The 144179-nt window shown below is 46.8% G+C and overlaps 2 protein-coding genes across 3 annotated transcripts; one reads left to right on the forward strand and one right to left on the reverse strand.

Moving 5' to 3' along the window:
• Positions 1-11643: 11643 nt before the first annotated feature.
• Positions 11644-23302, forward strand: SIGLEC15 (sialic acid binding Ig like lectin 15). 2 transcript variants are annotated; one of them, XM_008166058.4, is made up of 5 exons: positions 11644-11850; positions 14713-15096; positions 18504-18863; positions 20704-20734; positions 23134-23302. In XM_008166058.4, exons 1-5 carry the CDS (start codon positions 11799-11801, stop codon positions 23210-23212), a joined length of 906 nt encoding a protein of 301 aa, XP_008164280.2. In that variant the 5' UTR covers positions 11644-11798; the 3' UTR covers positions 23213-23302. The 2 variants fall into 2 exon arrangements, with proteins under 2 accessions (XP_008164280.2, XP_065454765.1); XM_065598693.1 differs by lacking the exon at positions 11644-11850 and having other exon boundaries at positions 14496-15096.
• A 9383-nt stretch (positions 23303-32685) lies between these two features.
• EPG5 (ectopic P-granules 5 autophagy tethering factor) lies at positions 32686-119797 on the reverse strand. The gene is given in 45 exon segments (XM_042850705.2): positions 32686-35115; positions 36982-37096; positions 38492-38707; positions 40115-40334; positions 41417-41659; positions 43350-43494; positions 43630-43839; positions 48484-48669; positions 50972-51147; positions 54097-54200; positions 55344-55419; positions 56266-56473; positions 56639-56793; positions 57697-57910; positions 58991-59185; positions 60641-60797; positions 63338-63480; positions 64782-64898; positions 64900-64945; positions 68665-68836; positions 73519-73663; positions 74627-74750; positions 78323-78550; positions 78771-78937; positions 80243-80362; positions 81304-81414; positions 82051-82248; positions 83085-83229; positions 85097-85237; positions 87459-87718; positions 89377-89474; positions 90452-90608; positions 91499-91639; positions 92278-92432; positions 93971-94128; positions 94613-94768; positions 97960-98110; positions 99936-100050; positions 102276-102384; positions 105659-105732; positions 106178-106285; positions 106890-107026; positions 108283-108526; positions 110731-111672; positions 119648-119797. Coding segments are annotated over 45 exon segments (7728 nt in total). The 5' UTR covers positions 119711-119797; the 3' UTR covers positions 32686-34932.
• Positions 119798-144179: the final 24382 nt, after the last annotated feature.

Consider the following 144179-nt stretch of genomic DNA (forward strand, 5'->3'; position numbering starts at 1 on the left):
CCTCTGATGGGTTTTGGTTTAAGCAGAGGCTTGGGGGGGGAGGGGGAAGGACATGTCTTTCATGAGTCAGGCTGGATACTGCACCCTGGTTCCCCAAGAACACAGAGGTGTCTGGTATCACCGCCTCCACCACCAGGGAGCATGGAGGGGATGGATGAAGAGATAACCCTACAGGTTCCTTCCGGTGTCAGAATGTCCACCACAGGGTCCTCTTCCTCAACCGCCTCCTCCAGCTGGAGGTTCATGTTCAGGGACACCCATCGGAGAAGTTCCTGCCAGGCCCTGTAGTCCATGGGTGATGGGCCGGATGTGGACGCACCCACCACCACCTCGTCAGGGGATGACGAGGAGGATGCGACCAGCAGGGCCAGATACGTAACAGCCTCCTGATCTGCTGGGTCCGGTTCCTCTTGAGCACCAGGTGTAGCCACCACCAGGGGAGGGGTTGGGTCCTGAGTTTGTGCGAGGTCCGAAGGAGGGCGACTGAGGGTTGCCTCAGGGAGACCGGGCCCTGACTGCGATGGTGGAGGGATGCTGGGAGGAGCACCCCGGGCCTGGTGGTATGCCCAAGGGGTCCATAACTGCCACTGGGGCTGCCAGTGGGGCACTGCAACGTCCTGTCTGAGACTTTCCGGACCCGATTGGGGTACTTCCGATTTTCCCGATGCCCTGCCCGAACTGAGGGAGGGTGACCAGGAGTGGGACGCCCAAGGAGGGGCAGTGCGTGATTGTGCCAGGGAGGCCTCCGCATCCTCTGACGGGCAGAAAGGGTGCCTCAAAGAATGACGGGATCCGGACAGTGACTGGCGGTGCTGTTGTGGAGAATGGTACCGGGAGATCGACTGGCGTCGAGAAGTCGGGCTTTGCCTCAATGAGGAGCGGTGCCGAGAATGTGATCACGATCGGTGCCGTGGCGGGGATTGGTGCCGCAATGGGGAGCAGTGCCGTGACGCGAAGCGATGCTGCTGTACAGAGTGTTGTCGACCCATCGAACGAGGACTGAGGATTGCAGTCCGAGGTCGATGTGACTGGTGCCGCGAGGTCCCATAGCGGGACCTAGACCTCGAGCGGGACCATGACCTATCAGCCAACAACCACCTCGAGCGGGAACAGCTCCGAGGGTCGGGGCTGCAAGACCAGTGCGTGAGTCAGACCGGTGTGGAGCATAGGTGCGGTGCCGGGACTTGGCGCGGCACCGGGACTCAGAGCGGCGCGGAGATGCTGGTCTGGGAGCAGACGGCCAGAACATTGCTGGTTTGCCTCTTGATGGTACCGGGTCACGAGGTAGCGGAGGCCTCGAGACCAGGGACTTGGGCGCTGTCATTTCGATGAACCCCCTTGCGGCCTGAAAGGTGTCCGGTGTGGAGGGTAGCATGACCTCCTCCACCTGCAGTCCAGGAGCGCGGGGCTTCCCGGGGAAGGTTGAGCCCTACTGGAGGCTCTGTCGGCTGTAGGCCCATGGTCCGCACCATGTCCTGCCAGGAGTGCGGCATCTGCATCGAGCCGTTGTGGAGGCTTATCCATAGTCTGCTTCTTGCGGGCAGCCGACGAGTGGGAGCGGTGCCAGGGAGAACGCTTCTGTGCCCCGGGAGACCGTCAGCCCCTAGGAGGGCATGCCGAGTCCTTTTTCGGTGCTGCGGACAGCACCGCCAGAGGAGCGCTCCACACTGAGATGCTCGGGGTCGGGTCTTGTGGCAGATGGAGAGCAGACTCCATGAGTTGTTTCAGACGAATGTCCTTCTCCTTTCTAGTGCGAGGCTTGAAGGCCTTGTAGATCTTGCACTTATCCGCCTGATGGGCCTCTCCCAGACACAGAAGACAGGAGTCATGGGGGTTGCCCGTGGCCATAGGCTTACCACAGGAGCTACAGGGTTTGAAGCCCTGGGACGGCATGCCCCAAAGCCCGGGCACTCGTTGAAAGGGAAGTTCCTCCAACTGCTAAACTATATACAAGATAAGTTGAAGAGCTAGGGATTAGTGGAGCACTTGTGAAAAAGAGACCACTGTTCCAACAACCGTCACTGGTGGTAAGAAGGAACTGAAGAGGGGTTGGGCTGGCAGGGTCGTATATAGAGTGCCATATCAGTGCCACTCCAGGGGGCTCCACAGCCGGCCCCGATGGGTAGTTGCTAGGGAAAAGTTTCCAACATCCATGCACGTGATGTGCACTCATTTAATGGGAATTGATATGAGCAAGCACTCTGTAGTGAGGCGGTGTGGCTCCCCGCCGCCCTGGAAGGGGAAGAGCCTGTTGCTGGCACAGAGGCCCGAGGACAGCAACAGTGGGGTTCGTTGCCCGGTGTGCTTCGCGCCAATAAACACACCGGGGTGGAGAAGCAAACAAAGTTTATTTGGGATCCCAAAGCAGTGCTAGGAGACAGGCACGTCTCAAATCAAGCACACTAACAGAAACAGTTTTTCTTCTTTTATACATTTTGCAATTAAGGCTCACCCACTCCCCTTCCTCCCCCTCTACCCCTCCCTTCCCTGGTAACAGTTACTAAGCAAATAACCATTACATTTAAGCAGTTAAGACATTCTTGGCAGCTATAAGCCTAGCTTGTTAGTAACTTCTTTAAACCGTTATCTTGTCCTTTTTCCCTTTGAACTGTTATTTTCCCTTCAGCCAGAAACATGCAGGCCTCATTATTACCGCCTGATACCGGTGTGAGCAGGGGATTGCACACAGATAACTGGTTGCTTACATATTCCAATTGCACCTGGCTTTTGAGGTTGATTAGAGTTTAAACATGGAAGAAGTTTGATTCATATAGGCCTAGTGCAGGAAGGCTTCATTGACACTTAGTGGCCTTCCACCCTCCCGAGTTACCTAGGGTTATGCCTAGTGACATCAACAAGCCCATCCGGAGGCCGGAGTGGGTGGAGCTAGGGAGCTCTGAGGGTCAGGCGGCGACCCGGAAGTATAAAGGCTCGACCTCAGAGCTCAGTCAGGCCCCAGCCGCTGGAGAGACCAGACGTCTCCAGCCTAGCTCGTGACTGGGAAGACCCCGCGGCGCAAGGCAGCCGCCAGGACTGGCCGGGCCTGCCCTGCGCCCGCTACGCGGAGGAGCTGCTGGGCCTGCCGCCTACCCACTACCCAGAGGAACCCATGGTACTGGACCCCCCGGAGGACAACACCCAGATCCAGGTACTACCCGAGGGGGAGTTTGGAAATAGCCCGGGGGCAGCTGCCCCGAGTCCGGCCGCAGCACTGCCAGAGCCCATGTCAGTGTGTTGCAGCCAGGATCTCCACTGACACAGCACCAGGTCTTCTGCCGCTGCTAGGGCCCCGGGCTGGGACGCAGTGGAGTGGGAGGGTCTGCGTCCCCCCTGCCACCCAACCCATGGGTGGCAGTCTCCCCCTCTCCCAGGCTTTTGGAGGTTTGGGGCCTACTGTTGTTGCTCAGCCCTGACTACGGGCCTGAGCCCTGACCCAGGGCCTGGGCTCCTACTATTTATACTGTGGTTGCTCAACCCTGCCTGAGGGCCTGAGCTCTGACTTTGCATTGCCCCGCCCTGACCTACGCCTGGATTTGACCCTATTGGTATTGCTCAGCCCGGACTGAGGGCCTGAGCTCCTGACTCAGCGTTTGTTGCCCCGCCCTGACCTAGGGCTGGGCTTAATAGTTATTTGTTGCTCAGCCCTGACTGAGGGCCAGAGCTCCTGAATCAGCATTTGTTGCCCCGCCCTGACCTAGGGCTGGGCTTAATACTTATTTGTTGCTCAGCCCTGACTGAGGGCCTGAGCTCCTGACTCAGCGTTTGTTGCCCCGCCCTGACCTAGGGCTGGGCTTAATACTTACTTGTTGCTCAGCCCTGACTGAGGGCCAGAGCTCTGACTTAGCATTGTTGCCCCACCCTGAGCCAGCGTCGGGCTTACCGCGTTTCTTCCGGTTACAGCAAGAGCTGCCGAGGGAGACCCCACGGCCGGACGAATCCCCCCAGCTCAACGGTGTGTAGTGAGCCGGTGTGGCTTCCCGCCGCCCCGGAGAGGGTCGAGCCCCGGCAGACTCTTGTACACGTGGTACCAGAAGTGGGGAGTGATCCCTTGGCCCCTGTGAGAAGAGGCCTGAGGGGGAAAGACTCCCCAAGAGAACCGTGGAGATGGAGCGACTGTTTATGCTGCTGGCCAAGAGTCAAGAGCGACAGCAGGCCACCGACATACAGCAGCAGCAGGCAGCTGCCCAGCTCCAACATCAACAACAGCAGGCCGCCGCTCAACTCCAGCAGCAGCTCATTCAGCAGCTCGGAGACCAGCTGCAACAGCTGGTGACAGCGTTACCGCACCCCGTAGACCTGCAGCCAGGGGATGGGGCTGGGTCACCCCGCACCGCCGTCCCAGTGCGACTAACCAAGATGGGTCCCAACGATGACCCCAAGGCGTTCTTGGTAACATTCGAACGGGTGGCGCTGGTCGCTGGGTGGCCCCAGGACCAATGGGCCACCCTTTTGGACCCATACCTAACAGGGACTGCCCAGATGGCATACCAGGGGCTGGCTACGGAAGAGGCAAGGGATTATAGCTGGGTAAAGGCTGCAATCCTGGATGCCTTAGATGTCACCCCAGAGACTTTTAGACAGCGGTTCCGAAGCCAGACCTACCCCACGGGCACCAGACCCCGGCTGGTGGCCCAAGCCCTGAAGGAGTCATGTAGGCGGTGGCTACAGCCAGAGATGAGGACGGCGGAGGAGGTTATGGAACAAGTCATCCTAGAACAGTTTGTGCGTATCCTCCCGACCCAAGGACGGGCCCGGGTGCTCCGCCACTGGCTGGCGACGTTAGCTGCGGCCGTCACACTGATGGAAGACTTCCTCATGGCCGAAACGCCAGTGGGGCCCACCCTCTGAACTCAAAACCCCAGTCCGGAACGCCCTAACACTGAAAGAAAAGGGGACGCCCCGACCGGGCCGCGGTCCTTGGCCACAGGCAAGAGGCTCGCCCGGAACCTTCCCCTCAGCCCGGATTGGCACCCCCCCATGCCGAGTGTCATGAGGGTCCCCCAGAGTTCCCCCAGGAGTCCAAGAGGAGCCCCCTCCCGGGGCGGTCGCCCTGAAGTCGGGCCCTGCTTCCGTTGTGGGAACTCGGGACACTTGCAGCGGGACTGCACGGAAATGGACTGCAGCTTTGGTCAGGTCTGTGCAGGGGACACCAGGGCCAGGCTACCACAGGCTCCCAAGACCACGGTCCCGGTAGTTGTAGGAGACCACCCCACCCAGGCCTTGATCGACTCCGGCTGTGGCCAGACACTGGTTTGCCAGGCTTTGGGACCCCAGGCGGACCCCCACCTGGGAACAATTAGCCTGCAGTGCATCCATGGTGATGTCCGGCCTTACCCTAGTGCCTGGATCCCGTTAACAGTGGCTGGCGTTGATGAATCGTTGTCGGCTTAGCCCCTCGACTTGCATACCCGGTGATCCTGGGGCGGGACTGGCCCACAGTAGAGGAGATCCTCCGGTCGACCCCAGCATTGGAAGGCGAGTGCCAGGAGGCCCTACCGGAAGAGGAGCACGGGACCCCGGAACCCGAAAAAGGAACCGAAGAAGCCGACAATCTCCTGCCGGGGCCCGCGGTCGAACCCCTCGTCCATACCGATTTTTGCCGTGACAAGAGAGCTGACCCTACCCTTAGCCGGCCTATGAACAGCTAGCGGCAGTCAATGGGATCATCATCGACCCCCAACGTGCAACCCAGTGGCCCAACTTCGAACTACGCCGGGACCATGTTTACCGGATCGACTGTGACCCCCGCACGAAGGAACCCCAAACACAGCTGCTGGTATCGCGGTGTCACCGGCGCGCCATGATGAAGCTGGCGCATGACATCCCGGCTGCTGGGCATCTGGGCCATGAGAAGACCCTCGCCCGGATTTTGACGCAGTTCTTCTGTCCGGGTGTTCACCAGGAGGTGAGGAACTATTGTAGCGCCTGCCCAGAGTGCCAGTTAGCCACTCCGCCACGAGTGCCCAGGGCACCCCTTGTCCCCATGCCTATAATAGTGACACCATTTGAACGAGTGGCCATGGACCTGGTGGGCCCACTCCCAAAAAGTGCTTCAAGGTTCCAGTATGTCCTGGTCATCGTGGACTACGCCACCCGTTTCCCAGAGGCTATTCTGTTGCAGAGCACCACCGCCCGGACTATCGCCGGGGAACTGGTGAAGGTCTTTGCTCGGGTGGGCCTTCCCCGAGAAATCCTAACAGATCAAGGCACCAATTTCACTTCCCGGTTGTTACAGCAGGTCTGCAAGCTGCTGGGGGTTAAACAACTATGCACCTCCATCTACCATCCGCAGACAGACGGGCTGGTGGAACGATTCAACCGGACCCTCGGGGAGATGCTGCGGAAGTTCCCCCCGGAGGAGCTATGCCGGTGGGACTAGTTGCTCCCTCCCCTGCTGTTAGCCATCCAGGAGGTATCCCAGTCATCAACCAAGTTCTCCCCATTTGAACTGTTGTATGGGCGCCGTCCACAGGGCCTGTTGGACTTAATGCGGGAAACTTGGGAGCAATCCCCCCCTCCAACCCAGGGCCTCCTGTAGTATGTCCTCCAGCTGCAGGAATACTTTGCTCAGGCTGGGGCCCTGGCTCGTGAAAACTTAAAGGCTACACAGCACAGACAGGAACAAATTTATAACCAGGGGTGCAGGTGCGTGACTTTGAACCCAGGGATCGGGTCCTGCTCCTCCTGCCCTCGAGTGAGTCGAAGCTACTGGCCCGTTGGCAGGGACCCTACGAGGTAGCACGGAAGGTTGGGCCCGTCACCTATGAGATCCACCAGCCCAACTGGTGCGAGAAGACTCAGCGATACCATGTGAATTTGTTGAAACCGTGGCGGGAGCAGGAGGGCCTGCTGATTAACTCTTCCCACCAGAGCCTGAGTTCGGTCCCCACGCACACCGGACCGAGGACCCCGCTGCTCCCCTGCTCGGCGACACTCTCACGGAGGAGCAGCGCAAACAGGCCAAATGTCTCCTGCAAGCTTTCCAGGGAACCTTCAAGCCCCTACCTGGGTACACAACCCTGGTCTATCACTCTGTCCAGACCGAGCCAGGGAAGGTAATCCGAGAAACAACCAGGCCGCTGCCATACCGGATGCGATAGGAGGTGGAGGAAGAAGTACAGGCCATGCTGGCCTTAGAGGTCATCGAGCCGTCTCAGAGTGAGTGGCGTAGCCCGGTGGTCTTGGTACCCAAGCCCAGCGACACCCGATGCTTTTGTATAGACTTCCGATGGGTGAATGCCATCTGATGGTTCAACGCCTATCCGATGCCCCGTGTGGACGAGTTGCTGGGCCGCCTGTGGGAGGCCCGGTTCATCACCACCCTCGACCTCAGTAAGGGGTACTGGCAGATCCCGCGCTATGACCCCTCTAAGGAAAAGACGGCGTTCGCCACTCCTACGGGACTTTACCAGTTCACACGGATGCCATTCGGCCTCCATGGGGACCCGGCAACGTTCCAGCAACTAATGGATTGCCTTCTACGGCCCCATCGATACTATGCGGCAGCTTATCTGGATGATGTCGTGATCAATAGCCGCCACTGGGAAGACCACCTGGAACAGGTAGCGGCGGTCCTGAGATCCCTGCGACAGGTGGGACTGACGGCCAACCTGAAAAAGTGCAGCATCGGATAGCAAGAGACCACGTACCTAGGATACACTATAGGTGGAGGACGAGTGAAGTCCCTCGTCGGGAAAGTGCAAGCCCTGGCAGCCTGCCCGACACCCACCACGGAACGCCAAGTCCGACAGTTCCTGGGGCTCGTCGGATACTATTGGCGGTTCGTCCCGGAGCAGCTGCCGGGCCTGCAGCCTGCCCACTACCCAAAGGAACCCATGGTACTGGACCCCCCGGAGGACAAGACCCAGATCCAGGTACTACCTCAGGGGGAGTGTGGAAGTAACCCAGGGGCAGCCGACCCCAGTCTGGCTGCAGCATTGCCAGAGCCTATGTCAGTGTGTTGCGGCCAGGATCCCCACTGACTAAGCAACGGGCCTTCTGCCGCTGCTAGGGCCCCGGGCTGGGGCGCAGTGAAGTGGGAGGGTCTGTGTTCCCCTTGTCACCCAACCCGTGGGTGGCAGTCTCCCCCTCTCCCAGGCTTTTGGAGGTTTGGGGCCTACTGTGGTTGCTCAGCCCTGACTGAGGGCCAGAGCTCCTGACTCAGCATTTGTTGCCCCGCCCTAACCTAGGGCCTGGGCTTAATACTTGGTACTTATTTGTTGCTCAGCCCTGACTGAGGGCCAGAACCCTGACTTAGCATTGTTGCCCCACCCTGAGCCAGGGCCTGGGCTTAATACTTTGTACTTATTTGTTGCTCAGCCCTGACTGAGGGCCAGAGCCCTGACTTAGCATTGTTGCCCCGCCCTGAGCCAGCGTCGGGCTTACCGCGTTTCTTCCGGTTACAGCAAGAGCTGCCGAGGGAGACCCCACAGCCGCACGAATCCCCCCAGCTCAACGGTGTGTAGTGAGCCAGTGTGGCTTCCCGCCGCCCCGGAGAGGGTCGAGCCCCGGCAAACTCTTGTACACACTCGAAGAAGAATTTAAAGCTCCTCCAATGCTGACGTGATTATTTTTGTAACCTAGAACAAACGTGCATAACAGCATCAAAATACCATTATGCAGAAAGAGGTGGGCCGTGGCAAGTGTAATACTGTGGAGTTGAAATGGCAACACAGTTACTAAGCAACGTCTGTTGCCGTTAACTATGAGCACCACCTGGTGGATAATTCCTCAGTCATAGCTGTCTGAAATATTCACTGCAACCAGAGGAGTTGAAAAGAATTAAAACCAGATGGAACTGGTGAGGATGGGAGCTTTGGTGTGAGGATTTTGAGCAAGCATGGAGCTCCGTCTCAAATGATTTATTTCAGATGACCAATAACAGCAAGGAAGGACAAAAGGACAATCTCCGTGAGAACACAGGGTGTGTCTCCTCTCTCTCTGATAGTCTGCAATGAACTGAACACAAGCAGGCCATATCTCTCTAGACAGCAGAGCTCTTTCAGATTTAAATGTGCCTCACCAAAAGCATTGCAAATGATAAAAAGACCACTTCAAATTCAGACAAAACCAGTGCATGTGGTTCCTAACAGTATTTAAAACTCATAGGAGTCGCGTACATATCTCAGTTTAAAGGCAGCGTACAGCAAAGGAATTCGTTATGGTGGTCCAAGTGTGTTGTGGTATGAAATAGAGCAAAGGAAAATGCGATCGGTAGAATATTCTTCTAAGGAAAGTGGTGGCAGCTCTCTTCCTGAGTCATTTAAAATAGGACAGAGCACTGGATGTTGAGAACAATTCTGGGTTAGCAATGACTGGGTTTGATGATTTAAAGAGCTCTTTTCCATCTCAAACTGCGATGATTCATCTGAGTCATAGACAAACTCAGACACCATGTTGATGTGCATAGTGGTGTTCGAATCTGAACAGAATGTAATAATGTGGGATTATTACCAGAAAAATGATCAAAAATTGCCCCTCCATACTTGGTACTGCAAACATCTGATCCCTAGCCATGTCTGTTTCAAATCACATCTTGAATTGACATCGAGCAGGATTTTATCCCTAACAAAACAGAGCCATGAAAGCTATGGAAGATATTGTGCTTCCTCCATCATCAGCAACGGGGCCACTGCTACTCTCATTTAAAATTCTCTAGCACTGGTTCAGCAATTTATAGATTAAGACCAGAAGGGACCACTCTAACCTCTTGTATAACAAGGCCAAAGCATTTCACCCACTGAGTCCTGCCTCAAGCCCAATAACTTGTGGATGAACTAGACCATCTCTTTCAGAAAGCTGTGATCATGTACAAAGTGGACAAAAACAGGGTTATTTCCCACCATGATTTTCCAACAATAAGTACCGTCTGTAGGGCTGGTAGTTGGAGTAAGTAAATTTAAAAGCCAAAGACACTGATAAGATACACAGACCAGCAAGATGTCATAGCAAAGGCATCGTTCTAAACCAGAGACCCCTTTCAGCAGATCTGTGACACTGAGCAGAATCCAACCCATGGAGTCATAGTCCATATTCTCCTAGGCTCTACTGTGTCTCATGCTCCCAAAGCACTGATCACTGATTTCAATCTGGGGAGGCAGCCTGTGAAGCAGAAAGATTGAAATAATGAAAAACAGCTACATATTTTTAAAGTGCATTCTGAAAAGCAACAGCCAGCTGTGAGGGGAAATAAGGGTCTTTGATGCAGCTACGCTCCTTCACCTTCTGCCGCACAATGAATCACATCAGAGTTCCTTATGTGCTCCCTTAACTATCTCCTCCCTGGACAAAGCGAGTCGTACAAAGAGATTATCTCAAATGCTGCTTCAGGCCACAAAACTCATCCTGAAAGGCTTGAGCCAACAATATCCGACAGACAGATGGTTCGGGGTTAAGAGAGGGACCTCTGGGATCATTGGATCTGAGTCTCTGTTATTTATTATTATAGTTAGTGTCTAGGGACCCCAACCGAGACGGGAGCCCATTGTGCTAGGTGCGGTACACACACGGAGTAAACCCACTTTCACTAACCCCACTAGCACACTCTCTGAATGTCTCCAGTCATGGGGACCTGATTCCTGCACACCATGATTTATTTCATTGTCAGATCCTCCTGACCCCTATTGTTAAGAAACATTTCTAATATGGGATATAAAGTGTCCCGGTTTTGTCTTTTTAGGCGACTAATTTCCTTAGAATGCCACTCTGTAAATAGCTAGTGAAATATCTCCCCAATCTAAGCAGCTTTATTCCAGCTTACAACCCTCCCCATAATACTTTTGCGTGTGTTGTGTTGTCCAGCGCTCACTTGACCTATCTTTGTGTTCTCTCCAAAACTTTTCATGGCCCTTCTGTGGTCTTTAACAGATCCGCTTCCCCAGCCCCTTCACTGGTCTCCTCCCATTCTGTCCCACTTCTCCTTCCCCTGTATATCTTCAGTGTGCACGCTCAGCAGCACACATGCCCTGCCTGGCTCCTACCCTAAGTGCCTCCTTTCAGCACATCCTTCCTCATGGTCCCATAGCTCTAGAAAGTGCTGATGAGCAGTGCCAGGTTTACAATGGCGCCAGTGGCTCCATGGAGCCGGGCCTATGCTCAGAAGGGGCCCCGGCCTACTCCACTTGCACTGTGCCCCAAGACCTCACTACCCACCCCCCACCCACCACTTGCTCCTCTCAGCCGGCTGGCCAGGGCTCCTCTACACCCCCTGGCCCCACTCCCTGCTTCTTTCTGCCCCCTGGCAGGACCCCAGTGCACTTCTGGCTCCAGGCCCCTGAGGCCCTGCCTGTCTCCCTGGAGCTGAGCCGACTGGGATTGGTGCAGAAGCCTAGCCAGTCTCAGCCGGGGGGGGACGGAGAGCGGGGGAAGAACAGCCCCCTTCAAGCCACAGGAGCCAGGGTGTCACTTGTTGACCTAGTCTGTCAGACTCTTATAACTTCCCCATGGGTCAATGGGTTTGGAGCACTTAGGGCCTTTGTCACTTTGGTTCACCCGTGTACAATAAAGGTTACAAACCGAGATGTTCAGCAGGGATTTCTTGGCCCCTCCCACTGGTGGAAAATGATCAGATGTTGAGCTCCCTTTGTGTTTTCCACATGACTGACCACAAAAGTATTTTTAACCAGCCCCATCGCCAGCTCTGCTGAACTCACTCATTCCCTCCGGGGAGAGGGAAACCACTGAGGCTTCCATTCCCCAGCCAAACAGCCTGGGACTGCGTGTCTGACCACTCGGCTTTGGCGTGAACAATGCTGGTTTGCTGATCCGAAATCCGTCCGTAGCGAGGAGCACCAGCGAACATGAAAGGGTTTGGGCTATTTCTTGCATGTCTACTTTGCATCTTCAAGAAGGGTGAGTTCTGACTGCTATCCCTGTCTCTGTTATCACTGTTGGGCTTCTTGCTCAGCTGAAACGCCAATGGAACTGCGCAATGCAACTCATTCAATAGGAATTGTAGATCCAGAATGCTGCTTTACAGTGCCCTGAAATTCCAGGTGACAATAATGACTAAATATGGCTAATAACTTATGGAAAAGACCAACGTTCTGACTCTTTGCAGCCATGAGAGAGCCCAGGACTCTGCCGAACATGTAGGGGGGTTAATCCCAGTATCACAGCCAAATTCCAACTCAGGACTTTATATTTACCTAAATTCCCCCTGCATTTTCAAACGGTTACAGCATTTTTCTCTACCTGCCCCGCACTGTTGTGTAGTGTCTCTGGGAGCTGTTATACAACGAACGTAGTTTGCTCTAGAGTTGACTGCCCTTCACTGGTAGACACAATTAATGTGTGTGCACGCGTACCCCACATACACACGGAGCTGCAATGCAATGCTTACACCTGTGATTCATAAATCAGCCCATCAAATTTAGGATTCCTATGGATAGATGACATTATGGCCCAGATTTAGCAAAGCTTTAAAGCATATGATTTTAATGGGACTTAAGCACATGCTTAAAGTGAAGCCTCTCTTTAAGTGTCTTCTTTTCTGGATCAAGGCCCATCTGAGTATAAGATCGTTATCAGTGTGCAAGGAGATCTCTTTTGCCTGATCTTTTCAGGATCCAAGATGAATGCTAACCAAGCTCACCATCATAGGCTTTGGTCTGTGACCTCAAAATTAAGACGTTTTCCACTGACAACACAGCAGCCACTAAAATATAAAACACTGTGGGCCAGAGAGGGGCAATCTATTGGAAACCTAATAAAATAAATAATAATTTGCATATATACTTGCCCTTACATTGGCTTTTGCCCCTTAGAAAGCATTCAGTTGGCTGATGCTAGTTGTACAGCCCCAGAGATACCTGCCAGGTACCATGGAAGAACATCACGTGTGTAAATAAAACAACCCCTAACCTATCTAGGCAGTTACCCCATGTTCACTAATCCACAAATCCCAGGGAAGTCAAGTGGAGCCGAGAGTGCTCTGCCCTTTTGGACACCAGCCATTCAGTTTTTCTATCTACCCCGGTCTCTGATACTCAGGGAAAAGTTACATCTGCAGTGAGCTGTCAGGGAAGATCTATAGCAGAGGTGGGCAAACTACGGCTGGGGGCCACATCCGGCCCTTCAGACATATGAATCTGGCCCTTGAGCTCCAGCCGGGGAGCAGGGTCAGGGGCTTACACATGCCGGGGCTCCGCTCGGCTCCCGGAAGGAACGGCAAGTTCCCCCTCTGCTTCCTATACGTAGGAGCAGCCAGGGGACTCCACACACTGCCCCTGCAGCTCTCATTGGCCAGCAACCACGGCCAATGGAAGCTGCAGGGGCAGCACCTGTGGATGGGGCAGTGCGCAGCCGCCTGGCCACACCGCCACATAGGAGCTGGAGGGAGGATGTGCCACTGCTTCTGGGAGCTGCTTGAGGTAAGTGCTGCCCGGAGCCTGCACACCTGACCCCCTCCCACACCCCAATCCCCTGCTCGTGTCCTGATCCCTCTCCTGTCCTCCAAACCCCTCGGTCCCAGCCCGGAGCACCCTCCTGCACTCCAACCCCCTCATTCCCAGCCCCATCCCAGAACCCGCACCCCCGGTCGAAGCCCTCACCCCCTCCCACACCCCAACCCCTAATTTCATGAGCATTCATGGCCCACCATACAATTTCCATACCCAGATGTGGCCCTCGGGCCAAAAAGTTTGCCCACCCCGATCTATAAGATACTGGGCCACACCACATATTCCTGGAAGCGTTACCTGGTGCCGCAGCTGTTATTGCTTCCACCAATATGTAGAACTGAGAGCAGCCTTCCCAGAAGCTCTGTTTGTGGCAGCTCAGTTATTAGCTGCCCATCAAGGTAACGACATCAGATTCTGACACTTTTATGTGTATTCCACTCAGGTGAAAGCTGGTTTTGTGAAGAGGTTTCAAGAGAAGGATTATCCGACAGCAGAGATCAAATCTGACCCTGGCACGGAGGAATGGCAGTTCCCACTAACTGCAACTAGATTTTTATCAGGGGGGCTGGATTTGGTCCAGAGAGAGAGAGTTTTTTTGTATGTTTCCTGCAACACTTCTGTGTGGGGAATTCATGGTGTTGTTCTGGGGAAAGGGACGGTTTACGGAAGTTACTGGCAGCTGTAGGGTAAGATAACATTCCACTGCCGTGGTGCCAGTGCTCTGCCTCTACCACTGACTGCTTTCCTCTAACAGTCAAAGACTGTCTCTCTCCTCCAAGACACTTGGGGGAAGGTGCTGGGAACTGGCATGCACACTCCAGCCTTGCCATGTTCGTTAGATCAGTATTGCCAGCATCTCTCACGTCTGCCTTTAGAGCCCATCACTGTGTGGTGACTCACAAATAACATGTCCCCGGGTCAACAGAAGGTGGACTTCTGGAAATGTCAGAAGCCACAACCTCCCTACGGAGAATGCTACCATTCTTAGTGTGCAATGAAGAAGGCGGCACATTAATGTGTGTGCTCCTGTTGGAGCTGCTCAACCCACTGGGTGAAAGGGCTTGATCACCCTCAAAAGACAAAGGCATAACATAACCTAGAGAACTATGAGATGGCTCCTAGCACAAGAAAGAGAGGATATAAAATGCATGGAGCCAATGAAGTATCTATAAGCTCACTAAGGATGGATCAGGTAGGACTCAGGGTAAGGCGAGGATCTCCTGATTTATGGGGGGGGGAGTCATTCTTCAGGTTTGGAACATCAGCCTTTATGGGCTATTCCGGTTTCTGAAGCCAGTTCCTTTGGTTCCAGGTTTGCAGTCCAATGGCTGGTCCATTCAGGTTCCATCAGATGCTACTGGTGAGATTGGAAAGGCGGTTGTTCTGCCCTGTACTTTCACACACCCCCACAAAACATATGACCGGACCCTCACAGCCATTTGGAGGATCAAGGAACCTTACGATGGGATGGTGGTGTTCAAATGCGTTACTCACAGCTTGAGCGACCTCTGTAAAACTGCAGTGAGCTACAAGAACAAGTACAAACTGATTGGGAACCCCAGGCACAATAATCTCTCCATCAAGATCGACAACCTGACCTGGAGCGACAGCAACAGATACTTCTGCCGGGTGGAGTTTTCTGGGGATCTTCATGACAAGTACGAAAGCAGGACTGGGATAAGGCTCCATTTGACAGGTAAGAGAACATCAGCTCTAATGGTGCTACCGACAGAGGCTAGAGAGCTGGAAGAATGTGGAAGCTGGAGGGACCACTCCAGGCTAGTTGCCACTGAACTTCACACTGAGACCTTGTCCACACTACGGGTCGGGGGTAAGTCGACCAAAGTTACGGAACTCCAGCGACGTGAATGACGTAGCTGGAGTCGACATAGCTTAGGTCAACTTATTGCAGTATCTACACTGCACTGGGTCAATGGGAGACATTCTCCTGTCGACTTACCTTACTCTTCTTGTTCCGGGTGGAGTACCGGGGTCGACCAGACAGTGATCTGCATTGATTTAGCTGGTCTTCATTAGACCCGTAAAATCAACCCCCGGTGCATCAATCTCTGGAGTGTCAATCCAGCGGTAGTGTAGACATAGCCACAGCAATGAACCAATCTAATCATTCCTGAGGAGTTCTACATCAGTACAGGACATTTTCCTGAGCATCTAAGGCGCTCAGATACTATGCTGACGTGTACAATTTAAGAACCAGAATAGAATCTAGGGGGAACTGTGGCAGGGAAAAGGGCTGGCTTCTGGCCACCTGGAGTAAGAACCAGATTGGGTTTGGGATGGGGAGGAGGGGAGGGCTCTGGTTGGGGATGCAGGTTTTGGGGTGGGGGTGGGGATGAGGGGTTTGGGGTGTAGGAGGGTGCTCTGGGTGGGGATCAAGGAGTTCGAAGGGCAGGAGGGGAATCAGAGCTGGGGCAGGGGTTTGGGGCATGGGGAGAGGCATAGGGGTGCAGGCTCCGGATGGCAGTTGCCGCTGATTCCGGGAGCTGCTTGAGGTATGTCCCTTCTCCGGCTCCTACATGGAGGGGCGGCCAGGCAGCTCTGCGCACTGCCCCATCTGCAGGCACTGCCCCTGCAGCTCCCATTGGCTGCAGTTCCCGGCCAATGGAAGCTGCATGAGAGGGGCTTTGGTCGGGGGCAGTGTGCAAAGCAAAGGCCCCTGGCTGCCCCTATGTGTAGGAGCCGGAGAGGGGACCATGCCGCTGCTTCCGGGAGCTGTGTGGAGCGGCCCCTGACCCTGCTCCCCGGCTGGAGCACCAGAGTGGGGCAAGCCCCAGACCCCACTCCCCAGCGGGAGCTCAAGGGCTGGATTAAAATGGCTAGCGGGTCAGATCCAGCCTGCGAGCCGTAGTTTGCCCACCCCCTGACCTAGATCCTTAACTGAGCTGGGGGACTCATCGTACCAGGCGCTGAACAGACAGATAGTATGAGAGAGTCCCCACCCTGACGGGTCCACAATCTAAACCGAAAACGGGAAAGAGGGGAAGTGGAGACCCAGACAGGTGAAGCGATTTGCCCAAGGACACATGGCAGCTCAGTGTCAGTAGCAGAACCCAGGTCTCCTGAGTCCCGGTGCCATGACCTATCCACTAAACCAGGGGTCGGCAACCTTTCAGAAGTGGTGTGCCGAGTCTTCATTTATTCACTCTAATTTAGGTTTCAGGTGCCAGTAATACATGTTAACGTTTTTAGAAGGTCTCTTTCTATAAGTCTATAATACAGAACTAAACTATTGTTGTGTGTAAAGTAAATAAGGTTTTTAAAATGTTTAAGAAACTTCATTTAAAATTAAATTAAAATGCAGAGCCCTCCGGACCGGTGGCCAGGACCTGGGCAGTGAGAGTGCCACTGAAAATCAGCTCACGTGCCGCCTCCGGCACACATGCCATAGGTTGCCTACCCCTGCACTAAACCATGCTGCAGCCATTGAAATCAATAGGGCTTTCACGGATGCAGGGTCCAACTGTGCAGAGCTCACAGCAGTATCAGGGCCACGGTTCTGTTAGCTCAGTGGTTTTCAAGCTTTTTAGGCTGCATACCCCTTTCCAAAATCTACCATGTACCCCATCTGAGATAGGGTCATAATATACCTAGACTCAGCTTGCCACGTCTTATTAAACAAAGTGCACTGTCCACCATTACAGGATTTGTGTCGAGCACCCCTTGACGAGATCTTGCATACCCCTCGAGGTGCGCGCACCCCTGTCTGAAAACCACCATTGGCTGATAATCCGGCTGAATAACACCCCTGTCTCGTTCCATCTGGAGAAGTTTCCTCACTTCCCTTGCTGGGTGTAGCCAGGGCCGGCTCCAGGCACCAGCCTAGCAAGCAGGTGCCTGGGGCGGCCAATGAAGAGGGGGCGGCACGTCAGGCCGTTCGACGGCGGGGCCGTCACTCCCTCTCGGAGCGAAGGACCTGCCGCCGAATTGCTGCCGTGAAATGAAGGGCGGTAGAGCTGTCGCCACTTGCGATCGCGGCTTTTTTTTGTTTTGTTTTTCTGCTTGGGGCGGCAAAATCGCTAGAGCCGGCCCTGGGTGTAGCACTACTGGTATGCATTAACAGCAGTATTGCACCCCCAAAGACTGTCCAGGGTTCAGCAATGGATGAGTGAGCCCTGCCTGTGGCATGCAGTCTGCAAAGTGCCTGAGGCTATTTTTAAAAAATAGCAGTAATACCTTAAAAAGAACGTATTTGTCTGCACTTGGGTGACGTTTTCCATCTCAGGAAGGCACTTCACACCCATGAATTCATTCACACAACTACTCCACGTAGGGATACGCTGTATTTGCAGTTCAGTCATTGAGGGCATTGGGCTATTGCATAAGAATCAGGCTGTGACACTGACCAGGCCCTCTCAGAGGTCCAGAGAGGCCCAGGCCGCTTCCAGCATTTGAGGCCCTTAGCCATAATAAAAATGAAAAATGATGACACATGAAAACAAAATAAGGCACCAAAAAAAGAGTAAGACATAATTTGAATATTTGTTTATTTAACAAATGCATTTCTAGCCTTTTTCTGTGCAAATGCACTAATTATTGAGGAAAAAATCTAGCTTTCGTGCGCATAAAACTTATCAAATGCTTAAAAATTTACAAGTGTCTAAATTTGAGGCCCCCTTTGAGCTTGAGGCCAGGCCAAATGGCCTTCCTGGCCCCCATCCGATTGGCTCTGAAACTGACTAGTCTATTTTCACTGCTCAGGTGGCATGAAACACTAACAATAAATAAACCAAACCACATAGAGAGCAAAGGGGAAATTAGATTGACGACATTCTTTCTATTTTTAATCACCCCAATAGCAACAGTTATAATAAAACAGGGAAGGAACTCAGATCCTCCGACTCCGAGGCCTGTGCCCTATTTGCTCGAACCCAGTGCTTCTCTCTGAAGCACAGGGGTGATGAGGAAATCAAGAGACAGGAAATGTTAAAGGAGCGATGAGAGACTTGATCCCGAAGTTAGAAAATCATAGCAGTCTAGGAATCAGTTCAGGCCAACACGGGCACTAAATGCTTTGAGCCCCAAACCAGCGAGGGATTTGAATCTTCATTTGATTTTATGTGTAACTTCTTGTGACCCGCGCAGCTGCTCCCAGGATTGTTAACATCACCATTGGCTCCAACCAGGACCGTACCTTCAGAGCGCGGTGTACAGCCGAAGGGGAGCCATTGCCCTCTCTGACATGGACCGGCCCTCTCTTCAGTAATGCCACGTCGGTCACAAGCTTGAACCACCAGATAACCAAAGAGTTGCACTCCCTGACTCACGATGGAAAATACACGTGCACGGCCGTTAACAGCCACGGGCGAGCGGAGGGAGCCGTGTATTTCTATAAATTCAAAGCGGCGAGCAGCTCCTTGATTGTGATCCTGATGTTTGTAACGCTAGGAATAAAAGTACTGGTGTTGCTGGCGATATTAGGAATTGCTGTTTTTTGGAGGGCAGGTATGTGCCGTCATTTATTTGCTTTCATACCATTCGCTGTGTTTAATCAGACTGTTAACTAGTGGGGGGACTCAGCGGAAAGAAAAAGATGCAATCAGCCAGGATTTTCCTCCTCTGGGGATGTTTATAACTGAAAATCCAAGCAAATAACATAAGCAAAGAAGGAGAAACGCGAAACTCCTCAGTTGCTAGTTACAGGGTTGCTGGATTGGGCCCTTGTATTTTTTTAAAAGACACACTAAACAGGCATTTCCATAGGTCTAACACTATGGGTCTAGGAAGCAAGATGTATGGCTGGGAGGCGCCATTTTAAAACAGACTAATTATTAATGCTTTGCATCTAGACACCGGCACAGCTTGCCTTCAGTACACTTCACAGAATGGTTTAATCCTCACGGTATCATCAGCCTCATTTCACAGCTGGCAAAACCAAAGCAGAGAGGTTGAGGGACTTGCTCAAGGCCACAGAGAGTACGTCTAACCCAGCCCAGAGCACTGCGTTTCAGAGCCCAGGTCGACAGACTTGGGCTCATGGTACAGCACTAAAAATAGCTGTGCAGGTGTTGCAGCTCAGGCGCTGAAGCCCAGTGAGGAGGTGGGCTTCAAAGCCCAAACTCCAGCCCAAGCGGCAATGTCCACACAGCTGTTCTTAGCGCTGTAGATCGAGCCCGGTTCCGAGACTTGCTGCATAAATGTTCCACGGAGGGAGAATCACTGTCTATCTGGGTACTCCCGTGGCCCTCGTCACCATATTAGCTGAGTGCTTCACAATCATTCATGGATTTTCATCCTCACAATGCCCCAATGTGCAGGCCCGGCTCTAGGCACCAGCAAAACAAGCTGGTGCTTGGGGCGGCACATTTTTAGGGGCGGCATGGCCTGCGCCAGAATGCCGCCCCTGCCGCCCCTAAAAATGTGCCCCGTCCGCCCGAGCTCACCTCCGCTGCTGCTGGCGCACGAAACAGCTGATTCGCGTGCCTCTGCTCACCCTCCCTCCCAAGCTCTCAAACCTGGGAGGGAGGGGGAGATCCCGAGCAGCCACGGCGCGCGAAACAGCTGATTCGCGTGCCTCTGCTCGCCCTCCCTCCCAGGCTTGAGAGCCTGGGAGGGAGGGGGAGACTCTGAGTGACCGCGGCGCACGTGCCGCTTCTCCCCCTCCCTCCCTCCCTCCTAGGCTTGAGAGCCTAGAGGGAGGAGGCAGGGCTGGGGATTTGGGGACGGGGCGGAGTTGAGGCAGGGCCGGGGTAAGAAAAAAATGGGGGGGGGGGGGGCGGCCAAAATTGTTTTTGCTTGGGGCGGCAAAAATCCTAGAGCCGGCCCTGCCAATGAGGCTGGAGTAGGGAAATATTATCCCCATTTTACAGGTGGAGAATTGAGACACAAGGTGAAGTCAGTGACTTTCCCAAGGTCACTCAAAAAGTCTGTGCCAGGGAAGTCTCCCAAGTCCCAGGCCAGTTCAGCCTCCTTATTATGCCACGTCAAAGCCAGGACTAATCTGAGGCTCCCAGTCTGAGCTCAGAGTAGCTCATGCTGCACTCAGACTGTTGTGGCTATCATGACACTTTCTTGTGCTGAAGATGTACGGGAGCCACTAATCACCTTGAAAGATCAACGGAAATGATAACCAAGCAAATCACATCTAGAAAGGAGCAGCGAGATGCTTTGCTCCCTGTATTTAGACGTCATTCCCACTATATTGAAAGACTAACCATAAACAGAACTTAAGGAATTGTTTTCCCATTCCTTGTGGTTCAGAAACCCACCATCAATGCTGGAATCTCAGATCTTCCTAAATGACATTGGCAGGAAACTAATTTGCATCTTTATTCTCACCTCACAGGTCATGTCACAGCCCCATCCAGACTGTCCAGGTAAGAACATCATGTCTTCTGTCATGTTAACAAGCTTGGCCTTCCTTTTTAAGCAGGGAACTGCAACTTAGCCTTGACTTGGTAACAACCTTAGAATCTAAGGGCTGGTCTATACACAGTTTTTGTTCCAATGAAACTATATTGCTTTAGAAATAGACGTGAATCAAGGCAGCCCTCTACTGTGGACTGTTACACCAGTAAAAAGGTGCTTGTATCAATATACCAAAATAAGCTATACTGATATAAGCACCTTTATATCAGCACCCTGGTCTGCACACTAGAGGGGTGAATCATTTTTGTTTATTGCCTGCGACCTGTCTGTGACTTTTACTAAAAATAGCCATGACAAAATGTTACCCTTACTGATTGTCAATTGGCTCCAGGTACGTAATGCAATTTTTAAGGCTAAGTTGGACACTCCCAAAACACTTGTTCCAGGCTGAGCCTTGAAAATGAACCACAAACATCTGTAGCCTGGAGGAAATGTTTGGGAGTAAACAAGTCTTTAAAAATGTGTTCGCTGCCTTCTACTGAACTCAAGGGTAGATCTAGCCTGACAACGTGGTAAATATCATGTGGAAAACATCTCGCTGTGCCAGAAACACGGCTTCCAACCCTGCCAGGAGTGACTCATCCCTTGACAAGGTTGATGAACTGGATTCTGTGCATTTGACTGTGTCTGTGGGCTTGGTCTACACCCGGGGCAGGCAAACTTTTTGGCCTGAGGGCCGCATCGGGTTTCATAAATTGTATGGAGGGCTGATTGGGGAGGAGGTCGTGGTCCGACCCCCACTCCTATCTGCCCCTCCCCCGGGACTCCTGCCCCATCCAACCCCTCCTGTTCCCTGACAGCCCCTCTGGGATCCCTGCCCCATCCACACAGCCCCGCTCCCTGTCCACTGACCACCCACGGAGCCCCGCCGCCCCATCCAACCCCTCCTCTCATTCCTGATGCCCCCCCAAGGACTCCTGCCCCATCCAACCACCCCTTATCCCTGTTCCCTGACTGGTCCTGGAACCCCTGCCCCTGACTGCCCCCTGCTGCCCCATCCAACTCTCCCTCCTTCCTGACTGACCCCTGGGACCTCTGCCCCCAATCATCCCCTTATTTCCCCCCAACCCCTATCCACACCCCTGCCTTCTATCCAACCCCCCTGTTCCCTGCCCCCTTACCACGCTTCCTGGAGCACCAGTGGCTGGCGGCGCTACAGCCGCGCCACCCAGCTGGAGCCAGGCCACGCCACCGCTGCCACCACGTTGCACAGAGACCAGGTCAGGCTGGGCTCTGCGGCTGCGCTGCCCCAGAAGCTCACAGCCCCTCCGCCCAGAGCACTGCGCCGGCAGCGGAGCAAGTGAGCTGAGGCTGCGGGGAGGCGGGACAGCAGAGGAGGGGTCGGGGCTAGCATCCAGGCCAGGAGCTCGGGCAGGACAGTCCCGCGGGCTGGATGTGGCCTGCGGGCTGTAGTTTGCCCACTTCTGGTCTACACTATGAAGTTTTGCTGGCATAGCTATGCCAGCAAGGAGCCTGGGGGGAAAAAATCACACACCTCATCTGCCTCCCCAGCCCACATTGTTATGTCAACAAAACCCCGGCACAGGTGTAACTGTGCCCAAAGAAGAGAGCTTTTGTCGACGTTGCTAATGTTGTTCGGGAAGGTGGTGTAGTTATGCCGCAGAACAGCTTTTGTTGGCATACTCTGCATCTCCACTAGGGGGCTTTGCTGACATAGCTATACTGCCCAAAGCTCTGTGGGGTGGAAATGCCCTATGTCACTTTATCAAGTATCCGAGGGTAGCCGTGTTAGTCTGCATCCACAAAAACAACGAGGACTTCGGTGGCAGCTTAAAGACGAACAGATTTATTTGGGCATAAGCTTTCGTGGGTAAAAAAACCAAGAAGTGGGGTTTTTACCCACGAAAGCTTATGCCCAAATAAATCTGTTCGTCTTTAAGGTGCCACCGGACTCCTCGTTGTTTTTGTCTCCCTTTAGATGACCGCTTAAAAACCAAGGTCCTGGTTGCTCCACGTGAATATTAAAGATCCCATGACACCTCTCATGAGTGGAGAGGTTTGTCCCTGTGGTCTGAGGCTCCGAAGCAGCTGCAGGGCCGTAGTGTTGTATGCATATAGTTTGTGAAACGCTTTTGGATCCTTGAGGATGAAAAACACTACGTACAAACATATGAAACTAAAAAACAAACAAACCAAAGATGGTAGGACCAACTTCAAATAAAATGGGTTATCATCTGGTTGATTCTGACGCCCTGGAACTGTGATCTGAAATCAGCTGAGTTCTCAAATAGCATCATTTCCGAAGCCCTGCAGAGGGAAGCCAGCGTTTATATTTACTGCCAACGGACACACTAGCCTTTCCCTTTCTCGACTCTTTTGTTGGCAGGCAACAAGCGCAAGACTCTACATATGAAAATTTTGATCGCAGAAACAACTGTGGCCGTCAGAGTTTGCCGACAGAATGACCTACAGCAACTTGGCCTTTGGAATCTGGACCACATCATTTTCACGTGTTTACACATGTTGATCTACTATTCATTACATGTAAAAGAAAACAGGTTATGTTTGTGTGTCTTTTCGCCAACAATGTGCATATGTACTACTGGGCTCTGATGCATGGAATGTCAGACTGGTCATGCGTGAGCAGGTTGGCCCCTACTGGCTGCAACCTACCGAAAATGTAAGCTCTGAGAAAAGAAAAAGGAGCGGTAGGTAAAGAGAGTGAGAAAAGGGAAGGAATGTCCAGGGCCAAGGAGAAGACGAGCGACTTTAGATGTCAGTTCCAACCAACCTGTACCGCTCAGCAATCACTGTTAAAAGTCAAAGGCCGGCTCCTGCTGCATTTTCCGAACATTATTTCGAAACCATTTTAAAACCACTAGAACTTAGCAAAACACACGCAGCTTATTAAAAACAACAGAAGGACTGAGGTTGCCGTTTCAAACTTCAGCCTTTCTTCAGATGTGAGGAAAAAGGTTGTTGAATTTTTTTTAAGTGGGAGGGATGTATGTATTTTTAATATCTTATATATATTTACTCTTTCATCATAAAAACTGCTGAAAATAGTTATTCCTTCTTTAAAAAAAAAAAACACCTTGGCCCCTCCCACTCCCAAAAAAAGACTTACCTTCTGGCAGAGACTAACCATGTCAGCCCAGGAGGGAAACATTTTCAGAAAACTGTGGGAGTGGAAAACAGGAAATTGGAATGAGAACTCTATTGCGGCCTTAATTCTAGCAGCTGCTGTTAGTGGATATCGTATATAAACACACACGTGTATCTACATTATATAAAGTTTCCTTATGATAAGAGGCTTCACAGACTACATTGCAGTAAAAGTAAAACTTGTGTTAGCTATATTATCAACCTCTCTCTCTCTCTCTCTCTCTCACACACACACACACACACACACACACACACACACACACACACACACACACACACACACAATGGATTATAGCTGGTTAAAATGTTCTGCAAAAAACTGTTTTGGTTTTTATCCAAAATGTTTCAGTTTTTGTGGGGAGAAAAAAAAACCCAATCACCTGGAAAAAGAATTGTTTCCAGTTTTCAGCCACTGAAAACCAACATTTTTCAATGATGTCAAAAAAAATTCATTTTTCTATGAAAACCCCAAAAATATTCTAATTTTTTTTTCAAAAAGGAAAAATTCCCAGCCAACTCTCAGACGTAGATGCGTTATGCAGAAAGGTTCCTTCAGCATGCTCACCCCACACTTTATATAGCACTCTACGGTGGTCACTATTAAAGAGTCGTCATTCACCAACCATTACCACTGACACGCCTGTTACTTATTACCACATTTTGATATTGTGGTAGCACATAAAGGCTGAAGGTGAGGATGCCAGCATGATGGCTGCTGTACTAACCTGCATAAAGCGTGTCCCTGTTTATGGATGGCTTACGGTCAAAGGGTACGTCTACACTTGCAATCCTGAAGTGCTATTGCATCGCATGTAGGTATACCCAATGTAGCTTTAATCTTGTTAGCTCAGCCGCATGGGCATCACCATGGCTAGCTGCATGAGTAATTATCCAGGGTCCAGGCAGGCTTGCACAGCCAACCTGCAGATTCACGGCTCTGGTGCCCAAGGTAGCTCGGGTACATCTGCTCAAGCTGCAATCCCAGCCTAGGATTACAGTAAGGACACGCTCTTCAAGGCACAAACAGACGACAGGTTGGGGATAGGGAATAACAAAGAAGCTAATGAACATGGCGATGACAGGCAGTTTTGTTGCTGTTGGGTTTTGCTGCTTTTAATTGAGAGTAGAGGGGGTAACAACAGGATTCTATGTATCTAATCATATGGCCTCCGTTACCGTGGTATAGGAGCACCTTACACTCTTTTTTAAAGCAAAGTTACGATGAACCATTAACACACAACATGGCCCACGACTTATTCAGGGTGAGGTTAATATTCAAAGAACTTGGTTAAAGATTCTGGCTTGCCGGCTTCTCCTCTGAGTATGCCAAAAAATGCATTTACCCTCACGCATCCCTGTGAGGTAGGGCAGGGCTGTAATCCCTTTTTGACAGATGAGAAATGAAGGCATAGAGAGAATAAGTGATGTGTCCAAGGTCACACAGAAAATGGGAGGCAGAGGAGGGACTTGAAACCAGGTCTCCGAAGTGCTAGGCCAGTGCCCTAAACACCAGAGGAGTTACCAGTAGTAAGGGAAATAGAAAAGACAGGAATGGGAACAGTGATAGTCACAGCTGGTCACGGGGCCAGCCATGACAGCTGGCTGGGTTTTGTAGGCACCAACGCAGAGTGGAGTTTTAAGGGGGGCTATGGAGGAGGAGGTGGTAGTGGCTGTACAGATATTAATTGGGGAATTTTCCCTTTAAGTAAAGGGCATCATAGAAGAAAGCAGGGAGTTGTTTGAAGAAGGCGGTTGAGGAATAAAGGCTGGGAATGTTGGCAGAATGAAGGGGGCGGGGGAGAGAGGGGGTGGACATTGCAATATGTTACTCTTTCAGGCCTGATTTCCTGCAGTTGTTTCCTTATCTCTATAGCAGGAACTATCTGCAGGATCTGATGCTGCAGTGTGGAAACTGAGGATATTTTGGCTTAATGGTGACCACCGCACAGGATACATTGAATTCCAGTTTGGGGCTCAATCCTGCAGCCATTCAAGGCAATGGGAAAACTCCCCGACATCCACGGAAGTGGGAACAGGCCTTAAAAATTGCAGCCAGGAGTTCAATCTTGAGTTTTCAAGCTGACCGCCCTCCTACTGTTCCCATATTGCTAAATGGGACTAGGCCTTTATATGGAAAAGGCCTTAGCCAACCTAATAAGACTGTGTATAAAGTCCTATCCCAAACAGTTTAGAAATACCTGCCTCTGGTTCAGAAGCTCCTTTTCGTGAGCGATGGCTACTGCCACTTTAAATGATTCACCACCACAGGTATTTTTTTTTTTTAATCTTTTCAGCCCTCAGCTGTTTTGAGGTACTCGTTCTTCATCTTCAGCTGATGTCTTTTACCTTTCGGTGTTGCCCTGGAACTGCTGTGGATTCATTAACAAAGACGATCAAATTAATAAGGACTCAGGAAATCTGAATTCAATACCAGGCTCTGTCACAGACTTCTGTTGTCACCCTGAGCAGGTCACTTCAATCTAGCCTGTGCCTCGATGCCCCATCTGTAAAATGGGGCTAGCTCTTCCCTGTTTGGAGGCTAAAATCCATTAATGATTGTTAGATTGTCAGATACTATGGTGATAAGAGCCACGTAAGTAATTACATAGATACCCTTGATTTAATTAATGTGTTTAACAACAGCTTGAACTCAGTTTTTGGATGCATAGAATTTATTTTTAGTAACTCTGAAACCCTAATTCCCAACGGGGTCTACTACTTCCAAGCCCCACACTGCACCTTCCTCTTTGGTAATTACCCTCCATAACATTCCCTTTGATTGACTGTAAAAACCTACTGTTTGTAACTGCTGTGACTAGAATGGTTGTTATATTGGGTTTCCCTATTAAGCAGTCAATTAAATCTAAAGTACAGTGCGTGTTTCCTAGACTCTTGTGCCGGAGAGCAGATTAGATCTCCTTTACTTCTGCATCACCACCCTCTCCCAGCAAACAAAATTCTAGGCAATCTGTCTGCAGTGCATTCACTCTCATCACTGCATTACAGCAGGAGATGCAACAAAAGGCCCCTGCAGTGAGAGAGCTGCCCCCTGACCCCAAGATACCTACTGGATCTCATTTCCTTCCTCACCTGACTCTATAAAGGGATAGAAAGACTAAGGAAAGAAAGCCTGTCCCTCAGGTAGGGAAAGAAGCGCACACACATTTTGGGAGACGGACAGAGGAAGCAAATCAAATGCTTTTCCTCACTCACTGGGGAATCCTCCCCCTTTGGAGTGGAGGTCCTGGTTCTGGGGACTCCTAGAAGGCAGACTAGATGCTGCTTGTATTTTGTTTCTGTGTAATATACTAGCTAGCGAGTATACAGTTCTCTGCTCTAAGCAGATTGCCAGAGCTACTCGGGTAGGTGATTATGTAACCATCCAGCGACAATGCCATCGCAAGCCAGTCCTTTGGCTCGGGTAGTTTTGGCTCCAATCGAAGCCTATGTTTTTGGAGCGTAAGATCCAACTTCGACTCCTAGGTGCACAGTTTAAATGACATCCAATATCCACATATTGCCGGGGCTTTGTCACAACCAGCAGTGGAAGACTCTGGCTGCTGATTTCAGATGGGCGGTGTAGTTTAATAGCTAAAAATGGGCAGTCGGTATCTTAGCAACAGGTAGTTAATAGTGTACTTGGCTTTGTTTATTTTTATGTTTCTAATTAGAATACAAGCTGCATTTTGTTCCTATTAAAATGTCAGAAATTTGAGATGGAAATCAGCTACCTGGGTGACCTTATCTTTAACCCAATCCCCGTACAGGATTGTTCCTTAACAGGACAAACTGGATCTTGAAAAATATTTCTTCACTACGACTGTTTCTTTCCCACTTACACACTGATCCCTCAAGCTGTTCTGAGGGCTCCACTGGTGTTAATGTTAAATAAAGTACATTGAAAAGAGGGGGAGGGGGGGACATACATTTGCAGATTATTTCTATGAAATATAATACAGTACTTACTACTGACTCCGTTTTTGCAACAATCAACACGTACCACATATGCACTCCCACTGCCTCCCTCTTTCTTAGACACACACATTTTACTCCAATTGTTTGTTGGGGAGATGGGAACATTAAATCATTCAGCTTGGCTAGTCAAAAAAATGTCCATGAATCTATCCTCTCCCAAAACATGCAAAATGTATAGAGTCGGGAGCAGTGTGAGAACAGGACCAGGTCACAGTGGGCTCTATTCCTCGCTTTGCCGTGGACTCCCTGTGCATACTTGTAAAGTACATGGAGATCTGCAGATAAAAACATTGTACGCAAGTATTATGCTTCAGTTTTTCTACTTCACTGCATTATTGCAAGTTACTGCTACTCTTAAATTAGCACTAGTAATCAAGGTACCAAAGAAGAAATTCTTTAATTGCCTATACACCAACGCCTATACAGGCTGAGTAAGAAACAAGAGGAATGGGAATTGCTCATTTAGGAGAAATTCAATCTAGTCGTATCACTTTAACCTCGTGGGATGATTCGCATGATTGGAATGTTAAAAATCAGTGGTTATAACCTAGTCAGGAAGGATCAAGTGGGACAAAGGGGAGGGGGAGTGGTACTTTGTGTCAAAAACGATGTCAGTTATCTGTGACTTAATCACGGATAACTCAAAAGAAAATGATCCTGAATGCTTAAGAATAAATGTCCTACCAGATAAAACACAAGATGGGGTATTAGTTGGTGTCTGCTAGAGGCCACCAAATCACACTGAGAACAAGATGGCCACCTTCTTATACACCTATCTATAGGGCGTAGGAAAAACACTTGCATGAGCATGGGGACTTCAATCTGAGGGACAAATGCTGGACGTCTCACGCTGTCAGTATTAAAACATCCTTGGAATTTCTAAACATTACTGATGACAATTTCCTGACTCAAAAAAATGTGTTGCTGCCAACATGGGAAAATTCCTTTTTAGTCCTTGTCCTAACATATAAAGAGCAGCTGATCACTGAACTAAAACTTAATGGTAGCTTAAGTTCAGGTGGGCATGGCTGGGGGGGATAAGATAGAGGTCTATAAAATCATGCCTGGTGTGGAGAAAGTAAATAAGGAAGTGCTATTTACACCTTTTCATAACACAAGAACTGGGGGTCACTAAATGAAATTAATAGGCAGCAGGTTAAACAAACAAAAGGAAGTATTTTTTCACACAAGGCAGTCAACCTGTGGAACTCCTTGCCAAAGGATGTTGTGAAGGCCAAGACTATAACAGGTGCGAAAAAGAAAAAGAACTAGATAAGTTCATGGAGGATAGGTCCATCAATGGCTATTAGCCAGGACGGGCAGGGATGGTGTCCCTAGTCTCCGTTTGCCAGAAGCTGGGAATGGGCGATAGGGGATGGATCACTTGCTGATTACCTGTTCTATTCATTCCCTCCGTGACACCTGGCATTGTTCACTGTAAGAAGACAGGATACTGGGCTAGATGGACCTTTGGTCTGACTCAGTATGGCCTCTCTTATGTTACTGTATCACATTTATAACGTGCAAGCAGAATAAAGTCCAAATCAGTAATATATATACTTTGTGCTTTAATAGGGCCAATTTCAAAAAGCTGAAAACAATTATGAGCCAAATCAGCTGGGAGGAAGAATTTAATCAGAAAAATGTGAATGATAATTGGCAATTATTTAAGAACACCTTAATAGATGACAAAACCCAAAAATATTACAATGAAGGAACAAGGCTGTGCTGGTTAAAAAACTGACCTGATTTAGAGTGGAAGTGAAAGCAGTTATAAAAATTTTAAAAATAGATAAATCAGAAGTTAGGAATTGTATAATATTGATAAGGGAAGCAAAGGGACACAAGGAGAAATCTATGGCCAGCAAAGTTAAGGACAATAAGGAATTTAAAAAATATATATACTAAGAATAAAAAGAATCTTGACAAAGTACTGTATTAGTCCATTACTCAATGGAGATGATAGAATTATCAATAATAAGGAAGAAGAGACAAAAGTGTTCAATATATATTTCTGTTCTGAATTTGGGGGGAAAACAGATGATTGTCTCATCACATGGTGGTAACTCTCCTCCCATTCCACTAGTATATCTGGAGGATATTAAATAGAAGTTACTAATGTTAGATATTTTTAAATCAGCAGGTCCAGATAATTTGCATCCAAAAATTTTAAATGAGCTGGCTAGACAGTTAATATTTGATTTTCAATAAGTCATGGAGCACTGGGGAAGCTCCAGAAGACTGGAAGAAAGTTAATGTTGTGCCTATTTTTAAAAAGGGGTAAACAGGATAAGACCGATCAGCCTGACATCAATCCTGGACAATATAATGGCGGGCTTCTATGGGACTCAATTAATAGAGAATTAAAGGAAGGAAATGTAATTAATACAAATCAATATGGGTTTATGGAAAATAGAGCCTATCAAACTAATTTGATTTCTTTGTATGAGATTACATTTAGTTGATAAGGATAATATTGTTGACATAACCTGTAAGGCATTTGACCTGCCACACATTTTGATTAAAAACCTAGAATAGAAAATTAACATGGCATACATTAAATGGATTAAAAACTGGCTAACTGATAGGTCTCAAACTGTAATTGTAAATGGGGAATTATCATCAAGCAGCTGTGTTTCTAGTGGGGCCCCAGAGGGATCGGTTCTTGGCCCTACACTATTTAACATTTTTATCAATGACCTGGAAGTAAAGAAAATCATCACTGATAAAATTTCATGACACAAAAATTGGGGGAGTGGTAAATAATGAAGGGGACACATCGCTGATTCAGAGCTATCTGGATTGCTTGGTAAATGGAGTTCACGCAAACGTGTTTTAATAAGGCTAAATGTAAAAGTATACATCTAGAAACAAAGAAAGTAGGCCATATTATAGGATGGGGGACTTTATCCTGGGAATCAGTGACTCTGGAAAAGGTTTGGGGTTGTGGTGGATAATCAGCTGAACATGAGCTCCCTGTGTGATATTGTGGCCACAAACGCTAATACGCTCCTTTGACGCATACACGAGGGAACGTCAAGTAGGAGAAGAGAAGTTATTTTACCTCTCTATTTGGCACTTCTGGAATTCTGTGTCCAGTTCTGGTGCCCACAGTTCAAGAAGGATGTTGATAAACTGAAGAGGGTTTAGAGAAGAGCCATGGGAATGACCGGAAATCATGTCTTATAGTTATAGACTCAAAGAGCTCAATCTATTTATTTTAACAAAGAGGTTAAGGGGTGACTTGGATTACAGTCTATCAATATCTACATAGGGAACCAATATTGAATAATGGGGCTCTTCAATCTAGCAGAGAAAGGTAGAACATGATCCAATGGCTGGAAGTTGAAGCTAGGCAAATTCAGACCAAAAATAAAGGTATACATTTTTCAGTGAGAGCAAATTAACCATTGGAACAATTTACCAACGGTCAAGGTGGATTCTCCATCACTGGCAATTTTTAAATCAAGATTGGATGTTTTTCTAAAAGATCTGTGTGACATTACACCCTATATTCTCAGAGAAATATGCTTAGGATATGCATATGGCATAACTAAGGTATTTTATGCAAGGTAGGTCATGTGAGATATCATTGGAAAGGTTATGATTTACTGAATGTGATTATCCAATTTGTATGCATGTATCATTTCTGTATCTGAGGATAGGAATATGGACAACATATCAGTTACAAAAGTGCTTGCACCTGGGGAATGCCCACCAGACAGTAGGCAATCAGCCTGGATGGGCCATTAGGAAGGACAATAGGTCTCCGAAGATGCTAATCTCCCTCCTTCCTGAGACATTTCCTGGGATACTTCTTTAACACTGCAGGGTCAGGTGATCATGTCACCTTGTACTGGACATCGTTCTGGACTTCTGGTATTTTTCCACTGGAAGGGGTTGGGGGTCAAACTGGGAAACAAAGGATTCCTACCATATGCAAATTCTATTTAGGGCTGGGGAGCGAGTTAATCTTGGCTCTTCTCCACTGCCTCCCCACCCAAGAAGTTAGACTGATGAAAACACCTGCAGAAACAAAGAAAGGAAGATGGGGGGGGGGGGGGGGAAGAAGGCAGGAGCTGAGCCCAGGCAAGAAAGGTCAGCCTGTGAAAAGTATACCTGCATAAAACAATATTTAGGGTGAGAAATTACTATTTGTAGCCACTTTCTTTAACGTATTAAGCCTGGTTTGCATGATTGTTTAATTTGCTCAGTAATCTGCTTTAATCTATTTGCTATTCCTTATAGTCACTTAAAAATCTACCTCTTGTAGTTCATAAACTTGGTTTTTTTGTTTATTCTAAAACCCAGTTTGTGCAATTCTTAACTGGGGGGAGGAGGAGGAGAGAAGCTGAGCATATCTTCCTCCACATTGAGGAAGGAAGCGAATGTCATGCGTTTACGCTGTACAGATCTCTATACAGTGCAAGACAATATAATTTTAGGCTTACATTCCAGAGGGTGTGTGCACCTGAGAGCTGGGCAATTCCCCGAGCTGAGTCTTCCCACACACAGCTGGTTGCAGACGCTGTGCGATTCCACAGCTGGGTGTGTCCTTACCTGTGAGTGAGTGCGCGTGCAGCAGGATACAGTGAGGGAGCCCAGGCTGGTGGAACAGGGAGGCTCAGTGGGACCCTGGAAGAGGGGTCCAACCTGTCACAATCTGCTCTAAGAATTCTAAGAGTTCTACGGACTGTGCTATACAGGAGGTCAGACTAGATGATCACGAAGTGTCCAACGCTGGAAGGGACCAATGACCTTCCTCTCCCAGCCTTTATTTTCTTAATAGAAATTAGGGTGCAGCCCAGCAGACCATTCACTTTATTGCAATGGACACCGTACAGTTCAAGTTTTCCAAAAGCCACAAATATTGATACTTTAGGGATCAAAACTGCACAAATTAAACTGTAAACAGCTTTTATTTACAAACTTGTAATAAATATCACCACGAAGAAAAAGCAACATTCTTGCCATTCTCCTCCTGGGCCTCTCTTAGGACCTCTGCCAATCATATAACATGGTCGTGTAACGTGCACACAAGGAATAGAGTCAGGAAAGGCAACTAACCTAACCTGAAGACTTCAAACACCCAGACAATACCTTCATCTCCCAAGAACAGTAAGTTACACACTGTGGGATGATATGGCTGCTTCTTGTGGCTCGATGGAATTATCGGGACCTTTACCAGGAGCTACTTGATTTCCATTTTTTTATTTCATATGGTCTTTGGAGGCCTAGTACATTATAAACTCACAATCTGTAAAAACTCAAAGGCTGACACAACGGCTTCTGTTTTAAAACCTGCATGTCAAATATATACATAAAAGTCTTGTGTTTTCACATTTTTTACACAACTGAGGCATAACGTTACGTCTAATAAAGGTGCTAAAACCAGTGCCTTAAACCTAAACGAAAAAAGCAGTAGAATTTATTTTTCCAGTTGCGAAGTTCCCAAAAGGGCCCGTTAAAAACATGCGGTAGTGATGGTTGGCTGATGCACAAAATGAAGGACATAGCAAATATGGGCTGGTACACAGAGAACAAAACTGCAAGACCAATTGGAGAATGGGTGTTGTCTGAAGTCCCAACTGACATGGTTTGCATAATTTGGCAAGAAGAGAAAGGGAAATTACAAAACAAGTGAGTCACTCAGTAACTGGTTAGTTCTCTAACACTAAAACTATATTTAAGTGCAATATTGGTGAATGTGCTGATGATCAGTTATGGAAGAGGTTGTAGGTAGCACTTTTCCTTTATTGGTGACCAGAGCTAAGTGTTTTAAAATGTGAGCGTGTCCTAAACATAAAGGCACTGAGTAATGGATGGGAAAAAGATATCATGGTTCCTTTGCAAAAATCCTGAGGTATTCACAGACCACGGCAACGGAACTTTAAGGCCATTTGGAACACATCAGATTCTACGGAGGCAAATAAAATGGCCACAGAGCCATATAAACACAGCTGGGAAGACCCGTTCTCTGCTTTCTTATTAGATGTTCCTTTCATTAATGCACTCAAAGAAGGCAACAAAGATTATGATAATTAAACTGACAAATTTCCAGGCCCACGGTTCACACCTTGGTAACAGGATTTTAAGAAGAAATCACCAAATTAAACACAGAGTAGGTCACTGCTCACAGTGTCTTCTCCGATATCAAGATACCCAACTAGTGAGGAAGGAAAGCCACAGTAGTCTCCCTGCCGGTCAATTCAGCCCTAAAACAACCAGTCTCTTTCAGCAGCACCGAGGAATTGGTGAGTTAACATGAATACCAATGGCAATTTTCCCTTCTACATCTAGAAACTCAGTTCTTGACTTTATCTGTCTTTATAATAGAAGCAACATGGACATGAAGGGTTCATTCTAGCAAACGATATGGAATCAGATTCAGTCACATCTGGAAGTTGGGAAAAATCTCAAGTGCTTAGTTAAAATTTCAGCTACTGCTTATAGGGGTGCGAAAAGATGTAAAAGGTCACATTCCACTGCAGAGGTCTGCGCAATCACAGAGAAGTTCGATTTTTAAAGAGACACTATATTCATGGATATAGTGAGTTTCCAAGTTTCAGAATAGGTAGGTAGATAACTTTTAGAGGTGCCATGGTTAAACAGTGGTCCAAAACTCTGCTTACACACAATCCTGATGCGTGGATTGGCCCAAGCAATGAAGTCTCAGAAGAAGAAAAAGGCACAAAGCAAAAAACCAACTGCTGTATATAAGACAAGGACAAGCTACATTCTCTCAAAGGATTCACATATCTAGTCTCAATTACCCTTTTAGATTGTGCTATACACGGGAAGCCATTCAAGTGTTTTCACCAGACAGAAATTGAGTGACTCCATTTAAAGCAGTATGTTAAGAACTTAAAATACCCAAGAAAGTTAAAAACATGCCTGTGGACATTTCCCACCCATGCTCCCCCTTCGATTCATTTTGATATAAAGTACAACTCTCCAAGTGAAAATTACTTGTGCAATAACAACTTTGAACGTAAACTGGAGAAAGCCAAGACTGTAAAAAGGTTTCTGGTGATCTCAGTGCCTGCTATCGTATAATGTCCAAGTAATGCACTTCTGGGTACAGAGTGTTCACAAGGAGAGCCAAGAAATTATTTGCATCTTGAAGACAATGATCTGGGTGCTTGATAAACTGGGATGCTTGGGAGAGTTGTTCCTGATACTCCGTATATTGTTTGCTTGATGCCATAGATTCAAGGGTATTCAGTGCCTACAAATAGAGGGAAAAATTCAGTTAGCTAAGTATATTCTGTCCCTATTTTCTGCAGTTATAATTAATAGGTCAGATCATTAGCTGGTTTAAACAAATGTGATTCCATTTACTTAAATGGATCTATGTTGATTTACACTACTCGAGGATCTGACCCTACATCTACCTAGTGGTTTTATACAAATATTTGTATAACAAGCTCCCATGATCATGTAACATTCAACATCCACATTTTGTACAGTACAGTATCAGCAGATTAGATTCACACTACATATACCAATGTTGTTCTCTCTCTATGGGTGATAGGAACAACTACCCTGTCTTAAGTTTCACTGTGGTTCTTTAATAGGCATATCATTTATATTTACATCAGGCACTAAACAGTTAACCTTAAGGGAAAACACACCAAATGCAGCTCGTAGTACTCTTGCAATTCATTTCACAATGTTCTCCTCAGTGCCCATGATTTCCATATACGTATGTGTATTGTTTCTGCCCAATACTGTCAGGTTAAAAATCCTATGTTAAAAAGAAATCCCTAACCTAAGTTAGCGATAACACCAGTGATTAATTAAAGCTGGAAGAATTCTGAATGAACCTCATTTACTTTTCACTCATACCAAAGAAGGAAAAGAGAGTAGACCGCTTCGCTTTCATTTCTGACTAATTCCACTGTCAGGTTCTCATGCACTAGCATACTGCTGCAATGTGTGGCTTGCAAACACCCTGCAAGAGGATGTTTTTCTGTTGTCTTAGTCATTTAAAGGTTTGTATTCACAAAACGTAAATGTTGGGCTAAACATAGCCTGAACATAACCCTTTACAGGGAATATATTAAAGTCAAGGCTGATATTTTTTCATCCCTTCTACCTGCTGTTGCTGGGTTCCAACATTCCTGAACTCAGCTATCGTGGACATGACAACGTTGCATTGATTTGCCCAATGGAACAATTTTAAGCCAGTTAAGTTAAATTGGTACAAAAGGCTTCACAGACACTCTTATTTGGATTTAAACCAGTCTTATTTAGCTTAGACAATTAGAAATCAGTTAAACTGAAATAAGCCCCTCTTAAATAGAAATGAGAGAGAGCCCACACAGAGGTATGCACCAATTTAAAAATCACACTTAATTAAACCAGTGCATCTTGTCTATACAGGCGAGACCTCAGAGGAACTTAACCCTTTCCTGTCCACTTTTTACTGACACCTTTTGTATTCTGAAGTTATTGGAAAGGTTTATTTTTGAGCCAAAGTTTAAGAAACACACAAAGTACTGCAAATTGATGTTCCATTGGTAAAAGTGCTCAATCCTCTCCTTCGCCCCACTGTCAAAGAGTATATTTTCCAGTTCCTTCTGTCATCTAGTTTCCATTATTTCTCACTCAGTCTATTGAACTGACTATGTCACTGAAAGCCGTGTGTTTTAAGATTTATAATGACACAAAATATTCCTGTCAAACAACATGGGTTGCTGTGCAACCAGCTTTGCCTATGCAACTCACTTCCCTGGCCTAGATCACCTCAAGTATCTTAGTCTTGCTCTCTCAAACACACACTAGCAGTCCTACCAAGTTATAGCAAATAGTGCAGTAGTTTGTGATACCAACAAATGTTCCTCAAGTTACAAGGATAAGATCAACTAATTGCTTTTGAAATTCGGAATTTAGACCCAGATATAAAGAGGGGGAAAGCACTGAGGGCCAAATTAGGATGGGCATTTCGCTCTCACTGAAATCAGGCATTTCAGAGGAGAAGGTAGGCTTAATATACACTGTTTGTAATGATTCCCATGAGCCTCACACTGCAACTTGATTAGCCAATACAGAGACAGAGGATGCTCAGTGAAATCAACGGCTGACACACTACCTGCTGGGCTTTCTGTGAGAGCTGCAATTCTGAACCAGGCTTCAGACGGATTTGATTCTCCTGAGGAATCTGCACCGACAGGAAGGCTGACATACTGCGGGCAACCACGCGGAACCTTAAGTGTCAAGAGGAAGAGAGAAGTTGATGTAAAATTTAGATATTACTGAGCATCAGGATCAGACGTGCCAAAAATATCACCCTATTATTTCTTGCACTAAACCAGGTGAGGGATCTCTCTCTCCCCCCCCCCTTTTTTTTTTTAATGCAATGCACCTCTTGCAGTATAATACAAATTAACACAAATAAACTGGGGATCTCATTGGTCCCTAGCTATATCCTCAGATCACCCCAAACCACTTCTTTTAATTCTTTGTACTTACATCCTTTGTGTATTTTGAGACGTCTATCGCCGGAAAAGGGTGAAATCCTGCCCCCATTCAACTTAATGGAAGTTTTGCCATTGGTAAGGTTAAGAGTCTGTCACTGGCATTTTTAGTAAAGGTCAGGGACAGGGCATAGGCAATAAACAAAAATTCATGGAAGCCGGTGACCTGTCCCTGACTTTTCACTAAATAATACCCTAATGGAAGACTAATAGAGTGATGCTGGGATTGATCTCCAGCAGCCACTCCAGCCCACTGCTGTTCCAGTCCCGGGGGGGAGGAGAGGGGGAGGGCAGCCCCAGGGCTGATCACTGCTCTAGCAGCAGTGGGGCTGACCCAACCCTGGCTGCTGCTCCAGTGGCCCCCGGGCTGACAGCTGCTCCAGCCCTGCCCTGGAAGTAGTCATGGAGGTCCCCAAAAGTCACAGAATCCGTGACCTCTGTGACAGAATTGTATCCTTAGCCATTGGTTTCAATGGGGGTAGGATTTCACCCAAAAGAAACCATTCACATGCTTAAAGTTATGCTCATGCTTAAGTGCTTTGCTGGATCAGGGCCAAACAAATATTTCTGGTTTGGATTACGTTCCCTTTCATTTTTCACTTGGATTTCTTTTAGTTCTTATTATCAAGCTCCCTATCCACCTCTTCAGGAAGGAAACTGCTTAACACGCAAAGTTCGGTGTTTCGCTGAACCACTCATGTTTTCCAACACATACAGGATAATATAGGAAAGGCAGAGTGGAACATGACTACACACACACTGATAATGTAAGACATGCAAGACAGTTGACTGCTAGAGACAAGGTAAAAGAAAGCCAGGCAAGTATTCTCTTTGATGGATCTCTCTGCAAACATAACTAGAGATGGCAGCAAACCAGAACTCCCAACTTCCCCTCTCTCCAGCACAAGTTATGGGAAAGTTTACATTCAGATCTTAATGCGGTCCAAACTCCATTGCTTCTCTGTAACAGGCCAAAACAAGAACACCCCCAAACCTTCAGGAGCTTTGGATTCCTAACCCAACTTCAGAGCTTAGTCCCATCCATTCAGAAAGTGTATAGGATTTGAGCAAGTATTTTCAAAATACGTGCTTTCTTAATCAGAGCGCTCCTTCCTAAATTCTTACCTGGGTGACAAAGGAGATTTCTTGCCTAGACCAATAACACCCAATATTCCGGACATCAACCTCTCCTCCGCCAGCTGATTCTGCCTGCCCTGTATTGAGAGCAATATCCGGATGACAGATTCAATCAGGATGGCGTCGTTCTGCTCCGTTTGGAGTAAGGATAACTGCAGGGCTTTATGCCACCAAAGAAACAGCTTTGCCTCTTCCTTCACTGAGCTTTTGGTAGATGAAAGAACAATGCTTAGAAACTGAACTTCCTTCTCCTTCAACATCTCATAAGCCTGTGGCACGGGGAAGTGTCCCTTTGCCCACCAGCCCAGTGAGGTGTTTAGTTGACACGTTTGTGAAGGACATTTAGATATACCAGTTTTTATCCTGGAATAACTCCAGTGAAGTAGAATTCCAGAAAGTATGGGCTTGATGTAGAAATTAAAGGGGGAGGTTCAAAGGCCAGTATTATGTAGAAGGTCAAACTAGACTATCCCAATGACTCCTTCAGCCCTTACATTTATTAATAAATGGTATAAAATCTGGTGCAACAGACTGGTGAGTCAGGCCCATTGTTCTTTGATCTTGGCTTTGTTTACAGGTATTTGATACTCTTGAGGAGCAGTAGATTTTGTTTTAACCATGATTTTAAAACTTTCCACTTTATTGTATAGCAGTGGAAACACTGAAGGCTTCTGCTGAGCAAAGCACACAGCACAAGTTCCTCTGTGGCTATTTTTAAAAATTGTTTTAAAACCAAACGGCCTGAAGGTCACACACAAGGTTAATGAACTCAGATATTCCACAGAAAGCAACAGCACGAGAGATCTGCATCAGAGACTGTGCTCCAATAACTTCTGTCCAGTCCTCCTACCACCAAAAAACCCCGCAGCAATCTTGGAGCATGTGTTTAGCACTGGAGAAGGTACCAAAACAGCCTTTTGCAGATTGCTGTCTTTCCCCACTTTGGCAATCAGGTGGATAGAGTTGGAGGGTACTACAGTCATCAGATGGCCAAGAGATCTGAACTGCAAAAAGGAGAGCATGCATTCTCCTAGCAAGGCTTTTTAATCAAGAAAATTTTGCCCCTATTGCCACTGAAATGGAGAGGCATTTACCAGCCAACAGATTTGCTACATTCTGGATAGAACTGTTGAGCAGTATGTAATACTTACTAGTGCATTATACACCAGCACTATTTGTATTTTAATAAGTACTTAGTACTTACAGTACCATACCACTTTACAGCTTCAAAGCTCTTTATTAACAACACTCAATTCTCACCACGCTCCTTCCCGTTTGGTTTACCCGTGTTTTACAGGGATGCAGGGACATGAAGACCTCCATTTTCAAAAAGTGCCCACCAATACTGGGTGCCCAGTTGGAAATACTCGGTCCTGAATTTTTCCCCCCAAAGTTGAGCATCCCACATTAGCTTCAGCACCTTATAAAAATATCAGGCCCTTAGCATCTCCAATTGAACACTGAGAATGTAACATATTCCAAATTAGTAGATACCTGAAAATGTAGGCCAAGATGACTTGCTCAAGAAACAGTGGCAGAGCTGGGATTAGAAAGCCTGGAGTATAGTCCTATACCAGACCGAACGACTGTACTGAATCAAACTTTAAATACCTTGGATACACTTGCTCTAGCCATTTGCCAAGAGTTAGCAGCATTTTCATTTCATTGGTCAGAGTCTGCTCAGTGTTTAAACGCTGCAGCGTGTAGACATAAAGGGTCAGGTAGCTTCCCAAGGATAAACATTCCTGCAGAAATTCTTCCATTGTGAGTTCAGGAACTTGAAGGGAGGCGAGTATAGGGCCCCAGCCTAAATCCTGGTTGAGAGGAAATTCTTAAAACAAAGTGAGAGAAGAAAATACAGAAAGGACAGGCCGTGTTTGTTAAAACAGTTTTAGGACAGGGTAAAGCTTTAGACCTAACCTACTTGATTATGTTCCTTTAAATTAAATAACTCAGACTTTGGCAGCTATATTCCAAATCATCAGCTAGTCAGGGAATCATGGAGGTTAAAGATGGAGAAGACCTATTAGGCTATCTCCAGGTAAGCATGTACATTTGCAGGTATTACAGCAGTATTCGTTTTATAAGTCCCAGTGACAGGACTTGAAACACTTCCCTTGGGTGGGCTAAAATCTTACAGAATTGACTGGGGCAGAAATAGATCTATAGTTCCATGGACATCACTCCAAAAACCTACACAATTGGAGAGCGAACACGATCCTCTCTACAAGGTTTCTTATAACCATCCCACAGAATTCTACCAAACATACAATTTGTATTGAATTCTACATGACTGTTTTTAAAAAGTTTTATAGAAAAACTATCCTTTTCTATAAAAACAACAAGGAGTCTGGTGGCACCTTAAAGACTAACAGATTTATTTGGGCATGTTAGTCTTTAAGGTGCCACCAGACTCCTTGTTGTTTTTGCAGATACAGACTAACACGGCTACCCCCTGATACTATCCTTTTCTATTAAATTCCGTACGACTTTTCCATAAAAGGATGGACTAGAATAAATAGGAAGAGTCATTTACGTCCCCTCAGCTAGAAAGAGAATAGCCATCAGGCAAAGCCAGACAGTATCAGAAAGTGATGTGTGGATGGAAACAATTCTAAGAAAACATTACATTAAGACTGTAAAACATACAACCAAAGAAATTCAAAAATAAGCAACAACACTGTCCATAACCTACTTGATTGTGTATAGATATTACTGCAGATACACACACGGAGCACAGTAAGTAACATCGACAACGTACTTCAGGAAAGACGGTCTGATTATGAAATTAAAACCAAGTTAAAGCTATTACTGAGTGGCCTGAGGCTACAAGGAGCTCCAACCTAGCAATTAATTAGTGGACATTTCAAGGGTGATCATTAATGTTAGCTCAGAACAGAGGTTCTCTCTTACCTTCATTAAAGTAAGCTGTAATACAAGCTTCTGTAGTCTCTGCCATATGTCTGACCGAGGCCAGGCTCTGGCATGCTGCTGTTAGCAGGGGCATCACTAGCAGGCCATGCACTTTGGTGTTGATCCAGTTTTGTAAACTACCCCGTAGCGACTCTGCTGTTGTGATGCTAGCATTATTCATCATCATCAGTGCTTCTGAAAAGAGACTACTGAGAGCCATATGACGAGTTTGCATATCCATGTCTGAAAGTCAAAGACAAAAATACCAGTAAGAATAAGTCAGGTGTGAAAATAAAAATTAAAGAAGGGAGGAGGGATGGTCCTGTGTTTAAGGCACTGGACTGGGACTCCGGAGATCTGGGTTCAATTCTTGTCACTGCAATAGACTTCCTATACGACCTTGAAAAAGTCACTTATTCACTATGTGCCTCAGTTCTACATCTATAAAAAGGAGAGGATAATCCTTCCTAAGAATCCACTTTGTCTTGGTGAATTAGACACTTCAGGCAAGGCACTATAATGATTATTTGTACAGTGCCTCACACAACAGAGTCCTGATCTCAGCTAAAAAGCAACAGAGGGTCCTGTGGCACCTTTGAGACTAACAGAAGTATTGGGAGCATAAACTTTCGTGGGTAAGAACCTCCCTTCTTCAGATGCATCTTGCATCTGAAGAAGGGAGGTTCTTACCCACGAAAGCTTATGCTCCCAATACTTCTGTTAGTCTCAAAGGTGCCACAGGACCCTCTGTTGCTTTTTACAGATTCAGACTAACATGGCTACCCCTCTGATACTGATCTCAGCTGGGGCATCTAGGTGCTACTATTATTTAAGTGGGGGGGTGGGACAGGGGACATTTACTGGGCTCCCACTCAACACAACTTGGTTGTAAAATAAAGTTAATGAACAATTTATAGCTGTTTGATCACTTCAAATATGACCAGAGGAGTCCTAGAGACTTTAGCAGTCCCACAGCATTTCCCAAAATACTAGATTATCCAGATAACCTTGCCAGTCAAGCATCTGAACCCCTTGCTTCATATTCAGACCCTGAACCTCTTTTCATAGTGCCTATTCTATTTCATAGGGACCCTTTAAATAGCAACCACTTATAACAATTTTCTTTAAAGCAATTTAAACATGTCATTATAATGCTTAGTTCTTATAATCCTTTTCACAATTTAATTCAACAATTTACATTACTAAATGGAAATTAAGTATTTTAATACTATTTTTATAAGCTGAACATCTAACTCGTTAATCCTCACAGCCCGCTGCAAGGAAGTATTACTGGCACCATAGTTCAAATGGTGAAACTGAGGCTAAGAAGTTAAATGACTTCCCCAAGGCCACAGCCACTTAGACCTGGCTGTAAAAATTTTTTACCGGACACCTAATGAACCAAATGATGACAAGAAAAGAGAGAATTCCATCTGAGCAAGGACCTGGGGCAATGCTCTTGTGAGAAGTCCAGCCCTCCCCACCCCAGCTGCTGTGAAGTGGGAATGTGCTGTCATTGGATGCTGCTAAGGGAGCTGCACCATTTTTCCCCCATCAGCTTCTAACTAGCAAGTGTTTGATAAATCGGATACATGACAACGTGCTGTTCAGCTGCTAAAAAGGCGGGCTCTTCCACCACCCATTCCAAACCACCTACACCCAAGAACCTTCTTTCTTTTGGCTGATAAGTGTGAGAGGGAATTCTCTCCCCTTCAGCTGTGTGAGAGGGCATATGTGTTCTTCAAAACCAAGGTACTTTCCAAGGGACATTCATTACATAGTCAATAAATCCTCAGAGGTCCAAAGCCCATCTCAGAAATATCGCATGTATTTTAAATGCATGAAATAGTTCAAAAAAGTATCTGTAACTAGCCTAACTCTATAAATAATGTCTTGACAACTGTAAAAAACATGGCATTTCCTTAGAACCAACCTGGAGGGTTAAAGATGACAATATCGTCTAAGAGCTTTGACATTTCTTGTTCCAATACCGAAAGGGTTATTTTTCCATTTTGTTCCAGGGTACTGAGAAACTGAACCACTTGGTGAATGTATGCTTGGCATTTTAGTGTTGCGTCCTATTAAAATTTAAAAAAGTTGGCACACTTAGCTCTATTCTCATGGCCCATATGACCACACGACACATCACAACCTTAACAAGACAACTAGAAGATGATCAAGAACAGTCCAGAAGAACTGCCAATCATACTTACAAGATGCACATGACTATCGGAAGAAGCACCAAAGCCTGCAGAAACTTTTAAGAGTTTCATTATCAGTTCAGCTGCAGAATCCTTGGCTAGGATGATGGAAGGAGGATAGTGGCTTCTAAAGTAGCTCATGATGCTTTTATAAGATTCAATGCGCACAAGTTGCCATGGAAGAGAGCTGGTCTGTCCAAGGAGGTTAATCAGTGGCGATTCCTGAAGATTAAAAAAAATATATATATCTTTTTATGAACCGTCACAATACTAAATATTGGAAACTAATGGAGAGATCAATCCACAATGTTTAGATTAGAGATGCACAGAGTGTAATAAAAAACCTACCAAACAGCTGACTGCTAGCAGTGTGGCTTTAATAGTTCATTGTGCTAAAATAATACGCATTGCATTTGTATGTACTATTGGTATTACAGTGGCATCTGACAGCCCCAACCAAAATCAGCAGATCAATGTGTTGGCACAATATGATGGTCCTTGCCATAAACAGAGCTTCAATCTAAACACATAGGAAAGCGTAAGAGGGCAAACGGAGAAACAGAGACATGACCTGACTTCCATAAGGTCACACTGGTCAGGTAATATAGGTCAGTGGCCGAGGGGGGAACAGAACCCAGGTGTCCCATCATTTGGTCCAGTGCTTTATCCACTACACTATGATACCTCCAATTCTCTCACACACACACACACACACACACACACACACACACACACACACACTTCATCTCAACTTCTTTCCCTCCTCACATCTAAGGAGTTCCAAAAACATTCCACTACAAGAAAGCTGCAGCCACAAAGGTTCTCCTAATACACTGGACCTTAACCAAGTTAGTTCGTTGTGAATTTACTTATACAACAGAATGATTGAATATTCCTATGTTTCTCAATTGCAGTTAACTCGGTAAAATCGAGTATCCTAATGGCCTTGAAATAACCCAAATGAAATCAGATTGACAAGAATGTTACAATTATAATTTTAATAAAGATATAACGATTCAGCCATGCTGTGTCCATTTTAGGACACTCTCAGGAAAAAAGGACTCAAATCAGAACTTGTCATTCAGGTGAAGAAGTTACAGGAACGTTCTAAGGGAAGAAAAAAAGAGTTAAGATGCTAATGAACCTTGCTTTAAAGTGTTTTACACCAAGCCCCCTCGAGGTAGGAGGAAAATCTCTTTGGGTGGCTCACACATTATACCCAAGTGTATCTTTAGAAGTTTAAGGAAGATCTTTGAAATGACAAAATATCTAGAAGGTCATTGAAAGGAATGGAAGGTTTCAGAGTAGCAGCCGTGTTAGTCTGTATCCGCAAAAAGAACAGGAGTACTTGTGGAAAGGAGTGTGTCGCCTGGGATACTGAACTCCAGTCATTTGAATAAGTTGGAAAATACAACGGCGATTGCGGATTAGAGGCTAGGATGGAGAACTACGTCATACCTCCTTCAAACACAAAGCATCAAAGGAACTGAAACAGAAGCTGATTATTATTGTTAATAATTTAGGAGCCCCTGTCATGGACCAGCACCCTATTGTGCTAGGCTCTGTGCAAACAAAGAATTTTTGGGAGACTCACCATGCCACCACAGGGGGAATTGGGGACCTATGAAGTGACCCATAGCTAATTTTATGTAAACTTCACTGATTTCCATCTTTGACCTTTGTAATGAATCTTTAAAACCCACTTTTGCTAAATGCTTCTCTTTGTGTTTAATGCATTTATTCTCTCTATCGGACAAATATTTAAATGCAACCATAAAGTGGAACTCAGGTGCTGTCGGAGACTAGGATATCTCCATCCACACCGGGGGGGGGGGGGGGGGATTTACAGGTGGAATAAACTCAGCCAAAGGCAGCTGGTTATAAAAATATGCAGATTGTGCTGCAATCTCTGCCCAATGAGGAGTCACAGCCAATGTCAAGCTGGCATAGAGATGAATCAGGCCTTAGGAATGTTACATCACCCTGACCTGCTGCTATAGTTACATAGCGTCTCCATGTGTACGTTCAGAAGGGAAGGGAGAGTTTTATGTTATGAAATAAATGTTTGTAGAAGCAGCTATATGGCTGAGGCTATAAACAATATTCCAGAAATGTAAAGAATGCTGATGACTGATTCAATTTGTTTATATCATGTTATAAAAGTACAGAATCAGAGTGTATTTGGGTGTAACAGGATGACGGATGTTTCCATGGGGATTGTTTTATGCTCCTTGGCAATTATGTCAGGGTTCCTGCACCAAGTTTTACTGTTTTCCAGTTTTGAACAGCCCTAGGCCAACCGGGGATAGATGCAGATGTGGGCTGCATTAGGACCAGCAGCAGTTCAAGCTAATTGTACTTAAATATCATACAGGAAAATGAAAAGAGCTCCTATAGATTTTTATATAGGGGAGAAGGGTAGCCTCTCTACCCTTCATGGCTGTTGGGGAAGAATCACCTGGAGGAGTGAGATAAAGACTCAGTGGTGGGGACAAACGTGTTTATTTGGTTTTTTACAACCCCTAAAAAGTCACTGGAGGCTCAGTTGCAGCTAGATCACTGCTTCTTACAACCACTTCCTACGATAGAACAACTTCCACTTAAGCAATACACAAAATATTACTACACACTCAAATCTCTTAGCCCTCCCTGGAGTACAGCTGTTTATTACATTTAAGAGTAGCACACTTCAGTTAATCATTCCCTGCTTGAGAGAATACAGCAGCCTGCCTCCTTGTAGAGGGCTGACTCCTCATTAGAAAGGCTTGGAACCAGATATATCTATCTGGATTCATCGAATATGTCTCCCGTCTCCCTCAAGCTCTGGACGCATGTACACCTCTACCACGATATAATGCGACCTGATATAACATGAATTCGGATATAACGTGGTAAAGCAGTGCTCCGGGTGGGGGGGGGGGGGGGGGGGGGGGGGGCGGGCGCACTCCAGTGGATCAAAGCAAGTTCGATACAACGCGGTTTCACCTATAACGCGATACGATTTTTTGGCTCCTGAGGACAGCACTATATCGGGGTAGAGGTGTACATTAAAAACTGTAAAATTCAATTCATAGAGAGGTGGTCATGCCACATTCACACAACACAGTATAAAAGTCTAGTCTGAATTAAACTGAAACAACATAGCTAAGGGTATTTTCAGTCCTTATTCTCACAGAAAGGCCCTAACTAGCGAAATGTTCTTATTTACAAAGGCTGTGGGGATCAGGGTGAAGCAATAATTTTATTAATCCACCAGGGTAAATCAGGCTCCTCACATGAAGATGTCCCACTGTGGGCACTAGAAAGCTACCTCAAAAGAGAGATGGTCCAGTGTTTAGGGCACTATGCTGGGACTCTGGTAACCTGGCTACAAGTCCCTGTTCCACTAAACACTTCCTGTAGCATCTTTGTGCCTCAGTTGCCCATCTGTAAAATGGGGATAATAGCACTTCCCTGTGTGTTGAGAGGATAAATACAGTACAATGGTGAGATGCTTAGATATGCTAAAGGGAACCATATATATGTTGTGACCAGACGAGATGCCAGCTCAGGTCAGAGCCAGTCAATTCACTTGTGTATTAGCATAGATCAAAGCGATTGTTAAATGTCTGAATGTATTTGGTGTTTAAACATAATGAAAATGAATGGGTCGTTACTTGCATAGTTTTCAATCATGTGTGTCCAGTTATAATGTTATGGCAAACATTTACATAACAAATACACCTGTAACTAAAGCTGTGTGAAATGCCAATGAAGAGCTTTATGAGTAAAAAGGCTAATATCAAAGCACATGGTCAGTGTGTGTGATGACCTGAGGTCAAATAGACACAAAATACATTCCTCACTGCTGGACATCAAAGGAAAAGCCCACATTGGGTAGTGTCACTGTCAGTTGTTGTCTGTGAGAAGAAGCGGTAAGTCTGGATTTAAGGAAAGCGCCTTCATCTCTGGACTGTTTGGACTCTTACAGGGAAGTGTACCATATGCAAAAGTAGAAATCCCCAAAAATCATCTGGATACCCTGAAAAGATTTTCGGAGAAATTGGCAGTTTATTACATCACTGCCACCACTTGGAATTACTCACCTGTACTTATATTTTACCTGCTTTAACCTTTCAATAAAAGTGTACTTAGTTTACTATAGAAATTGGCTACCAGCATTGTCTTTGGTGTAAGATCTAGAGTACCAGTTGATCTGGGCTAAGTGACTGGTCCTTTGGGACTGGGAGCAACCTGATGTGGTGTAATTTTTGGCCTGAGCGACCTTTTATCACAAAGTTCAGTTTGTCTGGGTGGCAAGACAGACTGGACAGTTTGAAGGGACAGTCTGTGACTTCAGGGTAAGACTAGTGTAGTGATCCAGGAGTTCCCATTTGTCAGTGGGTTGTGGTGAAATCTAATTATAGAAAACACCAGTAGATTGGGCAGTCTGTCCTGTTTTTTTGACAGTTTGTCCTGAGGCGGGCACTCACAGTTGAGAGCCACTCCAGACAACGTGACACACATATCTAAGATAGACAGACCCAATGGATCCAGGTTTGGACATAGTTCATGGAATTTCTTTTACCAGTGTGCTGCAGCTTAGGCAAGGTTTAGATATGGTACACTTGCTTGCCTGGTAATGGAAATTAACAGAGATTAATGGATGCAAGGTATATTTCTGTAAACCTGATGGACCACTCTCTCAGCCTATCAGACACACTGTCTGGCCTCAACCATTAATATGGTGGCTTCCAATTGCCATCTCCCCATGTGTCATCTGCATAGGTCCCCGTAGCACATAAACAAAGCTTAGAATGCTAAGACGTCTAAGTTTGTGACAAACCCAAGGCAATCTGATCCATCTCTGAACCTTTTCAAAATTACCTCTTTGCTTATAAGCTGCTCCTCCTTTGCCAACAGAACCACCATACAGAGCAAGCAGACAATCATACTGTGCGTTTCAGGATGGGGCTTGGGATTCCAGGCATCAGACAGGACGCTGACCCAGTTTACGTCACATAAAACAGAACCCAAGAAAATGAAACAACTCTTCGGGCTGCCTCTTTCAACCTAGGAGAAAACAGACAGGCACCTTTATTTTATTTATTTAGATTTAAATAACTCAAAAAAGACACTGTCCGTAGCTTTAGGCACCCTAGCATCATTAATAAAGCAATTCAATCTCCGCAGCTTTAAATAAGCCATTCAACAGGACCTCAAGTCAGCCAGTCATCTACAAGGATTCCCTTCTACCCCCCTTCATCATCAAGGAAGTATAACCCTCAGCCCTCCCAAAACCCCAGTCAAAGAAATGTCTTTTGCAGATGTCCAGACGGCCACCAAATTCAGACTATTTCAAATGCAGAGGCAATATTCAGGCTATTGTGGACTTTCCGTTGCAAAATTGCAACTGGCTTTTCTCTCTTTGGGGAAGATCAAAAAATTCTGTATCAATTTTAGACGTGCAGGGACAATGTAACACTGACAGGAAGGCAGTAAAGGCCTTGGAAGAAAGATTCTGGAGTTCCACCACTATCTGTACTACAATTTTAGGGTGTAAATCAGAAGCAGTCAACTAGAAAACGGAAGTATGGTGATCATCATTTTAGTTAGCATAAAATTGGTTTATAATCCACTGATTGATACTTCACACATTGTCTATATATTGATACTTATTTTCCAAAGTCATGTTAATTATGCATTATAAACCCAAAGTGCTCGAGAGTCAACTTTTGGGGAAAGGTTCAGTACATTACCAAAACGAACACTAATTTGATTAATATTCTTTCTCAAGTTCACGACTTGTCTAGAAATTCATTTATAAGCTGTCATCGACGCAAATGCCTGCAAGCCTAAAGCCAAGCTGACAAAATCATTCTTAGAAAGAATAATACCTCACTGCATGGTGACAATGGCTAGGCAGCTGGTATGGTGTGGCCACTGCCCATCATGCTGCCCAGCTGCCCATCATGCTGCCCACGTGCTCCCTATCTTTCTGTTGTATCCTCCCATTGTCTCGGGTCTTATATGTAGAATGTAAGCTTTTTGGGACAGTGACCATGTTTTTGTTCTGTGTTTGTACAATGCCTAGCACGATGAGGCCCTGGTTCATGAGTAGGACTTCTTATTTATTTGCATTGTTGTAGTGCCTATATTAAAGGAAAGGAAGTGATTCAGTGGTTGGAGCACAAGCCTGGGCCATGGGAGAACTGGGCTCAATTGCTGATCCACCACGCACATCCTGTGTCATCTTGTGCAAGTCACTACATTTTCCAGTTTCTCATCTGTAAAATGGGGATAATAGCATTGCCCTCCCTCACAAGGAGGTTGAGGATAAGAACATAAGGAAGGCCATACTGGGTCAGACCAAAGGTCCATCTAGCCCAGTATCCTGTATTCCAACAGTGGCCAATGCCAGGTGCTCCAGGGGGAATGAACAGAACAGGTAAACAACAAGTGATCCATCCCCTGTCGTCATTTCCAGCTTCCAGCAAACAGAGGCTAGGGACACCATTCCTGCCCATCCTGGCTAATAGCCATTGATGGACCTATCCTCCATGAACTTATATCGTTCTTTTTTGAACCCTGTTATAATCTTGGCCTTCACAACATCCTCTGGCAAGGAATTCCACAGGTTGACTGTGCATTGGGTGAAAAAATATTTCTGTTTGTTTTAAACCTGCTGCCTATTAATTTCATTTGGTGATACCTAGTTCTTGTGTTATGAGAAGGAATAAATAACACTTCCTTATTTCCCTTCTCCACATCAGTCATGATTTTATAGACCTCTATCATATCCCCCTTAGTCTCCTCTTTTCCAAGCTGAAAAGTCCCACTCTTATTAATCTCTCCTCATATGGCAGCTGTTCCATAACACTAATCATTTTTGTTGCCCTTTTCTGAACCTTTTCCCATTCCAATAATCTCTTTTGAGATGGGCAACCACATCTGCATGCAATATTCAAGATGTGGGCGCATCATGGATTTATATAGAGGCAATATGATATTTTCTCTGTCTTATTATCTATCCCTTTCTTAATGATTCCCAACAGTCTGTTTGCTTTTTTGACTGCGGCTGCACATTGAGCATCACAGTCTGAAAACATCCACTCAGATACCATAAGCTCAGATAGTACCACTGAGGGCCATACATCAATGTAACTGAATCTCACAGTAGTAGTATCATACTGATAAATTATTATAGTACTAATAATTATAAATAATATATTGTAATAGCAACCCTCAGATTCTACAATAAATCTAATTGATGTACTCTTTGGCTAAATAAACTGAAACAGACATCCATTTAATTTCAAAGACGGAATTAACTAAAGTATAAATGGTCTTATTTCAATACGCATTAAGTGCTTACTTTAAAGAATTCTTCCATGAGCATCTGATCTGGGTGCATCTCTCTCCATGGAAGCCTGCTGAATTCAGCATGGAAAGTATAGAGAATGAATTCTGGCATTTTGGGGGCTGTGCACGAGTCACAATAATGCATCAGATGTAACCAGAGAGCCCCACGGTGGCCTGGCAACAACTTATCTAGATTAAAAGGAAACAGCCCATTTAAAACAACTCCAGGGAAACCAAGCCAAACCCTGACAAATCTGACTATAAAGGGGGGAAACACTCACTACAAGTTCTTCCATGGACAGAACATTCAAAAAACAAGGACATTTTCTAAGCTTTGTTTGTTTCAATCTATAACTCAAGCGCTTCTTCTGAATATCACTCACTCTGAAAAAGTTAATTGGACAGTAAGAGTTGTAATCAGGGATCCTAGAAATCCGTTTGCCACGGAAAAACGTGGAATTTGCATTTTTAAAGAGACTCTTTAGTTTTTACATTTTGTGAACAAATAAAACCATATTAACAATTAATTAAATTTTACTGAAAGTACCAGTGTCACTTATTCAATGCGCACAACCTCCCCCTCTTGTAGTTGATTTTTGAATGCGCTTTACATTTACATAGCTAAACATACTCCAATAAACTGCTTCATGTGTATAGAGGTTACTCAATGGCATGTAGGGGCTTGTGTTTTAATGCATCTCAAATTTCACTTCAGCCTCCAGATGTGAGTAATTAAATTTTTGAAAAAATGCCCAAAACTTTAGAAAAATCCCCCCTAAAGACCATGTCACTGAGTTTGGCAAGGAGGAATTTCACGTTGATGGTAATGTGCTGTTCTGCACTGCATGCAGCCAGGCTGTAGATTACATTCGAAGGCAGACAGTTGTAGAACACATGGAAAGTGCTAAACTGAATGAAAAACAAAAACAAGAGGCTGAAACAGCAGGGCCATCCACAACAGTAAAGAAACAATGCACCGTGAGTGGATCATGCCAACATTTTACAACTGTAAATAGATCAATAAAACATTGTGTTCAACTGATTCCTATATATATTGTGGGTAGGGAAACTAAAGTTCAGCATTCATTTTAATCGCAGAAAAACACAGATTTTTGTGTTTTTCTTATCGGAAAACTTTGGGGTTTTTATCATGGAAAACTAGGATCCCTGTTTATAATCCAATTCTTTCTGTAAGTAGTGAACTGGTTCTGTGCATCCTTTCAAAACTGTTAAAGAATTTGACAGGTTTCAGAGTGGTAGCCGTGTTAATCTGTATCCGCAAAAAGAACAGGAGTACTTTTGGCACCTTAGAGACTAACACATTTATTTGAGCATAAACTTTCGTGGGCTACAGCCCACTTCATCAGATGCATAGAAGTGAACTTATAGTAAGAAGATATAAATACATATAGAGAACATGGAAAGGTAGAAGTAGCCATACCAACTGTAAGAGGCTAATTGATTAAGATGAGCAATTATCAGCAGAAGAAAAAAAAAACCACTTTTGTAGTGATAATCAAGATGGCCCATTTTAGACAGTTGACAAGAAGGTGTGAGGATACTTAACATGGGGAAATAGATTTGATATGTCATATTGAATCTATTTCCCCATGTTAAGTATCCTCACACCTTCTTGTCAACTGTCTAAAATGAGCCATATTGATTACCACTATAAGTTTTTTTACCCGCTCCTACTGATAATAGCTCATCTTAATTAGCCTCTAAAAGTTGGTCTGGCTACTTCCACCTGTTCATGTTCTCTGTATGTATATATCTCTTCTTACTATATGTTCCATTCTATGCATCTGAAGAAGTGGGCTGTAGCCCACGAAAGCTTATGCTCAAATAAATGTGTTAGTCTCTAAGGTGCCACAAGTACTCCTGTTCTTTTTAAAGAATTTGGAAACTGTCAAAGGCATCACAACGTATTTTTCTTTCATGTCTACTGTCACCAGTCTGAATTCAGCTCAGCCACCCCAAGTTATTACTGTGTGGTGCCTGTTTAGTGGCCTATGTAATATGAATTAGCGGTGACAGTTCCATTGCTGGTGGACAAGCATTTACATGTATATAAAAACCACCATGACAAATGGCAACATTGTTTGCAATCGCAACAGCCACATCTAAGAATGGATGAGCCTGGAGATTAGGTTGTCCCTCCCGGTTAAGGGTTGAGACACATTAGCAGGCTAATGACAGGAAGGTTACAGTCTGGGCAGTAGCAGTACATGTGCGCGGTTGACAAGTGGAGGAGGTGAGTATTCAGGACAGTCAGTCAGGCACCCTCCATCAGCAGTAGTTACACACGAAGTTTTGAAATAAACAAACCCACTATTTTGCCTAGGGCTGTTGCCATCTCTTCTGTGGCTGTGTAACGGAGATAGCCTTGTAAAATACCACGGCATTACAGTTCAGGCACAGCAGCACTCGGATGCATGTGCCCAGTGGCCATGGCCCACACCCAAGACCTCTCTCACCCCCAATGGCTTTCCAGGAATCCTAGAACATGAAAGATTAATTGCTCAAACATTGCCCAAAGCCCTTCTCACTCCCAGCCCTCAACTAATGACAACACCCAGATCACTATCCCGTTAATCCTCCTGCTTTACCACCTTTATGACATATCCCTATGAACCACCCCACTAATGCTGAACCCTCCCAATTCTCAGATGAGTAATGAACATTTCAGAAAACAGATCTGGGCACTGCAACACCTCGAGTGCCCTCTACTGGGGGGTTCAAGAATGCACAAGTATCTGTTTGAGAATATCTCCTAATGATTCAGGACCAAGACAGGAAGTTCTTCAAACTGCATCTGCCATTGAAACCAGAAATATTTGTGGTTGGTTTTAAATCTCCCTCTCTTCCTCTTCTCCTCTCCAGGCCCTTTGCCTGAACTTTTTGCTTTGCTCTCTCTAACATTTCTAAAAATCTACCGTTCCTCTCTGTCCGTGCCACCAAAACCCTTTTCATTTCATGAATGAGTTAGAGGACAGTGCTTATAACAGAAAGACAGACATAACCTTGGCTAGAAATTCATACCCACCAAACACATCCACCCAAAACACTGATTGAGCTGCTAGGCAGAAAGTGCAACTGGATAGAAACAACAAGAGCATAAATCTGGACTTCACCCACCTGTAAAGCTTTGGTGTAAAACCAATATACAATCTGTGAACAGCTGTACCATACTTGAGGCTACAGGAGTGTCACTCTCCAACCAGGGGTAGCATTGCTGTTTACTTCAAAAACACAAACAATGAAGTTGTGTCACTGCATTTATCAAACCATTATAGGTAATAAATATTTATGTAATTCAGAAATATCTGCACAAGCCACCCTACCTTGTCCTAAATGGGAATATTACAGGTGTGCGCACTCCATTCAGACTCAACCATTTACATTCACCTGTTCCTTGCTTGGAGCAGGTACACATTATGGGACTGTAGCAAAGCGACCCTTGAGGTCCACAGTATTATCTAGTTACTTGAGCCAACATTTCCAGATCTCTTTCACAAGTGCCAAGCTACAGAATACGCCAGCAATAGTCAACTTTTCAATTATATGCAGGAGATACATTCACAACTAAAGAAGATTGGGGGTTTAAAGGGAAACCGCACCTAATTTGCTAACATGAGAACCATTTCCCCAAGTGAAAACTCAGATGTATTTGAAAACACACGTCCCACAGCAGGTATAATGCTAGGGCAGACTCATGCTGAAAAGTAACATGGAAGACATCAGTATTATGGAAGCTGAAGGCAGGAATCTGGAAGCCACTTTTTTAATCTGTGTCCAGTACTAATTGCCAGCATCCATATTTTTCTTTTTATCGTCTATGGTTCCACACTAGTGTTGGGTGAAGTGTACAAGGTCCAGAAAGGACTGTCCTGCTACGGCAAGATAACTTGCTACTGTCAGGACAAAAAAATATTAGCTCCCAGTACTGACCCTGGTGCCTCAGCCTGGCAGTACTACTTTTCCATTGGTCCAAGACTGAATGAAGCAAGTGTAGGACAGGGATTAAGGTAATTCACTTACTGTGTGTTTTTTTTTTAAAACACACTTCTGATAAGCTAAGTGCCTTTTCAGGTTTTATCTGAAACTCAAGTCAAACACAACACTGACTGGAATGAGTGAGAGGACTATGACCAAGTAATTTTCTTAGTGAAGTGCAATTCCTTAAAAAAATTAAGATAAAAAACAGTGTTCTAATGAGTTCATTGATTAGTTCCACAATTGATCAATGACATGACTTTAAATTATATACAGGTTTGCTGGTTAAACAGAGGATTATAATTAAACCATTACTTTAAAAAAATACCCTTTTGTTTAATAGCAACAGTTCATGTAATTATGAAAAATTAAATTGCATTAGTGTTTACCTGGCATCATCTTTATTTAAAACCAGAATCCATGGTTTAAAGAGCTCAGTGATGGTTGAATGCAAGGACTGCACCACTAAAAACAAAAAAACAAAAACAAAAAACCACAGCTTTGTTACTCAAGTATAACTTGTAGCAATCAAATTACACACAGCCACCAAACCCGGATAAAAGTTCCTAACCTCTTCCTTCAAAAGAGGTGTAAACCAGACTAAATCATGGGCAAATGAAGACTGGAAATAAATTAATACTTTATTTCCCAATAGCTTCACAAACATTACCTCATTAAATCTCACAACCTCTATCAGGTAAATATTAACACGATTTTTATAAACTGAATCACCGGAGTGAAGGGACTTGCTAAAGGCAAAAAGGGTCTGTATCAGAACTGAGTTTAGTTCCCACTCCTGTGTTCAAATCACAATGCCACACTTCTTTCTCTGAAAACAGTGGAAGCAGCACATATGCATCTGAAGAGAATCTGGCACCAGGACACACAACTCTCAGCAGTAAATCTAGATTCCTCCCATCACCATAGAGGGGAGAAGTTATACAGCACGCCTGCAAGTTGAAGTACTAAAGACAAAGTGTTCCCGCAATATCCTGCCCTGTTTTTTTTTAAATGCCAAATACAGATCAATCCTGAACTCTGGATAAGTGCGGGTTGATTATGTTCCCTGGGTTCACTGACTGCAGCTCCTGATAACTGGGTTCATAGGGAACCTCAGCTCTGGGGAGATCCTAAACTCCTTAGGAGTTAAGCTAAATGATTTCACAGCTCATAAGCAACAGCTGAGATCTTTATAAGGTTGGGCCCCCTACTGTATTTGCAAGCGCAAAGGTCTTCAATAGAAGATCTTAACCCACTAGACTGTGGATATTCAACTTCTCTCTTTAAATAATTTGCTTTTATGCACATTACCTGCTAGAATTCTGCTGCTGCCAACTGGTTCCTGTGCTAAACTGACCACCTCAGAATCAATAAGCCGTTTCACGAGGTACTCCAGCAACGTCTTCACTTCAGTCATGTAGGGACTCCACTTGGAAAACAGGCCAAAGCTCCTGAAATCCAATGAAGCTAACCGTAGCTTGTAGAAAGACTTGCAAAGCCATTCTATTGTCTCCGTGACCTGCAGAGAGTGGAGAGCTCTGAATCAACCAAGGAGGATACAAATTCGGGGGGGGGGGTGGGGGGGGGGGGGAGTGCTACAGAGCTATGTGGCTGTTCAATGGTGGATACCGATTTCAGCTGAGAATTACAGTAAACTTCAGAGATCAGCTAGAAAGCTTCCCACCTGTTCTGCAGACAGAAGGATTTTTGCAGAGTTTCGCAGTACTGGACTTTTAGTGGAGTCATCCTTGCTCCTTCGTTCAGTTTCTGAGGTACAGCAACCCAAAGTTTTAAGCAATGCCTTCCAACAGTCAGGGCTAAGGAGTTGCTCTGAAGAACCTTTGGACAAAAAAGAATGGGGGTTGTGTTTTTTATTTAGGAAAAGTACATTAAAATCATAATGATAACTTGAATTCCTCTTTCCTAATATTGGCCATAGGAGCCTGCCATTAGATGGACATGTATAGCCGATGACAAAACTATGTGAGAGATGGTGGCTTGAATCTTAGGATATTAAAGCTATTCCCCAGATGTGGATATTTTAATGTTCAGATTTAGTGTTATTTTTATTACAGCTTACAGGGCCTCAACTAAGATCAAGGCCCTGCTGCAGTAGGGGCACTATGCAGACACAGCATGAGACAGATAATGCCTCCAAGAGTTTATGACCTAACAAACAAGACAACGGGTGAAAGAAAAGAAGTATTGTCACCCCATTTTACAGATGGGGGAATTGAGAAATAGCGAGATCAAGGAATTCCCCCAGTCACACTGGACATGTGTGGCAAAGCTGAGAATCAAACCCAGGGTTCCAGAATTCCAATGTTTTAACTGCCAAGGCTAGTCAAAAGTGTCTCAAAAATATGTTGTAACATGACTGATGGCAAAATGATATGAGACACTCCAGCTTTGCCAGTGAGAGAAAGCTGTGCTCTGCCTCCCTGCAGCAATGCAGGCTGAAAATCTATCACCCCAGATCTGTGGATCTCGATATGAAGAAAAATGTAGCTTTTTAGTACAGCTAACATACAATTAGCAGAAAATATACACCCAAATCTGTATTTACTAAACTGTGACAACTTTGAAATCATACTGTATTCGTGGTGGTTTAACTGTATTGAAATCCCTCTCCATACCCCAGTCCAAATTTTAGGAGTTTAAATATTGAAGCAGTCTAGTACAGTTCAATGTAGTTATTTTAAAATTAATCTGAGGCTTGCCCTGGTTGACTCAGATACTCACTTTGCATGAGCAGTCTTAGAAAGTCACTGTAATGATCAGGGAACTGGTACTGAAGGAGATCTGTCCAGTGCTTGCAGAAAATATTAAATGGCATCAAGATGTCTTCTTCAGGCTCAAGGCCACAGGCGCTGAGTGCCAAGTGAATGGACTCCAGAAGCCGGGTACGTTCAGACAGAGGAGGCTTAGTGAGGTTTAGCCATTGTGGGAGGTCAAACTAAAACAGAAGAGAGGCAGTGTTTGTTCAATAAAGTCCTATGTTAAAAACAGAGTTAATTGAAGAGCTGAATTTTAAGAATAAAGGGCTTGCTGGGACAGAAAAAGGATATTTTTGTTTCAAGATAGGCCAGGAAAGAAGGGGATGGCTGCATGGCTCATAAGTTTGAAAATGGGGACAGCGTCTGTCTAACCTCTAGGTCAGGGGTCGGCATTCTCTGGCACGCGGCTCACCAAGGTAAGCACCCTGGCGGGCCAAGCCAGTTTATTTACCTGCTGACGCGGCAGGTTCTGCCAATCGCGGCCCCCACTGGCTGCGGTTCGCCGTCCCAGGCCAATGGGGGCAGCGGGAAGCTGCGGCCAGCACATCCCTCGCCGGCGCCGCTTCCCGCTGCCCCCATTGGCCCAGGACGGCGCACCGCGGCCAGTGGGGGCCACGATTGGCCGAACCTGCCGCGTCAGCAGGTAAATAAACTGTCCCGGCCCGCCAGGGTGCTTACCCTGGCGAGCAGCGTGCCAGAGGTTGCCGACCCCTGCTCTAGGTTATGTGTTCAAATCCAATCTAGGTTAATAGTAAACTGAACGTAATCATTACCCAATGGTTGCTTGGTTGCCTCTGTGAAGTGTGTTAGGACATTCAGTCAGGTTCCCAGTGGACATGTGTCTGTCCCCAACACTGCTGTCACAATGGGATTGATTGGCTCCCTTGTGGTTGCCTCTTCAGAGGCACCAAAGACAGAATGAGCCAAGGAGACCAAACCTTCCTTTGACCCCAGCTCAGAAGTAAAGCTTGCTGAAAGGGAAGCACTGGAAAGCATGTACTGCTGCTGCCCATGATGGGAAATGATATTTTTATAATCCCTTATATAGTGTTCACCTCCAGCCCCGCTTCAACTTAGCCACAATAAGAGCTGTGCTGTACTAGCAATATACTCCTAACGAGTAATTCATCACTGCTGCTTTAAAAAAAAAAAACAGGTTTTATTTATTTCTTTGTTAGTCTGAATTCACATTCTTTTGGAAAACAGTCCTGAGATGCAACCCGTATAACACTATATTATGAGCATTCAGAGCATGTTACCTTCGTCAGCAACGTGAAAACAACATCACTGTTGTCATCACTCAGAAACGCAACAACTTTTTCATACAAATTTACAAATTCATCAGGTGAGGCAACTGGAGTGAAGTAGGGAGAGAGCAGATTACAGAGTCTTCGATTCTGTAGGATGGTTTGGAGGACTAATTTGCATTCAGATTTGGTCCCGCTGATAAATACCTTAAAAAAGAGAGTTAGTGTCATTAAACAATTCCTGAAGAATGTAGTTTCATTCTTTACAGCAGGCTTTTCTGGGGGTGGAGAATTCAGTTGGATTAGGACTCTCTCAAAAACAGATAATCCAATGGGTCTCTTTTTAAATGCATCCCATCAGGTCTGTCTCTGGAAGCACATAAAAAGTACTCTTAAAACGCAATATAAACTGAACTGAGCTCTTTGAGGCTGGGACTGTCTTTTTTGTTGTGTTTCTCCAGGACCTAGCCAGTAGGATCCTGGTCCATGATCTGGGCTCCCAGTAATACAAACAAACAAGCGTAACAGAAACGCCCTCCTCCAAAATCCATTTGTAAAATAAATATATTCCACCACTGCCTTTAGAAAAAGCCCAAGTGTCCAGGAAAGCCTTACTCTATGGTCCTAGAAGTCAGAAATTCTGGCTCAGATGGGCCAATGAGAAGAAATTAATTCCTGATTCAAGAGCCCTTCCTCCTGTCACTATACATGCGAAATGTAGGGACAGGAAACAAGAACTCTTCAGCTGATCTCAAATGCTGCAGTAGCGCATAGGGAAAGCGGTACCTAGAACACAAACTATACAGGGTTTAATAAATCAACATAAACACCATGAATTGCTAATGGCTTTTCTGGAGCACTGGTGTAATATGCTCCCTATAGTTAACACTACCAAGCAATAGGAATTATGTTTTGCACCAGCAGTATCTTCTGACTAGTTTTCTACATCAGGGAGGAGGCAGAGAAGAGGCGGGGCAGAGGCGGGGATTTGGGGATGGGGTTGGAATGGGGGCAGAGAGGGGGCGGAGTTGGGGTGGGGACTTTGGGGAAGGGGTTGGAATGGAGGCGGGGAAGGGGTGGGAAGAGGCGGGGAAGGGGTGGGGCCTTATGGAATGGGTGGAGGGGACGGGGCTGGGGGCAGAAGGGCGGGGGTGTCAGTGATGCAGCCCTTGGGCCAATGTACTAGTCCTCATGTGGTCCTCATGGTTATTTGAGTTTGAGATCCCTGTTCTACATCAAGCATACTGCAATAGTTTAATCTGAAGGTGACAAAGGTATGGGTGATTGGCCAGGTCCATGGAAGCAACAAAACAGTCAATCAATGAACCAAAATGCTAAAATGCCCTTATAAGCAGTGCAGCTACCTGGGATTCAAAGGGCAAACTGAAGATCCAGACTTCTTAACTACTAAACTCAATCGTTTTCTTCTCACATTGAGCCTGCAGTAGCTATAACAGGCATCTCAGAACAACAATCTTCATGCTGCTTGTGTGTGACACTACTGAGGTATTCTACAATGTGGTGGTAGGAGAACGAGGGGCATACTTAGCTATGAATTCCCATACATCTGTGGATTTATTTTAGACCTTAGATATTAGCAGGCAGATTTGATTAAAAAATTGTGAAGCATGCAGAATTAGAGCGTATACAAAATAAACTTACTTGGCCGAGGATCTCGATGCAGGAGGTAAAGAACTGCCTTGTGGGTGGATGGCGTTGAGTTTCATCACACACAAAATCTATTACTGCAAAGAACAAGCTAATTCCAACTTTCTGAATTCTAGACGTCGGCTGCCTCTTGTAGATATTTATTAAGGCTCTGCAGAAGAAGGCATATAAAACTACTAGTCTGCATACAAATTATCACCCATAACAAAAACCACATTACTATGGCTGCTATCTATGAGGAGGACTTTTTGGTTTGGTGGGATTTTTTTAAGAGTGGTTCTGCCTTGAAAAATGGCTCCCATACGTAAAAGTAGCACCTTAGATCTTGACCTTTCTAATCAAATAAAGTCACTTTATTTTCAAAAGATTTTACTGCATTTCACCCGTTAGCCTTTAAGAACCAGCATAAAGTATAGAGAGGTGATATTACTTTACCTCTATATTAGACACGGTTGTGGCTACTGCTGGAATACTACATCCAGTTCTGGTGTCCACGATTCAAGAAGGATGTTGGTAAATTGAAAAGGGTTCAGAGAAGAGCCTCAAGAATGATTAAAGGATTAGAAAATATGCCTTAAAGTGATAGATGCAAGGAGCTCAATCTATTTAGCTTAACAAAGAGAAGTGTAAGGGTGATTTCATCACAGTCTATAAGTACTTAGATGGGGAATACATTAGACAATAGGCTCTTCAATCTAGCAGAGAAAAGTATAATACAAATGTATAATATAATATACATATACAAAATGGGAAATGACTGCCTAGGAGTACTGCGGAAAGGGATATGGGGGTCATAGTGGACCACAAGCTAAATATGAGTCAACAGTGCAACGCTGTTGCAAAAAAAGCAAACATCATTCTGGGATGTATTAGCAGAAGTGTTGTAAGCAAGACACAAGAAATAATTCTTCCGCTCTACTCCGCGCTGATTAGGCCTCAACTGGAGTATTACGTCCAGTTCTAGGCATCACATTTCAGGAAGGATGTGGACAAATTGGAGAGAGTCCAGAGAAGAGCAACAAAAATGATTAAAGGTCTAAAAAGCATGACCTATGAGGGAAGATTGAAAAAATTGGGTATGTTTAGTCTGGAAAAGAGAAGACAGAGGAGACATGAGAACAGTTTTCAAGTACGTAAAAGATTGTTACAAGGAGGAGGAAGAAAATTGTTTTTCTTAACCTCTGAGGATAGGACAAGAAGCAATGGGCTTAAATTGCAGCAAGGGAGGGTCCAGTTGGACATTAGGAAAAACTTCCTAACTTTCAGGGTGGTTAAGCACTGTAATAAATTGCCTAGGGAGGTTGTGGAATCTCTATCATTGGAGATTTTTAAGAGCAGGTTAGACAAACACGTGTCAGAAATGGTCTAGATAATTCTTAGTCCTGCCACGAGTGCAGGGGACTGGACTAAATGACCTCTCGAGGTCCCTTCCAGTTTTCTATGATTTTATAATACAAGCCAAAAGCTGGAAGTTGAAGCTAGACAAGTTTAGACTGGAAATAAGGTGTCAATTTTTAAAACAGCAAGAGTGATTAACCCCTGAACAAATTTAGCCATGGTCATGGTGGATTCTCCATCACTGGCCATTTTAAATCAAGGCTGGAACTTTTTCTAAAAGATCTGCTCTAGGAATTATTTTGGGAAAGTTCTACGGCGTGTGTTATAGAGAAGGTCAGACAAGATGAATACAATGGTCCCTTCTGGCCTGGAATCTAGGAATCTATTTTTGTGCACCATCAACGGAATTGTTTACTGAGTTCCAATCAGTTACACCTTGGCAAACGCTCTGAAGTCAGTGGACTGCACAGGTATCACAGCAGGCAATTTAACAAGACAATGGAGTTACACAGGTGTAAACCAAAGTATTAATTTTGCCTGCAGAATGCATTACCAATGACACTCTGGAAGAAGGATCCCAAAGTAAATGTGCAGGGCTGAAAGTTAGGCAAAGCTTATTTATAAAGTGTTATGTACACGTGTATATTTTATAAGGAATCAGTGAGATGCAAACTTGCAACCACATTCTTACAGAAACTTTACAGCATAGAACTACACTGTGTGGGATATCCGTTTGCACCAAGGCCTTCGAGAGGAAGTGGACCTCATGTTAATTCAGTCATCAGCAGATTAAATTACAAAGCCTTCTTCCATTACATTATGTCCACAAACATTTTGGAAAGCTGGTGTGATAGCTCTGAATCATAGCTCTATCAAAGCACTTTTGAGTGCATTGAGGAAAGTCCAAAAACACTGACACGATAGACACCTATTTTTAGTTCATGGAGGATCTAAATGCTATAAAATTTTGCTGTGGCCTGATATTTAGTATATCAAGTCATTGCACAAAGAAAGTGTTGTCATTTGCTTTTGCAAATGAGTTAGAAAGCAATGGTTAAACTAGTTGCAGAGTATAATAAATGAAAGTGTAACATGGAAAACACTATGAGATAAGATAGGCTGGATGAGAAGAGCCTACTACTGTTGTCAAAAGACAGAGTTACACCTTCTGTTCATGTGATAGAGATCTGTGTTATGAATCATTAAGTCTGAGGGTTCAAATCCTGCCCATGACTCATACCAGTGGGCATGTACAAAAGCATGAGAATAGATTTTGCCTTTCACTTGGCTGTATAGAAAGTCAAATTCTCATTGTAAAACACTACTGTAGATAGCAGTAACTGTGTTACTTACGTTATAAAGTTTTCCACATGTACAGCTGCTTCCACAATGGTCAGAAAAGGCGGCTTTGTGGCTTCTGCTTGTAGCAGTTTTACTTCTTTACGCAGAGCGTGAAGCTGCTGGCTTATTGCTTCATTTTTATGCTTCCCTTCAAACTAAGGGAGATAGAGCAGTTAACTACAATTTAAGAACCTTTACAAGACAAGTTTTCTAAAATTCTCCCTCCCCTCACAACAAACATAAAAAGAAACTGGAACCATCAGCAAGGTCCTGAAGAGAGATGATTTCCTGATTTTGGGCCTAGAGCATGTCTTGATTCTGTGGAATGTACTGCATAAGCACACACATCTTGGTCATTTTTCATAGTTAATGATCGCATAGTAACAAAATTTATGCTCCTCTATTTAGTATTTTTAAATATTTATAACCAAATGGATAAAACCTAAACCAGGGGTTCTCCAAACTGGGGGTCGGGAACCCCTCAGGGGGTCACAAGGTTATTACATGGGGGGGGGTCACAAGCTGTCAGCCTCCACCCCAAACTCTGCTTCACTTCCAGCGTTTATAATAGTGTTAAATATTAAAAAAGTGTTTTTAATTTGTAAGGGAGGGTCGCACTCAGAGGCTTGCTGTATGAAAGGGTCACCAGTACGAAAGTTTGAGAACCACTGACCTAAACAATTAGAATAGACTAAAAAACTCCATCTACACAACCAGTGAGGTCTTCTACAAACATCCCATTTTGGTTCCGTTATTCCATCAACAAACATATGTGCCTAGTGTCTTTCACCAAAATAATTTAACAAGATTAAATATAAACTTTACATAGGGACCACTTCTTAGTTGAGGAAATGCAACCACCTCTAGAGTGAAATGTAGCAACTGTACAACAGTGCACATCTGCACTACCCCAAGTACAAGAACTCTCAACTTGGTGGTTTCAGTATACAAATTCAATGATCCAAAAGCATGGAGCTAGAGCAGAGGTCCCCCAAAGCGTGGGGAGTGCCCCAGTAAGGGGGTGCGGAGGAACGTCCGGAGAGGCATGGCGGGGACCTCCCCGCCTCCAGCTCTGCACTGGTCCTGTCCCCAGCCACATTCCCGGCTCCGTGCTTGGCCCCATCCCCAGCCTTGGCACGGCTCTACTGATGGCCCCACATCAGATCCCAGCCTTGCTGCTGGCTACGGCTCCATTCCCAGCCCAAGGCCAAGGCTGGGGGCAAGGCCGGAAGCGGAGTCGCACCTCACTGTAGGTGCAGACCGCAGACCAGCTGTGGCTCCCCCCCCCAGCCTCGGCCCCACTCCCGGCCCTAGACCCCACCCCCAGCCTCAGCCTCAGCCCCCTTGCCCCTGTCTTCGTCCCTCTGCCCCAAGCTGCGGCCCCACTGGCTCAGGGGCGCAACCCTCAAAGGTTTGGGGACCGCTGACCTAGAGGATGTGAAATTAGATTTCTAACCTGGACTGTCACAAGAGCTGCTCCCTGACAGCTTTTATTTGAAGTACCCGGACACTTCAGCTCAAGGGTAATCTGTTCTTCCCTGTTGATATAGAGTTTGGGCATGGTGTCCAATATTCTCACTGTCAAGAGCAACCTGCTGGGTCTCTCGGCGAGCTGCAGTTCTGCGAAATATAGACAAGAAGTAGCAAAACCTTTAGCACAGAGCTGGCATTGGAAACTTTAATAGCAAGAATTACCATGACTGCAGGATTACGGGTTTTACAAGGAAACAGGTTGTTAACTATAGTTCTAGATAGTAAATAATCCAAACTTCAGGCAGTATATAAGTTTACTAAATGAAAAACAGAATTAATAAAACAGATGTACATTTCACAAGCAGCAATTCATAACAATGGGGAAGTAACTTCACCAGGAGGACCAGAAACTACTCAAAGTTAGCACCAAAAAAGAGTCTGGGACAATCAAGCTGGAAATGTAATAGGCCACATATTGTAACTAGATATAAATAGCCTTTAAATAGAAAGGCTGGATGGTTCAGTTAACACACCAAAGCCCATTGAGAGTTACTGCTAAAAAAAAAAAAAAAAAAAAATCAGGATTTGTTCTGTATCTCAAGCAGTTTGATACATCTCTTCTCAATGATCATGCCAACTCTTTGAAAGGATTTAGAGACTCCAATGACAGAAGGGACCATTGTGATCATCTAGCCGGATTTACTGCATAACCCAGGCCATAGAACTTTCCCCAAATAATTCCTAGGGCAGATCTTTTTTAAAAACATCCAATCTCTATTTAAAAATGGAGAGTGAGGGAGAATCCACCACGGCCTTGGTAAATTGTCCAATGGTTATTTACTCTCACTTAAAAATTTAATTTCCAGTCTGAATTTGTCTAGCTCCAACTTCCAGCCATTGGGAAAACATACCTTTTTCTGCTAGATTGAAGAGCAGATTATTAAACATTTATTCCCTATGTAGATACTTACAGGACTAATCAAATCACCTTTAATTTTCTCTTTGTTAAGTTAAATAGATTGATCTCTTTGAGTCTACCACTATGGCATGTTTTCTAATCCTTTAATCATTCTCATGGCTCTGCTCTGAATCCCCTCCAATTTATCAACATCCTTCTTGAATTATAGGCTCCAAAACAGGACACCATATTCCGTCAACCATCACACCAGTGCCAAAAACAAAGGTAAAATAACCGCTCTACTCCTATTCGAAATTCCCCTCTTTATGCATCTCAGGATTGCATTAGCTCTACTGGCCACAGTGTCACACCTGGAGATCATGTTCAGCTAATTATCTACCACGACACCCACATTTTTTCCAAAGTCACTGCTTTCCAGGATAGAGTCCCACTTTCCTGCAAATATGGCCTACATTCTTTGTTCCCAAATGTACACATTTACATTTAGTCATACTAGAACACATATGGATTAGGCCTTAACCGGAGTATTGTGTCCAGTTCTGGGCACCACATTTCAGGAAAGATATGGATAAATTGGAGAAAGTCCAGAGAAGAGCAACAAAAATGATTAAAACATGACCTAGGAGGGAAGATTGAAAAAATTGGGTTTGTTTAGTCTGGAAAGGAAAAGACTGAGAGGGGACATGATAACAGTTTTCAAGTACATAAAAGGTTGTTAAAAGAAGGAGGGAGAAAAATTGTTGTTCTTTGCTTCTTGTCCCATCCTCAGAGGCTATGAGCTTAAATTGCAGCACGGGTGGCTTAGATTGGACATTAGGAAAAACTTCCTAACTGTCAGAGTGGTTAAGCACTGGAATAAATTGCCTAAGGAGGTTGTGGAATCTCTATCATTGGGGATTTTTAAGAGCAGGTTAGACAAACACCTGTCAGGGATGTTCTAGATAATACTTAGTCTTGCCTTGAGTGCAGGGGACTGGACTAGAGGACCTCTCGAGGTCCCTTCCAGTTCTATGATTGTTTGTCTGTGCCCACTTAACCAAGTGACCCAGACAGCTCTGTATCAGTGACTTTTCTTTCATTATTTACCAATTCCCCAATTTCTGTGCCCTCTGCAAACTATCAGTGATGATTTTATATCTTCTTCCAGGTCATTGATAAAAATGTTAAATAGCGTAGGGCCAAGAACCGATCCCCAGGGGACCCCACCAGAAACACATCTGCTTGAGGATGATTTCTCATTTAGAATTACATTTTGAGACCTATCAGACAGTTTTTAACCCATTTAATATGTGCCTTGTAATTTTATATCATTCTAATTTTTTTAAATCAAAATGTCGTGCAGTACTAAGTCAAATGCCTTAGAGAAGTCCAAGTATATCACATCAACACTGTTGTCCTAATCAACTAAACTTGTAATCTCATTCCCCCCGCCCCCCCAAAAAATCAAGTTAGACAGATCTATTTTCCATAAACCCTTTTTGATTAGCAATTTTGTTCTTGCTTAATAAAGTCCCATATCAGCTGCTCCATTATCCTGCCCGGGAATCGATGTCAGACTGACAGGACTATAATTACCCTAGCCATTGTGTTCATCCTTTTTTAAAATGGTCACAAACAGCTTTCTTCCGGCCTTCTGGAACTTCTTGCTGCTCTAAGACTTATTGAAAATCAACATAAAGGTCCAGCCAGTTCCCTTAAAATTACTGAATGCAAATTATCTGGACCTGCTGATTTTAAAATGTCTAACTTCAGTAGCTTCTGTTTAACAACCTCCAGCGATAGTAGTGGAATGAACAAGTGTTATCACCGTATGATCAGACTGCATCTGTTTTTCCCCCCAACTACAGAATAGAAATATTTAGTGAACACATTTGCCTTTTCTTCATTATTATGATAATTCTACTATTTCCATCTATTAATGGACCAATACCATTGCCAGGATTCTTTGTTCCTAATACATTTAAAAAATTCCTTCCTATTAAACTTAACTCTGCTAGCCAGAGAATTCTTTTTGTGGTCCTTTGTCATACCTCTCTTTGTAGTTTTTTGCTTCCCATATCAATGGTCTACAACTACTAACTTCATATTCATTACTATCAACCTCCCATTTCTTCTCTCTCTCTCTCTCTTTTTTTTTTAATATTAAATGTTTGCCTTCACTTCCCCTTTAAACCAGGTGGGTTTTGTTTTTTGTTGTTGTTTTACCCAATATGGCCTCCTTCCTCAGTTGTAAGATTGTGGCTTTTTGGTCATCCAGTAAAGTGTTCTTACATGATTTCCCAATTACCATTCACATTTTTCTGATTAAATTATTCCTCTCAGCTGATTTGCTCAATTGTTTTCAGCTTTGTGAAACTGGCTCTATTAATGCAATAAGTATATTTATTTATTCTGCTTGCACATTACAAATGTGATCAAGTCAAGATGGTTTCTTAATGGCTAAAAAGGGTAACTTTTTTAAACAATTCATTTATCAGTTTTTTTAACACTAAGTTCTTCAGCTGCATTTTGCTATGAGACTGGTGACAGAATAGTCTGTATAAAAAACAATGTATGAAGTTACCATCATTTGAGGCCAGATTTTCCTCTTGCCGGCTCTATTGCAAGAAATGGCCACAGTAGGATGACTTGTGTAAAAGGATTAGTTAACTAATTACTGACTATAACCTATTCCTACTCCAGATCGTTATGTCTTTATTAGAATGAGGTGAATGTTCCATTCTTTTCCAGGGAACAGAATAAATCCTAGTAGTTAGTTCTGGTCCTAAATATGTTAAATCATCAATTAAATAATGACGCAATCTACAAGAAAAAACACAAAATAGGTCAGTGATAGTGAATCAAATTCTGTTATTTCTAATCATGCTAACAATACAGACAAGAAGGCTGCTTAAGAAGTCATCTGAACATACCAGCAGAGCAGAAAAAACATAGCTAAAGATCTTACTTGGCATATTGCTGCAAGTTGTTAAGGTCCATGCGCACCAGCTGTGTTGCTTCTTTCTGACTTACTAGACTGACAGACGAAATAACAGGCACAGGAGGTTTCACTGGTTGAAGGGGAAGAGGGGGTTTGGGTGCATCATACTTCTTCAAATTACTCAGTATTCTCTCCTTGGCTAGAAAGGAAAGGAGGGCAATCTTGTCACTCAAAGAAAAACACGTAGGATATAATCTGACCATACAAATAATTTGATTATTGCTGGTTGTGACGCTGACAGACCAGCTCAAATCAAAGCGGTAGGCCAATTCACTTGTGTGTGAATAGCAAAAAAAGTGGGCTAGTAGGCATAGGCCAATTCACTTGTTAGAATAGAACTAAGGAGAAAGTTATCATATTACATTTAAATGACATATACCCTGGTAATTACATTTACACCAAATTTACCTGTTGGTTGCTATTGTTTTACATTATGTATATCCTTGTACTTAGTTAACCCTAGATCAAAATTACGTATTAATGCCAAGATGAGGAGATGGCTGATGTGTAAATTTCATGAAAACTAATGAAAGATTGTTTGGACTGCTGTAACTAAATGCATTGTGTATATCTCTAACTGGATTGCCCACCAAACAGGATTGGAGCCTTGGAACCGTAAATGAAGAATTAACTTCAAAGTATGGGTCATTGTGTTCAGCAATGGGAAATCCATACACCCAGTCTGTATTTGGGCAACAAGGAAAAGCCCATGCTGTGATGGAGACACCAGCCAGATTGTTTTCTGGGGGAAAACAGCTATAAGAATGAATCCAGAGGAATGATCCTGAATCTCTGAACTGTTCTGGATTGTAGCAGGATGGAATACTGTACAAGTTGACAGAGATTTACCCTGGGTGACCCTGAAAAGACTTTTGCAAAACTAGCAGATTACTACATCTCTCCTATCATTTTGGACTTACAAACTTGGACTCATCTGTTAATGTATTTTACCTGCTTTAACCTCTCTAACTCTCACTTCTTTTTCTTAACTAATAACTCAGCCTCCTTGTGTGCATTATGTGTATGCATTATGACATAGTCTTTAATTATATGATCACATACTATTTTCTCCCCAAGACCTCTGCCTCATTCATTGCACAAAATGGATAATGCTCAATTAAATATTCTTTTCCCCCTCATTGCTCAGTGTGGGGCTTCAGTCCTTTTTTACTGCACACTATTCAAACCCTGCTCTGAAAACAGATTAGTTTCATTAAGGGCTTTTCTATGGTGCTCATCACTACAGTATAGGAGTGCTTGACAAACATTAATGTCTTTATTATCACAACACTGAGATGAGGGGGTATTTTTTATCCCCATTTTACCAATAGGGAACTGGGGTAGATTAAGATCAAAAGTGTCCACTGATTTTGGATGCCAATTTGAGATACCCGTGATCTGATTTTGCAGAGCACTTAGTAATATATAGCACTTGACACTTTTAGAGCACAGCTCCCTTTGGCTTCAGGTTCAGCTGAGATTGCTCAGCAGTTGTGCAAATCAGACCGCAAGGTCCCAAGTAAGACACCCAGAAAACTAAGACACACATTTATTGGCCACTTGCAAGAAGTCTGATTTAAGTGACCTGACTAGCATCACACAGGAGCTCTTGGCAGAGGCAGGGATAGAATCCACCTATCCAGGGAAGGTATTCAGCCACCTTTACCATGAGTCCATTGTGATAGATGCAAGACCTACTTTGGAGTAGGGACACCTCAAAGACTAGTATACTATTGTGTCTGGCACATAGAACCATAGATTTACAGAACACTGGGGAATTACAGACCAGTCAGCTTAACTTCAGTACCCGGAAAGATAATGAAGCAAATAATTAAGCAAACTGCGAACACCTAGAAGATAATAAGGTGATAAGTAACAGTCAGAATAGATTTTCAAGAACAAATCATGTCAAACCAACCTAATAGCTTTCTTTGACTGGGTAACAATTCTTGTGGATGGGAGGAAGCAGAAGATGTGGTATATCTTGACTTTAGTAAGGCTTTTGATATTGTCTTGCATGACCTTCTCATAAACAAACTAGGGAAATACAACCTAGATGGAGCTCCTATAAAGTGGGTGCATAACTGGTTGGAAAACCTTTCCCAGAGAGTAGTTGTCAGTGGTTCACAGTCAAACTAGAAGAGCCTATTGAGTGGGGTCCTGCAGGGATCATTTCTCCATCTGGTTCTGTTCAATATCTTCAACAATGATTTAGATAACGGCATAGAGAGTACGCTTATAAAGTCTGCAGACGATACTAAGCTGGGAGGGGTTGCAAGTGCTTTGGAGGATAGGATTAAAATTCCAAATGATCTGGACAAACTGGAGAAATGGTCTTAAGTAAATAAGATGAAATTCAATAAGGACAAATGCAAAGTACTCCACTTAGGAAGGAACAATCAGTTGCATACATACAAAATGGGAAATGACTGCCTAGGAAGGAGTACTGGAAAAAGGGATCTGGGGGTCATAGTGGAGCACAAGCTAAATATAAGTCAACAGTGTAGCACTATTGCAAAAAACAAATAAAAAATCGTTCTGGGATGTATTAGGAGGAGTGATATAAGCAAGACACAAGAAGTAATTCTTCCGCTCTACTCCATGCTGATTAGGCCTCACCTAGAATATTGTGTCCAGTTCTGAGTGACACATTTCAGGAAAGATGTGGACAAATTGGAGAAAGTCCAGAAAAGAGAAACAAAAATGATTAAAGGTCAAGAAAACATGACCTAGGAGGGAAGACTGAAAAAATTGGGTTTGTTTAGTCTGGAGGAGAGAAGACTGAGAGGAGACATAACAGTTTTCAAGTACATACAAGGTTGTGGCAAGGAGGAGGGAGAAATATTGTTCTCCTTAACCTCTGAGCAAAGGACAAGAAGCAATGGGCTTAAATTGCAGAAAATGTGGTTTAGGTTGGACATTAGGAAAAGCTTCCTATCAGGATGTTTAATAAATTGCCCAGGGAGGTTGTGGAATCTCTGTTATTGGAGATTTTTAAGAGCAGGTTAGACAAACACCTGTCAGGGATGGTCTAGAAGATAAAAGTCTTGCCTCGAATGCAGGGAACTGGACTAGATAGTCTCTTGAGGTCCCTTCCAGTCCTACAATTGTATGTGCCAGACACCTTAGTCAAATGGGATATTCAGACTATTGTATCTATAAATGTGATATATATCTGCGTGAGCTAGAGAGCGTATTTTAGCTCCATGGAGGAAGGTACAGAGCTTTCTCCAGGAACTAAAGTTCAGTGGGGGGAGAAGTGGGTAACAATTACAAAAGTTAAACAACTGCTCCAGAGAAGTCTCACCCCTGGGGGAATTCCATAAACTGCTTCAAGAGGCCCAGCAGAAAGAACTTTTGGTATAAGGGGCAGCCTGAATTGACTCGGGGACCTTCTTTTGATACTCAAATGGACACGAGACTGTAACCAAGAGGGCAAAACCCTGCTGAAGAATGTAGGGCACTTAACAGGCTCTCCATGCAGATGATGGGTTGATACTTGGTAAGCCTAGCATGTATGTAGACCGTTTATTGTTTTGTGACATGTTTTCTCTATAATGCTTTTGTTCTATACCTACTGTGGTTTGTGAAAGCTGGCCAGCCCTTGGTAACACAGTCATAGCCCCTAGGAGCGAGCAGGATGGCAGGCACTGGACTAAGGTCAGACCTACTGAGATAAGCCCAGTGAATTGCAAGGGGACTGCAAACCTAAATCCCAGGTCTGGAGGGAGAGGATTGCAAGTCGCCACCAACAGAGAAGTGATGGCTAGAGGCCTGAGACCTAAAGGTGGTGCCCTTGAACAGACCACGGAGGAGGAAGAGGTGCAGTCAACCCTGGAACTGTGAAAATCATTCCATCTCTTCCTACAATCCCCTGCTTCATTCACTATACACCTTCCAACTTCTGCAACAAAAAAGGTAGAGGGTCCTAGAGACAACAGCCGCCTTTACTACACAACCCTGATTCATTCCCAGAGCAGGTCCATCATGTGCACTGAATGAGGCAGGGGTCCTGTGGGTAGTAAACAGCATATGATCATGTAATTAGGATTGTATCATAATGCATATACACAATTGGCCAAGTTAAGGTTGTACAGACAGCCTTAATTCTGATATCTCCTAGCGTTTAAGTTTGATTTTGCAACCTTAATATTTTCTTTTATCATAGTTTTGTGTGTGTAATTCCTAGGTTGTTTAAAAAAAAATCCATCATCTTCAGGCATCAGCTTTGCCCACACCCCAGCTCCCCATCCCTCCCGCCCCTGTATAAGCTTTATACAGGGTAAAACGGATTTATTTGGGTTTAGACCCCATTGGGAGTTGGGCATCTGAGTGTTAAAGACAGGAACACTTCTGTTAGCTGCTTTCAGGTAAACCTGCAGCTTTGGGGCAAGTAATTCAGACCCCGGGTCTTTGTTGGAGACAGGAGTGACTGGCTCAGCAAGACAGGGTGCTGGGGCCCCGAGCTGGCAGGGAAGGCAAGGGTAGAAGTAGTCTTGGCACATTGGGTGGCAGCCCCAAGGGGGGTTCTATGTTCCAACCCGTCACACAGGCTACTTATTTAGGTGCCTAAATGAGGATTTAGTAGACCCCTAATTTCTGAAAATCTTGGCCACTAACTGCATTACAAAAACGTCATCCTATTGCAAGCCAAAAGTACTTCAATAAAGAATATATGAACTGCATTAACCCACTAGTTATAATAAACACCACTGTGTTCCCAAAGCAGCCTACTGCTAAAATGAGCTTTTTTCACAACAGTCCTAAACGTACACTCATTGCTTCTGCAATAGCTTGAACAATGTTGTGTTTGTGGCTTACCTGACAAAGGGTTAGTGAAATCTGACTGCACTGATGAAGTGCTAGGGGTTGCATGGGATTCAAGTTTGACTTGGAGCCAAAGATTTAGAGCTTCCTGAAATTCATGCTGTATGCGTTCAATATTGACATATTCCATCCACAAATCCTATGGCATGAGAGAGAGCTCAAATTATTATAGGGCACTTTGCACAGCTGACAACGTACAATATACAATGCACCCATCTCTACGTACAGTACCAGGGAGACTGTACAGTCACCGAGCAGAAACCAGGCCCAAAAGAAAAAAGCTGAAGAAAAGCAGCAGCTAGAGATAAACCCATCTAGGCACACAGAGCACTGACAGTCACTTATGACCATCATGGAAGGAATCTAACAGTCTCTGGGAGGAACTTCTATAAATGAGTTCCCTGAACCTAAAGGGCTCCATTCCAAGCCCAGTGCAAACTGAACCCCAAGACAGTAGGGCAAGCAGAACTCAAAGAAACAACTGCTTGCAAGAAATGGCGAGGAAGCTGCAGTTCCTTAAGTATCAAGGGCGTAAGTTATTGAAATCGGTAAAAAAGGGCTGTATTTCCCAGAGTTTATCCGTACCCAAAATAAGTTTGCCTGATCAAAGAGCCCTCAACTAATAGGGGCATGCAAGGTTTCACATGCACAGTATACAGAATAATGTAAGCACCCCCCTGGCTCATTTTTGCTTGATCAGGAAATAATACATAATATTTCAATGAGAGCAGGTCTGAGGTTCAAGTGTTTTATTTGCTGTCTAAAATCCAGTTCTGGACTGTCCTCAGAGCCATTTGAAAAGGCATAAGTAGGTGCAGAATAAGAGCTATGTTCTTGTTGTAGCATGCAAGAACTCTGGGCCTGAGCTCTGGCCCTCATACGGAGGGAGGCTGTTTGGGTCAGCACACAGGAGTCCAAGAAAAAGTCCACTGGTGCTGGAGAACCTCAGCTTGCAGAATGGACCGTGCTGCAGACTAGCAGGGCATAGAGTGCACCACAATTTAAGACGTTAATTAAGTGGCTCTTAACCAGTGAACTGAATTTTGGATCATAAAATCAACCCAGTCCTGCTCTGTCAGTGATACTGAAGTCTTTGTTTCACCTGCTGATTTTGCATGATCTTAGCAAGTCTGTACACATCGTATTGCTTCGGTAAAGACGGAATGTATGCATCTCCTTTCTGAAAGCTCTCTTCTTCCAGCCACAGAACAAACACATTAAAAAGCCTAAAAGAGAAAAATGAGGGGAGAGAGGGGGAGAAAAAAAGTTAGACGTCTACAGAGTGTGTGTTTTCTTCCTTAACGGCACATGAACGAACACACACACACACACACACACACACACACACACACACAGTGTGTATGATTGAAATGGGAACCTCTGGAGCTAAAAAGAATGAGTCTTTTCAACTTGAGCTAAAGAACCAGGCTCAGTAACTGGGGGGATGTAACCAATTAATATCCTTTACACATTTAACACAAAGGGGGACATGTAACACACACCGACTGGTGGGTTACATCAGAGCCCAGCTCAGTGGCCCTGTTACACTCCAGTGTGGAAGATGGTAGGTCAGCCTAGATTGAAGTATGGGACAGCAGGAGGAAAGAGCTTTGGAGAGTTAATTTTCAAGGATTAGAGGGGTCCCTGAAGAGGGACGGGACAGCGGGGTAGAAAGTAACTGAAGGGTGTAACCCTGAGCCACCGTATTAAGGACCCCTGGGTCCAATGTTATAGACACCCACACAGGGAGGAAGGAAGAAAGGCGGTTGGCAAATAGAGGGGAGGAAGGATCCGGGGAACAGTCCAGTAGGTCACGCTCATGTGTACCCTCAAAACGGGTGCTTGCCCGTCTGCTTACTGTGGGTTGAGCCCGCCTGGGATGTAGATGTGGGTTGGTGGCCAGGGCACCTCTTGTAGCCCCTGGATCTTCTGTGGGGAGGCTCCTGGCGAGGGTGGCTCCCCCTGGCTCTGAGACTGCTGCGGCTTAAACCACTTGCAGGCAGGGCCGGGGATGTACAGGCCCAGTGTTTTTATGGTCGTGCAGGAATCTTTCAGGCCATGGAGTTTAATGTCTGTCTGTTCTGCGAACAGGGCGTGCCCGTCAAAAGGGAGGTCATGCATCAGCAGGACGGGGCTGATCAGTGGCTCTGTCCCAATTGGTACCAGTCGCTCCTCCCGGAGTTGGATCTGGCTGACCTCGATGAGCGTCTGGACTGGGCTCTCAGCGACCGGCGGCGCTGGGCAGATCTGCAATGGCCCGAGCTGGCGATCTACGCCTCACACTTAACGAGCGGTACAGGGATGTGGAGCGGGACCGGGCACCAGAGCGGGCCTGGCATCGTGAAGATGAAGCCGCACGCGGTGATGCCGCCTGGGGGATTGGCGACGGTCCGGATAACGGTATCGTCGGTCCCTCGACCTGTCCCTGGAGCGGTACCAGTGCCGCGGAGATTTCGGGCATCAACTCCAAAACTCCTGCCGGGGGGCGCAGGCCTCCAGAGGTCTGCACCCGGTTACCAGCGAGCCACACCTCAAGCCTCTCTGCCCTTGTCCGAGCTCCAGAGACTGGATGGGGCTATGAAGCTTCTGCCTACCATGGGCAGAAGCATGTCGGCTGCAAGAGGGCAACCATTGGCGGGACGTGCCCCCCACCACGGGGAGCGCTGCCGGAAAGGTGGAGACTATGATGGTGCCAACACGGGTTTACCCACGGACCAGGACCCCACCGGGGCCGGAATGGGTGGCACCGGGAGGGACAATGTCTTGCGCTGCTTGCAGGGCCTCTGGCATGGACAGCACCCGGAGATAATAAGGACCTCCGCCACTATCTGGGGTATCCGGTGGGGAGCAGGCGGGGCTACTCCACTCAACATGAGCTGGGGCCTGAGATCCCCAAGGGGTTGAAGAGGTGCCCAAGACAGGGTCTTGGTCCACCCCCGACTTGTCCTTTCCCTGTGGGAAGCTGGAGATCACCTTCGCCCCATCTTCCTGGGCTTCTTGGCTGGAGCCACGCAAGGAGACCGGTGCCAGCTCGTAGATGGTACCGGCGGGGTGCTGCGCACCGAGCTCATGATGCTCGGCGCCGAATCAGAGCACTGCTTCGGCATTGGGGTAAGGGCAGACTCCATCAGGAGCGCCTTCAAACAAATGTCACGCTCCTCTTCGTCCGGGGCTTGAAGGACTTGCAGATTTTGCACTTATCACTAATGTGACCTTTGCTCAAGCAGCGTAAACTACAGTAACTCCTCGCTTAACGTTGCAGTTATGTTCCTGAAAAATGCTACTTTAAGCGAAACGATGTTAAGCGAATCCAATTTCCCATAAGAATTAATGTAAATGGGCAGGGGTCAGGTTCCAGGGAAAATTTTTTCGCCAGACAAAAAAACGACTATATTTTTTATATATATTACACACACACACACACACACACACACACACACACACAGAGTATAAGTTTTAAACAATTTAATACTGTACACAGCAATGATGATTGTGAAGCTTGGTTGAGGTGGTGAAGTTAGAGGATGGAAGGGGGTGGGATATTTCCCAGGGAATGCCTTACTGCTAAATGATGAACTAGCACTCAGCTGAGCCCTCAAGGGTTAACACGTTGTTACTGTAGCCTCACACTCTACAAGGAAGCACGAATGGAGGGAGGGGAGACAGCATGGCCGAGAGAGAGATATACACCCTGTGTGTGAGAGAGAGACGTGCATTGCCCCTTTAAGTACGCTGACCCCGCTAAGTACATTGCCCTTTTAAGTAGATCAGCAAGTTGAGACAGCAGCTGCTGCCAGCAAGCTCCCTCCATTCTGAGAACCTGTGGTGTCCTCCCCGCTGCTCTGTGGAGACAGGGTAAGTGGGGGGCAGGAGTAGGGGGGAGAGGGACACCATGACATTAGCACCCTTCTTCCCCCCCAGCACAGCAAGCAGGAGGCTCCCGGGAGTAGCTCCAAGGCAGAGGGCAGGAGCAGCACATGGCAGTGGGGGGGAGGGACACAGCTGAACTGCTGGCAATTGATAGCCTGCTGGGCAGCTGCCGCACAGGGAACTTAGGGGAGCAGGGGGCTGATAGGGGGGCTGCTGGTCTACCTTGGTTCCAAGTTCCCACCAGCTAGCTCCAATGGGCTGCTCTTCCTGCAAGCAGTGGACAACATTATAAGGGAGCATTGCGCAACTTTAAACGAGCATGATCCCTAATTGATCAGCAAGGTACCAACAAAACAACGTTAATCGGGACGACTTTAAGTGAAGGGTTACTGTATTATGTGGATTGCTAATGGGCTTGGCCCTTTACAGCAATTATGGGGTTTAAAGCCTGAGGACAGGGGCATGCCCCATCCCGAGGCAAAGTCTCTTTAGGGACCTACTAAGTCTCTAACTTAACAAATCGGTTGAACTAAACTAGAGGGAAATATATACAATAAAATTTGCAAGAGGCAAATGAGTTTGAAAGAACAAAAAGCAACAGCTCTAGCCGAAGCAGTACCAGTTCCATGCACCATCACTAGTGGCAAGAAGGAACTGAGAGTGGAGGGGGCCGGCGGTGCCCTATATGCCGCGGCATATGCACGCCACTCCAGGGGGCGCCAGAGCCGGTCCCCTACGGATACTACTGAGGGAAAAACTTCCGGCACCGGTGCATGTGGCGAGCACACACACCTAAGTTGAATGGACATGAGCAATCACTCAAAGAAGAATGTGTATGGTACATACTAAATAACAGTAGGATCTCAGTAAATGCCATCGTGAAATTAGCTGTTTCAACCATGACTGAAACAGGACTGGCTTTCTTTACCTGACAAGTTCTTTATGCAGTTCTGGTGAAGTCAGGTAATCTGGTGAACAGCTCCCCTTTTGTGACAAGCCTTCACTGCCATCTGCAGCACTCTCTACTCTAAGCGCTTTACTAGCTGCATGGTGGAAGTCTGCCACCTCTATCAAGCGCTGCTTCATTGCACTTAATAGGTTAACATGAGCTGGGCTCTGGAAAAATCTTCTTCCAATACAGCCATCTACAGGTAACCTTCAAAACAAAAGTCTTGTTGTTAATGCCAAATCAACATCTCTGCACCATAAACTGGTTTTTGCTTCACGGAGACGGCTGACACTAAATACTCCTCTCACCTGAGCTCTTGGCACCATGGAAAAGGGGTTGTACAAGGCACTTAGTAATCTCATTTATACTGGAAACACAAATGCCTGCCACTAATTATTTTAGAACCTTTAACGAATAACAAACTCACCCATACTGCGGCCCTGGTCGGTGAAGGTAAAGGAGAAAAAATTTTTGCCAGATGAGGGGCAGAAGGGGGTGATCTGCAGGGGTAACAAGGGCCTGATGAGCCCAACGGTAGATCATTAATCTCTGGAGAGAAGGTACAATAGGCAGCTTCAGCTGGGCCTGGGCTTTCTGCAAAAGAAGTGGAGAACTCTTTTCAACAAGTGTGCTAGGAGACCCATTTCCATTGCAGTTCCCTACAACAGACTTCGTTCTAATTTATTCCTACATCTTTAATTTTGATTAGCAGAGCACGGATGGTTTGGGAACTGTGAATAAACTACAGCTATTAGATAGCAGTAACCCATGAAACAGTCACGCTTCTGCAGTAATGTTAAGGCCGAGGTGCCCAACTCTCAGCTATAGGCCCAATCCGGTCCACTTGGTTTGCTATTAGAGGGTCATATTATACCTTCAATCTTCATGCAAACATACCGCTGGCACCAGCAGAAGGACTGCCGTCGACCAAAGCAGCACATAAGGGGCATCGAATTTAATTCAAATTTAAGTTTACCTACTCCACAGAACACGCTTGACATTTCTGTATGGGGCATACATCCCCATGCCATCCTGTAGACAACAGCAGACCATATATATTTTGTGAGGCCCAAGAAACCAGCAGGGTACTAATGAATGTAACAAGTGCTGAGCACTTTCAATAGTGTTTTGCAAATGTAAGAACAACTAGTGCAGTGGAGCAGTACTGAATGGAAAGCTACCTTTTTCACTAAAAAGAAATTGCATCAGCTTTTCCAAAGATAGATGAGATGAAGGCCAAGCAAAATGATACAGGTGCATCCACCAAGCCCTGAACTCTACAAACATAAGACCTGTATTGGTTTCATATTAGCAATAAGCAATTTTTTTTATCCAGTTCAATATTTATAACCAATGGTTTAAGGCTCACTCAGTAAACAAAACTACATTTATGCTGCAATAGTTGAAGGAAGGAGGGTCTAGTGGTTAGGGCACTAGTCTGGAACTCCAGAGACATGAGTTCAATTCCCTGACTCACCAGACTCCCTGTGTGATCTTGGGCAAAGCATTTGGTTGCTTTAATGCCTCAGTTTCCCCATTTATACCAGGAGGATAATAGTATTGCCCTATCCTCACAGCACCCTTGTGAAATAAATACACTGAAGATTGAGAGGTGCTCAGATGCCATAGTAAATATGCTCTGTATGTATTTCATATACAGATAGAAGAGTTACTAAAAAAAACCATTAAAAATAATAATGTATTAAAAATCAGGCCTTTGGCATGCTAGTTTTAAAATGTTAAACTAAAAAAAAGAGGATGGAAAATCCTTTAGAGTGTTTCCCCCCCCCCGTAAACCAAGCAAATAAGGTCTTATAGAGATACACTGGTGTCTGGGCAAGCAAAATTGCCAGGAATGGCTCAATTTTCTATGTATGACGGGGGTAATTGTTCTCTTGCCTTCAGAGCCTGATCAGGAGTTAAAGCGTTGATGACCAATTCACCCTCCACAACTCTGCGAAGTTGGGAATCTTCTTCAAATATGGACTCCATATTCAGAACCATCCATGAAAACCAAACCTGTAAGATACAGTGTATAGAAAATCTTGACTACAGAGGAAATCCTGCTGTTTTCTAAATATTTTTTTATAGATTCTTACTATGAAGTTCTGAAAGCATCATCGCATGGAGCCAGGAAGTTTTATGAACAGATACCCTATTCCCCATATATATGCAACCAAACCTTTCATTTCACTACTGACCTATTAGAACTAGAAGGATCTTAGCTGACAAAAGGGTATGATCCGTAATATAATAATATAATATATGGAGATATACCTATCTCATAGAACTGGAAGAGACCCTGAAAAGTCATACGAGTCCAGCCCCCTGCCTTCACTAGCAGGACCAAGTACTGATTTTGCCCCAGATCCCTAAGTGGCCCCCTCAAGGATTGAACTCACAACCCTGGGTTTAGCAGGCCAATGCTCAAACCACTGAGCTATCCCTCCCCCTATCCATAGTTACCATTATCCATTCAGAGAACTCCAGATAAAATAACCAACCCACATATTTTATCATCAGACCTCCTCTTCCACACAACACATGCAACAGGTCTCTGCTTAGGGGTTTGTTACATGTTGTAAGCAGAGAGGAGGGTGACCAGAATTTAGAACATTTGTCAAACATAGCAGCCCAGTCTCTCACACTGAAGCCTACAAGGGATTATCTGGGGAAGGTACACATTATGTATGTACTGACAGTCATGTTAAACGAGTTCTTGGGTACAGATTTAGGATTTAAATTGCTGACTCCCATACGCCAAAAAATGTCAGTGCAAAGGCCTGTGACGTCTCCAGTCTGATAAGCCTGCAATGCTCTCTCAGACTAGATTCGAATTTTATTTCATCCCAAGAGACCTTTTGCAATAAGGAAAAAAAAGGAATGACAAGAGTAGAAGACGACACTCAAACAGGGGTCATGAGAAAAACAGAGCACTTCCGAGTTACGTAACTGCCTACCTGCGTGGAATTCGCACTGCCCTCGATGAAGGAAGGGGTCACATTTCCTGCCACAATCCAGCTGACCAGTGAAGAGAGCAGACCTTTGTCACAGTGATAACCTAAGGCATTCTGCAGGGGAAGTTTGCATAAAATGAAGAATGAATGAGAGTGTGTGATGGGGAATTTACTTAGCTATGGAACTGTCTCTGTGCCTTTCTCCAGCCTGCCCCTTATGTGTGCAACCAACTCCCAATTCTGCTTCACAAAGCCATCACTGAAACACCAGCTAAAAATCTCATTTCTTCCAGGAGGTCCACAGGAGGCCAAATAACAATTAATATAATTAAACCATCCTAGTTTGGAAAATCCAAAAGCAAGAACAATGCATCCTGTCTTGTGTCTTTTAGGGCTGGGCTTGTATATTATAGTGTTCTCATGTAAAGCACTGAGAACACTATAAACACAGTATTAGTAAGTCAGGAACCATAATTTAAAGATACAGTAAAACTCCCTTTACCCAAGATGCCATACTTCAAAATTCCCTATTTGTCTTAATGCCAGCGATGCCCCCATCCCAATTCACTCAGTACCACAGTACCACCCAATTAGCCAAACCCCAATTTACTCAATTGTTACCAAAATCCCTGTTACTTTTCAGATAAATGGGCTCGGACTATATATAGAACAGAGATTTATTTGGAACTGATAATCCCAGACCTAAGCCTTTAGAACTTTTCTTCAGCTGCACTAATTCATCTGTTTTACCTTATGCTGTTGGTAGAGCAGTTTTTGCACACAGTCCTCTTGACTATACTGAAAAGCTGCTTTGCATAGATGATCCAGCAGGTAGAGCGTTGCTCTCTCTCTGTGCCACAGCTGTTGAGCAGTGAGAACTTGCACCCAGAACTCCAGCACTGCAGCTGGCCACACTCCATCAGGCTGACGGCTCATAAAAATGTGGGTCTGCCAAATTACAGGGTGGAATTAAACAGCGCCCAGCCTGAATTACCAAAGCACAAAACTTTACTGAACAATTGTTTAATTTCCATTGGTTGATTTTTGTGACAGCATCAAGGGCTCTAATGATATCTGTTTATTTTCAGAAGGACACAAATGACGTCACTGTAAAGGATTTGCTATTTTTGTTCTTATCCCTGACCACAGAAATTCTAAGGATAAAGAGATGTTGAAGCAGGGGGTCCGTGGAGCTTACGAACGCTGCTGGAGAAGAGACCATTTCTAAGGCTTCTAACTCTGCAGGAGAAGAAACAGTCACTGAGGCCATTCATTTGAAACCCTGCAGGCTCTCAGCCTGGCAATGCCGACCCTGTCGTGTTCATTCTGCTCTCCCTGCAAGGCAGAACTCTCAGTGTCATCATGGGTATCAGTTTATCGTCTTTTCTAAGCCTGGTATTTTTTCCATTTAACTCCATTGGGGTCTAGACTTCATGACCTGATAGGGCTACAGATACTTTGGCAGACCAGTGCCGATTCTTTTTATACCAGTACCATTTTCCAAATACTGATCACAAACCAGCGATCAGAAAGGAAAACTTACAAACCCTAACAGTAGCCAGATACATCTCTTAATTCCTGCTCTACCCAACCCTCATGTCAGTTGTCAAATTATGCTTCATACCACATTCCAAGCAACACTGGTGAGCATTCTCTCTCTTTTTAACAATCAAGAACTGCAACACTAAGTAAAAAAAAAAAAAAAAAATTTAGCACTGGAGCACTGCAGATCCATCTCCCTCTAGTCATTAGATGTACAGTCCATTCACGTGTCATTTTCTGACCTGGATCATGCTGTTGAGAAGCTCCACATTTTCTCCATAGCTTGCTCCGGTCAAGTGTTGCGTCACTTTGTGCGTAACCTGCTGAGTCATGCCTTGTGGAACTCCATTATCCAGGTGAAGGAACAGCTGGATGTAAGATAAAAACCTAGAGACCATAATAATCACAAATGAAATTCATTCAATTCTAAGATTTCTCCTACATCATATATAAAGGGCTGGGTTGGTTTGTTCTGAGGGATTTAAGTGTCATAATATCGAAGGTGACAATTATTAGACTTAAACCCAAACCATTATAAAGAAGTTTGCATTTTTAGAAATCAGCATGAGAACATCTGAACTATCATCTTAAGTTTCAACCCCTCCTAAACTCCCCACTGCTGAAATACAGCAGCACCAGGAGCAAAAGCCATGAGCCACTACACAGAACTTGTAAGGAAGGAAAATTCTGACCAAAGCCATCCTAATCTAAAGATCTCAATGTGCTTTTCATAAATATCAGCAAAGAGCAGACAGGCCTTTACAGTCTCATCTGACACATCAACGTGTTGTAAATGGTCTGGGACCCAATTTATCACCCTCACTGCATCAGAAATGCAGAGGTCACATATGAGCTGCCTCAGTCTAATTCCGACATTTCAGATGCGACATCCCCTCAAATTGTATAATCTCAGATCAATGCAATTTCTTTTTCAAAGATGTTTGGATTGCCGACTCTAGATCAACATGGAAACATTTGGTAGAAACAGTGTGTTTTCAAGAGACAGCTGAATTATGAAAGGGAAGTTGACTGGTGTGGGAAGAGACGGAAAGAATTCCAGGAACAGAGACCAACATGGAACAAGGCATGAAGATGTGTGTGGGACAAAGCTAGGCGAGTGGTATTTCGGAGGGCAAGTTGTATCAGTTTGTGTATACAGATCTCAGATCAGATCTTAAAAAACTGAGGTCCAGTCTGCTCTGCAGGGATTATGGTACTACTTGTAAGAGACAGATTTGCCCAATTATTGTTAGCCAAAACTCCACATTGCCTGGTGTTGCACAGTGTGCCAGTGGACTGCCACCCTCTACATGAGAGGTTCTATATGCAGAGTTTGTAATACACTCTGCAGTGCTATAGAAGCACGGGAGTGCCTGACACTTGCAGACTTGTGCAAGAGGAAACGGGAAGAACAGGAGAAAAGCTCAAATCAAGAAAGCTGTGTATGGCCTCACAACCAGCAAAGGCAGTGGGGCAGAGAAAGAAAACCTGACCTCGCTCCTCAGACAGTTCAGGTATCAGTGCACACTAGTCTTGAAGAATATCTGGAGAGATGTCTGACAAGAACTGACATAGACCAGTAATCAGGAGAAAGGCACATGGGACACTGGTGGAGGGAGCTGTTTATATTTCAGGATTTCTCTGCAGAAGTTACCCTGCACAGGAAAGCACTCTCTGAAGTACTCTCTTTGAAAGAGACTGAAAACTACTCTTGTCTGCCCCATGGGGCTCTAAATACTGACCAGTCAGTCCTGGAACAGACCATGTTTCAGCATGACAGCCATGAAGACTTGGGAGGGGATTGATTTTGGATAGAAAGTTATGCAGCCTGGCTTAGTAACATAGCAATTAGTCATGACAGGGTGTTATGTTAATAGGCCTTTGGGCTACGCCCTATGGGGATTCTGACTGGAACTTTAACATGCTTAGCAGTAACAGCATTAACAGCTTGACACCCAGAGTGTTGCCTACTCCTCTACCTAGCCCATCCACAGACAGAACGTGTCAGGCTGTCCAGAGACTGGAGAACTGTGCTACAAGCTACAGCACTGGTCTCAGCAGGATGTCTGCACACACGGTGATAGCACATATGGTGGGTGTTTCCACCACAGCTGAGCCACTGATCATAATCGTTGTAAAAAAAAAAAAAAAAACACCAACTTGGCAAATATGCTGATTATATTTCTAGTCAACTGTTGCCGCACACTACTATCACTCTGCCTTGGCACTACAGTTAAATAAAGATCATGCTTACTGTTCGTTCTTCAGAAGGTAATACTGGCAGGGATAGAACAAGGGTAAAACTTTATCCAGTACATGGACTACTGTTCTCAGATACCGAGACTGCACCAGTATGCCCAGCAGAGGGATCCCTTCAGCACAGAACTTTTCAATGCTGCAAGGAGAGAAACAAAAACAAACAAAATGACCAACAAATACTAAATAGCGTCAATCTTTGTGAATTTATCCAAGCAGATTCAAGTTTTTCCACCTCATTCCCTCCCAAAAAAGGAGGAATTTAAGGGTGGTGAAACTTCCTGGTTTGTCAGCCCTAGAGAATTAAGGCCTCTAGCCACGGTAGGTATTTGCTGCAGATGGAGATGGGGAGCCATTCGATAACTGGCAATGCATTTCACTACAGGAGATGCTATGTGGAATTCCTGCTTTTATCTTGCAGCAGCCTCGGACACTGCAGGGAAAAGGGATGTCTAGGAAAAGGGAGCCTACATCTCATTCAGTGCAGTTCCTGGTATCAAGTGCTAGCAGTACAAACACGCAGACCTGGGGCAATGTCAAAGATAGCGAGGATAACATTTCACTGTCCAGATCTTCTATGCCAGGAAGACATAACATTAATATTAAACACCTCCACTTCCATTGAGCTTTACTTTTTCAGTTTGCTTAAACATTAATCAGCCTTCAACATTCCTGTGATATAAGATCACTATTAGCCCCCATTTTTCATATGGGGAGACGGAGCAAAAGATTTTCCCAAAGCCCACAGTAGGAGTCAATGTCATAACACAAATTAAAAGGATGCTTCTCATCCTATGCTCAGATCACACCACCCACTATCTCAAGCTAGAACCGCCCTTTAAAAACATGGAATCAAACTGCTCTAACCCTACTGGGGAGCACATAAGAAGAACATAAGAACGGTCATACTGGGTCAGACCAAAGGTCCATCTAGTTCAGTATTCTGTCTTCCGATAGTGGCCAATGCCAGTTGCTTCAGGGGGAATGAACAGAACAGGTAATCATCAAGTGATCCATCCCCTGTCGCCCACTCCCAGCCTCTGGCAAACAGAGGCTAGGAACACCATCCCTGCCCATCCTAGCTAATAGCCATTGATGGACCTCCATGAATTTATCTAATTCTTTTTTGAACCCTATTATAGTCTTGGCCTTTATAACATCCTTTGGCAAGGAGTTCCACAGGTTGACTGTGCATTGTATGAAAAAATACTTCCTTTTGTTTGTTTTAAACCTGCTGCCTATTAATATCATTTGGTGACCCCCAGTTCTTACGTTATGAGGAATAAATAACACTTCCTTATTTACTTTCTCCACACCAGTTATAATTTTATAAACCTCTATCATATCCCCTCTTAGTCATCTCTTTTCCAAGCTGAAAAGTCCCAGTCTTACTAATCTCCCCTCATATGGAAGCTGTTCCATACCCCTAATCATTTTTGTTGCCCTTTTCTGAACCTTTTCCAATTCTAATATATCTTTTTGAGACAGGGTAAGCAGATCTGCATGCAATATTCATGATGTGGGTGTACCATGGATTTACATAGAGGCAATATATTTTCTGTCTTATTATCTATCCCTTTCCTAATGATTCCCAACATTCTCTTGGCCTTTTTTGACTGCCAGTGCACATTGAGTGGATGGTTTCAGAAGAGCACTAGGCAATTTCTCCTCATAAATTAAATCAACATTATATGGAGAAAGCAAAATAGCCAAAAGTTGGGAAAAGAGTGAAAATATTGTGGCAGGACACGAGTAGCATCACTTTACAGTTTTGAACTAATCAAAAGAGAAACTCACAGAGAGCCTAACCACAAAGTGGCTGAGACTATCCTAGAAAGGACTGTTTTGAAACATGTTTAATGCTAGGTTAGGATGCTCACTAACATTTTGACTGAAGTAACAAGGGTCTTACCAATTTCTAGTACACAACACGGACAGGGATGTTTCTGAACATCCTATTGCAACACTGTTAGAAAACATTGTTGCAGACTAATATGGGAGGGAATGCAAGACAGCACTTTTTGGTTAGCAGGGTTAAGAAAGAATCCCTGTCCACAAGGGCTAGAAACATTACACCAGCAATTATTGTTTTAACACTGTCATCACTTAACACTGTTTCAACTGTAATGTGAAGAGAGCTTAAGTTATAACTGAGAAAATAAATAAATCAGCATGTTACTGGAAAGCATTCTCCTGAGGCGGCCGGAGAAAAGGGATTTCTATCCCCCTCAGCAAAATACTGAGACCATTTGAAGATGAACAAGAAGAATTTATTAGCCCTCCCGGTCCATTACCATTTAGGATGATCAGCCCACTGGAGTTACCCACTCATCACAAGCACCAGTAAAAGGCACACTTACCTATGACCCAGTGTAGTCATTGCCAATGCAAGGTAACAGCCAATAGGGATGCCGGATTTGACAGCCTTCAGTAGTGGATGAAGCATGACTGATTCTGTCATGTCGAGCATAGTGCTGAAAGCAGGAACTGCAGGCCAACGCTGCTGCACACCATGATCATTTCTGTGCAGCTTTAACCTCAAAATCAAGCCCCACGCCCACTGATTAAAGGAGGTCTCGGGTGTCTCTCCATAACGAACAACACTAGCCAAGTAGGAGACCTATAACAAAGAAGTAATATGACCAGAGAGGAAGGAAGATCCAGGGGTTAGGGCATTAGACTAGGACTAGAGGCTCTGATTCAATTCCCCATTCACCACAAACCCCTGTGTGACATCGGGCCTCAGTTCCTTATCTGTAAAACGGGGATAATAGCACTGTCCCACCCGACAGGGATGTTGTGAGGATAAATACATTGAAAATTGTGAGGCATTCAGACACAATGTAATGAAGGCCTTATTATAGGCAAGGCGGGTAACATCACCTATTATTAAGCTCGCCCCAAACTATCCATTATAAAGATCCTGTTTTAGTTGCTTATAAATGCCCAAATGCTCGTGCTTGGGCTGAAATTTCCCATGACAGGCATTTTGGGGAAATTTCAGCCAAAACAGTTCAACTGTTCGAAGAACCATGATAGGGGAAAATATGTCATTTTGCTGATGTCAAAAAAGTGCCGGCAAACTTTTCTTTGAGAAGCTATGCACGCCCACGCTCTAGAGGAGAGACTTGAAATTTGGCACAGGGATACTATATCAGGGATGTGCCTTTTGCTGGCCCGTGAAAATCCACCCAATTTTGGGCAAACTATAAGCCGTTGGAGGGAAAAAATCAGTTTGCACATGCTCAGTAGAGACTAGCTAGAGCACAGCAGCTAAAAACTCTGAAGATTCCATCCACAGTGAGCATGCTCCAACTCAGAGCTATGGAGGACTCAGCAGGACTTTACCCACAATTGCAGCTGTGGGCTGACATGGACCAGGCCAGACTCAGCACTGGAACTGAGAGCCTGTCTTTTTTGTGCTCTCATTGCCCTTCTCTGTTGGTCCCAGACAGAGTGGAAGAGGAAGCTGCCTGATTTGAATGCAAAGGCGATGGGAAGTACATTGGGGCACTGCACCTGGATAGGGAGGACACAAGCATGACTGGGACTAGCGGGGGTGAGGGAAAGAAGTCGGACTAAGAGATAGGATTGTGGGGAGATGGACTGGCTGGGCAAGGAGACTGAGAGCCAGATGGGACAGGACAGAGCCAGGGGGACAGATACTTTTGACTTTAATCTCTCTGTACCTCAGTTCCCCGTCTGTAAAATGTGGCTAATACGCCCTTCCAACTGGGATGCTGGGAAATTAATTTAATGTTTGTGAAGTATGCAGATACTACAGAGATGAGCACCAAGGAAAACCCCATGAGGAAATTAATAATTTTGTATTCACAGCAGAGTTTGAACAGACATCAGGGCCAACCACTGAACCAGGAGGAGAAAACAAAAGACTGAATAGCTTGCTCATTAACTGAGCATCAACCACTCAGTGCACTGAATAGGCAGTGGTCCTGTGCAAATTACATGGGATCACATAATTAAACACTGTATCATCATGCATACGCATAAGGGGGAATGAATCAAAATTTCACAGATAAAAGTTAGGAAATGCCAGAATTAAGGTTGAGAGCTTGACTTTGCAATCTTTATAATGTTCTTTTAACATAGTCTTTGTGTGTAACAAATACCTTAGCTCGAGCATCATAACTATCCTTTCAGTCATGAAATGCCCAATACAACGGCATGAAAGTTTGGGTTTTTTAAAATTAAGCTTGAGGTTCCCATCCTTCACTTCTTTCATCTACAACCACCAAAAATTCAGAGAGGGAAAAGTACCTGTTTTATGCTTTCAGAAAGCAGTCCACCATACGGTTTTTGAGGGAGGTATTTCTGGTACGCTTCTAGGACCATTAATGCAACTTCAGCATGGACAGCTGGATCGAGGTGAAGAGTAGTATCCTGTTAAAGTTTGTTTTCTTTATTAAAGAAGACCTATAAAGTTGTATCATCATTCTCACTGTAATGTACCCTCACCTAGTTTCTGGTTACATCACCAAGGAACTGATGTCAATGTAAACACAAAAAGGAAAGAACATAACTGGTGCATTAGATTAGCCAAATGCTTGGTCAGCAAGAGGAGTCTTGCACCGTACACTGAAGGATAATGAACTCAGGCTCAGAGACTTCTAGACACACAGAGCTCTACAGCTGAGGACCTGTCTATGGAAAATGACCTTCCTAGAGACCCCAAGAGTTTATTGATTTGTTTTTGAGTTTACTGGTCCCATCCTTAAAAAAAAAAAAAATCATATAAAAAACATTTCAAAAGCTAACGTTTCTGTACAATATTTCAAACCAAAATTCCAAAGACTAGTTTCCAGTTTGAAGGACTTTTCCACAAGCACCAAAGGACTCCAGTCCAATCATATCATAACAAAGACTTCACACTTAAATTACCCCAGTTTTCGACACACACACCCTCCTATAAATCCACCAGCCTCCTTAAATGCAGGAAAGGAAAAGGTGATCTATGCCAAGCACCTGGAAATCTGGGTACTGGCAGGCCCAGGAGAGAAGCACATTCCAGAGTCAACAGGCCCTCAGAAAACATACTGCCGGTTGCCTCCTCTGGTTTATAATGAGGGAGCTCTGCCTCTGCCGATCACAACTGTGACCGTATGGCAGGGGAACAGAATTGGTTCCTCCAGTAGCATCTTCCAAAACCATTGGGATACCTGTATTCTCACACCTTCAAATGCATACAAAGCAACCCATCACATCCCTGTAAAATGTGTTAGTACTGTTAACTGATCTCCAACATTCGTGATTAGTTACAATGCTAGTTGAATAACAGTTTTTCTCAGGTCTGACTGAGTGTCAAGCTTTCAATTCTTAATACATACATGCTCACCAAATCCCCAGTTTAGCCCTTCCAGGATAATGCAGGCTAGTTTATTCTCCACTGTGCTCAGATTATAATTCAATAGCCAGTCACGGATCAGCGCTATCTCCGAGGAAGAGGGCTTCCAAAGGTACAATGGCAGCTCTTTAAACAAGTATAAGGAAACCTGTAAGGGGGAAAATACACGTATTACAAATCAATGGTTAAAGAGATTGGTTTCTTTAGTGCTGACAATGTGCTCAGCACTGTACAACACACAGTGAAAAAGGACTGACCAAAGCAACAGAGGGTCCTGTGGCACCTTTGAGACTAACAGAAGTACTGGGAGCATAAGCTTTCGTGGGTAAGAACCTCACTTCTTCAGATGCAAGTAATGGAAATCTCCAGAGGCACGTATATATCAATGTGGAGATAACGAGGTTAGTTCAATCAGGGAGGGTGAGGTGCTCTGCTAGCAGTTGAGGTGTGAACACCAAGGGAGGAGAAACTGTTTCTGTAGTTGGATAGCCATTCACAGTCTTTATTTAATCCTGATCTGATGGTGTAAAATTTGCAAATGAACTGGAGCTCAGCAGTTTCTCTTTGGAGTCTGGTCCTGAAGTTTATTTGCTGTAAGATGGCTACCTTTACATCTGCTATTGTGTGGCCAGGGAGGTTGAAGTGTTCTCCTACAGGTTTTTGTATATTGCCATTCCTGATATCTGACTTGTGTCCATTTATCCTCTTGCGTAGTGACTGTCCAGTTTGGCCAATGTACCTAGCAGAGGGGCATTGCTGGCATATGATGGCATATATAACATTGGTGGACGTGCAAGAAAGGACTGACCGTTACTCAACACTGATCCCAGCATCCCTCATTCCCCCATTCTATTTACTCCCATCTGAACATGCTGAGCATATCTGCTCACAGTCACAGCACAACCAGTTTCTATTTGCACCACCTAATAAAGCACTGTGTGCCAAATTTCTGGTTATTCATCCTTAATAAACGAGGTCATAACATCCACTTTAAGCTCTTAATGGTGGCTGTTTTAAAGGACACAGATCGGCTCTTACCATCCCGACTTTTTCAATGGTGTCTCTAACTCGATCCAGGAGCACAGAAATGACCCCAGTATGGACACCTGTGATTGCTCCCAAGAGTTCTCTGCCAACCTTTGAAAATGTCTCTCTTGTGGAAATGCTGACATAAGATACCTGAGAAGGTGAGAACAGAGGGGTGGAGGGGACAAAAAAAACCCACACACTATGATTAGGTTCATGGGCAGTGTAGTGGAGAATACAATAAAATAATATTTTTTTTCTTCTGCTGATCCTGGACAGTGGTGTTTACAAACTGCAAACTCCAGTCCAAGTTCTTCCAATTGTTTATCCTGACACAGCATGAAAAGTTATTGGACCACACTGCCTAGGCTCCATGGATCTCAGAAAATTAAAATGGGTACACACGGGTAGCAATAAAATTGGAAAGTCAGAGCTCCAGGTAGGTCAGTTCCGATGCACTGCAGGCCAGCTCCAACAGAGAAAGGGAATGAGGCAAGGAAAGGAAAAGATTTCCCACATCCTGACTTTGTTCATTCCAGCCTGGTCTACAGAAGTGATGTTCCGATGTAGCAATGACAAACAAGCCATCCAGGATACTTTATTTCAGTCCTAGAGTATTAAACAATCAAGCCAGGAGAAGAGAACAGCTTGATAGGGTTATAAATTAAAGCCCTAATCCTAATGGGTGCTGAATGCCTTGAACTTTCTATTTAACTTAACAATGGAAGACTGCTCAGTGCTCCACAGTCGTGTTCAGCACCTCACAGAATTGGCCCCGTGGCATTGCCCACCTCATATATCTCCAGTACAATGACTCTGATGAAGTCCTCATCCGCATCAGCCCTCTTGGCTTGTGCCATCTGAGCAAACGTGGTGAGCAGACAAATTTCTTCCGAGCAGTTCATGGACGCAAGATTCTTCTCAAAGTTTTCAATGTGTTCTGGGTCTGCAAATCACGTGGAGGAAATACAGGTCAATATAGGTGAAATGGTTAATTGCCTCCTATAACAAAACGTATATTTTATATCTTTAGTCTAATGCCAGGAACAGAAACAGAGACATACGAACTACCAGGCTGGATCGAACCCAGTGACCCATATAGTACAGTATCCCGCCTCCAAAACTGGCCAGTCCCAGCCCTTTTAGATAAGGTGCAAGAAACCCAGCAGCAGGTAGCTATGGAATACCCTGCCCACCTGAAAGGTTCCTTCCTAACCCCAATAGTTATAGGTGTGTTTATGTCCTGAAGCATGAAGATTTATAGTCTTTCCAAAACTCCTGGGGTGGGGATAGGGGGGTGTTAATTGTTATTACTCTAACTCTGGATGCTCATTATTCATAAAAATGTTTGGGGTTTTTTAGAAGTTATTAACCTGTTGGCTTCAATGATATCTTGTGGCAATGAGTTCCACAAGTGAACTACAAACTGTGTGAAAAGACCTGTGATGGGGTGAAGTAGGTCCGGAGGCTCCCTGCTGGAGGCCTCGCAACCCTGCCTCACCCCACCCCAGAAAAAAGCAGAGGAGAAGTCCCCCAGGCAGGCAATCAGAGAGGCTGCTGGAGCAGCCAAAAGGGCCATATAAGAGGAAGCAACACAGGCACAGCACTCAGTTACTGCCTGGAGCTTGAAGAGGGAAAACCGGGTGCCTGGCTGGCTTGAAGAGCAGCAGGACTGCAGACAGCTCACAGCAGGCAGGATTGAGTCCAGGAAACTGAACCCAGAACCTAGGTGATAGTACTGTGATGGGCCCTGCTGATCTGGTTGAATACTGAGCCCGGGCAGGGGCACTTGCAAGAGGTGAGTGCCGATGCCGTTACAAGACCTTTTCCTTTTATCAGTTTTAAATAGTTTATATAATCAGTCAAGGCAAGATCAGAACTGGGGAGAGCCAAGCAGAGCAGGTAGGTTTTAAGTAAGTTCAGGAATTTTGCTCATGTCATATACCATGATTTTAGACAGCAATTAAGCTAGTGAAGTCATTCTGCACTGATCGAAAACTAAAGTGAGCACTGGAAAACTGAACCCCAAGACGAAGTGATGTCTAAGAATTCTGTGTTACAAAGCCTGGGGAAAGCTCTGCTTCTCCCAGACATAGAACAACAAAAGGGGCTGAGCCTTGTACTGGATTGAAGAGAACACTACACAACTGCTGAGTGTTTAAACTGAAGATTTCAACTTTGTTTTTGGAAAACGGTGAATGCAGTTAACTTTGCAGTAACACAGAAGGGCACCACCCCGTTATAAGAACCGAAAGAAAAGCAGGCTCTCACTCAACCAGAAACGGGGCAACCGTGAGAGGTGGGTGCCGCCCTGTTCGAAACTTAGTGATTGCAGTTACCAATCAGAAGGGGCAACATCCTTGTTCTTTGGAATTCACATGCCTAGGCACTGGAAGAAGGGCTGTGTTTAGCTACAGATCCAGAACAGAATTCAAAACACTGCCCTGCAGGTTTCTTAATTCATAGCAAGCAAAGGAATTCTACCTCTGAGTTTGCGCTTGCAGTCGGCAGGCTGCACGGTGGAGCAGAGATTTTCCAGGTGCTCATTTTCTACACAATGCATGATGAAGAAGAGCTTCCAAAGCATGCCACTCGATAACGTTCCATAAGGCATCTCAGACATGAACTGCCAGACACCCAGCCTGTTGGATTTTGAGCCAAGTAGAAATAATTTGCACAACAATAAGCCTCAGTGCCTGAAAGAAATTACCGGTCCAGACCCTCTGCTCTGGCTGAGGAGCCCACACCTCATTTGGGAAAGAGGAATACAAGAGTGGGCTTTCTGTTCCCTTGATCTTGATCCCACTTTGCGCTGGGCAAGTCCCAACAGCATAAGTTACATCAGCCTGTTGAGTTCTAGCCACTCCCCTTTCTGGTAACCATCTGCATGTTTAAGGATCTTGCATGTTACAGTCTAGTCTGAAGCCACAGAAAATATTGAAACACTATTAAAATATTAAGTCACAATCAGATCAAAGCTGTCCATGCAGATTCTGGATTCTGCAGCCTGGGGTGTTCTGATGCAGGGTTTTATTTGGTCCCACCTCTAGACACAACCTTCACCCTCCTATTGTTCTTAATAGCATTTTGGTGTGAGTTTTCACATCCTTCACTGGGATTTCCTACCTTTTTGCCTTCAGCACATGTAGAACAGCCCGAAGAAACAGTTCATCGAATTCCACTTGCAGTTTCTCCACAGAATAGGGGTGCATTATTGAGCCATACTCTTCATTGCAGCTAACATACTGGGCCCAGTGGTCACTCACGTAACAAACTGTCATCCTATGCAACAGGGGTTAAGGGAAAGGAGGATAAAAAGATCAGAGAGTACATCATCAGTGTCCAGAAACAGTAACTCTGATCACAAGCAAGAGCCAAAAACTCAATCTTCTGTCCTCAAGTTTCAGAGTGTCTGGCACCTATACCCTCGGAGTTTTCCATCTGCTGACCTATGTTATCTTTCCTTGGTCTTACAGGTAAATAAGTTGACATTTTACTAGACCAAATAGATTAGGACACATAAGCTTGTGTGTTAAATACATCCCTTCTTTAGGAATTGGCAGTGCACACAAAAAAGCCCACACATCTAATAATTAAGAAAGCACCATTAACTTGCTCAGCAATGAACAAGTATGAAGGAAGCCATAACCTTTGTCCTAAAGAGAGTACAATCTAGATTAGACAGTAATAAACACATGGACTGAACTGGCAGAATTGTAGAAGGAACCACATAGCTGTAAACCAAAAGCCACTCTATGTCCATTCACTACAACAACAAAGAGCTTCAAGTAATTAATTGAATTAAATCACCTGCGGTGGTTCTGGGTTAGCATAGATAAAGCATGCATAACATCCAACTGTATCATTAACCCAAAAGGGAAAGCATGCATGAAACATTTTATGAAATACATTTCATCCTATAAAAAGCGACAGAGTCCTGTGGCACCTTATAGACTAACAGACGTACTGGAGCATGAGCTTTCGTGGGTGAATACCCACTTCGTCAGATGCACTTCATCCTGTGACTTCCGGCCTCTCTTGGTGTACCTTTGAGACAGTTTGGCAGACAGGATCTGCACACATCATGCACTGGCACAGTTTTCACCCTGCACCCTTTTCTCTATCCATTTTCCCTTCTTTTTTTAACCTTAGATACACACAAGGTGGGTGAGTGAGATCTTTCATTGGATCAACTTCTGTTGGTGAGAGAGACACGCTTTCGAGCCACACAGAGCTCTTCTTCAGGTCTGGGAAATGCTCTAAGGCCTGGTCTACACTACAGAGTTAGGTTGATGTAAGACAGCTTACGCTGACCTAACTAAGCACCTACACTAAAATGTAGTTCCCATCAATGTAAGTCGCCCACTACATCGACTTAACTCCACCTCCACAAGAGATAGAGCATTTAGGTCAATGTTGTTAGGGCAACGCAGTGTCTGTTACTTACACTGGCTGCTGGCTGTCAGCCTGCACGGGGTACACAGCCGGAGGGCCCCCCTGGCCAGCCCCAGGAGCTGACAACCTGAACTGTCAGCCTCGGGGGGGGGGGGGGGGGGGGGGGGCACGAAGAGGGGGACGAGGCCTCCAGCTGTGAGCCCCATGCAGGGCTGGGCTGTGGCTATGAGCCCCGTGGCAGGGGGACTCCAGCTGTCAGTGCCCCACAATGCCCACACAGTTAAATGGGTAGAAGCACTCCTGGTGAGAACACATACCACCGATAGAAGGAGCAGAATGTGGACATGAAACACCGCTGCAATTAATGCAGTGGCTCTATAGACGACTTAAGTCAACTTAATTTTGTAGTGTAGACATGCCCTAAGAGTGTCACAGCTAAATGCAAGGTGGAACAGATTGAAGAAGTTAGCACATATTCTAAGGGACCATTCGAGGTAGAGTGGCCCATTAACACCTAAGCAGTCATAGGACCAAAAGAGGGGGTTAGTGGGTTACAGATTGTTATAATAAGCAATAAATCCAGTGTCTGTTCAGTCCAAGATTTTTAATGTCTATCAGAGTTATGAATTTAAGTTCCCAGACTTGTCTTTTCAAAAGTTTTTGTGCACATTTCCTTGGAGGAGGAGGACTGACCAATCACTCTCTATCGGACCTTTTTGTGTTTTCGTCTTATCATTTTCCTGTGAGAGTTCATTTGAGAGTGTAGTGACTGTCTGGTTTCACCCACAGAATTGTTTTGGGGCATTTAGTGCACTGGATCAGGTATACCACATGTTGTGATAGCATGTGTAGGATTCATGGATCTTAAAAGGTGTCATGGAGAGTGTTGATCATTATAGCAGTGGACATGTGTGTGCAGGTTTTGCATCTGTTGTTCTGGAGGGTCTGGTGCCACTTTGAGTTGGTGCATCCTGATCTGTGTGGAGCTTGCTTCTGATTATGAGCTTGGTGAGGTTGGGGGGTTGTTTGAAGCCTAGAAGAGGGAGTTCTAGAAAAATAGAGTATGAATTCTAGTAGTTTGATGATACCCCATGTGTGTTCTGGAGTAGGACTGTAGGCGACAACTAAGTGTTTGCGGTCGCAGGAGGCTTTATTTCTATATTGAAGCAGGTTCTCTGTGGGTATTTGGGTGCCCTGTTCCATGATGTGATCTACTTCTTTGGTGGAGTGTCCTTATTTGGTGAAGGCGGTTTTGTGTGTGTTAAGATGTATATATCCTGGACTTTCTTCTTGGAGCAAATTCAGTGGTAACTGAGTGCCTGGCTGTAGACAACAGATGTCTTGGTTTGTTTGAGGTGGTTAATGGATATATGAATGTAAATGTGGTGATCTTGGGGTTTCTTGTATATGGTTGTCTACAGTTCCATTGCTGAAGCGGATTGTGGTGTCCAGGAAATTGATACTAGTGTGGGAGTGTTCCAGAATTTAATGGAGGGGTCGGAGTGGTTGAAGATGTAGTGGAAATCTATGAGGGAGTTTAAACCATCTATTCAGAGAATGAAAATATTGTTTTTCTTCACATTCTGCTTTTTAAGCCTTTTGGCTCTGGCTTGGTGGTCTCCATGTCAACAGACTGGTATATGCTGCACAGGGTGCAGCACTGGTGGCTAAGCGTATTATATTTATTTTATGTATTAAAAATACCTCTGCTCCATTATGCTGTGCACTGATCTCTGCTGAGTAGCTGTGTAATATTATTGAACCCACAGGAACAAGGAAGGATAGCAGGCATATTTCAATAACTACCTGCAGACCGTGTGAACTGATGGTCATGCAGCCTCTCTTTGCCCCACTGTGTACCCTCCATCCTATGAGTCTGGTGCCCCCTAAGGGTTCCTAGCCTATATGCTGAGAAATACCATCACTGAACTTACTCTAAATCACATTCATATGCTCACATACATTATATGCCTACACACACACACACTAACATTGCTAGATCTATTGCTGCCCCTGTTAAACTCTAAGATCTGTCTGTGCAGATTCACACGACAGAGGAAGAAAGCTGTTGTTCTTACCTGATCAGATGACCAATTCGTTTCACAAACTGCCTGTAGCGTGCTCTATTAAATGTTTCCAGCCCCACGGCTAGCAGCTCCACTAAGGAATTCGCAAAGGCAAAAATCTTCATCATCTCCTGAGGGGTTGTTTTTTCAGGGAAATAAACACCTACAAAATCAAAACACTGAACCATAAGCTTCACAAAAATCAGCAAGTTACCTAGAAATTTAGAACTCAAAAAATATTAGAAGCAATGAGGGAATGCATTTCTATTCCGCTATCTATATGATAAAAAGAAGAACAGGAGGACTTGTGGCACCTTAGAGACTAACAAATTTATTAGAGCATAAGCTTTCGTGGACTACAGCCCACTTCTTCGGATGCATATAGAATGGAACATATATTGAGGAGATATATATACACACATACAGAGAGCATAAACAGGTGGGAGTTGTCTTACCACCTCTGAGAGGCCAATTAATTAAGAGAAAACAAACTTTTGAAGTGATAATCAAGCTAGCTCAGTACAGACAGTTAGATAACAAGTGTGAGAATACTTACAAGGGGAGATGGATTCAATGTTTGTAATGGCTCAGCCATTCCCAGTCCTTATTTAAACCGGAGTTGATTGTGTCTAGTTTGCATATCAATTCTAGCTCAGCAGTTTCTCGTTGGAGTCTGTTTTTGAAGTTTTTCTGTTGTAATATAGCCACCCGCAGGTCTGTCACTGAATGACCAGACAGGTTAAAGTGTTCTCCCACTGGTTTTTGAGTATTTTGATTCCTGATGTCAGATTTGTGTCCATTAATTCTTTTGCGTAGAGACTGTCCGGTTTGGCCAATGTACATGGCAGAGGGGCATTGCTGGCACATGATGGCATATATCACATTGGTAGATGTGCAGGTGAACGAGCCCCTGATGGTATGGCTGATGTGATTAGGTCCTATGATGATGTCACTGGAATAGATATGTGGACAGAGTTGGCATCGGGGTTTGTTACAAGGATAGGTTCCTGGGTTAGTGGTTTTGTTCAGTGATGTGTGGTTGCTGGTGAGTATTTGCTTTAGGTTCGGGGGTTGTCTGTAAGCGAGAACACTTTAACCTGTCTGGTCATTCAGTGACAGACCTGCGGGTGGCTATATTACAACAGAAAAACTTCAAAAACAGACTCCAACGAGAAACTGCTGAGCTAGAATTGATATGCAAACTAGACACAATCAACTCCGGTTTAAATAAGGACTGGGAATGGCTGAGCCATTACAAACATTGAATCCATCTCCCCTTGTAAGTATTCTCACACTTGTTATCTAACTGTCTGTACTGAGCTAGCTTGATTATCACTTCAAAAGTTTGTTTTCTCTTAATTAATTGGCCTCTCAGAGGTGGTAAGACAACTCCCACCTGTTTATGCTCTCTGTATGTGTGTATATATATCTCCTCAATATATGTTCCATTCTATATGCATCCGAAGAAGTGGGCTGTAGTCCACGAAAGCTTATGCTCTAATAAATTTGTTAGTCTCTAAGGTGCCACAAGTCCTCCTGTTCTTCTTTTTGCGGATACAGACTAACACGGCTGCTACTCTGAAACTTATCTATATGATTTATTTCATACAGCATGAATACCATTTTATAACAGATTCACAGTAGATTAAAATCTAATTGTGCAAGTACAAATAATTTATGTAAATTGCCTGCAGGAGATCTTGTAATCTTTTCACGTGGGTGAACAGAGATGGAGAAGAGTTTAAGAAACAGCGATTGAGCACAAGGAGTGAGGTGTTTATAACTCATAGGCCAGGGAAAAGAGATGGGATCTGAAAAGCAGATCTACTGCCAGTTACCAAAAAGGAACTGTTTAACGGATCAGAGTGAAAGGAGGGATAAAATCTAATCCTTCAGAGTACACTGGAACAATATAAGTCCCAGACATGTTTGACATTTAAAATAATTCCTTATCCCCTACAAGTCTATGTATTTAGCAGCAAATTCACCTTTAGAGTTAAACCCAAGAAAATGCTGAAACAGTTCATGAAATGGAAACTGTGACAGGAGGACAACCAAGTCATCTTCCAAAAGGAGAATCCAGCTAGTTTCGGGATCTTCATCCTACAAAAAACAGAAACATATCAGAGTGGATTTTATTAGCTTCCCCAAGAGGAGAGGGGAGCAGATAATGAATGGACCTGGTTATTATACTGTCTACCTCCAGTTTTCTTTTGAAGGGAAGTGGGGGGATGGCAGAGAAAGAATGTAGAAAAGGGATACTGGTCTTCTTCCCACTCCTCATTGTGACACCAGAATGTCAGTGCCAATTGGCATGGGGCACAGAGGGGGTGCATAGGGGCTACAGGAATCTCTTGAGGCGGATAGGTGTATTCTAGTTCAAAGAATGTCATGTAAGGTTTCCAATAAAAGTCTATCACTCTAGTCATCAATAACATTGTGACTGTCTGTACAGGTAATATGTAAGGAGTTATGTACATGCACTGAAAATTGTAAGGTCTGGGTTTAGGGACAGGTTGCCAGCCAAGGTGAAAAACCAGTTTCCTGCCAGACAAGAAATGTTTTATCTAGTTGGCTGTTTGAATGTAAACTAAGTAGCATATACTTTACAACGAGTCTCCTATCATCAGTGTGAACTGAATGCAAATGAAGGACTGTGGGGAGTTCAGAAAGAAACTAACAGGAAGAGAAAGAGCAATGGGAAGAACCCTGTCTGAAGGTGCACATCAAAGGCTCGCTCTACTATATTTGTGGGGGCAAAGATGACACCCTTCACTGAGGAAGTAAAAGGACGGTGATTCTGCTTTACGGAAGGGTCTCAATAAGGCTTAGCTGAAAATGCTGGAAAGAACCTTGGGCGAGATAAACTTCTCTAGACAGGAGGTTAACCTGTTAGTTGAATTTAGTCTCTTGAAAGAGACAAAGGCTTACATATAAAATAAAATCATTAGTTTCCAATATTCTTACTCGTTGTCAATGGAATCTCTGTTCTTGGGTAACAAAAAGGTATGTTTATAGTGAAAACAAGAATAACTAAGTGCTGTGGTGTTAAGCAAAGTGGTGTGTATGGTTCCTTTGTAAACAGCAGGTGTGTATGGTAAGCTGGTATGTATGGTTCCTTTGTGAACAGCAGGCCTGCTAATTCTGTGAGTGTTCAATGGATAAAATGCTGGGCACTGCAGGGAACATTCTGAGGAGGGCAGTGAGGGAGCGGTGTGTGCCTATTGTGTCCTGCAGAGGCCTGGAAGGCAGTGTTGTGCTGCTAGAGGCTGGTGGTTTCAGGGAACTGACCCACAGCAGGTACAGACAAGACTGCTTCATGCTAAGGGCCGGTGTGGTGAGTTACCTCACAACGCTGGGTACACCTAGGAAGTATCACACTCACAACATATACTTTCATTCCCCCTTTCTGTGTGTTCCTATATGACAGCAGCCATCAACTATAAAGAAGTGGTAGATACCATCTTCAAAGTAAGAGGAAAAAAACATCATAGCCCCCAGCGCAGCAATATTTCCATGATGACTGAAAGGAGGAAAGTTCTCAAATGGGTATCTATTTCTGCACTATTAAATAACAAGGGTAATTTTATACAACTATTTTTGAACAGTCTATTCTATTTCCTTCCTTCCCGATTAAATTACCTGAGGCATTCTATCTCAGATGTATATTACTGGAAATGTAATACTCTATGACAGTGATACTCAGACTGCGACTTACAAGCTCCAAGTAGTTCTTTAATGTGTCTCCTGCAGCTCTTTGCAGCACATGGTATTAAAACACTGTGATTTAATTATTAATCAGCTAAGTTATTAACCACTCAGGATAACTTAATTGGTTAATAACATAATAAAAGTATCAACTTGCACTAAATTATCAACTTATTTGCTGTGAGAGTTTTATAACTAAATATTTCCCATCATACTGTTTAAAAATGAGTAGTACTGTGGTAAATGAAACCATGAATGCATACTTGTGTGGCTCTTTTGGGTGATGTTGATCGGGGGGCCTGGACCAATTTGTATAATGGGGATGCTGACAGCTATTGAACCAAACTGTAAACCCTGTATATAATGGAAACAATTTCAAGCCAGGGGGTGCGGCAGCACCCTCAACTTGCGCAGCTATGATGTTGATTGCTAATTTGCCTTCTGAACAACTGAGGTCTGAGTATCACTGTTCTACAATGAAGGGAATATAAGATGTATTGTTTGAAATGGAAATCCATTACAGGAGAATATTTAGTTTTTCCCTCCTCCAACCCTTCAATAAGACACATACAACAGGTTTGAGCACAAGCGTTAAGCAGAGCTGTTTAGTTTTAATGTACCTCTTCTCCTCCCTCATCTACTAATGTCCAATTCCCAGATTCTTTCCCAGAGGAGGTGGAGGATTTTCTTTCACTTGGTGTCATGTGGCACATAAAGTCTGCTCGATTTCTGGGAATACATGAAAGCCAGGCTTAAGTAAATTAGAGAAACAAAGTAAACATTCGAAATTTGCAGTACACCTCTACCCCGATATAACGTGACCCAATATAACACAAATTCGGATATAACGCGGTAAAGCAGTGTTCCGGGGCGGGGGGCGTGGCAGTGCACCTCCGGCGGATCAAAGCAAGTTCGATATAACACGGTTTCACCTATAACGCAGTAAGATTTTTTGGCTCCCGAGGACAGTGTTATATCGGGGTAGAGGTGTACAACTATTCTTTTTACTTTCAAAACCTCTTAAAACTCAAACAGGAACAAGAAACTAACAAGGTTGCCCAATGCACCTAGTGTGGAACAAGTTACCAGTCAATAAAAATTCATACTCAAGTTGATTACCAATTTAACAAATTGATTTATGCACAATACCCTGAAAAATGTAAACTGCTATCAACCTTAGTTTGCAGGACACCCATGCTAAGGGACCCTGCTGTTATAATTTACAAGAAACACATTGCTGGGTACCTTTGTGAATCCATAATAAACAAAATGAAAAAAAAAAAAAAAAAAAAAAAAGAGCTTATGCCAACCATTGCCAAGCATCTGCAGGTGAACCAGGGACTGAAAATTGCACTGATCTGGCATCCAGTATTTGCTATGGTCAGTCCAAAAGCAGTGACAGTTATTAATTGTATTGCTGTAGCACCTCGGAGCACAGCCGGCTCCAGGCACCAGCACAGCAAGCAGGCGCCTGGGGCAACCAACGGAGAGGGGCGGCACGTCCGGCTCTTCGGCAGCAGGTCCCTCAGTCCCTCTCGGACGGAAGGACCTGCTGCTGAATTGCCGCCGAAGAACGAAATGGCGGCGATAGAGCTGCTGCCGAAGTGCCACCGATCACGGCTTCCGCCCCACCACCACCCCCCGCTTGGGGTGGCAAAAACGCTGGAACCGGCCCTGCCTTGGAGCTCCAGTAATGAACTAGGACCCCACTGTGCCGGGCACTGTACAAATACTGAACAAAAAGATGATCCCTGCCCAAAAGATCTTACAGTCCAAGTGTAAGATAAGATAACAGGTGGATACAGGCAGACAGGAAAGCACAAAGAAATAATGAGACAATGTTGGTGAGCGTGATGGGCAACGGTTTAGCACCCACTGCCTAACCATTGTCAAGTGTATTTAAGCATCACAGCAACAGAGAGTTTAAAGAGGGATTTGGAGCATGACAAGGCAGTGAATGTTTACAAGGAGTTCCACCCAAGGGTGAGGGGAAGCATGGGAGACAGCACAAAGGTGCTTGTTTGAAAATGTAACAAGTGGGCAATGAAGGGGAAGGATCATCCAGTGGATCTAGGCACTAACCTAGGATCCTAATCTGACCGAGGTCAAATCCCTGCCCTACCAGACTTCCTGTGTGACCTGGGGCACATCACTTAGCCTCTCTGTGCCTCAGTTCCACATATGTAAAATGGGAATAACAGCACTGCCCAACCTCACAGGGATGTTGTGGGGATAAATTCATTACGGACTGTCATACTATGGTAATGGGGGCCATAAAAGTATCTTAGATGGATTGATCGATCAGCTGATCAAAGACAGGAGTCTATATCTTGATAGTGAATGACAGATGGCCAGAAGTGTGGTGACAGGCCATGAAGGGCCTTGAAAGTGAATACAAGTCATAAGTTTATCAATCAAAAGGACTATAACCAAATGTTTTATTAACCAACTGAAAGCTGGGACTCCTCCCATGGTATGAAGCACTCATATCTAGCTCTGACAGCTCATGAGGCACTGGACCTTAAACTCCTCATTCTGGCCATCTTGTTTTTCTTCATACTTCCATTTCAAGATTATTTTAGGGGCTGCTAACTTGAAAGCCTCTAGAGACAGAATCCCATACATTAGATCACCTGATAGCCTGAAATACTGGTTTACAAACGGTGTACACGATTCATTAACTGTACAGGTGATGTCAGCTGATCCTTCCGTATCAAAAATGAAGTAGGGGGAAAAGCCACACAGTAACCAAAATGACATGATCTTAAGGTCTGATTTCTCTCAACCTGTCAGGACATGTTGGTGAAACACTACACATGCTGTCAGGATAACTACATCTTCTCTCAGCATCCAAATCAGAAAAAAGAAAAGTTGATCGCTGTGAATTCATACTCCTTTTAAGACACTAGATTCACTGCTACTGTTACTCACTTGCATAGTCAGAGTTGCACTGTAGCTATTTCAAGGTTTAGGGGACACCCAAAACCTGGCTCAGACTGAAGTCTGCCCTCCGGGGGCCAGATCCTCAGCTGATGTACTTCAATAAAGCTTCATGAAATTCAATGAAGCTTTGCAGATTTACAAGGGCTGAAGGATCTGCTCCAGGGTTTTCAACCTAGCCTGCAAACTCTGAGCACAGACATCAAAATGTGTAGGCCAATTTCTTTCCCACACTGCCTCAGTCAGTTCAGCTTAGTATATAAATCCTTATGCACTGAAATCAAACCTCCAACAGATGGTTGGAGTTTCAGTTAATTGGAATTCAGACAACCCAGGCTTGACTAATATTAACTCTAAAAATAACTCAGTCCAGCTCTCTCTTTACCCATTTAAAATACTTCTGTAGAACTGCTTCAGATCAATTAGGCTCAATAGCTACTATCTTGACACTCAGAAAACCAGTGGCTGTAACTCTCCTAATGCAGTGAGCACACACAAACATAAAAGTCACACTAACCTTTACTAATCTAACAGAGCGGGGTGGGGAAGAGGACAAACAGGAAAAGATTGTGGGTTTGATCAGAACATTTATTTCCTCTGAAATATGTTTCATTTGTTATCATTGGTCCTTGACTTCACTGTTTTCATCAAGTATTGCAATTGTTTTTTCTGAGTAAAGTTAGAAGTATAGGGGGAAAAAATTAAACAGCAGAATCTTTGCATGCAACAATTGTTCCAGACCTAGTGACTCAGGAATTTCCTTTTCATCCATGACAATTGCTCCTGCAAACAGTAGCCGAGAACTTTATTTCAACATTGATAAGAACAACAGGGCTATTGCACATTCATCATGCTAAATATTTAGCATCTGAGAATAATGCTGAGGCTGTAAATAGGGGATGAGTGAATAACAACAAGACTTTAGACTTAACTATCAGTTCACTGTGCCCATTTTGACAATTCCTCAACGTCATCTGAATATTCCTAGTGCCACCATGTGTTTGAATATCCAGAGATAAACACTTTCAGAACACGTGTACAAATTCTCTCCTTTCCCACTTACTTGACAGGAGACATAAGCAAGGCAAGAGACTGCATAAAATGAAAGACTCCTGATGGGTTATCCAAGACTTTGATCTGAAATGAAACCAAGATTTCAGTCTAAGCAAACCAGAAGCCACAGCTAGTTTAGTTTCAGCTTCTAAAAAAAAAAAAAAAAATCTCTGAATTTCCATGATCTGGCTTTTCCTTTAACTTTCTAACATTAAAGGAAAATCTTGACAAAGCCCACTTGCTGATCTAAGTGAGAAATAGGTCTTCAAAGAAGACACGGCTTTTGCCCTTAGCTGCAGATCTCACTACGGCACAAGATTGGGAGGGCTGAAAATTCAGCCCATCAAAGCCCCACAGAAAGATTTTGGCTCCTCTCCTTCCTAGGCCCCAGATTCCATATTTCTGGAATCTGCCAGTTAGTCTAGTAATAGTCTTATGGTTTCAAGCAGGAGAGACTCTCTTCTTTTCTCCCACCCACTCCAAAATCTCAGCCAAAAAAAGCAAAGCACACAGGATTAAACATTCACACCTGTATGAACGAAGCAGCCCATCCACTGACACCTGCTGGGCAACGGAGGATGTGGTTTAAGAGGAAGAGGTGGTCCCCTGGACAGCCAACTCTTTGCAAGACTGACACCTAAACAATAAAGAGCATCTTGTAAGGGAATTTCAATGTTGGCTCCTTCACAGACTTGTTAAAACCTGGCTTTTCTATTATTCTCCTTGCACTTTCCAACCCCCAATGGGTTTGTACAGAGAATGCTGTATCACCAAAAGGCTGACGGGGACAACAGTGCTCTTTGACAAGCAGGGGCTGCTGCTTGATTTAAGAGCAACAATACAAAGCATTTTTTAAAAGAACCGATTTATGTGAAACTGAGTGATGAAGAAAGATCACCAGATTGACAGTGATGAAGACTTCCATCTCCAACATGAGTTTTCCCCAGGCTGCCTTATTAATGTGCTCTGTCCTATTCCAAACCAACCACCTTTGGGTTCACAGGCTCCAGTCCTCTCAACACCTGGGCTCTCAGTTGATTCTATCAACAAAGAAGCCAATTATGTTAGCGGTTTCAGGGATATGTGGCCATTGTCTGCTAAGAACTGGAATGAAGCCACCAAATTCTTTTCACCCAGGACACCAAACAGCAAGAGCAGTAGTGAGGTTTCCAGGGATGGCCTCTGGGACTGATTCAGTTCATTTTAATAAACAGCAGTTACTCCATACACTCCTCCCTTACCAGCCTTTGCAGCCAAAGGAGGAGGTCACTCTGGAACTGAGGATCTTCAATAACTCTGCGCGTGAAACCGAAAAGAATGCTGACACATTCTTTCAGGTGACCCAAGTCCGAGGAAAGGTTTTCTGACTGCTTAGAAGCTGTGAATTAGAAACAGAATTAGAGCTCCGACATTGGTGACTCTTAAGAGCCCTGCTAGGCTGACTAATACCCTCACGGCTTTAGGGGTTCTATAGAAAATTTCTCCTTTGTCCTTTATATGTACAGTAGAACCTCAAGAGTTACAAACACCTCGGGAATGTTGTTCATGACTCTGAACAAAACATTGTGATGGTTCTTTTAAAAGTTTACAACTGAACATAGACTTAATACAGCTTTGAAACTTTACTATGCAGAAGAAAAATGCTGCTTTTAACACTCTTACTATAAATGAAACAAGCAGAGTTTCCCGACCTTGTCAATTTTTTTTTTTTATACATTTCCCTTTATTTTTTAGTAGTTTACGTTTAACACAGCACTATACTGTGGGTTTTTTTTGGTTTCTGCTGCTGCCTGATTGCGTACTTCCAGTTTCAAATGAGGTATGTGGTTGACCAGTCAATTTGTAACTCTGATGTTCATAACTCTGAGGTTCTACTGTATATTATTAAATCCAAACAAATACTCTACTACTCTCTAAAACTAAGACACTAGTTTTTTTAAAACATCTTGGGTAATCACTAAATAGCAACTTTGATATAAAAATATCTTTGTTACTTTAAGTCAGGGGTAGGCAACCTGTGGCACGGGTCCTGGCCACCAGTCCAGGGGGCTCTGCATTTTAATTTAATTTTAAATGAAGCTTCTTAAACATTTTAAAAACCTTATTTACTTTACATACAACAATAGTTTAGTTATATATTATAGACTTATAGAAAGAGACCTTCTAAAAACGTTAAAATGTATTACTGGCACGTGAAACCTTAAATTAGAGTGAATAAATGAAGACTCGGCACATCACTTCTGAAAGGTTGCCGACCCCTGCTTTAAGTTAAAGCCTCCCTTCCGCCCACTTCCAGCACGCAGAACGAAAATATTTTTCTGACATAGGCAAAGCCAGTGGCACTACATAGATCAGACAGCAGGGGGCACTCCTGCAATTTGCTGCCACAATAAGCTTAAGCACTTGACTTCTGCAACTGTGTCTATGCTCCATGAGACTGAAGTGAGAAAGTCAGGGTGCTTTTGATGGACTGGGGTTTCATGGGCCACCGAATAAGCTCCCCCTAGTTTTTGGTGTTGAAAGAGGGTTTCTCTACAATGAATATCCACACCTAGAACTGCAGATTGAAAGTTCAGGTGTACTATTTCTGCATGCTAGGGACACCAGAGGCGGAAACTCAGATCGGGGACACACCTTGCTCTTGTTGTTGAACAGCCACAGATCTCAGCAGGGATGAGCTATTAAGCAATCCATAGATATAAGACTCCACCTGCAAGCGGGACAATATTGAAGTGTACGAGTGCAGCACCAAAGTCTGATGCACGTGCTCCGTTTTGGCTTCAAACAACCTCTTTAGTTCCCCCAACACACTTCCATTCATCTCTACTGTCTGGTAGCGATGGTAGTCAGACACTTGGCACTGATCTGCACAGATACCCTGCAAAGAGAACAATTATTTTATGCACTTTCTTTTTAAAGTGTGTTAAAAAAATCTGCACTTACATAGAGCTTTTTAGCCACAGATTTCAAAGCTCTTTGCAAAGGCAGGTCAGCAATGTTCTGCTCAGATAATAGATGGGGAAACAGAGGCTAAGACATTTTTGAAAGCAGATTCTGATTTTAGATGTCCAACTTGATTTTCAGAGGCACTGAGCACTGGAGCTGACGACTGCGTAGCACCTCTGAAAAATCAGGCCCTACAAAGTAAAGTACCCAAAATCAGAAACGACTTTTGAAAATTTGGATTTAAGTGACTTGCCCAAGACCACGTGGTGAGTCAGTGGCAGAAGGGAGAATAAAATCAGGTCTCGACTCCCACCCTCACACCCAATCCAGTAGAGCACACCTGCCTCACAGCCTTGGTCCCATCTACTCTTAAAATATATATATAAAAAACATACAAAGAATTTCCAGGCAGACCCTGATCTTATTTTAAAGTCACAATATGTATGCAAGAGGAGTGTTTTTCTAGACTCCAGCCCACTTAACATCTATTTGCCGCAACATATTTTAAAATTATCCAGACTTGCCAAGCAGTGAAACGACTTTCCTCAAACTGCAAATCAAATCATTGAGTGGAGTCTTTCCCCACCTCATCCGATGTTCCTTAATACAATGAAGCCATCGTTCCATTCTGCCCATGTCATTGCTTCATACAGCCATGCAACTAAGCTTCAAAACACACACTTAGAAAATTTGGTTTGAAACTTGTTTGCACCACATGCAGGACTTTACACTAGGAAATCAGTTATATTAATGTAAGAGTCTGTGGGTACAGTATAGATGCAGTGTATTGCACATAAAAATGGATAAATACAAAATTTAAGAGACTGATAACATTCAATCATAATTAAACGTTATAATGTTCACTTACACCACATTCCTCTAAAAAAAGAGTGATATTTCTACAATGGGGCCCTCAAGTCTCATCTAGCGTAGGAAAAAAAATGGACAGGGAATTCACCAGCCATACAGCTCAACTCATGGGAGCAATAGAGGAAGTTCTTGAATAGATAGTTTAGGCATTCTTACTATCTAAACTTGCTCTAGGAAGGATCGGACAGTGAGTGGTAAGAACATCTACACTGACTACAACTTCCACCACTGCTGAATATCTCCAATTTTTCCTAGTTCAAGACAGGGCCCTACAAGACCAAATCCTGCAAATCAGCACACAGCTGGAACATCAAGCTGTGTAATGGGGTTGTCCCGGAGACATGAGCAAAACAATCCTTCCCCATTAGGCAACTGCAGAGTTACAAAGGCCATGTCTACAGTGCACTGCAGTGTGGACTACAGGGGTGTGAACTGCAGAGCGCACCAAAGTGTGGCGCTGTAACTACCCCACACTGAAGCTGCTGGTGCAAACCAGAAGGTACCTAGTTGGCAGTAACATAGTCCTGTTTGCAAAAGGACTATGTTAATAGGAAGCCAGTACCTTCTTTTCAACGGGGTAGCTCAGTGCAACACTTTGTTGCACTCTGCAGTTCATATCCCGGTAGTCCACACTACGATGCAGCATAGACAAGCCCAAAGATACTTCAGGGCTGCAGTGGCAGCCACAATAACAAGAATCTCTGTGCTACATAAGGGAAGCAACAACCAGTGGAAGTGGAGCTCTCTCCTCAGTCCCCTTGCTCCGAATAACCAGGCTGTTGAGCTGTATCCTCAAATCCTTCCAGAACCACAGTCCCAAGACTATTGGAAATGGGGTCATCCACACCCAGGAAGGAGGATGGACAGGACTGGCACCATAATGAAGTATTTTGCTAACCGCAGATGGTCATTCTAAGCTGAATTCCAGTTTTCATACTGCAATGCATTGGAACTCTCATTCCAATTCACTACATACAGGAATTTTAGTATATCAGAGCTCACTGTCAGGGAGACGGCACTCCACTATATTAGCTACAAGTTTAAAATCAAGGATTCCATGGAATGAGTATTTCTATGTAATGAACTTGACTTAAGCCGTGACAGGTTTATTTTCCTTTGAACCAAAAAAAAAAAAAAAAAGACATCATCCAAAGCAAATCAATCTCTGTACAAGCCAGCTTAAATCCAGCAAACATCCACATTCAGCAGACCACGTGACTGGGATCATAGACTAGCCATGATCAAAAGCAACTTCAGTTACACCACCTTGACCGACTGCTGTTCCTCCTTAAAAGTCCACAACCTGTCCTTGGCACTTTGGCAATCTGAGGTCATGGCCTGTAGCTCCGTCTCAGCCAGCAAGAGCTGCTTCCTACAGCGCCAATAGTTCAGGAGCAATTCATGAAACTCATGTCTATCCTGATGAGCAACGTGCTCAAACTCCTCCATGTAGGAGTCAACATTCTCCAGCCACGAACACGGCTCAAAGATTTTCAACTGCTCTTTGGTAAATGGCACTAGTTCTGGCTCAGAGGGAATCTCTGGATACAGCCTCTCGTTACGGAACAGTGGTTTTACCGCGAGTGTGGTCAGTCTCTCTTGGGACAATTCCGCCGATAAATCGGGATACAAAGTTTTCAACCCAGAAGGCTGAGCGCGCTCTTTGGCTTCATTAGAGAGCTGTGACAGCACAGGTTGTGCCTCCAAAGAAAGAGCAGGATTCGTAGCCTCTTGTACCTTCTCGGTTCCTCTGTCCCGTACAATTCCCATTAGTGACTGAGTGCAAGCAGCACCGCATTTAAAGGTACTTTCTGCTATGCCAGAGTTTTCTGATTGATTAGCAAGTGCTTCCATAAGGCTCTGGGGTTTGTCCGATTTATTTCTACCATCTTCTTCAGACCTCTCCCGGCATTTCTCATGCAAGAGACTAGCTCTGAATTCTTCTCCTTGTGTTAGAGGTTCTAGGGTAGCTGATCGGGATCCTTCATCTGCTAAGATTAAAGAAGTCAAGGGGATATCATACAGATCATTCACATTTTTTCCATCCTCTACTTCATCACTGAGCCGAATCTCTGTAAACACTTCAGGATGTTCCACCTGCACCTCGCTAGCTTGGGAAGTCACCTCTTGAGCTCTAGCTTTGTTGGGGAGGAAGACCTTGTCCAAGTCCTGCTTCTGCGGCTCTTCACTGCATTTTTTCTTTTTCTCCTAGAAACAAAAGAACAGACCGCGTATCAGGAATTTGACATTCATAAATGAACAACAAAAGAAAGTCAGCATTTGTCTTGCATTACAATGTACCTAAAGCTTACATCACCAGCCTAATTTCGGGCGTTATGAAGGTAAGAAATAAATGCATATTTCAACTCGCGTGTTGACGTGGAATAAGTATACTTGGTGAGCCAGCTGCAGTCACTAGGCCCCGTGTTTCGTTTAATCCACGAATGTTAAGGGATTCTGCTACACAGAGCACATTTTAAATACATCAGATGTCTACTGGCCATGTGGACTTGCCAAAGGCACCAAACACTGCACATGATCCATGGTTAAGCAGATTGGGTTCCTCTATTCATTTCCTCTTTCTTGAATTCCCCTATTTCTTACTCAACAGCTTGTTTGGGAACCAAGTATGTGAGTTAATACACAGCATGAGAGAAACTGTGCAAGCTGTAACTTTCAGTCCCCACCGTGCCTGACACACTCTTGGTCTTCAACTTCCCCACCTTCCCCCACCCCCAGTCCCAAAAGATAGCAGCCAGTGCCCTGTCACTTTCACTTCCCTGCTTTCATTGGAATGATGCCCACCTTGTTGCTAATGAAAAACTGTCAGCATTCTGGGGCACAGACTGTCTCTGCGCTATGTGCTGTACAAATGAGTAAAGCAATGGGGCCCTGTTCTTTGACTGAAAAACCTCTAGGCTCTACCACAATACAAATACATTGGACCGTGTTTTTAATTTCATGGAAACATGTCTAATGGTCTTCAATTCTGTAAGGGTTTATTTTCACAAAACCTAAATTTTCAGCTGATGTTGCTCTTGCAATGTCCAATTAATTAAAGACTGACCCTGCGATGCAATCCATAAACTAGAAATTAGCAGTTTCACTAGGAATTGTGTCACTTGGAGAAGTAGAAAAGCTGAATAAAATGAGAGGTATGAATTTTAAATTGATTACTCCCTATTTAATTAACATTAGCTATTACTGAACAGGGATGGACTAGCCTAGTCTGAAGTCTATTTTTATGACTTTCTCACCAAAAGCACAAACGTGGAACCATCACATGATATGACAATATAACCAGGATATGATACAAGCACACTTGTACAAACGGCTAAAATCCAGAGTTCTGCTCTCATTTAGTCTATTGAATTGAGAAAATACCGGGAAAATTAGCTTATACTGCTCTAATTTCCCTATATAATGCAATGGATTGCCAAAATTATCATGTGACAAAAGTCAGAGAGAGGGAACTAATGAAGAGCTCTCAGTCCCTGCTCAACACTGGAAAAAGGCTAAGTAACAAAAGTAAAGTTCTGAACACTTACTGGCAGTTTCACATATTTCCTAGCAGAGCAGCTGACTATGCGGTTCTGCCTTATAAAGCAGCTAACAGACAACAATGGATATCAACGCCTCAGGTAATCTAGCATATTTGTTTTCACCCTCCTACCGAACACCTGTTAATCCAAACAGATGCTTGCAGCTTCTTTATAAAATGGCGATTTATTTGGTTTGCTTTTGGATCCCATATCTCCCACTCTCCTGTTCTTCTTCTTTCGTATGGCTTGGGTAGGTAGCAACAACTACAAATTTATATCTAAGCACGTTGCCACTGCAGTGAGCTGGTGAATGTCCTTCAGGCCCCTGGCGAAAGAACGAAGGGGACATTCAGATATGATGTGCTCTGTCGTTTGTGCCTGGTGACCACAGTCGCATACGGGTGTTTGCCTCATTTTCCATTTAAAGAGGGCTACTCTACTTTATACTCTCCTGTTCGCTTCTTTCTATAGGATCATTAGTCTGGACTTTGCAGGAAGATAAGACAATACATTCCCCATGCTCCTTGATGTTCAAAAATCCAAAGATACTATCTTGCAGTTCTTATTCAGCTGAAACCAACCCTTCTCTTACGTTAGCACTTTATACTGCTGCTCACCACCACCACATCTGAGCACCTGCCCCATAAAATTGATCACGAAGTCCCCAGCAGATTACACGATGTCTGACATTTCTTCCTTTTCAAGGTAAAAATTCTACAAACTCAACAGAAACTTCATCTGAGTAAGGACTGCAGGATCAGGCTCTAAATTCAAATAAGAACATAACACTTGTTGTTTCTCTTTTTATACTTTGAGAGTAAACTTATCAAGCAGGAACCATCTTTTCATTGTGTCTGTACCATGCCTCCTAGCACAGTGCAGACAGGCCTCTAGGCACTACTGCACTAAACAGATTACAGCCGTGGAGACAGCCATAACACAAGGCAGGAGGGTTTGGTTACTTCCACAAAAAGCAGAGCAAGTTGGTTAGAATTCTTCTTTTGGGATATTTGCGGGCTATTATTATTTAATAGCTGGATTTATCGGTTTATATTCAGTATTAGACTGGCAACTGTTAATGTACTTACTACATGCAATATTTTTAATTCCCTCTTCAAACTGAGGTGCAGAAGATCATGGAGATTGCCCCAAGCATTTGGGGCAGTATGGAAGAACACTCAAAGGGAAGAGTTGAAGGAAGATACAAAGGGAGCAACTACATAAAAGGTTTGAGGGGAGAAAACAAGGAATATGTGTAGGAAGGGAGAAGAGCAGAGATGTAAGAAAGAGCAGAGACAGCCTGAATTTAGTGCAGATGACAAGGAGAAGCCAGAGGAGGGATTTAAAGGAGAGAATGATGTAATCAGAGTGGCAGGACAGGAAGATGATTTTCACAGCACAAAATAGTTTGGAGAGGAACAAATTGAAACACAGGGATGCCAAAGACTAAGAGTATGCAGTAATTGAGGTCGGACACGACAAAAGTACAGTAAAAAAATCTCAGTGCGCAGAAATTAAAACATAGGTTTTAGACACTAAAGGAAAATCCAATACGATCTGGCCAGAGCCTGGGTGTGGAAGGGGGCAGAGGTATCTAAAAATGACTCCATGTTGCCTGAGTGATGGGACAGAGTGCAGATAAATGTGACAGGCGGTTTAGGGGCCAAGATGAGTTCACTTTCGAGTTGTGAGGGGACAACAGGAAGTCCTTCCGCCCCACAGGGGACTTCCTGCCCCATAAGCTGAATTCCACTGAACATGTTCCCGAAAAGACACTTTTCGTATATAAAAGAAGACTTATAGTGACAGGACTGAACCTGGCGTTTGAAATACATTTGGTTGTGCCTATCAGGTAACTTACGTAAAAAAAAAAGGGGGGGAGATTATTTACTTTGTCAAACAGAATTAATTCCAATAGCAAGTTACATATGGGTTGTGTTTTGTGTATTTGAAGACTAAATAGTCAATATTAAAATACGTGAAGTCTAATTCTGTATGGAATAGTTACACACTTATGGGTCATTTACTCCTAGGACATCCATCAGTGTAGTAAGTCAGGAAAGTAACTCAAATACTTTCCTGAAGGACTGTTTTTTCTAAATGGACAACCAATCCTAAATTCTCAATTACTGAGGGACAATCTTCACTCATTGATATATTTTCCTTTCCTCCACCAACTCTCTGTGTAACTTTTTTCATGAATAATGTACCTGAATTCTTGGATGCTAAATATCTAAACTGTAGTCTTAAATTCATTCACCTAAGTATGGGTTATTGCTGATTATGCACTATCTGTGTCTTATTACTCTAAAAACAAACTCTGTATTTGTAGATAATCTAAGCACTATACCCAGATGTACAAACACTCTTTTCTCAACCTGTATGTTATATAATGTTAACATTAGCTTTAATAAAAATTTTAAATCTGTTCTGAGTCATACGCAGTAATTAAGATTTACACAGGTGCCAGTGGTAAACTGCTCTTCACCTCTCACAGCTTCAGTAACTTTGCCATCTTATTGAGTTTTGTTTCTTGTTAGTGATGTTGTAAGTACTAATCTTTGTTTATTGTATCTTTTGCAAAAAGGTGACACTTGAAGCTTTCTTTGAAAACCTCAGATTCAGTTTTCAGCCCTCTAGATCCTGGTTACACAACCGAGCAAGTTCAGCAAAGGATGGATGCCTCATCTCCTGCTCCCAAGAACATCATGTTGTCAGATGCACTATCCCAGAGCATCACATATGGTTCAGTGGGATCTGAATGGAAAAGCAGGTTCTGATGTGGTTGGGCCCCAACCCTGAAATTACACTGGATGTAAACAGAGCCAGTTTTTCTACTCAGGATGAAGGTTGATGTGTTCCAGCAAACTTGAGTTCCCATGTTGCCCCCCCCCCCTTTAACCTCAGATGTACTGCATCACAAGAGTGTAGTCAGGAAAAGATCAGCGGAGATCACTAGCTATAGTCTCATGAAGGAAAGCAGCTTGTAATTTTCTGGCAAACTAGAGGTGAACAAATATTTCCTGTCATTGTTACTTCCTAGGTGGGGTGTCCAAAATTAGTAGTGAGTTCAAAAACACCCCAAGACTCAATACCTCCTTGATGAATTGACAGGAGATGCCTTTGATGAAGGGGGAGGGCTGTGTGTTGTTCAAAGGATTTCCCCATTCCAGCCAACATTACTTCTGTCTTGATTGGGTTCAGGCAGAACAGCAGCTGCTTTTCATCCAGGCGCTAACCTTTTAGAGGTTGTCAAGGCTGAATCCCTCTGTCACTCTGAGTGCAGCAGTGGGGGCCCGCAAGGATTTTAAAAATTAATACTTGCCACTCAAGGCTTGTATTACAAAGCAAGCAGAGAACAGACCAGGAGGGATTTTACAGCTAACTGGCTGGCTGGGTGTCCATCAAAGGGAGCTACTCCACTCGTCCCCCATGTATCACAGAGGTACTGATACATCTGTGATGGCTTGAAAAGTATCTAGCAAACAGGAGACAGAACTGTGAAATATCAGCAAGTTGCTGGCAAAGCAGCCCAGGGTCTTTCAACCTCTCCAGTGATGAGTAGTAGCTGTTCATCACAACTCCTACAAGTCCTATTTGAAAGGATAAACAGGAACCACTATAATATTTCTCTGCTCACTCCAGTTAGATCTTGGGTGCAGGTGAGCAGCCCCAGGGTGGATAAAAATCAATGATTAAAAAAATAATAATAATAAAAATCAGATTTTTTTGATAAAATGCTTTTTGAGGAAAAAAACCACCTATCTAAAGATAGTTTTAGCTAAGATACATTATAGCTCAAAGATATCTCATCATGGAATAGGGATTATAAATTTTAATTCTATAGTATGAGACAATATATTCATGTAATGTTTAAGAAAAGTTTTGTAAATGAGTAAATGGATTAGGGACCCAATCTTATGGGGTTCATGGGGCATCTGTATAGATTATTTAGGTTAATCTTTCTATCTACCCAATGGGACTCAGTGCTAAGTCTAGAAGATATCATCTGAGATGATTAGTTTTGCAATTCTCAAACTGTGGATTTGTGTCTCCAGAGAGAACATGCTTGTTAACAGCAAAAATGTTTTTAAATAAATAAATAAAGATATAGAGATGAGAAATAACAGACCTCAACCTTATTGTCCCTCTGCAAATTTGTGTACACAGAGTCAATTCCTTACCCCTCTCTAAAAGTGCAAAGTTTCAAAAAGTTCAATGAATAGAAGATTGTTGGGGGAGGAATAGATCTGGACAAGGAGAAGAAGTCCGGAGATAAACATGAGAAGGGAGGGACAAGCAGTAGAAACAAAAGTGAAACTGGTTGAGCAGCATATTCCAGAAGTCTTGAGGTCTTTCTGAGTGTAGCCTTCATTGATTTGAGATCTACCATACCATTCTCTCACTAGAAGAGAAAACCTCTAATGGCAGCATGCTGTAAAAGAGACCCTGTTTTGGGTCTCATCTATCTCAGAGTTGTGAAGAATATGTATTAAGGTTATAACAAAAATAAAAATTTTTAATCGCGATTAATTTTTTTGAGTTAATTGCATGAGTTAACTGCGATTAATCGACAGCCCTAGTTTTAATGTGTTGATATACACAAATAGTTACAATGCTCCACCCCAGAGCTGATGGATGTAATTCCAGTATGTGTATCAGTTTGCTAGGCAAAAATAAAATATCCCTTTCCTTTAATTCAATCCCATTAATCGAAGCCTCATTATAATTTGATCGAAACACCAGCAACCCAATAATTAATATTAGAAGTTCAAATTGCTTTCAGCGGGAATTACAGGATAGTTATTTCAGTGACTAAAGCAGGCTACTATTTAAATCGATAAGGAAAGAGGCTCAAACGCTGAATGAGAGCCAAGATCCTATAGCAAAGACATGTGACAAGTGATGCCCACAGGCAAGTGGTGTTAATTGTAATTACAGTAACTCCTTATTTAAAGTTGTCCCGGTTAATGTTGTTTCATTGTTACATTGCTGATCAATTAGAGAACGTGCTCATTTGAAGTTGTTGAAGCCTTTCTGGCACGCCTCTAACCAAATTGCCTTGTTAGGTTGATGCTTTTTACATAAGTCTGTGATTGGGGATACAATGTCACTGAACCCCTCCACAAAACCTCCTGTAATAGTTTGCCAAGCCTATGAAGGATTGGACTTGCCTTTTAGTTTGGAGTATGGGCTGCCTGCTTTGTCCACTGCTTACAAAAAGAGCAGCCCGTTGGAGCCAACTGGTGGGGGCTTGGAACTAGGGTCGACCGGCAGCCCCACATCAATCCCCTAAGTTCCCTGTGCAGCAGCCACCCAGCCGTCTATCAATTGCTGGTTTCAGAGTAGCAGCCGTGTTAGTCTGTATCCGCAAAAAGAACAGGAGTACTTGTGGCACCTTAGAGACTAACAAATTTATTAGAGCATAAGCTTTCGTGGACTACAGCCCACTAACTGTAGTCCACGAAAGCTTATGCTCTAATAAATTTGTTAGTCTCTAAGGTGCCACAAGTACTCCTGTTCTTTTTATCAATTGCTGGGCATTTCAGCTGCCCCCCCCCCATTCCCTCCCTCCCCCACTGCCATGTGCTGCACGGGGCAGGAGGAGTGCTAGTTCATCATTTAGCATAGGGGTAGCCAACCTGAGCCTGAGAAGGAGCCAGAATTTACCAGTGTACATTGCCAAAGAGCCACAGTAATACGTCAGCAGTCCTGTCCCCATCAGCTCCAACACCCACCACCCACTGGCAGCCCCTCCAATCAGCACCTGCCCCTCCTTCCCCATACCACCCAATCAACTGTTTCATAGCATGCAGGAGGCTCTGGAGGAGGACGGGGAAGGCATGGCAGGCTCAGGGGAGGGGGCAGGAAGGGATGGAGTGGGAGCAGGGCCTGTGGCAGAGCCAGGGTTGAACAGTGAGCAACCCCCGGCACATTGGAAAGTTGGTGCCTGTAGCTCCAGCCCCGGAGTCAGTGCCTATACAAGGAGCCACATATTAACTTAATGAAGAGCCACAGGTTGGCCACCCCCGATTTAGCAGTAAGGCATTCCCTGAGAAATCTCCCACCCTCTGACTTCACCACCTCAACCAAGCTTTACAATCATCATTGCTGTGTACAGTATTAAATTGTTTGTTTAAAACTTACAGTGTGTGTATGTATGTGTATATAGTCTTTGGTCTGATGGGGAAAAAATCCCTGGAACCTAATCCCCCGGTTTACATTAATTTTTATGGGGAAATTGGATGCGCTTAACCTCATTTCGCTTAAAGTTGCATTGTTCAGGAACAGAACCACCACGTTGAGGGAGAAGTTACTATATTGAGAGCGAAGCCCGTCACAGGCTATAGGAACCGGGACACGCCCCAGGGACTCACACCGGAAAACAACATCAACAGCCCCACCCAGCCCCAGGGAGCAGCGCGGGGCTGAGCCAGATTTAACTAGAACAAAACAATACGAGTAACGGCGGCCCCCCCCCGAGGCCGGCCAGGCCGCGCCACGCCAGGCAGAGCCCGAAAAGGACCCCCCGCCCCCAGAGCGCAGCGGGCGGGCTCGGGGGAGCGGGGACACGGCCGCGCGGTGCTCCCCTCCCCGCCAGCCCCGCACCCGGGCCGGGACCAGGCGCCTCCCTCCCGTACCTTGGCCTTGCCCCTGCCGGGCTTGGGGCGCTCCCTGCGCGGGGGTCTCGCGGCCTCCGCCATCCCCGGCGCCCCCCCTCGCTCCTGCCGCTCACACCGGAAGCCCAGGGCAGGGGCGGAGTCACACGACCGGCCTCTCCGCCCCCAGCCAATCAGCGCCACGGGGGCTACGGAATGCGAGGAGGGACATATTCGTTCCCCGGGCCGGAACGCGGCTCGGCCTCGGCGCCCCCTAGTGCTGCACAAGGCAGCGGCAGGGCGCAAAGCCAGACAGCTGATACCTAGCGCAGCCGGCGCTGCTAGGACTCGCTGCCAGGGCCCACCTCTGCCCCCTTGGGCACCCAGCGCCACTGCTGTCCCCACACCTGCCAGAGCCAGCTGCCCGGCATGATACCCGCCAGCCCCATCCTCTCTAGGGCCCCGGCACCCCTCTACCATCCCCATCTATCTCAGCCACCCCCCACCACTGATACCCGCCCTGCCTACACCTGCCCGTGCCATCCCCACCCCCTGCTGCTGCTGCAGCCACCCAGTGCTAGCCCATTCCCAGGCCCTGCTCTGGAGCTCCCCAGCGTGACATCCACCCCATCACTTTTACCCACCACCTCACCCGTCAGTGTCATCCCCGTCAGCACCTCAGCCACCCGAGTGCCCCGCCTCAATAATGGCAAAGTTCTTGGTTCAGGCTTGTAGCAGTGATAGAATAAACTGCAGGTTCAAATCAAGTCTCTGGAGTACATCCACAGCTGAGATGGGTCATTCAGTCCTTTGTATAGAGCTTCCTTTTATAGCAAAGTCCCTCCAGAAGTATGAAGCAGGATTGAAGACAAGATGGAGACGAGGCATCAGCCTTTTATAGTCTCTTGCCGTGTGGTCTTTGCTTTCTTTGTCCCAAGGACACTCTATCCAGCATGTGGCATAGAAAAACCTTAGAGTTCTGTCCATAGGCAGGTCCCTGCATGCCTTGCTGAGTCACAAGGTGTATCTACCTTCTCTCAATGGATCAATTGTATAGCTCATGGTCCTCAGTGGGCCATCAAGCAGGCTAGGCAGAACTAACACCAACTTGTCTGGGGTGTTCCCCGGAAGCATAGCACAAGTTTGAAATACAGACAGTATAGAGCCAATATTCATAACGTCAACTACAAAACTGATACACATATACAGATAGCATAATTCTAATCAGCCAATCAGAACCTCTCCATAGACCCCTTCCACAACAACCTTTATACAATATTGGCTGCAAATATATAACAGTGGTCACAACGGTGATCTATACAGTTACAGATTATGTCAATAGCATCACAGGAGGTGACATGGCATCAGTGAGACTGATATTGGAATACTGCATCCAGTTTTGGTGTCCTCCTTTGAAAAAGATGTTGTGAAATTGGAGCTGGGGCAGCAAAGAGCCACCAAATGTTCTGAGGGCTGGAGAAAAATGCCTTCTAGTGAGCAATTGAAAGAGCTCAACCTCTTTAGCTTATCCAAAGAAGATTGAAAGGTGACTTCATTAAAGTGTTGAAGTGCTTAATGGAGAGAAAAGATTGGGTATTAAAGGGCTCTTTAATCGAGCAGAGAAAGGCAGAACAAGACCCAGTGGCTGGAAGATGAAAAGAGACAAATTCATATTACAAATAAAGCACAGATATTCAACAGCGAGAATGATTCACCATAGGAACAAGCTACCAAGGAAAGTGGTGGATTAGACTAGATGCCTTTCTGGAATGTGTTTGCCCCCAAAGTAGCTATGGTGTCATACAGGAGGCCTGTGACATGCAGGGGGTCAGATTAGATGCTCTAATGGTCTCTTCTGGCCATCAAGTCTACTAATTTCTGAAAAACTGAGTGTAGCATTGGGAACAGCGTCTGAGGTTTTACTGTCTAGTCGGCTTGCTTCCTAGAATGAACACGCCTTGAGTGGGGTGATCCACAGGGAGTAGCTCAAAGCTCCCAGGTGCCTGGCCAGGGGCAGGACATTAGCACAGCAAGGGAGGGGCGTGGCAGTGACATCACAAAGGCCTTTTGCAGGACCTCAGACTATTGGTCAAAGGTGCTGACCTCACAGAGAGATGCTGACATCAGCCAGGCAGGACAGAGGCGAGTGGCCCGGGAAAGCTCAGAGACTCCTGTGGCTTTGCTTCAGCAAGTCTCTGTCTCGAGGTCTCTCTTTGAGGACTGAGAGAACATTCGGGTTCACGTATGTGAGCGGCAGGAGGAACCTCTTTCGAGTTTTCTCCTTCCCTTTTTGTGATTTGTACTAGAAAGCAGACGTCCCTGTGTAGAAGGTAAGAGCCTCCTCGAGGTTTGAAACCTGTTCAGTCTGATCCATCGGGTGAGAGTTGAATTCTAGGCATGGAAAACACGAGCTTGAGGAGGCAGAATTTTATTCCGCACCTGGGATTTTGTCCCTTAGAATCACTGGGGACATTGGGGTTTGTCCTTTTTGTTTCACCTTTTCCTACATCCCTCCCTCCTTTCTTTTCTTCTCTTGCTTCTTTTGTCCTTTCCCCTGTTCCCCTCCCAACACCAGGGTGTGTGTGTTTGTGTGTCGCGGGGGAGTGCTCTGCAGCTCCCACGGTGGGAGGTCCACCCAAAAATGTGGGGCTGAAATAGTGCCCCGGCAGCGATCCCCACCAGTAGCGTAGCTAGGGGCGGTGCAGGGGAAGCAGCCACTTCCCCTCAGCACATTTTCCAAAAGTGGCGCCTTAGTCAGGGGTTACCATGGCGCCAGCGGGCGGGGCCCACGCTCCGCTCTGAAGCTTGGCCTGCCCAGCCGGCGCTGACCTCCTGCACGCAAATTCAAGATCCGATGGTTAGTTTGAAAATCAGGGCTCTTGGGTCCTATTCCCAACTCTGCCACTGACTGGCTGTGTGACCTAAGACAAGTCAATTCTCCTTTCTCAACCTTAGCTTCTCCCTCTTTCAAGTAGGGATAATAATGATCCGCTCCTACTTACCTCACGGTGGGTGGAGGATGGAGATCCATTGGAGAGTGTCACTAGGAGGAGTGCATAATATGAGGTGTCCTATCTCATTTACTCAGATCAGATTGTGACATAATAGAATAGCTGAAATAGTTTATTTTATTTGTATTTTTTTATTTTGAAATTGATAAGAGTAGCAACTACTTAGCTCAGACTGAAGCATCTTATCTAATTTTCGAGATCTAAGGGTCTCCTCTTGGTGTGCGAGGAGACAATTTAACACACTGTGACAAACAGGAGATGCTTTTGTTTTGCAACCAAATATTTTTGCAAAGAACTTTCATCCCACTTGTTATGAGTTCAAGAAACAAACTGGTTTAGTCTGACAGAAACGGTTTCAATGAAATTTCCCCATCATCTCGATTCCTGGGCTCTATCCCTGCCCAGGGGTGAAAGGAACTTAAAGGATTTACCATTACGCCGGAGTCCTGAGCGGGGGTGTGGCCTCAACCACAGGAGGCGGGGCCTTTCAAGATTTAAAGGTCCAGGGGCTCTGGCTGTGGCTGGGAGCCCCAGGGTCTTTAAATCACCCCAGACCTACCAGCTGCAGAGGCGGCTGGGAGCCCCGGGGCTCAGGGGCGAATTAAAGGGCCCAGGGCTCCAGCCACCGCGGAGCTCTGGGCCCTTTAAATCACCGCGGGAGCCTGGCTGCCGGAGCTCCGGCAGCGCTTTAAAGGGCCCGGGGCTCCCCGCAGCGGCTGGAGCTCTGGGCCCTTTAAATCACCGCGGGAGCCTGGCTGCCGGAGCTCCAGCAGTGCTCGGCCGGGGGCCGGCACGGTGCTGGGCCGGAGGCCGGGGCCGGCGCGGTGCTGGGCGGGGGCCGGCGCGGTGCTGGACTGGGGACCCGGGCCAGCGCGGTGCTTGGCTGGGGGCCGTGCCGGGAGCCGGCGCAGTGCTCGGCCGGGGGCTGGTACGCTGCTGGGCCGGGGTCCGTGCCAGGGGCGCGGGGCCGGGGACCGGCGCAGTGCTGGGCCGGCGGTGCGGGCACTTGGCCGGGGGCCGGCGCGGTGCTGGGCCGGGGGCCGGCGCGGTGCTCGACCGGGGGCTGACGCCCCAGGGCACGAGCCGGGCGGGAGACGCCGGGGCCAGAGCCTCTTGGCCTCAATAGGCCAGCCACCGGAGGGAGCCACTCGACCAGGGGGGTTGGACTGAGCCGCGCTGCACCCCGCCCCAGCCTACCTGCTGCCTCCCTGTTTCAGGCTTCCCGCGAACATTTGATTCGCGGGAAGCAGGGGAGGGGGAGGAGCAGGGGGCGGAGCGTTCAGGGGAGGGGCAGAGTTGGGGCGGGGCCGGGGCCGGCACGGTGCTCGGCCGGGGGCCGGCGCAGTGCTCGACCGGGGGCTGGCGCGGTGCTGGGCCGGGGGCTGTGCCGGGGACTGGCGCGGTGCTCGGCTGGGGGCCGGCGCGGGCACTTGGCCGGGGGCCGGCGCGTTGCTCGGCCAGGGGCTGGCGCAGTGCTCGGCCGGAGGCGGGGGCACTTGGCCGGGGGCCGGCGCCCCAGGGCCCGAGCCAGGCGGGAGACGCCAGGGCCAGAGCCTCTTGGCCTCGGTCGGCCAGCCACCGGAGGGAGCCGCTCGGCCAGGGGGGCTGGACTGAGCCGCGCTGCACCCCGCCCCAGCCTACCTGCTGCCTCCCTGTTTCAGGCTTCCCGCGAACATTTGATTCGTGGGAAGCAGGGGAGAGGGAGGAGCAGGGTTCGGAGCGTTCAGGGGAGGGGCAGAGTTGGGGCGGGGCTGGGGGTGGGGAAGGGGCGGAGTTGGGGCGGGGCCCCATGGAGTGTCCTCCTTTTTAAAAATTATAATATGGTAACCCTACTAGTGAGCATGGACTTGTCAAGAACAAATCATTCCAAACCAATCCTAGCTCCTTCTTTGGCAGGCTTCCGGGCCTAGTGGAGGTGGGTAAACAGTAGATGTGATCTCTCTTGGTGTTTCTAAGGCTTTTGACACAGTCCCATGGGACATTCTCACAAGCGAACGAGGGAAATGTGGTCTAGATGTAATCAGTGAAATGTGAGTGCAGAGCTGGTTGAAAGCCCAGACTCCAAGAGCCCTTCTCCATGTCTGGCTGTCCAACGGCAAGGGTGTACCTAGTGGGTCAGGCAGGGATCAGTCCGGGGGCCGGTAGTATTCAATATTTTCCTTCAGGATTTGGAAAATGGAGTGGAGAGCATGCTTCTACAATTTGCAAATGACACCAAGCACTTTGGAGCACAGGATTGGAATTCAAAACGCCCTTAACAAATTGGAGACTTGGTCTTCTTGAGCCAGACTCCATGGCTGGGCCCCTCTCTCTAGACTGGGCTGAAGTGAAACCCCAGAGCCAAACCCTCCTCCTCCTGGGCAGTGCGCTCCCACCTTCAATGGGCAGATGCTGCTTAGCGCTGTCAGAGCAGCTTTTGCTGGGGGCTTCTCCCAGCACTTTCCAATAGTGGGAAAGTATGAAATCCCCGTTTGACTACTGGGGACAGAGCCAGAGGGGGGGAGCAACTTGCCCAAAGTCCCACAGGAAAAGGAAAACAACCATCAGTGGAACCAACAGGAAACCCAGCAATGGAACTCAGGAGTCCTGGCTCCCAGTCCCCTGGTCCAGTCACTCCAGCGGAGCACACTCCCTCTCAAAGGCAGGGGGAGTGGACATGGGGGCCTGGTTGTAATTGCCAGCTGTGGGAGGGAGTGTGCAGCAGTGGTTAGCGAAGGGGCCTGGAAAGAAGGCCTGCTGGGTCCCATCCATTCTTCTGACACTTGGTGTGACCCTGTGCCAGTAGCTTCCCCTCCCAGGCCTGGTTCTCATCAGTGGGGTTGGGGTCGCAGTCCCGACAGCCCAGGGGGGTTGGGAGGCTCCAGGAAGGTGTGTAAAGAGCTGGGATGTCGGGATCCCAGAGGCGCTGTCTCCCCTGCACTAGGGCAGTGTTCTGCACCCCCTGCTGCTGGCCGAGTTTCTCTGTCCCTTGGTAATAAGACAGACTCTTGTTTTCACAGCCAGCCGATCGCCCCGTGCCATCACCCTGCCTGCTTCCTGGGCAGGGTAACTCCTCAGCTCACCACCACCCTCTCCAGCCTGCCTTGGGCTTGGAGAGTGAGGAGAAGGGCGAGGGACGACCCTGAACATCCTCCATCCATCGCTCCGTCACCAGAGCAAGTGAGTGGCATTAGGGTTCCTCGGTGGCGTCCCCTGTCTGTCTGGGGAGAGGCAGAAAGAGGGGGAGAGAATCTCTCCCAAAGGAGATTGGATTTGCAAACAGCCCCCAGGAACCCCTCGCTCTCAGACCGGGAAGGGGCTTCTCCAGAGCCGTCTCCAGTGTGTTTGGCAAGGTCCCAGCAATGGGGCTCCCAGCCCTTCCCTTGTGGGAGACTGTTCCCCAGGCTGAGAGTCTGTGAGCTGGGCCAGACCCAGTGAGCTGCTGAGCATGGAAATCAATGGGAACCGAGGGGGCCCTGGCCTTGCTATTCCTAGGGACTTTGAAGTGGGGAATGGTTTCCCAGGAGAAGTTCAGACTCCTGGGTTCAGGGCCGGGTTTAGCAAGTGCGGGGCCCAATTCCTGGGGCGGCACTTCGGATTCCTGGCTGGGGGAGGTGGCCTCGCGGGGCTGCCGCACTCTGGACGGCGCTCTGGCCAGGAATGCAGGGCCACGAGGCTTGCCGCGGTCCGGCCGGGGTCGTGGAGCTGCAGGGCTCCTGCGGTCCAGCTGGGGCTGCGGGGCCGGCCGGAGCTGCAGCCAGGGTCGCAGGGCTGCCGCGCTCCGGCCGGCGCTCTGGCCAGGGGAGTGGGGCCCCCGAAGACGACTGCCGCCGGGGTGAGTGCGCGGGGCCCTCTTAGGCGCGGGGCCCGATTCTGGGGAATCGGGCGAATCGGCCTAAAGCCTGCCCTGCCTGGGTTCTGTTCCTTCTCTAGCCTGGGCGGAGGGTGGGGGTGTGTGAGTGTGGTCTGGGGTCGCAGGAGGGAGCTGCTTGTCCAAAGTGACCAGTGTCTTTGTGACTGACCCCAGTGCTCGAAAAGGACGAGGCTCCCTGGTTCTTGCAGCCCCAGCGATGACGAGGGGGAGCGTTGAGGGGGAGCAGATCATGCAATGAACTCCTGCCAGTGGGGGTAGCTTGCCCTCCCTGTACCCCCGTGGGGGGAGCAGGAGCTGCTCTGGCTGGGGCAGGAATCGGGAGGGACCAAACAGGCTGGTTAGTGAGAGGCTGCCTTGACCCCAGACTCACGCCTGCTCCCTGCTGGGTTCCAGGATGGCCAGGCTCCTGAGGATGTTCAGGAAGAAGGCTCTGCAGGTGGCCCCAGAGCCTGAGGGAAGCAGCCACCATCTTCCCCAGGAGCGAATCGGCCCCTCCGTCCCCGCTGGAGGGGAAGAAGCTCCCGGCCGCGCCAGGAGGTGGAAGCGCCCAGCCTTCTGGCGGAGGAAACCCACTCCCGGCACAGGCGCCGAGGTGGGAGCATCACCTCCCAGGCCAAAATGGAGCTGGGCCAGGCTGCGGCTGGGCAGGCAGGACCCAGCCCAGGGGCGGAACCGGGCAGGGTGGCTCTGGGGCTTGTTGTTGTGTGGGCAGCAGCGGCCCCAGGCGCCCAGCCCCAACTTCCAACAGGGGGCATCGCCCTGCTCGGTCAGTGAGGACCTTCCAGCCTCCCCAGGGCAGGAGGTGGAGGATCCCTCTGCCAGCCCCAGCAGCTCGGGCCGCTCCCCATCCGACAGCAGCAGCGCCTGCGACTCGGACAGCGGCCTGGCCGACGGACGCTTCTGCTTTGCTCTAGGTGAGGAGCCAGGCTGGGCTCGGGGAGGGGTGAGGAGGGGGCTGTGAACACCCTGGGCCCAGGCCCTCGAGCAGTGCTATGGGGGCGGGTCTCCAGCCCAGGTGTCTGGCCTGAGCCATGTGAACCCCACGGACACTAGATGCTGCCACTTTGGTCCTTGGTGCTCCATTGGGCGGGGGTGGGGGGAGGCACCTCCAAGGGAGTCCAGGACAGTGGGGAGGGTCTCTTTGCTATGGGCTCCTGAAGGAGTTGGGGGCTGATGCCATCACTAAGAGGGGGGAGTGTGGGGCCCAATCTGCCCTATGTCCCGGAGGTGGGAAGGGGACACATTGTCCCACCATGCCCCTGTCCTTCCCCCGAGTGGCAGCAGGAGTCACCTTGTCCCCTTCTCTCCCTGGTGCAGCGTCCACCAGGGACTCCGAGGACGATGAGGAGAAAGAAGAACGGGTAGACTTGGTAACAGAGGAGGCTGCTCTCATGAACATCCGAGAGCAGCTCCATGCCCGAGAAAAGGTACAAACGTTCCCCAGCTGTGCTGGAACTGAGATTGTCCTGCTCCTTCCCAGCATCCCGACCCCCTGCAGAAGGTCTTGGCTCTAATGGGGACCTTTCTCCTTCATGATCTGGGACCCCAAGATGGGGGTGTTTCTCACACACCAGCCGGGGTCTCCTCCCCCCCACAGGCACTGTCCCAGTTCCTGACCCTGATTGTGGAGGAGTCGTGGGTGATTTGAACAATAGGCAGGTCCCCACTATCCCCCATTCAGGCCTAAGTCCTGCAGCTGGTGTGGCTGGGGCAGGGAGGTCCCTGGCTAACTGGCTCTCTCTCCCCTAACCCCACTCCTGGTGGGCGCAGGACGAGGCGCAGCAGCTCGTGTTCCTGCACGCCATCTACACCGCGTGCCTCGCTGCCCAGCAGAGAGGGGACTACACATTGGAGCCACACTGCTCGGAGGCGGCTGTGGCGGAGAGGATTGTGGTGAGTGAGACACGGCGCCCGGCAGCTGGAGGGTGGATAGAGACATGGGAGGGGCAGGGGTCTCCCCGGGCCGAGGGTTGGGGGATGGCTGGTGCTGGAGGGCAGCTGAGGGCAGGGATTGCTGGGGCTGAAGATTGGGGAGAGGAGATGGGAGAACTAGTGGGCAGGAATCGGAGGAGCGGGAGGCAGCTGGGGGGATCCTGCTGGCTGTGTAATCTCCTCCTTGGGGAGTGTCAGTGAGGCCCGAATCTCACCCGCTCCTTTGTCTCCTTTGCGTCTCACAGGAGCTCATTGAGGAGCTTCCTCCTAACTCTCCACCCGGCGCCGTCCTGGCCAACTCCCTCATTGCTGTGGCAAACCTCAGGTACCGAGACCCTCCCGCCCGGTTCCCCTAACCCCGGTGCTGCTCAGGCCCGTGGCTGGGAGTCACTGCCCCTCCCACTCCCAGCTCACCTCCCAAGGGGGGCTCCTCTGGCAGAGGTGGCAGGAAGGGTCACTCCCTCTCCTGGCTGCTCTGTTCTTTTCACTCCAGTCACATTGCAATGGCTTTGGGGAGAGGCTGACTCCCAGGATCAGATACAGGAGGGGCAGCAGGGTCCAGGGAACAGGCGCCATTCCTGCCCTGCCACTGTCGGTCTGGGAAACCTTGGCCTTATCATTCCCTGGCTCAGTGCCTCAGTTTCCATTCTCGCCAGCCTCTGCCTATTTCCCTGCAGTTTCACGTCTGTGTTGGTGCCAGTCCCACCCCCGCGCCGCACAGTCTAATACCGGCTCCTCTCTCTTGCCAGCACCATGACACCTGCCCTGGAGCTGGAGACCCACCTCCTCCGAGCCACCCTGCACTCCGTCTTCACCCTGGGCACGCAGACGGACACCAACCAAGTCCAGGTAGATCAGCCAGCTGTTATCCTGCCCGAATCCTTGCTAATTGCCTGCAGTGGGATGTGAATGAAAGAGGCCAGGATATGTGTTTGGGGGTCTCACCAGTGCTTCCCAGAGACCCCTCTTCCCATCCTGTGGCAGGTGTAGCCCCAGTTTTCCTAACTCTGACCCATGGCTCTCCCTTGCTTTGCAGGATCTGCATAGGGTCATACCAGACCTTCTGGACGCCATGCTGGGGAACCTGCTGGCAAAGACCCCAGACACGGACAAGCTCCACTACATCTTGGAGGTGAGCCCGATGAGGGGGTAGGGGCAATTTGACCCTAACTCTTAGATCCATTTTCCAGTCTGTCCTCCTAGCTGGGCCCCCAGTGGCCATCCTTGGTCAGGGCAGTCAGTGCAGTGCAGGGTCAGGCCTTTCCTCCTTGAAGGACAGAGGAAGGAGCTGGGACTTCAAGCCAGAGTTCTGCCTGCTTGTGTTGAGCACTAAGCACAGGGCCCACGGCTGGCTTGGGGAGTGAGAGTCTGAACCCCTCCTGGGAGATCCAGAAGATAGTCCTCAGAGAAGAGCCACAGCCTCATTCCTAGAGAAACAGGAGGGCCCCAGAGAATCAGCCATTGTCTCTGACGGGCCCCGAGATTCCTGGGGGGGTTGTGCTCCCACTCAGTCCCTTCACCCAGCCAAGGACTTGAGAGCCAGGGAGGGGGGAGGGGTCTGTCTCCTTCCTGGGGAGCTGTTCAGGAATCAGCAGTTCAGGGAGGATGGGACCAGCCCGACACTGAGCATTGTCCCAATCTAGAGAGACAATGACAAGTTGTGGCCTGCAGGATACAATCATCGTCCTGAGAGCAAGAGTCCCCTTCTAAAGCTCTGCAGTCAATGAATCTGATATTCCACCCTCACCGCATGCAGTGTCTCAGCCCCCTTGGGATCGGGGGGAGGGCATTAGCACTACACATGCACCCCCTCATCAATCCTGAGCTGCCTCCTTTCCCCACAGCACATTAACTACTGGACCGTGTCCAGGGTGCCACGAGAGAGAGCCAGGGCCATCAGGAGCAGCGCGGCCCTGCTCACGTCCGTCATCTCCCTCCCTGACTTTGACGTAAGTGGCCTCTGAGCCCAGCTTCCTGACTCCAGGCGTAGGCGGGCTGGCTCCAACGGGCTGGAGGATCTGCTGCTGCAGGGGCTGTGGGCTAGGAGTGTTCCTCTTGGGGAGGCAGAGTCAGAGCAGAGAATGAGCCTGGCTTGAGTCAAGTTCTTCTTGTCCTGGTTAAGTGGCGACTCTCTCTTGTAAGGAGACCATGCTCCAGGTTCTTGCCTTCCTGTCATCCTGGAGCAGCTGGGGAAGCAAATCCTCCTGGAGGGCCCTGCCCACATCTCTGTTCTCCGGGCTCCCTTGCGGGCAGAGATAACTAATGATTCAGCTCTAGCACCTATCCTCTAGCACCTCCTGCAGAGGGGCTGAGGGGCAGGAGAGTCCTGGCCCAGGCGGGGACTGGGAGCTGACAGGAAAATGCTGATGGAGTCCCCTCTCCCTCTCCCTTCCATTAGAACTCAGCCGAATTCCCCAGGATGGGCCACCACGTGGCACAGCTGGCTCTGTTCATCGGTGACCCAGACGAGGACATCAGCCGGCAGGCCAGGGAGGGGGTTTACCGGCTCTACCAGCTCCTGCTGCGCCAGAGGGGTAAGGAACCCGGCTAGACGAGTGAGACTGGGACCCCAGCCAGTTTCTCTCCGAGTGACCCCGGCTGGCGTATAAGTCTCTCTCTAGCTCTTTCTGTGTTCTCCACCACCCCCGCAGTTCTGTTGGGCTCTGCCCACTGTGCAGCCACCAATGGGATTGGAAGGACACAAGCCCTGCAACCAGAATGACCAATGTGTATGTGTCTCTCTCTTTCCCAGACCTGAACATCCATGAGGTCGAAGACCTTTGGTGCTGGGACTGGCACCAGGACAGCAGGCTCCTCGGCTATAAGAACACAGCCAGGGTCGGGGAGGTAAGGACACTCTGCCAGGGCATGGCACAGCTCTGCAGGGCAGGTGGCTGCCTCCTGGAGCCATGCGACGGAGTTGCCGTTCTAGGCCAGGATTTGGAGCCTGGTTCTGGGCAATCTGCTGAAGCCTCACATCTGGTTGGTTTCAGGTTTTTGCCAAATTCTTCTCCGAGGGGCAGAGAAGATTCTTCCTGCAGACAGCAGTGCTGGCCATGCACGACCCCCTGCTGCGTGTCAGCCAGGCTGGGCTGCTCCTCACTTACTCCCTCCTGGGGCAAGCCGAGCAGCTGATGGGGAGCAAGGTGAGCAGCTGCATTAGACTCAGGAGATTGGGGCGGGGCCCAGGCCTCATTCCATCCTCTGGCCATTCGCCGGCCTGGCAGCAAGGCGACTGGTGGGGAATGAGAGTGAGAGCAGGTGCTCCTGGGAAGGGAGATGAATTCACCTCCATGAGCAGGAGGGAGCCAGCTTGTCCCTGGAGCAGCTCCAGCCCAGCTCTTTAGCAAGGCTAATGAATGACAAGCATTGCCTCAGCGCGGACTTCTGTTCTTGGGAAGGGCAGCAGAGTCCTCTACGTGCCCTCTGCGAGCCTCTCCTGTCACCCGTGCCACCACCCAGAGTTGTTCCCGTCACTGGCAGCCTGGGAGGCCAAGGACTGAGGGGTGATGGCGACTGACCGGGCAGTTCTGAGGCACATGGGCGGGGGAAGCTCGTCCTGCTGCCGGCAGGGCTGGACTCGCTCTAGAGAGAACGGGAGGATTCAGTCAGCAGGGGCTGCTGATCTGCCCCATTCACCAGGGCTGCCATCCTGCGGCTTCAGCCTCAGTGGCTGGGATGACTTGGGGAAAGGTCTCAAGCTGCCCACATCCCACTTCACTGCTGCCAGAATCCCTCCGCCCCCAGCCCCGCTAGAGCCCCCTCCCTGCCCAACCTGGGTGGGGGTGGAGGAGAGGGGTCAGAGAACTTGAGCTGTGGATTGGAGGTGGAACAGCTGTCAGGGGCACTGGGTGGGAGGTGGCAGGAGCTCCCCCTACAAGGAGGTTGTTGGCACTGGAGGTCCCTTGAAAGGAAAACAAGACTCCATTCTGGGGGTCAGGAGGGGGACTTCATCCCTCAGAGGTGCGCGGGTGCTGGGTGGAATTGCTGCTGGTCCCAGGTGCCCTTAATTCCCCCTGATTCCACGGGGGCGTCTGAGTCTCTGACAGGTCCTCGTTCCCTTGCAGCAGGAGGACGTCACGGCCAACATAATGAACCAACTTCACATCATCCGGCACTTGCGCCAAGTACCGGAGGCGCTGCAGGAATTCTGCCTCCAAGGCCACCAGCAACTCCTGCTCCCTCTAAACGGGGAGTGTAGTGAGACTGAGTGGCCTCCCTCCGAGCAGGAGAGCGAGGGCCCTTCTACACGCCCCTTGGAGGGCAGAGCCTATATCGCCCCACCCCCCTCGCCTGTTGGCTGGCCACCGGGGCCTCTGGTAGACTCTGTTGCAACTGAGCGGCCTCCCTCCGAGCAGGAGAGCGAGGGCCCCTCTACACGCCCCTTGGATGGCAGAGCCTATATCGCCCCACCCCCCTCGCCTGTTGGCTGGCCACCGGGGCCTCTGGTAGACTCTGTTGCAACTGAGTGGCCTCCCTCCGAGCGGGAGAGTGAGAGCCCCCCTACACGCCCCTTGGAGGGTGGAGTCTATATCGCCCCGCCCCCTCGCCATAAGGACCGGGGCGTGGGGTCGGAAATATAAAAGGCCGGCCCTTCACCGCAGTTGGGGGACAGCCTGCAACAGAGGAGGACACTTGGCCTGTTCTCCAGAGGCCCCTAACCCTAACCCCAGACATGGACGAGGACTGGCCCGGAGTACCTGCTGCGGTTTACCCCAAGGAGCCGGAAGAGGCCTGGAGGCCGCACGTACCAAACCCCGGGGAGGCAGGAAGTAGCCCAGGGGCAGCCCGGGAGCTGCTGGCTGCAGAGCCCGGCGTGGCTCAGTCGGCGTGTTGCGGCTGGATCCCCGCCGACCCGGGGACAACCAATCCTGCCCCTGCCAGCGCCTTGGGCTGGGACGCGGGGGAGGAGGGTGGGACCGCGTCCCCCTACCACCCCACCCCAGGTGGCTGACCCCTTACACGGTGCAAGGAGGCTCTAGCCCAGGACAGGAACTGTTTGTTGTCTGGCCACCGGGGCCCTGCCCAGGCTAGAGCCAGCCCTGCCAAGTCTGTCTGTTTGCTGGCTGCCAGGGTTCCACCCAGGCCAAGGCCCGCCCTTGAAGTCTGGTTGTTTGTGGGGTGCTTGGGCCCCGCCCAGGCCTGAGCCACCCCCGATACAGTGTGTTGAGGGGCTGACCACTTGAGCGACCTCAGCCCAGCAGCGCCGGCTCTACCATTTTTGCTGCCCGAAGCAAAAAAAAAAATACAACAGTACTCAGATTGCCAAAATGAGCAAAAAGAAAACCAAAAAACCCCCAACCACTTGGACTGCTGCCACCCGAACTGCCAAAGCAGAAAAAAATCCAACAACAACGCTCGGACCGCCGCCGCCCGAACTGCTGAAGTGCAAAAAACAAAAAAGTCGCCCGGCCTGTGCTGCCCCAAGAATGGACGGAATGCCGCCCCAGGCATGTGCTTCCTCCGCTGGTGCCTGGAGCCAGCCCCGCAGCCCAGGCCACAGCCTGGTTGCGACAGCTGATCGCTGAGGTGGGGCGGCTGCTCCACCCCCATGCAAGAGGGCGCTAGAGTAGGCCAGAGCGGCTGCAGAGGCTGGTAGCCAATCAGAGAAGGGCCAACTGAGAGCCAATCAGGGCCGAGATTAGAGCCAGCCAATCAGGACTAAGCTAGGCCCTATATAAAGGCTGCCCAGGCAAGCAGTATCCCCCAGACCTTGATGGGAGAAGGTCTGTCTTCAGAGCAGGAGACCAGCATCTCTGAAAGAGCAGTGCTGGGCAGGCTCAAGGGAACATACTACAGCTCCGGCCCAAGACCTGCCAGACTGCAGGCCCTGATAGAAAGGGCCTAGAGGGCCCAGAGAAGAAGTGGCCCCAGGGACAGTTGGACAAGGGAAGAGCAGGGAGGCTGCCACTAGAGGATCACTGGGTTTTGATCCAGGGTAGTTGGTGGGCCTGGGTCCCCCCGTTCCGTCTTGTACTGCACCTGTCCATGTGGTGGCTGAGTCAAACTGCAACCGGCCCTTGAGACAAGGGGCTAGACTTTGGGGGTTTTGGTTGGCTACTGAGGCCTGTGCAAGGACTGTTGCTAACCTGCTTCCCCCTTCCCCGCCGGAAGGAGATGAGGATGGATTAGAGGGCACTGCTGGAGGGAAGTGGCCTGATGAAGGACACCGTCAAGCAGACTAGGCAGATTGTGCCACAGGGAGAGACCAAAATGGTGGAGAAAAGAGACTTCTATTGGAGGGCCTGGGTGGCTCGGCTTGCTGAACAGCGGAGGGAGTTGTTCTGGCTGTTGTGGAGGTCGGCACCCAGACCAAACAAGAAATCCGGCATCGAGGGCGAGAGGCCAGGAACGCTGAACTGCTTCGCCTGTAGGTGACAGGGACACTAAAGAAGGGAGTGTCCCTCCTGGGAGGGGGCAGAGAGGCCCCACCCAGAAAAGGCACCCCCTGTGAGAGTAACAGGAGGGCCCCCAGCTTGTTGGGTCTGTGGGGAGCCAGCGCACCTGAAGAGAGAGTGCCCCTACAGGACTCCCAAGGCCCGGGCCAGCCCAGAAGGAAGGGCTAGGGCCCAAACAAGCAGGAGTAGGGATGTGGCAGGGAGAAGACCCAGAAAGTGCTTCCACGTCCACCAACGGGGACATCTAAAGAGGCACTGCCCCCTGAGGCAGAAAGGGGGAGTGTCTGAGACAAGGGCTCGGTCAGAGACTAGCCACAGAGAAGAGGTGGTGAAGATGGAGGCCCCTAGAGAGAAAGGGGCTGGGGCAGAGAGGCCCCACGGAAATGAGGGAACCCACATAGGAGCCAGGAGGGCCCCTGTGGGAACCCAAACAGAAGTAGGAACCCACATAGGACCAGGGCGTTCAACAGTGGGAACCCAGACCCTACAGCTGGGAAGCAGCTGGCTCCAGACTTTGGAGGGCCTGCGAGAGGAAAGGGATTCAGCCCTGCAGGCCCCACTATGAAGGAAGCTGGGGTGATAGGGACCCCTTTCCTCCCCTCCCCCGTGAGCATTTTTTAAGGGGGAGGGTTTGTGGTGGGACGGCTGCCCCATCCCCATGTGAGAGGGAACTAGAGTAGGCCAGAATGGCTGTGCAAGCCATCAGGGAAGGGCCTACTGAGAGCCAATCAGGGCTGAGATTAGAGCCAGCGAATCAGGGCTAGGCTAGGCCCTATATAATGGTTGCCCAGGAGAGCAGCAGGTAGTCTGCCCCAGAATTTCATGGGGGATGGTCTGTCTCCAGAGCAGGAGACCAGCATCTCGGGCTGGGCAGTACTACATCTGGCCATCCGATGGCCGAGACAAATTGTAACCGGCCCTTGAGACAAGGGGCTAGACTTTGGGGGTTGTGGTTGGCCACCGAGGCAGGTGCAAGGACTGTTGCTAACCCCCGCCCCTGGAATGGGGTGAGGATGGACTAGTGGGCACTGCTGGAGGGGCAGTGGCCTGCAGGGCAGTGTCAAGCGGTGAGCAACGCGGCTCCAGATGCCAACGGAGTACAAGAGACGGATGGGATGCTGCCAGCAGAGAGCGTTCCCCATGGACTGAGCTAATTCCCAGAGTGACCAGTGGGAGGCGCCATGCTGGTGAGTCCTAACGCTGTCAAAACCGCCCAGCCCTATTGTGGGCCCACTGCTACCCTGCAGACTCTGGTCAGGACCAGACTGGGCCAGCTGGAGTGGCCTCCCTCTGATTGGGAGAGCGAGAAGGGGAAATGGAGCCCTCTGGCACTCACAGAAACTCTCTCCCCTCTCTGTGGAGCAGGGTGTGACGGGTTGGATCACAGAAACCCCCTTGGGAGCTGCCACCCGATGTGCAAAGACTACCCCTGCTTCTGCTTTCCCTGCCAGCTCAGGACTCCAGCACCCTGTCTTGCTGAGCCAGACACTCCTGTTTGGCTCCAGACACAGATCCAGGGTCTGAATCACTTGTCCCAAAGCTGCAAGTTTACCCGAAGACAGATCACAGTAGTGCGCTTGTCTTTAGCACTCAGATGCCCAACTCCCAATGGGGTCTAAACCCAAATAAATCCGTTTTACCCTGCATAAAGCTTATGCAGGGCAAGCTCATAAATTGTTCGCCCTCTATAACACTGATAGAGAGATATGCACAGTTGTTTGCTCCCCCAGGTATTAATACATACTCTGAGTAAATTACTAAATAAAAAGTGATTTTATTAAATACAGACAGGAGGATTTAAGTGGTTCAAAGTAGTAACAGACAGAACAAAGTAAGTCACAAGCAAAATAAAATAAAATGCGCAAATCTATGCCTAATCAAACTGAATACAGATAATCTCACCCTCAGAGATGTTTCAGTAAGTTTTTCTCAGACTGGACACCTTCCAGGCCTGGGCACAATTCTTTCCCCTGGTGCAGCTCTTGTTGCAGCTCAGGTGATAGCTAGGGGATTCTTCATGATGGCTTCTCCTTTTCTCTGTTCTCTTCCCCCCCTTATATACCTTTTGCATAAGGCGGGAACTCTTTGTCTCTCTGGGTTTCCACCCCCCCTCACTGGAAAAGCACCAAGTTAAAGATGGATTCCAGTTCAGGTGACATGATCACATGTCACTGCAAGACTTCATTACTCACTTGCCAGCACACACATATACAGGAAGACTCACCGGTAAATACAGCCATCTGCAGACAATGGGAGTCATCAAGATTCCAAACCATCATTAATGGTCCACACTTTACACAATTACAATAGGCCCTCAGAGTTACATTTTATATTTCTAGTTTTAGATGCAAGAGTGGTACATTTATACAAATCAGATGATCACACTCAGTAGATTATAAGCTTTGTAATGATACCTTACAAGAGACCTTTTGCATGAGGCATATCCCAGTTACTTACATTCACTTATTACCGTATTTTCTCTAAAACTATCTCAGTTACATTATATTGACTTATCAAGTTTTTATAAAACCATATAGACTGCACAACGTCACACAGGGTTCTTCCCTCTGCCCCCCAAATTCCTTCATATGGGGCAGGACCTCTTTCCCTTGCACCCACTCCCCTCCCCCCTTTCCTTGGTCTACCCCCCTCATTCCCGCTGCGCCCAGGCAGAGCTCTCCCTGCCCTATATGGTGCAGAAAAGCCTTTGTGTCAGGGCCACATCCCCACTGGAGCTCGGAAAGCTCCACTTTTGAGGAGGTGGGGGTGGGACAGAGGCTCAGGGCTAGCTTCACCTTCTGCCCTTTATTCTCCCCTTGGCCCTTCTATGGGGTCTCTGGGTGTGACAGGAATAGGAGCCTCCTTCCAGCTGTCTTCCAGGCCCTGGGATCTGGCACAGCCTCCCAGACGGGCGCTTCCTGTAGCTGAGCCACGTCAGGGAGCAGTGGGGACAGGTCACCTCGTCCCAGCAATGCCGGCTCTCAAAGAGGCTTAGATGGAAGACCCCAGTCCCTCATGGAGGTAAGAGCCATTTACTTCTTGGGGCGTGTGGGTCTCTTGGGGGAGAAATGGCATCCCCGATGCATAGCCTGGCTGGGAGCTTTCCCTGTCCCTGGATCCCAGCCCTGGTACAGAGCCCTATTTCTCATCATGATATCCTCATTTTATTCTCAGAGGCGGTGTCCAGGATCCTGGAGACTGTTTCCTGCTGCAGAAGGTTTGAGCGGGGAGAGATCACTCACTGTCACGACCCAGGGGTCTCCAACCCGGACTCTGCAGGGTTCATGGGAGCAGCCACACTCCAACCCTCCACCTGGAAGCCTGCTGAAAATTGCTTACCTCGGACCCATGAAGTTCAGCCCCAGTTTGAGGCTCCACTCATGAGGTTCTATTGGAGGAGTCCCAGGAAAGCTCACTGGCCCCCTGGCCCTGCGTAAGACAGCAGCAGGAACACGAAGCTGACTGAACACCAGGGCTGCTCCCGGTTCTGGACCATGCGCTGCCTGGTTCTGCTGCCGTTCCCCTGGCTTGATTTCCGGGCATCTGAGTTGTGGTGGTGATTGCAAGTTTGTCTTTTGCTGCTCATCTTCCAGTATCCTGACCTGGCTGACTCTCCACTCCTGTCATGTGAGTGTGGACTCTGGCTCTGACCAGTAGGTCTGGCTGCACTTGACCCAGCCGTGACATTGACTTTGGTACAATTTCTCCATTGCCCCTTTTTGATCTCCAGCAAGATACACCAGTCCCTTGGCTCCCAAAGTCCCAGTTGCCCACTATTCAAGGGCTGAGGGGTAGTGCTTGTATCGCCCCACCCCAGCTGCTTTTCCTAGGGGAATCTCCCTAGAGCAGAGGAGAAATCTGCTCTTCTCTTAGGATCAGTCCCACCCTGGCCTCAGCTCGGCTACTTTGTTTACCTGGGGTCAGGCACCACTTTTGAAGCCCTTAGCATGGGGGTGGAGGTGGGAGCAGAGGCTGAAGCACCAGCAGTTTCCACCAAAGAACACCCCCCTGTCTTTCTATGGTCCGGCTAGGGCTCCCCATCCACCCTGGAGCTGAACACCAGATGGGAGCTGATGGATCGTCCTTGGTGGGCCATGTTCTTGTGTGTGATGAGAGGGCCAGGAGCAGATGCACCACGCCTGGCCAGGAGCGGGGTAAACAGCCTGTAATGCTAGGTGTCTCAAACCAGGGCCACAATACAGACACCCTGGGCATCCATGGGGACTGAATCTGGGCCCTTCACTACCAAGAGCACAACTGGTTCCAACTTGAGTCATGACGCTGGTGACCCCTGCCAGCCCCTCTGAGGTGGGTCAGTATTATCCCTGTTCGCTGGGGCATAGGGAGAGAAAGCAACTGGCTGCAAGGTCACACATGACGTCCCTGACAGAGGCAGGAAGGAAGCGTGGGACTGATACCAGTCCAGCTCCAGCCACTAGACTCCAGCCACTTCCAAAGTCCGAGAACCCAGGAGCCCTGACTCTGACACTAGGCCTTAAATGACAAGACCAACCTCCCTCCCACTCAGGAAGCCATAGAAGGGAGCATCTGCTGAGCTCCCCTTGGCAATGCCGCTGTCAGAGACCATTGCTAGTGGGTGCCAAGTGCCTGAGCAGGGAACTGCTTGAGAGCCTCCTAGAGACTCGCAGGTGTTTGACTGTGACCCTCAGGGAGCCGTGGCAAGAGACTCTCCGGCTCTAACAAAGGGTTTCTGTTCTCCTAGACAGTCAGCCAGTGAGGCCAGTTTGCAGAATGTGGAAGAGCCCTTTGGCGAGGCCTTGGACGATTCACCATGAAGGTGGCAGTAGCGGCAGTGCTTGGGGTCCCCATGGGCCAAGCCTCAACTCCTGCCAATCCAGGCTAATCTCCCCCTGCTTTCAGCAGCGCTTGGCTCTAGCTGCTGTGCCTGTGAGCCTAGCCCAGGGGTCTCAAACTCAAATGACCACGAGCGCCGGCTGAGGACTAGTTCATTGGCCCAAGGGCCGCATCACTGACACCCCCCCCCCATCGCTGCCCCCAGTCCTGCCCCCAGAGGGGGCAGGAGGAGTGTGTGGCAGCGGCTCAGGGCAGGAGTTGAGGTGCAGGGGGCTCAGGGCAGGGAGAGGTGAGGTAGGGGGTCGGGGTGCAGTAGGGGGCTCTGGGCAGGGGGTTGGGGTACAGGGTGCAGGAGTGAGTATGGTGTGTGGCAGAGGGTTGGGGTTCAGACGGGGCTCAGGGCAGGGGGTGGGGGATGCAGAAGGGGGCTCAGGATAGGAAGTTGGGGTGCAGAAAGGATGTGGGATGCGGCAGGAGGCTGAGGGCAGGGAGTTGGGGTGCAGCAGGGGGTTGAGGTGCAGGCAGGAGGCTCAGGGCAGGGGGTTGGGGTGCAGGGGGCAGGAGGGAGTGCGAGGTGTGGCAGAGGGTTGGGGTGCAGGCAGGGGGTTGGGGTGCAGGAGGGAGTGTGAGGTGTGGCAGAGGGTTGGGGTGCAGGCAGGGGGCTCATGGCAGGGGGTTGGGGTGCAGGATGGCATTGGGCTGTGGCCTGGAGCCGCTTACCTAGAGAAATAGCCCCGCAGGCCGCGTGTTCGAGACCCCTGGCCTAGACAGAGCACTCAGGTGTTTCCATCAGCCTGCTCAATGGCACATGCAGCCACCCAAAGAAGGGAAGAAGAATGGAAGTGAGAGTAAAGCTGGACCAGCCGCTGAGCTGCTGCACTCAAGTGAGCAGAGCCGGGGAGAGAAGAGGGAGAACTCGAAGGTGGCTGGCGGCAGGAGGGAGGAGAAGTCGTTTGGGAGCCAGGAGAGGAGAAATAAATAGTTAATGACAAATGCTGCCGGCTTTCTCTTGTGTGGTGAAGGTTGAAAAGGGGTCTCTTTACTATCAGGCTAAACTTTAAAATAGCTGTGTATGATGGCGGGGGGGGTCTATAAAGGTAAGAGGTCACTCTAGGGGCCAGGGCCAGCTTTAGGCCGATTCAGCTGTCCGCCCCCTCCCCTGCTTCCTGCGAATCAGAGATTTGCGGGAAGTCTGAAAAGAAGCAGGGGCGGGCCGGCAGCACAAGGTAAGCTGGGGTGGTAGGGGCACGAGAAGGGCTGCGGGGAGGCATGGCCCGTTCCCGCAGGCCCCCGCGGTGCGGCCCGGATCCGGCCCGGTCCCCGCGGCTCGGGTCCCCCCCCCCCCCCATCGGTTCCCCCCCCCCACGGCGCGGGTCTCTCCCCCCTGGCGCGGCCCCCGTGGCACGGCTCCGGGTCGGACCCAAGCTCAGCAACCCCGGCCGGAGCGCGGCTCTATTCCTGGGGGCGGGGCTTCCAGCAAGCCCTGCCCCCAGGAATCGGGCCCCGCTCTTGCTAAAGCCGGCCCTGCTAGGGGCTTGAAGTCCCAGATTCTGGGGCTATTGCAACTCCCTCAGGTGGTAGCAGTAGTGAGCGCTTGTCCTCCTTTTCTGGACTAGCCACCAGATAAAGGACAAGATACATGTGGCCAAGGAAAGAGAGAGGCAGTGTTGCCTGTTAACATGGCTCCTGTCGGGGAGCACGGCAGGTTACTTTAGACGAGGTAGGAGCCACATGTCTCCAAACCTGCACCTCGCGAGGCTCCGGAGACTTCGCTCTCGCTCCCAGAGCATCCTCAGAGTCCTACAGCGCCAGATGGAATCTGGCCTCTCCCTCCACCTCAGCAGTCCAGAAATAGTGATTTGTAGACATGTTCTGTGTCCTCTCCTGCCATGCTCCCCTGTTGGCGACTAATGCAGTCACAGAGTCCAGGTTCGGATATTAGGGAACACTATTTTACTAGGAGGGTGGTGAAGCACTGGAATGGGTTCCCTAGGGAGGTGGTGGAATCTCCATCCTTAGAGCTTTTTAAGGTCAGGCCTGACAAAGCCCTGGCTGGGATGATTTAGTTGGGGATTGGTCCTGTTTTGAGTAGGGGGTTGGACTAAATGACCTCCTGAGGTCTCTTCCAACCCTGATATTCTATGATGTCTCTGTCCCTCTTTTATACACTTTCAGTTGCTAGAAAGATTGTTGCTGTGTCATGGGGGGCAGGCAAGCCCATTGGTCAGGCAGTACCCCACTGACTAAGTGCCCTCTCCAAGGAGTCTCTCAGAGAGTGGATTCTTCCTGATGGGCCATCGACACCTTTCTGGCCCTCCTTTGTTTCTACTGTAAAGCTGGCTGTGGGCGTCTCCCATCTCAGAAACACACATAGAGCATAACTTCCCATACAATGACAGCACATCCAATCCAACAGGTTTGTTCAACAGATCCAGACGTTTTACATACCACCTCACAAGGCATGAATAATACAAAACATCTCATAATCATATCACAGTGGTGAATACTGTGTGCTACTGAGGGATACAGGGTTCCAGAGTGTCAGTGTATCATGGCCAATGGCAGTAAAAGCCCAAAGGAGATGCTCCCCTGGAACAGCCTTTGGTGACAGCAAGGTCCCCACTGAGAACTTCAGTGCGACTCTGCAGCTGTTACCCACCTGTCCCACCCCAGCATCAGCTGCAACTCAGTGCTTTTTGAGTGGCTTCATGCTGGCTGCATGCCTAGACAGCAGATAAAATCTGCTAAATCTTTTCTTTCCCAGAAGGAGCCATTCCCATGTTTCTTTCCATTTCCACTCGCGTCAGACAGGAAACAAACCCAATGCAGAGTGGAGGGTGTCACGGCCGTGATGCACTGTGAGAAAACCCAACAGCATTCACAGCTGGCTGTGTAACTTTTCATTGTCTGAGCACTGCCTTCCTGCCTCCCAGCCTGAGATCCAAAGTGAAGATGTGGGGTGTTGAGAAGTGGCTTGCCATTAGTAGGGTTCAGAGTTAGCACCACATTAAGTATCAGAGGGGTAGCCGTGTTAGTCTGAATCTGTAAAAAGCAACAGAGGGTCCTGTGGCACCTTTGAGACTAACAGAAGTACTGGGAGCATAAGCTTTCGTGGGTAAGAACCTCACTTCTTCAGATGCAAGTCATCTGAAGAAGTGAGGTTCTTACCCACGAAAGCTTATGCTCCCAGTACTTCTGTTAGTCTCAAAGGTGCCACAGGACCCTCTGTTGCTCACCACATTGAGGTGGACTGAGGCCAGCTCGCGCCCCCCCCCCCCCCCCCCCCCGATAGCTGTTGTGTGATGCCCACTACAGACTGGGGCAGAAGTTAGTTTGTTCTGGAACAGCCTTCTAAGAGGAGCAGTGAGGGCAAAAAACCTAACTGGCTTCAAGACTGAGCTTGATAAGTTTTTGATGGGGATGGTATGACGAGACTGCCCACCATGGCATGTAGCCGATCTGTAACTGCTAGCAGCAAAAATCTCCAACAGGCGGTGATGGGACACTAGATGGGGAGGGCTCTGAGTTACTATAGAGAATTCTTTCTCAAGTGTCTGGCTGCTGCGTCTCCCCCACAAGCTCAGGGTCTAACTGATCGCCATATTTGGGACTAGGAAGGAATTTCCCCCAGGTCAGATTGGCAGAGACCTGAGGGGAGGGGTCGCCTTCCTCTGCAGCACGCGGCACAGGTCACTTGCAGGTTTAAACTAGTGTCAATGGTGGATTCTCTGTAACTTGAAGTCCTTAAACCACGACTGGAGGACTTCAGTAACTCAGCCAGAGGTTAGGGGTCTATTACAGCAGTGGGTGGTGAGGTTCTGTGGCCTTCAATGTACAGGAGGTCAGACTAGATGACCTTCTGACCTTAACGTCTATGAGTCTTATTGAGTGGTTCACCCTTAATCTAAAGAACCAAAACCTGGGAAATACCAGACAGGAGACCATCGCACAGGAGTAAAAAGCAGTAAAAAGCCTCAGCAAAGAGCTCCAGGATACATAGCAGGGCTCATGTGGCAGTGAGTTCCAAAGACAAAAGGACCCATTCATAAGATCACGTTATCCGAAGAAGCCACCCCAGAGACAGCTGCATCTCAGCGCTGGGCGAGCCATCCCCATGTAGTGTTGCTGTGCTGCTGTTCCTCAGCTGTTCCACCCCAGAGGTGACTGCATCTCAGCCCCAGGTGACCATTACCCAGCAGTGGAAAGAGTTCAATATTTGCTAAGGGTTTTTGTTTTCAGTTCTAAGAAATGCCTCATTTCTGAGAAGAGGCAGTTGGGGATGTCATTTCTGGATGGAGAGGCAGTGGTCACATCCAGAAATCCACTAGGGGGGGTGTATCTCTGGCCAAGCTGTCCGGCCCCCCAAGTTGATCACAGTTCCTGGCACTTTCAGTGCCTTTTAAAGCACGTGCACTTCCAGACCCTGCTGCTCCAAAGAGCCCGTGGGGGGATCTGGGGAATGAAGATTCTCTGCACCCTCCAGTCTCTGTCACTTGCTTTTCCAGCCTGGACCCACCTCTCCGGGCCTCTCTGTGCTCCCCTCCCACACGCACTCTGCCTCCCAC

This window comes from Chrysemys picta, chromosome 6 (genome assembly GCF_011386835.1).
Source record: "Chrysemys picta bellii isolate R12L10 chromosome 6, ASM1138683v2, whole genome shotgun sequence".
NCBI classification, from domain to species: Eukaryota; Metazoa; Chordata; order Testudines; family Emydidae; genus Chrysemys; species Chrysemys picta.

Coding starts and splice junctions, on each gene's coding strand:
- SIGLEC15 (XM_065598693.1), top strand. CDS start 14,628: ATGGGGGGGGGAGTCATTCTTCAGGTTTGGAACATCAGCCTTTATGGG. Junction 18,864..20,703: donor TGCTGTTTTTTGGAGGGCAG/GTATGTGCCGTC, acceptor CTCACCTCACAG/GTCATGTCACAGCCCCATCC. Junction 20,735..23,133: donor GCCCCATCCAGACTGTCCAG/GTAAGAACATCA, acceptor TTTTGTTGGCAG/GCAACAAGCGCAAGACTCTA.